General features: G+C 50.8%; 4 protein-coding genes and 3 long non-coding RNA genes across 25 annotated transcripts; 2 read left to right on the top strand and 5 right to left on the bottom strand.

Annotated features, from left to right (window-relative positions):
- Positions 1-7,173: 7,173 nt before the first annotated feature.
- Positions 7,174-8,394, bottom strand: LOC140613262 (uncharacterized). The gene is made up of 2 exons (XR_012014419.1): positions 8,313-8,394; positions 7,174-7,892 (listed from the first exon to the last, which is right to left on the bottom strand). It is a non-coding gene; the product is annotated as an uncharacterized lncRNA (long non-coding RNA).
- A 9,354-nt stretch (positions 8,395-17,748) lies between these two features.
- Positions 17,749-40,222, top strand: LOC140613260 (uncharacterized). Of its 2 annotated transcripts, XR_012014414.1 has the most exons (7): positions 17,749-20,560; positions 20,773-30,918; positions 32,052-32,226; positions 32,639-32,843; positions 37,999-38,142; positions 39,483-39,635; positions 39,941-40,222. It is a non-coding gene; the product is annotated as an uncharacterized lncRNA (long non-coding RNA). The 2 variants fall into 2 exon arrangements; XR_012014415.1 differs by lacking the exons at positions 17,749-20,560; positions 20,773-30,918 and adding an exon at positions 31,262-31,490.
- Positions 32,016-34,090, bottom strand: LOC140613261 (uncharacterized). 2 transcript variants are annotated; one of them, XR_012014416.1, is made up of 2 exons: positions 32,610-34,090; positions 32,016-32,215 (listed from the first exon to the last, which is right to left on the bottom strand). It is a non-coding gene; the product is annotated as an uncharacterized lncRNA (long non-coding RNA). The 2 variants fall into 2 exon arrangements; XR_012014417.1 differs by having other exon boundaries at positions 32,016-32,150.
- Positions 40,223-43,685: 3,463 nt separating the features above from the next.
- FRMD8 (FERM domain containing 8) lies at positions 43,686-68,750 on the bottom strand. 10 transcript variants are annotated; one of them, XM_072789893.1, is made up of 13 exons: positions 68,378-68,561; positions 68,197-68,281; positions 67,350-67,594; positions 66,551-66,718; positions 62,181-62,282; positions 61,727-61,785; positions 61,429-61,595; positions 59,259-59,477; positions 56,997-57,120; positions 55,967-56,110; positions 54,722-54,922; positions 48,625-48,829; positions 43,686-45,521 (listed from the first exon to the last, which is right to left on the bottom strand). In XM_072789893.1, the coding sequence occupies exons 1-13, from the start codon at positions 68,379-68,381 to the stop codon at positions 45,403-45,405; spliced, it is 1,842 nt and encodes a 613-aa protein (XP_072645994.1). In that variant the 5' UTR covers positions 68,382-68,561; the 3' UTR covers positions 43,686-45,402. The 10 variants fall into 10 exon arrangements, with proteins under 10 accessions (XP_072645994.1, XP_072645998.1, XP_072645996.1 ...); XM_072789897.1 differs by lacking the exons at positions 67,350-67,594; positions 68,378-68,561 and adding an exon at positions 68,587-68,750 and having other exon boundaries at positions 66,551-66,715; XM_072789895.1 differs by lacking the exons at positions 67,350-67,594; positions 68,378-68,561 and adding an exon at positions 68,587-68,749.
- A 3,471-nt stretch (positions 68,751-72,221) lies between these two features.
- SLC25A45 (solute carrier family 25 member 45) lies at positions 72,222-78,639 on the top strand. 6 transcript variants are annotated; one of them, XM_072789887.1, is made up of 6 exons: positions 72,230-72,524; positions 73,533-73,576; positions 73,814-73,885; positions 74,190-74,375; positions 76,805-77,063; positions 77,221-78,639. In XM_072789887.1, the coding sequence occupies exons 1-6, from the start codon at positions 72,488-72,490 to the stop codon at positions 77,487-77,489; spliced, it is 867 nt and encodes a 288-aa protein (XP_072645988.1). In that variant the 5' UTR covers positions 72,230-72,487; the 3' UTR covers positions 77,490-78,639. The 6 variants fall into 6 exon arrangements, with proteins under 6 accessions (XP_072645989.1, XP_072645992.1, XP_072645988.1 ...); XM_072789890.1 differs by lacking the exon at positions 72,230-72,524 and adding an exon at positions 72,556-72,711; XM_072789888.1 differs by lacking the exon at positions 73,814-73,885 and having other exon boundaries at positions 72,222-72,524.
- A 10,841-nt stretch (positions 78,640-89,480) lies between these two features.
- On the bottom strand, positions 89,481-92,308 carry TIGD3 (tigger transposable element derived 3). Of its 2 annotated transcripts, none has more exons than XM_072789885.1 (2): positions 92,183-92,308; positions 89,481-91,274 (listed from the first exon to the last, which is right to left on the bottom strand). In XM_072789885.1, the coding sequence occupies exon 2, from the start codon at positions 91,256-91,258 to the stop codon at positions 89,840-89,842; it is 1,419 nt and encodes a 472-aa protein (XP_072645986.1). In that variant the 5' UTR covers positions 91,259-91,274; positions 92,183-92,308; the 3' UTR covers positions 89,481-89,839. The 2 variants fall into 2 exon arrangements, with proteins under 2 accessions (XP_072645986.1, XP_072645987.1); XM_072789886.1 differs by lacking the exon at positions 92,183-92,308 and adding an exon at positions 91,895-91,915.
- A 2,349-nt stretch (positions 92,309-94,657) lies between these two features.
- Positions 94,658-109,280, bottom strand: DPF2 (double PHD fingers 2). Of its 2 annotated transcripts, XM_072789883.1 has the most exons (12): positions 109,123-109,280; positions 104,187-104,347; positions 103,642-103,749; positions 103,119-103,282; positions 101,621-101,713; positions 101,379-101,457; positions 100,839-100,880; positions 99,628-99,765; positions 99,386-99,514; positions 99,183-99,295; positions 97,883-97,964; positions 94,658-95,939 (listed from the first exon to the last, which is right to left on the bottom strand). In XM_072789883.1, the coding sequence occupies exons 1-12, from the start codon at positions 109,152-109,154 to the stop codon at positions 95,863-95,865; spliced, it is 1,218 nt and encodes a 405-aa protein (XP_072645984.1). In that variant the 5' UTR covers positions 109,155-109,280; the 3' UTR covers positions 94,658-95,862. The 2 variants fall into 2 exon arrangements, with proteins under 2 accessions (XP_072645984.1, XP_072645985.1); XM_072789884.1 differs by lacking the exon at positions 100,839-100,880.
- Between the last annotated feature and the right edge of the window lie 295 nt (positions 109,281-109,575).

The following is a 109,575-nucleotide window of genomic DNA, read 5'->3' as shown; positions in this document are numbered from 1 at the left end:
AAGAGCCACTTGGAAGAGAAGGAAGTCTTTGATGGGGCCAGCAACACATCCTCCAGGGCTTGAAAGAATAGCTAGAAGGAATATGAGCTGAGACCATCACCTATCACCTCTAATAATAGAGATCAGAACAGGAGACCACCTATAATTCTGAAAGACAAAATTAATTCTATTTAAGGTTGTAGGGTCAGTGATTCCATAAGTCCAAGAAGGGAGTGGTTGCTGAGCCCCTTCTGGATACTAGGAACACACAGGCTCTAATTCTGCTGTCTACCACCAGAAGCTTACAGCAACACTTAAACTGATACACTCTTAAGTAAGATATAGGCATAGAGGGGGGCGCCTGGGTGCCTCAGTCGATTAAGCATCTGCCTTCAGCTCAGGTCTTGATCCCAGGGTCCTGGGATTGAACCCCTCTTCAGGTTCCCTGCTCAGTGGGGAGTCAGCTTCTTCCTCTGCCTCTGCTCCTCCCTCTGCTTGTGCTTGCTCTCCCTGTCAAGTAAATTAAAAAAAAATTTTTTTTAAGATTTTTTTATTCATGAGAGACAGAGAGAGAGAGAGGCACAGACACAGGCAGAGGGAGAAGCAGGCTCCATGCAGGGAGCCTGACATGGGATTTGATCCCGGGTCTCCAGGATCAGGCCCCGGGCCGAAGGCAGATGCTCAACCACTGAGCAACCCAGGCGCCCCTCTGCCTTTTCTTCTAGGAGTTTTATAGCTTTAAGTTATATACTTCAGTCTATGATCCATTCTGAGTTACTGCGGTATATGATCAGATATATGGAATGAAGTATGTATTTTTTGCATCTGGGTGTCTAATTGTTCCAGAACTATTTGTTGAAAAGACTGCTGTAGGCAGCCCTGGTGGTTCAGTGGTTTAGCGCTGATGGCCTCAGGTCTTTTGAGAAGACTTAGTGTTGCCATATCCTAATGGTGGAAAGCTAGTTAATTTCTCTGTACTCTGTGTTTTTTCATCATAAAACAGCACTTAATAATAGGGCAGCCCGGGTGGCTCAGCAGTTTGGCACCTGCCTTTGGCCCAGGGTGTGATCCTGGAGACCTGGGATCGAGTCCCATGTCGGGCTCCCTGCGTGGAGCCTGCTTCTCCTTCTGCCTGTGTCTCTGCCCCGCTCTCTCTCTCTCTGTGTGTGTCTCTCATGAATAAATAAATAAAAATCTAAATAATAATAATAATAAATATAGTCATGATCTCAGGGTCCTGGGATCAAGCCCCATGTCTGGCTCCACACTCAGCAGGGAGTGTGCTTGAGATTCTCTCTCTCTCTTCCATCATTCTCTGCTGCTGGCATGCATGCACGTGTGCACACTCTCTCTCTTTCAAATAAACAAACAGATTTTTTAATAAAAGGTGATCAATAAACATTAGGCTATTTCAGTTTTCTCATAGACTATATCTTGTCCAGTATCTTATAATAACCTCTATATTTATGCCACATTTTAACTGTATTTATACAATCTTTTTTTCATATATTTTTTTCTAATTAAAAGGCATGGCAGAGGTTAGTATTTCCAATTTGCAAACTGAAAGAAAAACTGAGGACAAGGCCAGTTGTGTGGTTGCTGAAGACCACACAGTGAGGCTGGACAAAGGTAGGAGGCAGGCCAGATCTTTCTTAGGGTGTTTGTGACTTCTCTGCATTTTTTTTAAACTGATTTTTTAAAATATTTTTATTTATTCATGAGAGACACAGGCAGAGGGAGAAGCAGGCCCCATGTAGGGAGCCCGACGTGGGACTCCATCCCGGGATTCCAGGATCACGCCCTGGGCTGAAGGCGGCACTAAACCACTGAGCCACCTGGGCTGCCTGACTTCTCTGCATTTGACCTCATCACCAACTGGTGAAATGTACCAGGTTGCCTGTCCTACATTAAAAGTGACAAAAGTCACTGCAATTGTGACTTTTGAACTCTGGGCAGGTTTTTTTGTTGTTTTGTTTTGAGAGAGAGAGAGGAAGAGAGTCTTAAGCAGGCTCCACACCCAGTGCAGAGCCCGACTTGGGGCTTGATCATACAACCCTGAGATCATGACCTGAGCTGAAATCAAGAGTCAGACACTTAACCGACTGAGCCACTCAGGTGCCCCTTGAACTCTGTTTTTTTAATAATTTTCCTGTTTTGGATCGCAATGAACTGCCCACCTGTAACAGTTCTGCTACAGCATGGTAACTTCTTGTTTTAGTGGCTCTGATCCTAGAAATCAGACTCCACTTGATACCAATGTATATAAAACAGCAATCAGTAGCTCTGAGGTGGAGATTCCAGGAGCTATGTTCTTCCATCTCATGCTTCTGATTTTAACTGCTCAGAGGCCTTCAGAGCTCCCTTTTGGGATGTGGGAGGCTAGCTACTGGTTATGTAGTACCCTGCCGACTTGCCCAGTCCCAGCAATGCAATCTCACCAACAGCTGTGGCACAGTCAGTACCTACTAAATAAATGGCCAAGTGGTTTTGATATGCCCCCAGTCACGCCATCAAAGGGCTCTCCCCAGTGTCACCAGGGATTCCAGTGGGCAATTTTCAAAGGCTATGGAAACCTCCAAAGTTTCCAGCCTGAGCAGCAGAATGAGAATTGCCATCAACTACAGTAGGAGTAGATTTTGAGTAAAGACCAGCAGCTCCATTTTGGAGTTAGGGAAGAGGGGTCTAGCTGGAGATAAAAATTTGGGAATTAGTAGCATATTAATACTAATTTAAAGCCAGGAGTCCAGGGCATGTGCACCAATGGAAGAAATATAAATGGAAAAGTGCAGAACCCTGAGCAGCTTAAACATTTAGAATTTGGGAGGTGAACCAGAACCATAAAGAAGGCTAAGAGGGTTGCCAGTGTGGTGAGACAAAAGCAAAGGAAATGTCAGGGGAGGGAGACATGGCCTGTGTTGGATTCTGTTCTTAACTACCTTGAGACTCCTGTGCTGGAGAAGTTATCGACGGCCTCCAGGGCCTCCGGCTTCAACAGGACCCAGGACCAGTGGCTGCCCTGTGAAAGGGCCATCATGAACTTGCAGCCTCGCTGAGCCTTCAGGTTGACTTCAGCCTCAGCAAACATCTGACTACAACCACATGGGCCTCTCCACAGGACTTCTCACAACACGGTAGCTGACTCTCTCAGAGAAGTCGTGAGAGATGGGGATCTGATAAAGCCCCACTAAAGCCTTCAGATGACTGCAGGTATACCTGATAATTTGACTGCAACCTCTTAAGAGACATTGAGCTGAAACCACCCAGCTAAGCCACTGCCAGATTCCTAAGAAACCAGTGAGATAATAAATGTTTGTTGTTTTAAGCCACTATACTTTGTGGTGACTTGAATGTGGTAACAACTAATACATGTGGTAATAGCCTCATTTCATGGGTGAAGGTGAAGATCAGAGGGACAAGATGACCAGCTCAAGGTCATGGAATGAACAAATGACAGAACCAGCCTACACTCAAGAGTAGGATCTTGCACATGACATGTTGTTGACAAGTATTTGTTGAATGGGCCCAATTATTTTTTTCTGTTGTCAAGTTAGGTTATAGTTGAAGTACAATAGTGATGAGTTATAACCAATTATTATACACATAATGACAATCTTATGACTAATTAAATGCTGTGGGTCCCAGAGGCCTCTCCTTTCCATTAAATGACTTGCTGACCCAAGGAAAGGCAAAGGCCTGTGTATGTGGACATTTGTTCTCTTTGTAGCCCAGAATCCAAATATGCTTATTTGAGGGGAATCCCAAGAGAGATAAGAAATAGGACCTGTATCAGTCAGGGTCCAATCAGAAGAAACCATACAAGAATTTAAACAGTGATTTAATATAAAAATTATGAACTGTCTGGTAAGAATTCTTTTGGGGGGGGAGGGCAGCCCGGGTGGCTCAGCGATTTAGCACCACCTTCAGCCCAGGGTGTGATCCTGGAGACCTGGGATCAAGTCCCACATCAGGCTCCCTCCATAGAGCCTGCTTCTCCCTCTGCCTGTCTTTCTCTGCTCTCTCTCTCTGTCTCTCATGAATAAATGAATAAAAAAAATTTTTTTTAAAGAACGTGGTTTGGATTTCAGAGCATGGTTCAGATTTATGAAATACATACAGAATAAATATCGAGAAATTATTGCCGAATGGCAGAATTTGCTGGAAATCACCCCTTTAGGATACTGGGGAAAGCTGTTCATGGGAAAGTGTCTCACCAGAAGGATTTCATTATAAAACTGCCTATAGAAGTAAGCCAGGGAAAGCTGCTGGCTCTGGGTGCTGCTGACTGCTGGGCACTGCAGGGGATTGGTGCTAGAGAAGCCATCTGCACTGCAGGAGTCGGTAAATGAGCAAACCAGGAAGGAAACCTCCTTCTTTTTGCAGTGTGTCTCCAGTGCCCTCCACTGACTAAGCTTCACATCATGCCTGCTGTCAAAGGAAAGATATTTAAAGGGCCCAGATCCATTTTTGAAGAGCAGACAATGAAGAATGAATTTGGAGCTGAGAAGCAATAAATTGATAACTAGCACAACCTGGCTCAAACATTATCCACAGAAATTCTACAGCTCAGACATTTTGCTCAAGGCAGCAAATGACAATTTTTCCATGGCTTGAGAAAAACAGAAAAACAAAAACTAATTATGGTAACCAGCTCCATTAGGCAGAAGTCTCAAACTAAAGTTGGGTAGCCAAGGGAGATACAAAAGCAAGTAAAATAGGCTTGGAAATAAAAAGTCAAATGCCAGGAGGGGGAAAAAAACATCTAAACTTAAAAAAAAAAAAATCTAAACTTAAAAAAAAAATTATTCATGAGAGACACAGAGAGAGAGGCAGAGACACAGGCAGAGGGAGAAGCAGGCTCCCTGTAAGGAGCCTGATGGGGGACTCAATCCCGGATCCCAGGATCACACCCTGAGCCGAAGGCAGACACTTAACCACTGAGCTACCCAGGCGTCCCTAAACTTTTTTTTTTTTTTTTTTTAATTGAACCACAGTGCAGGCATGTAACATATAAACTTTATGATGTTGGATATTTCAAAGATAAAAAATTTAAAATACACACTGAAAAATAGAAATCTTTAATTATTAAAATTTTTGTTCATAATCTGTTATTTCTTTGACCTAGAACCAGAAACCTGACACCTGTACCAAGATGTCAATGTCTGGTCTCATATTCCGAGTTGCAATGTGTAGAACTGAATGTAATCTTGCATCCTTTAAGTGGGAGCAAAATTTAGTTTTACTCAATTTCATAACAGAAAACAGTTGTTCACAAACATAGGTGCTTCCAAGCATGGACAGAATCTTTGCACAATGGTTTCTATATCTAGGGTAACTTTTGCTGAGGTATTTGTAGAATTCTGGTATTCCAATGTCATCATATTTAGGTTTTTTTTTTAAGATTTTATTTATTTATTCATGAGAGACACAGAGAGAAAGAAAGGCAGAGATACAGGCAGAGGGAGAAGCAGGCTCCCCACAAGGAGCCTGATGTGGGACTCAATCCCGGACCCCAGGATCTCGCCCTGAGCCGAAGGCAGATGCTCAACCGCTGAGCCACTGAGGTGTCCCCATATTTAGTTTTTAATACGGTATTACACTGTAGTTCAATAACTTCCATTTGTAATTCTTCATTAACACCGTTAATGTTAATTGAGAAAGGTGAGCTAAACGATATGAGTTCATTTTCATAATGTTTTAAGTCAAAGAACCTTTTTTGGAATTCAATTTTTGGCTCCACAATTTTGGGGACATAGATTAAGCCATCACTCTCATTTCTTAAAATTGATTTCAGTGTAGGAAAGTGAGCCAGATTATTTACAGCCAAATGAGTTTCCCAAAGACTCAATTTTGCTGGGAAAGAGCAAACTGAATCATAACATTTGTGTCAGCACTTGTGAACGTCTTTGCAGAGAAATATTTATTTATTTTTTTTTAATTTTTTTTTAATTTTTATTTTTTGTTTTTATTTTTTGTTTTTTTTTTTTTGCAGAGAAATATTTAAAGTGTCTAGGTGGTTTGTAATGTCAGCCAAAAAGGCCAGGTCTCTGATCCAGTCTTCGCTAGTGAGCTGGGAAAGGGGTTTTCCCTTGGAAGACATGAATAAATTTATATCTTTTATTAATTCCAAAAATGTCTTCAGTACCATGCCATGAGAAAGCCACCTTACCCTTTATATAAAAGATTACCAGATCGTGCATCCAGTTCCTCAAGCGAAGCACTGAACTGCCTGTGGTTGGAGCCACGAGTGCGTATCCAGTTCACTGTGTTAATCATATCCATGACATGTTCTAATTTTAACTTTTTAGTACAAAACAATTCTTGGTGAGTAATGCAGTGAATAGACTTAAGTTCTGCATCTTTGAAAAACTTTTTGACCTTGGATTTAAGTTTTGCAACACGTCCAGTGTTATCACAGACCACTGCGGGAGTAGGATCTGTGGTTACACTTACTAGTTTGACCAGTCAACATTAAACTTTTCAAGACTTTTCTCGATATATAAAAATAAGTCATTTTCAGATGTTGGGTCTGTCATGGGCACCATGTCCAAAAGTTCTTCAGTGATGTCAAAATTCTCATCAACACCCCAGATAAATATAATTAACTGGCTTGTATTATTTATGTATGTGCTGTCATCAACTGCAATAGAAAATGTCACAAATGATTTCACTTTTTCTTGCAACTTATCCTGTAGGTTCTCAGCCATATCTTTTACTCAATGAGCAACAGTGTTTCCACTTAGATTTTTATGTCTGAAAATGCTTGTTTCTGCTCTGGACACATGATTTCTGCTGCACTCAACAGACAGTCTTTGATAAACTCATCATCTATAAAAGGTTTTGATGCCCAGGCAATTTTTTCATTTATGACATAACTGCATTTCACAGCAGCATCGTTTACCTTATTTGTATTTAATGATAAATGCAGAAGAAAGTTTAGTCCTCTTTTTAGTTCATTAAGGTTTTTTTAAAAAAGATTTCATTTATTTATTCATGAAAGAGAGAGAGGGGCAGAGACATAGGCAGAGGGAGAAGCAGGCTCCATGCAGAAAACCCTATGTGGGACTCGATCCCAGGACCCCGGGATCATGACCTGAGCCGAAGGCAGATGCTCAACCACTCAGCCATCCACGCGTCCCTTTAGTTTTTCATTACGCATCTTTTCCATATACCAATCAAGATTCTGACTATGGTTTGTTTCTTTTTTTTTTTTTTTTTTTTATGGCTTGTTTCATAATGGTGTCTTAAGTTGTTTTCTTTTGATACAAAGTCTGGTTACATACTAAACACAGGACTATTCTTAACTTCCACAAAGAAATATGCTGGTTCCCACTTTTCTTGAAACATGCAGCGCTCTTGATCCATTTTTCGTTTTCCCACTTTGACAGAGACATAGGTACAAAAAGAGAGTTCACGTCTCTTTACTATAAGAGAAACAACAGCTCAAGCCTGATGATAAATGGTAACTGATACTGGTTTGGAGGAGTGGAGGAGGGAGGAGTGGAAACTGCAGCAAACTGTAAAACCTTCCAAAGGGAGCAGCCATTACTCAGCTGGGGTGGACTCTTGCTATGTGGGAACGCAGGCCCACTGTCACCAGATCTTCCCAATTTTTGAAGCAAAAGCAGATACTGTACTTTAAACACAAAATCAGCCTGTTTTTAGATATTGTAAATTAAAGCAAAAAATATTAGATATTGTGAAAGGCAAACAAGTCTAAGGATCGTAAACAGCCCCGTGGCAGCAGTTTGGCCTCTGTGGCCCCAGTCACCTCCTAGCATGCGGCCAACCATCTCCAGGGTGGCCAGAGCTTCTACCCCACACTGACCCAGGATGGCTTCACCCGGCAGGGGAGAACCTGCCAGAAGCACGACTTTATCCTCAGTGGTGTGGCCCTCCAGGGAGGCTACATGGGTCTAGGGAAGAAAAGGAGAGTCAAGAGTGTTGTCTGAGGAAATCACAGGAAGCCAGGCAAAGGCACGTGGGGTAGGGAAGCTCAGGGATGCACTATTGCCTTCGCCTTGATGTGAGCAAAGGCCTCCAGACCAGTCACTTCAAGAGTGTGCAGCTCCCAGGCGCGGACGAGGAGCTGCACGTCAGTGACTCGCGGGCAGAGAAGAGCGAAGTCAGCAGATGGGAGGCGCAGGGGAGGGCTGTGGGGTCCTGGGCAGTTCGCGGCGCCAAGAGCACTTGTGCCGGGACAGCATCCCAGGGGAACGCGTGCGGGCAGAGCTAGCCGGAGCCCACCGTGAGGACGTGCCCGGCCCACGCCCTGCTTCCCAGTCCCCCTGAGCCGCGCTGCGCCCCCCCCTCAGGCATCAGCTGCTGCTCCCCACCTGTGCTACCTGCGACACCGCCTCGCGCCGCCGGACCGTGGAAACGGAAGCGGAGGCTACGCACCCACGCACTACCTCCCCCGCTACCCAGGGCGCCTGGCGCCACTGCCCGCCCCCGCCTGCTCCCCCCTCCTCCCCCCGCCTCCTCTCCCCCCCTCACCCCGCCTCCTCCCCCCTCCTCCTCTCCCCCTCCTCCCCTCACCTCCTCTCCGCCTCCTCCTCCAGCCTTCTCCCCCCTCCTCCCCTCGCCTCCTCCCCCCTCCTCCCCGCCTCCTCTCCCCCTCCTCCCCTTGCCTCCTCTCCCCCTCCTCCCCCCGCCTCCTCTCCCCCTCCTCTGGAGGCTGCAGGCCAGAAAGCGGTGTCCAGTGCTGAAGGCACCTTTCGCGATGCTGAGACGCGGGCTCTCTGCACCCTGGGGGACGGGGCAGATGATGGCAGCCCCTTAGCCTGACACTCAGAAGTCCAGCTATTTGTCGGGACGACCTCTGAGCTAGGCGTCCCCCGCCAGAACTTCGTTTTCTCATTAGAGGTGGACATCTGTTTAAGCACAGTGTTAGGGTGCAGAACAAGAGGGGAGGTGGTAAAGAGCGCAAGACAGGGGTGCCTGGCTGCTTCAGTGAGAGGAGCCTGCGACTCTTGATCTCTGGGGTGTGAGTTTGAGCCCATGTTGGGTGTAGAGATCACTTAAAATCTTTTTAAAAAGATGGGAGAGAGGGACCACACGACTCTGGGGCTTCATGCGTGGCCAGGATGTAGAGGTCCCACTCAGAGAGGATGAGGCTGGGAGGTCCCAAGTGGCCTCAGCTATAAGGAACTGCATGTTCAGTTGGACACCCTCTTTTCTTAGACTGGGGGCAGGGTGCAGACCGAATGGGACTGCCATCCTTTTTTTTTTTTTTTTTTTTTTTTTTTTTTAAATATATATTTTTTATTTATTTATGATAGTCACAGAGAGAGAGAGAGAGACAGAGACACAGGCAGAGGGAGAAGCAGGCTCCATGCACCGGGAGCCCGATGTGGGATTCGATCCCGGGTCTCCAGGATCGCGCCCTGGGCCAAAGGCAGGCGCCAAACCGCTGCGCCACCCAGGGATCCCGGGACTGCCATCCTACCCTGTGTTCGCAAGCCTTTATTCCATTGTAACCCTCAGGCCTCATCCCAGCACTAGGATGTTGTGTTGGAAAGAAATACTCAAAGAGGATTCTTTTTTTTTTTTTAAGATTTTATTTATTTGAGAGCACACAAACCGTGGGGAAGGGCAGAGGGAGAAGCAGAGCTGGACATGGGACTCCATCCCAGGACTCTGAACCAAAGGCAGAAGCTGAGCTAAGCCAGCCAGGCGCTGGCTCAAGAGGATCCTTAAGGTAGAATAGTTATATCCTAGAGTGTAGGAAAAAAGCCTGTCTGAATCCCCAACTGAGAATTTATCCTTGGGGCTTGACTCTTCTGTGAAACTGGTAATATTGTCTTGCAGGATCGCAGGAACTATGTAGGACTCTCACTTAGCATGGTGTTGGGTATGTCTGCATAAAACCAAAACCAGGAAAAGCCTGTATTAGAAAGGTAGACTTTTTTAAATATTGAAAACTTTTGATCTTGTCCTGGTATAATGGTTCAGACTTTGGAACCAGCCCAGCTCCACGGTTTACAATCTCTATGAACTCTTCAAACACAACTCACTTGAGCCTCACAGATAGAAGCAGACACATCAGAAGCCAGCCCTCCTCCAGCCTTGTAACCCAGTAGTCTAGACTCCTGGTCTTTGCTTCTGCTTTGCTCCCTACCTGGAATGTTCTTTCACTTGTCGAGTTTCTGCCCAACCTTGGAATCCAGTGGCTGCGAGGAAGATGGTGGTTTCTTTGCTTCAGACACAGAGCCAGGGCTGCCTAGTTACCCTAACATGCTGGAGTCTGTGGCTGAGTGCTAGTTTGTGGAGCTCCTGCTATGAAAGGGGAACATGCTTGCACTGGGTCCCTCAGAACTGCTCATCTTCCCTGTATCAGGCACCAGCCCACAGGTCCTGGGAAACATTCGTGGCTGCTATGCTGAGCTGGACACAACAGGCCACCCACAAAGACTTCATCCTCTTGCTGCCTCCTCTCACCACCTCTGCCAGAAACAGCAGATCCAGAGGACAATTTTCCACCACCAAAACTTGCCACGGGGCCACGGGACTGCAGATGATGACCAACCCACCATCACTCTCCTTTGGAAGGGCCCAAGTCAAGGTCCCTTATTTTTTCTAAGAAATGTTTTGGGAGGGGCCTAGCTGGCTCAGTTGGTGGAAGGTACAACTCTTGATCTCAGGGTTGTGAGTTTGAGCCTCATACTGGGTGTAGAGATTACTTAAAAATCTTAATTTTTTTTTAATTAAGTAAACTCTGCCCTCAGTGTGGAGCTCGAACTCACGACTCTGAGATCAAGAGTCCTCTGTCCCACCGACTGAACCAGCCCGGTGCCTGGCAAGGTCCCTTAAGAGGTTCTCTTAACCAAAGCTGAGCAGCTTCGTGCCCTTCCGTGGGTCCCGATTCTCCTCCCTCTGCCGTGCACACAGTATTTCCCTCAGGCTTGTCCAGGTTTGGTGTCCCCTCCAGCTCATAGGATCCAAGATATCTGGAGAGGACCTGTCTTATCATGTGACCTGAGTTTGGGCTGAGACCAGGATGTGGTACTCTAAACCGGCTCTGAGAGGTCGGGGAGCCCCCAGCCTGCCTTGCCTCCTAGGTCAACTTTGCTCACCTCCCCTTCTGCTTCCAGTGTTCCTGATGAGATGGGCTGTGGAAGGAAGAAATTATCTCAGTGACAGCAGGGGTTCCCGGGAAACACGGGCTCAGGCTGGAGACAAGGCAGCCCAGTTCTATGGTGCAGACAGCATCAGCATCATGGCCAGTGAAATGGGTTGTGATCTTCTGACCTTTTTGGGGGTGTAGGGGAGAGATAGGGGAGGCTGGCCAAAGCTGGGAGAGAGGCAAAAGGAATCCCAGAGACAGAGAGGTGGCAGCTCCTGTGAGCTTGCATGGAACTTGCTTAGGATCATAGCACACTGCCCTTGCCGGGTCCTGATCTGGGGGGGGGGGGGGGGGGGTCTCCTGGGACCCTCTTCCAGGTCCCAGGCACCTGGAGAGTGCAGTCTAATACCCCTCAGTGCCCACCCTGGCACCAGAGTCAGGTAGTTGGCCCCTCCCTTCTGCTTCCCCAAGGCCAGTCCACACCCTGACCTGCCTGCCCAGAGCTCTGCCTCTGACCTCATCCACTCTGCCCTCCCAGAAGAGCTGTCCTGGTCCTTGGAGGTGGAGGGCAGTGGTGAGTTGGTCCTGGGAGCCTCAGATGGAAGAGGCCAGGTGGAGAGCACACCCTGAGGAATGTGGTCACTCCAGGTGGGCCCCTCAGCCTTGTGGTTCAGAGCCCCTAAGCTCACTTCCTCTCAAAGGGACTGATCCATCTTTTCCATGTGGCTCAGGGCAGGGAGAGAGCAGCGGAAGCCCCCTGAAGGTTGGCTCCAGCCCTCCAAAGGGGTGAGCGAGGGGACTGTGGAGGGAGGCCCAGGTGCCCTGGCCCTCATGCCTCCCTCAGGACCACAGAGCGGGGAGCAAGAAGGAAGCAGGGACGCCACAGGGACTTGAACCCTGGCCCAGCAGTGCTGGGCGTGCCACCACCAGCGTCTTTTGCTTTTTCCTCCTTGTTTTCACACAGACTCAAAGGTGAAAAGCAAAACCTGAATGTGGCCATGAGCCTCATCCAGTAAAAGAAACACCTGCGGCGGCTCCACACCTCCCTCCTTCCCTCCCAGGCTCAGCCTTTCTTACCCTGAGGGCCCTTTCAAGGTGCAGCCAAGGGGACGAGCATCCCCTGGCTTTATGGCTACAGATTTCTTGTTATGCTGGATGCATATCCCAGCTTCAGATCAGGAAGTGAGAGGAAAAACTGAACCACAAATTATGGTCCTGCCTACTCTAGGACAGTGGCAAGCCTTTGTATGTATATAGAAATTTCCAGAAAGATCCTAAGAAACTCGAGAGGCCACCTCTGTGTAGTAGTGCTGGGATGGATAAAGCGAGAGGGATTTAAGTTCCACTTTATACCTTCTCCATGGCTTGAATTTTTAACTCTATGCAGATCACTTTTATATTTGAAGGCAAAAATCTCAAAGTTTTTCATTGGAAGAGGAAATCTAAGAACTAGGGGAAAGTTCAAGTACCCTGGTCCAGTTCAAATGCCAATGGTCCTCCAAGTCTGCTGTGCCCCTACTGTGTGGGGCCACACAGACTAGCTCACCTGTCTCACCTTCCATCCTCCATCTCTCCACCACTGCCCACTGTGGGGTCCTTCCTGGGAACTGCCACTGCTTGAAAATGAAGTTAGAAGCACAGCACCCCCACCCGCCTCTCATGGGGAGGAGGCATCGAGTTCCCGAGAGGACGGGTCCAAGTCACCTGGGCCCCAAGAGACAGGAGGAAAAAAAAAAAAAAAAAAAAAAGAATAGGAGGAACAGGAAGCCCACCCTAGACCCTTGGTCAGTTTCCCGTCCCGGGCCACCCTCCCAGTCTGCTGCCCACAGCACCTGCCGCTCCCAGGCCAGGCTCTGCCCCAGTAGGCCCACAGCGGGTCCAGTGGAAGCACCCTCACAAGCTCTGCGGTCCTCATCCAGGAGTCCTGGCCTGGGCTCTCATGGAGGGGATGGAGGCGGCTGGACCTCTCCTGTTGACCCTGAGTTCAGTGGCCCCTCCACAGCAGGGTCCAGATGAGAAGCTGAGAGGCTCAGAGAGGCCTGCAACCTGTTCTCAGGGTCACACAGGTGCATCAGGTCAGGCTGAGAACAGGGTCCTCTGGGACCAGTCCTAAGGAACTAGAGCAGAGCCAGTCCCACCACCCCTTTCTCTCTCTCTCTCTCTCTCTCTCACACACACACACACACACACACACACACACACACACACTCTCTCTCTCTCTCTCTCTCTCACACCCCCAGGTCTGGGGGGCCACTGGGTGGGCTCAGAGCCAGGCTTCTATCCCCCTCACCCCATCTCCCTATGTGCCCCCCCCGACACCTCCTAGCTTCCCCAGTGGCCTCCCTTCAGGCTTCAGCCCCCAAACACACCACAGAGCACAGGCACTTACTTACTGCAGCAGGAGAGAGGAAACAGCCATCTAAGTCCCAACCTGAGATGAAGCAACAAGGCTCTGGCCTTAAAAGGCCTCAGAAATGGGGGTGGGGTGGGGTAGGGGTGGTAGTCAAAACATACTCTGTAAGACGAGCAAAGAATGAATTCAACATGTTAGTGACAAAACGCTCGAGATATGTACTTGAAAACCCAGAGTGGTCTACACAGGGAAACATGATGCTGGCAAATGTTAAAATGACACACTCAGAGTCAAAAACTGTTGGCAGGGTAAATGGAACACATAATTGGCCCTTTCGAACCACCTAGAGGACACAGCAGTAAGCAGAGAACCAGGCAACTGCCTGCCCCTTCCCTTGGGCCGGTGGGAAATACACACAAAAAGCAGCCTTGAGGTCGAATTTGCCCAAAGATGTCTGTGACCCTGTAATTTATAGCCACAAAATACAAGTGGACAGGGGCAGGCTCACAACCTGGAATGCCCCCCTCCGCAGGCCTCAACTAGAACAGGTGGATTATTTCAGCATGGGGAACTGTGCCCGTAACAGAGGCTGAAGCGAAAGAAGCAAAATAACTCCCAATCACAACTGTGAGATAAACACGTATATGAGCAGGAAACAGAAAAGAGATGTAAAAATAGTTTCAAAATTCACCAGCTGAAAATTCCAACACACAGGCACTTCATTCAAATGCAAAGGAGAAGACAGGTTGGGGACAGGGTAGGGTGTAGGTTCCCATTGGCACTGCCAACATCAAGTGCTCCACAGCAGGGGTGGCCTGTGCCGCCTGGAATCTCCAAGTACCAAATACACTGCAGCAAAACACATAGAACAAAATTGGTAAGCAGTTGGGTGGGTGCATGGGGAATGTCATCACCCTTCTTCTCATTACACAAGGATATATAGTAGGGATTTGGATTGGACCAAAAGCCATCTAGAGGGACTGATCCAAAATACAGAACGTGACAAAGAATACCTTCTCAAATGCCACAGAACATGTATAAAAATAATCATACCTTAAGCAATGAAGAAAGGGAGCCAAATTCCCTTCACAGCTCAGAGGCTTTGCTCATGCCCTTCTCTCAGCTGGGAATGCTCTTCCTTACAGCTTCACCTACCCTTCAAGTGAGAGCTCAAAGGCCCCCTCCCTGGGTTGGGGCTTTCTCTCTTCACTCAGGCTGTACTCCCTGTGGCTGTTACTGCACTGTGTTCACTCATGATCTGTATAATCACCAGCTGAGACCTGTCCTCCATGGAACAGAGGTGCCAGAGGAAGGCAAGGCCATTCATCTCACTTCCCTGTGCATGTGGAGACCAGCTCAGAATCTGGCCAACATGGAGGAGGTTGTTGGAATAGCTGTTAGACTCCCGGTAGCTCTTCCCTCCCGTGCTCCTGCTAGGCTCCAGCTCCTACCTGGCACCTGTACAGCCTCTGAGGTGGTATCAGTAGTCTCCCTTAGAAAGAGTCCACACCCTGGTATCTGAGGCCCTTGTCCACAATCACAGCGGGTGGTGGCCTGACTGGAGCAGGAATGACTGCTTCCTGCCACAGCCTCCATCCATTACTGTACGTTGCCTGAAATTCGGCATGCAATGCAAGACTCAAAAAAAAAAAAAAAAAAAAAGTGTAACAAAACAATGTCCAAGCAAAGCTGAAGAACTGATAAATTACAACATGAGAGCAGAACTGCTTATTCTATCTAAATCTGCTTCTTGAAAGTCTGTTTCAGATAAAATCCAGGTATAAAAAGTGGAAATTCTTGATAAAAATATTAAAATGCCAAAAAAAATTAAAAAAATGTGGGGCAATCCGGGTGGCTCAGTGGTTTAGTGCCACCTTCAGCCCGGGGTGTGATCCTGGGGGCCTGGGATCTGAGACCCACATCGGGCTTCCTGCATGGAACCTGCTTCTCCCTCTGCCTGTGTCTCTGCACGGCCCCCCCTTGCTCTGTGTGTCTAATGAATAAATAAATCTTTTTAAAAAATGCTCTCCACTAATACCTATGAGAATGGCAATTTTCTTAGAAAATTTAATTTTGAAAAACTGACTTATAATGAAATATGGACTAGCATGTAACTCAGAAGAATCTGAAAGTTTTTAGAGATCACCGAATCTCCAAAGAGAAGGGATAGCCCCAGGTGGTGTTACAGAACACTGTTCTGGGTGAAGGGGGAACTCGCTCAGTCTGCCCTGTAGAGGACAAGTGACAGCAGCACCCCTCACTCCCAGCACCTGGGCCACACAACCTCATTCCAGCTTTACACAAACCACAACTTATGTTCTAGCTCTATTTTTGTCCCCATCTTATTGAGGAAACTGGCTTCAAGGATTTAAGAAATTTGCCAAAGTCATGTGCTAATAAGTGGCAATGCAGGGACCAGAAACCCAGTGGTCCAGCTCAAAGCTTGCTCTTAGCTACCGTTCTTTTTTGTTTTAAAAGATTTAATTTGTTTATTCATGAGAGACACAGAGACACAGGCAGAGAGAGAAGCAGGCTCCATGCAAGTCCCGGATGTGGGACTTGATCCCATGACCCCAGGATCATGCCCTGGGCTGAAGGCAGATGCTCAACCACTGAGCCACCCAGGCGTCCCATTAGCCACCACTCATTTTTTTTTTTTTAGCCACCACTCTTAATGGTGTCTATGCCTCTCTGAACATCCTGATACCAACACCTACCTGACAGCACCCTTAAGTTGCAGTGGACCTTCTGATTCATTTCTGTGGTGACAGAATAAAGTTCCAGGCCTGGAATGGTTTGTCTCAGAAATCCTAGGAAGGCTTAATATTCCATGATGCAATTAATCATGAGAAAGTGAGAGAAAAACTGGATGCTCATCTAAAAAGATGCAGGAAAGACAGTTGAATAAATTCCATATCTATTACAGACTTAAAAGACAAAACAAAACTGACAGATGATCCCAACACAAGTACCAGGCGACATTTGGGGACACTGTATGTGAAAGGTCACACCAGAGTAAGTAATCCCACATCACACTACAGGATTGGGTCACACTCTATTCTCTGCTCCCAAACATCAATCATTCACACAATACCTGGAGATTTTTTGCCACATCTGAATATGGCCAGTCCTATTTTTTCCCCTTAATCAAGTTACTTTAAAATAAAATAAAATAAATAAATAAATAAAATAAAAAATAAATTTATGTCAAAGAACACTACCAAGAAAGTAGAAACATAACCCCCAGAAGGGAAAAACCTATTTGCAAATCATCTGATTGGGGTCTAGTATCCCAAATATGCAAAGAATTTTACAATTCAATAAGATAAACACCCAATAAAAAGGGAACAAATGGATCAGTAGATACTCCTCCAAAGATCTACACAGGGTCAACAAGCACATGAAAAGGTGTTTCATGTCATTAGTCATCAGAAAAAAGCAAATCAAAATTACATGAGATACTCCTTCACACTAATTAGGATGGTTACAATTGAAAAGCCAGAGGGGTGCCTCGCTGGCTCAGTTGGAAGAGTATGCGACTCTGGGTCATGAGGTCAAGCCCCACAATGGGCTTAGAGCTTACATAAAAACCACAAAAAAAGACAGATAAGAACAAGTGTTGAAGATGTGGAGAAACTGGAACTCTCAAAAGTTACTGGCAGGAATGTAAAATGTGCAGCTACACTGGAGAACAGTTTGGCAGTTCCTCAAAAAGTTAAACAAAGTTATCATTTGACCCAGCAAGCAGTCCCACTCCTAGGTACATACCGAAGACAATTTAAACATGTTCACATAAAAAGTTCATAGCAGCATTATTCATAATCCCACAAAATGTGGAAATAACCCAAATGTCCAACTGCTGACTGGATAAACAAAATGTGGTCTAGCCACACGATGAGCTATTATTCAGCCTCACAAAGAACTGTTATGCGCCCTGGCATGAATGAACCTTGAAAACATTATGCTAACTGAACAAAGATGGAGACAAATACCTTAGGATTTCACTTACATGAGGTACCTAGAATGGGGACCAAGAACAGGCAAATTTATAGAGATAGAGACTAGAATAAAGGTTACCAGGGACCAGCGGGAAGGCAGGATGGGAAGTTACTGTTTGATAAGTACCAGACATCTGTTTGGGAAGATGGAAAAATTCTGGAAATGGATAGTAGTGATGGTTGCAAACACAGTAAATATACTAAAAACCACTGAATTATATACTTCAAAAGCCTGAATTTTATAGTATGTGTGGGATATTTCAATTAAGAGAAAAAAATATTTTTAAGAGGAAATATGTAATTATCACCAATTTTTGAATACCTGTTAAAATAAATATGCAAATGTTGACATTTAAATATCTGCTGGGATGTCTGGGTGGCTCAGCGGTTGAGTGTCTGCCTTCTGCTCAGAGCATGATCCCAGGATCTGGGATCAAGGTCTGCATCACGCTGCTTGCAAGGAGCCTGCTTTTCCCTCTGCCTGTGCCTCTCATGAATAATTTAAGAAAGTATATAAACAAAACAAAGTCTTAAACACATGGTACCATCATCAGAAATTTTGATAGGAAAAATAGCTCTAAGCACAACACTGAATATAACATTTCTAGAAGCAAACTTCATAAATGCACCTAACTTGCACATGAAGTCTGAAATTCCTGATGGACATAAAAGTCATCCTATCCTGAACAGGGAGGCCAGTTCCTAAATGCAAAGTCTCAATATCATAATATATTGATAAATGTAATGCAATTCCAGTAAAAATCAGAATACCTTAAAAAGGAATGCCAGAGGCTTGTATTAACACACATTATAATCAGATACAATGAAGCTAACAAAATGAAACACTGGTAGCAGAGGAAAGACAAATTGGTGGAAGACTAGAAAGTTCAGAAATAGACTCAATTATATTGAAGTATTTAGTCCATAACTTACAAGTGCACACCATTTCAGATTAGCAGAGAAAGCATTATTCAGGAAGTGGTACTTAGAAAATCAGCTAGCCATCTTGAAATAATTAAGATTCTTACCTCCTACTATACAAACACCCAAAAAACTTCTAGATAGGTTAAAGAGCCATAAATATGTCAAATGTCAAAAAACTAAAGCACAAAGAAACCAGTGGAAAATATAGCATAATATCAAAGTATGAAACCATAACAGTAAGAGATTTGATGACCAAACTTAAAACTTACATCAGCAGGATCCAACATGTAAATTTATTTTTAAAAATATTTTTTTTAAAGATTCATTTATGAGAGACAGAGACCGAATCAAGCTCCATGCAGGGAGCCCAATGCGGGACTCGATCCCGGGACCATGAGATTACATACACCTTGAGCTGAAGGTAGATGCTCAAACTGCTGAGCCACCCAGGCACCCCTCCGACATGTAAATTTAAAGGCAAACTACAATCTGAAACCAGTGCCACGTGGTGTGTCCCCTATACTCAAAGAAAAAAGAAAAGCAACTATAAACTTGAAAACTGTTTTGTTATATACAAGGGTAAATGCAGTATACAAGGGCAAAGGGTAAAGAATTCTCTGGAAGTGAAAATGTAAGTGAAACACAAAGCAACACACACATCAGCCAACAAAGTGTTCATTCAGCTTCACAGGATCAAAAGGTTTGCAAACTGAAACACAGGGAAGCTGGATTTTCCTATTAGCAAAGATAAAACCCAAAACAGCCAAGGGCTGGGCTGGGGGAACCTGTGCTGCTGGTGGGTTGGGGAAGGTTGAGGTGTGCCCATCTTTAAGGGGGGTACGTTCCAACTTGAGTCTTAAAACCCGGAAGCCATAAAAGAAAACAGTGATAAAAAATAAGTAAGGTTAAAATCCTGACCAGCAAAATTTTAGCATGAAATGTACAATCAAGATCAATAACAGGAAAGTATTTGTAGCACAAATCACAAAGGGTTAATTTCTTCAGTATATAAAGAGCTCTTTGAAAATCCATAAGCCCACAGCCCAAAAGAAGTCAAAACTACAGTGAAATACTATTGTCACTTCTCACATACAAAGAACCATGTAGGCGGATATTCAGTATAGCCTCCTATACAATAAAGGCTGCTAGAAACAAATTGTTCCCCAAAAGGGAAATGAGTAATTCAAACATGGACTATGACACAGATGTGGAAAAGCCCAAGGGAGACCATAAAAAAAAGATGCAGTGAGCACCTTGATGTACCATTAACTTAACAATTCAAAGTGCATGACGGGGTGTGTGGTGTACCAGGACCTCCACAGTGAAATATATACACAGGATTCTCCAGAAAAACTCCAGCAACTGGCCACAATAGTTGCCTCTATAGGAACCGAGGCAATTTTTAACATCTGCAGCTATTACACTTTGAACATTTTTACACCTTTAAATGAACTAGAAAAAAACTAGCAGAGCCTTGCTGTCAGGTCAGCATAGGGCAGAGGCAGGGCCTTGCTCTGACACCCAGACAGCTGGTCACACAGCTATTACATCAACAGAGGTGTCAGAACCAATCTCAGGGTTCCCAATGTTAAGCGTTCTGTGACGCTATTAGGTGAGTAAGAGACAGAGCCGGGTTCACACCTGTGCTCTTGGCACTTGGTGGAGTCTGAGAGGCAGCAGGTACTTAAATCAGCCAAGCTGGTGCTGAGCGGGACAGCAGGAGAGGGAATGGACTGTGCGCCACTGAAGCGCACTCCTTTTCCACTTAGGATTAGAAATGCCTATAGACAGAAGCCCAATGAGATTTCAACAGACCAGACAAACAAACAATATAATTAAATGCTGCTTTCTGCAAATGTCACAACTGCTATCCTAGAATAGTTTGTTTTTCAACCTGCTTAGGGGAAAGAACAGCAGAAGTAGACTGAGTCTTGTTAAGGCCATTCTTGCTTTGTGCTAAACAGAGAGTCCCAGACCCAGATAGCACAGAGAGGTAGAGCTGCTCTGCTGTACTGTCCCAGAGGGGCTGTGAATGCCTGCAGCTTCCTTAAAAAACACACTTAGATTTTTCTTTCTTTTTTTTTTAGTTCTATGAAAAGAAAGCAAGTAATGGTAAACCCTGTATTCAGGATGAGATATGCTGGCCTAGAGTGAGGCAGGGAGATGGGGGTGGTGGTGGTGGGAACAGAGGGAGAGCAGGGAAGACGACCACATGGGTAGAGGAAGCTACTGCCTAAAGCCCTAGTTTTCTTTTTTTTCTTTTTTTTTTTTTTTTAAATTTTTATTTATTTATGATAGTCACAGAAAGAGAGAGAGGCAGAGACACAGGCAGAGGGAGAAGCAGGCTCCATGCACCGGGAGCCCGACGTGGGACTCGATCCCGGGTCTCCAGGATCGCGCCCCGGGCCAAAGGCAGGCGCCAAACCGCTGCGCCACCCAGGGATCCCAAGCCCTAGTTTTCATACTATACAGAAGATTCAGAAATGCTTACCACATTATTAAAAACATCAAGGAAGCAAATAAGAGAGCCATGTTATGTCATCAACCAAAGATTAACCTAGTTTTGTGTACTTCAGTTCCAACAGGGAGTGAATATTTGCACTTTAAGAAGTAGCAGAGCCTCCACTTATTAGGTTTTAAAACATAATAAGCAGTGACAGTCATTAAAATTTGCTGTATTTGATTAGAAACAACAAAAACTAGAGGCTAAAAACTCTAGCGATTTAGGGACATGATCCTCAGACACTAACACTGACCTGGAGCAAAGTAAAGAGAGGGGTTCCTCAATAAAAGTTTGACATTTCAATGTTGTAAGTATAATTTAAACCCATTCCTAAGGTGGATTCATAACTCCTTAAATGGTGACGAGTTTAGATACCAAAGAAAAAGTAAATCAGAAGCAAACCTAACAGACTTAGTAGTAGTTACCGCTGGACTTGGTAGACGAAATGTTTTAAAAAGTCCTCATGTAACAGATACTTTTTGCACCAACAATAAAAGGAAAAAAAAACAGTTAATTCGACAATCATAACTGGCAAAAGCTGATCTTCCAAAGTGAAGAGTATATGATCATTATGAAAACCAATATGGAATTTCATATGGTAAGTGGTCAGAGGAAGAGGCAGATGGTAAATCAAGTGGCAAAAAAGACTAACCAATAAATTCAAAAACACGGATTAAGATTACCAAAGGACTTTTAAAAGTAGCAACAAATACTTCATGAACATTGGAGTTGGCAAGGATTTCTTGGACAGGACACCAAAAGCACAGTAATAAAGGTTTAAAAAAAAAAAAAAAAAAAGCTGACCTGGACTACAAGAATTAAAAACTTCTGGGCATCAAAGGACACCATGAACAGACTGAACAGGCAACCTATACAATGGGAGAAAATATTTGTAAATCACAGATCTGATAAATGGTTAATATCTAAAATATTTGAAGAACTACAAATAGCAATAAAAAATAACCCAGTTTTAAAAACGAATAAAGGACTTGAAAAGCTATTTCTCCAAACAAGACACAAATGGCCAGCAATTCTAGGGAAAGATGCTTCTTAACATCACTATTATGTTAATGCAAATCAAAACCACAATGAGATGCCACTTCACACCCAGTTGGATGGCTGCTATTTCAAACAAACAACAGAGAACAAGTGTTGGTGATCATATGGAAAACTGAAATGTTTGAAAGAGATTTATTTAATATTCATTCGTGAGAGATACACAGAGAGAGGCAGAGACAGAGGGAGAAGCATGTTCCTCGCAAGGAGCCCGATGTGGGACTCAATCCCCAGACCTGGATCATGCCTTGAGCCAAAGGCAGATACTCAATCACTGAGCCACCCAGGCATCCTCAAAAACTGGAATTCTTGCAAACTGCTGAGGCTCTAGAGTGGCGCAGCTGCTATTGGAAAAGTGTGAGGCTCCTCAAAAAAATTAAAAATAGAAATACATATAATCCAGCAATCCCACTTCTGGGTGTATCTCCAAAAGAAATGAAAACAGGGTTTCAAAAGGCTTTTGTACACCTCTCATAGCAACATTATTCATAATAACCAAAAGGTGGAAGCCATCCATTTATCACAGACAGATGATAAATAAAATGTTACATACAAACATGGAATGTTTCCACTCACTTACTTGATCTCTACACCCAAGATGGGGCTCAAACTCAGGACACCGAAATCAAGAGTTACATGTTGTACTGACTGCGCCAGCCAGGTGCACTTGTTTCAACTTTTAAGGAGGATGAAAATTTTGACACATGCTGTAACACAAACCCAGAGGATCTAATGCCAAGGAAAATAAGCCAGTCACAAAAAGGCAAATGCTTTAGGATTCTACTCAACATGAGGTACCTCAAACTCATAGAAACAGAAAAATACAATAACGGTTACCATGGGCTAAAGGGATAAGGGAATGGGGAGTTTTCTGGGTATGTAATTTCAGTTTTGCAAGATGAAAAACTTCTGGAGCTTGGTTGCACAACACTGAACTCTACTGAACTGTGCACTAAAAATGATTAAGAAGATACATTTTACATGTATTTTACATTTTTAAAAAGTTACAATAAAAATTGAAAAAATCTGGTATTAGCAACTATGTAGGGAAATGGATAGACTCAAGAGGAAATGTAAGCTTTCCAGAGAGTATCTGAGTCTCTGATACAAGTTGTAAAACCATGCATGCTCACTGACCAAGCAACACCCCTCCAGGGAATATAATGCAGTCGCCAAATTCAAAGAGATGCTCACAGAGGCGTGACCGAAAATAGTCAAAACACTGCTTACAACTTAAGAGACTTGACTAAATATCTTATACTATAAGTACTTTGGGATAAAATAATGCAGTTGTTTGATCTTTTTTGAGGTCCTGGAGCTCTTTGGCAAGTTTATGCTTTTCACAGAAAAATATACAGTTTCTGAGCATTCAGACTTCTAGAAGCCCATCCATGCCATTCCTGTAGAATTAACTACCCCGAAAAAAACTGATTTCCAAAGTGTTTGTGGACTCTGCTGATACAGGGAGATGTGGATGGAAACAAAATTAAATGCAAAACCAGAACAAGACCAGAATATACACACTGATTGTCATTACATAAAAGGCTCAGAGCAAGGGAAGCAGGTGCCTAAGGGGCAAGAGAGGGAACCAGGACCAAGGGGTTGGACCTGAGGCCCAGCAATAAAGGAAGGTAGCACTGTAAACGCTAGTGCCCAACACACACATACCTTTATGCCATCTCACAGATGAGGGAAAGCAGGCCTGGTGGGTGGGGCTAGGTAGTTCTGATTCAAATTCAAATAAAGCTGCCAGGAACCACACTGGTAGAACCCAGATCCATCTTTGTGTACCTGCTTTTGATGCTCTCTCTCGTGGGGGGGTTGCTATGTCCAAAACAGGATGGTGGAATGGGGAGTCATGGAGGAGCGACAACCAGGACTCTGGTAGGGACAATACCTGCCTGTCCCCAAGGTCTTCTCTAGTGAACTGTCCCATTGGGACAACAATCCTCATGGCTGACAGGACTGTCACTCCATTGTGGAGCCCCAGGGGGGCCAGAACCAGGAGGGGAGCAAGCTCTGGGGGCTCTGAGGGGGCATTAGCTCCCACTCCCTGCCCACAGGAGGCACAATAAGCACCAGCTGTGGTATATGTTTAAGTGTAAAAAAAAAAAATCAAACCATAAGTGTCATAATATAGATTAATATTTATATACCTTTGAGATGGGAGAAATCTAAGTACAACGAAGTATAGAAACTGAAGAGTGACGACCTCAGAACAATGTCACTTTTGTATGTCCAAAGCAATAAACAAAATGAAAGGCAATCTAGAAACCAGGAAAAATATTTGCATCAGTTTTTTTTGCATCAGATTATTAATATCCTTCATATGTGCTTTCACAAAATAGGAAGTTGAAGCGTGCACACGCACGCGCATGCACACACACCACTACAAATGACCAATCCACACAGATGTTTAGTCTTAGTAGCAGCAAAGCAACGCTCATAGCCCTAGTAAATAAAGCAGCAAGGATCCACCCAAGGATCTAAGGTTTTTAACATGGCAAGATTGTTCTGTGGAGAAGGGAAACAGAGCCAGGTTTACATCAATTGTGAGAAAACTAATTTAGAAAATACCACCCAGGGAGGGCTATTTAACACATTAATGAACCTAAAGTCTTAAGTTTGACATAGGCATTTCATATATTAATATATCCCAAAGAAAACATATCAGATGTGATAAAGTGTGCGCTTTGGGGCAGGTCATCACAACTTCCCAAGAGAGAAAAAAACAACCCTGGAAAATATGCCATGTAAATGAGATTGTTTCAATCGACACAGCCATACAATAGATTACAGTCACCACCAAACGCTCTTCAAACAGGAAGAGTTTCATTATACATTAAGTGTATTTAAAAAAAAAAAAAGCATATTCAATGCATAGGAGGAAGAAAAACTCTAGACGCAAATGTCAATAACAATTATTAACAGAGGATTTTGGTTTTTCCCAATTTTACTTGTAAACCCCACAATAAACCTTTATACAGCAGAACTCAGTTAAGAATTAAAGAGAAGGAAGGTGGTACAGAGCTGAGGGGTCCACAGGGGACACCCACCAGAGCAAGGTCAAGGCCATACTCCTGGGTACATACACCTTCACGGCTTTATTTCTAATTGTTTTGCTACCTTCCTCTTGCCACTTCCAGGCTGCATCAGCGTATTTTTGTTACATACGAATGCTTAATACATACAAGAATCTGTAAGCCTGTTTCGCATTTCATTTAATATCAGCACCACACAATAAAAGTATTGTACAAGACCAGAAGTTAACATTTCTTCCAGGGACAGCCACAGAGATGCTGGGTTCAGCATAAAAGGTGATTGTTCAGGGTCAATGAGACAAACCAAGGGCAGCTGATGGTGGGGGAGGAGGGCGTTACTGTCCGATGCCTTTTGTAGGGCCAGCCACTTCTGCAGTTCTAGGTCCAACCTGGGCTCCTAGAGGAGCCTCCACCCATACTCACTCTCAGGCTATTTTTTCTTTCTTTCTTTTTTTTTAAGATTTTACTTATTCATGAGACACAGAGACAGAGGCAGAGGCAGAAGCAGGTTCCATGTAGGGAGCCTGGTGTGGGACCCTCATCCCAGGTTTCCAGGATCACGCCCCAGGCCAAAAGTGGCACTAAACCGGTGAGCCACCTGGGCTGCCCTATTTTTCCTTTTGAATGGGACTTCCAAATGCGCATTTTGCTGTCCTTATGCCCCAATCCTTTAATTTGCACATCACCATTTTCTACTTAATGGATTTCATTGTATCATCCACTACCTGTGGGAGTTCAGAGAAGGGTGACTGCAAACTGATTAGCAAAAATCACCAACACTGCCATCAACACCTGCAACCCACCCCACTTGGGCGCAGGTGCAGAACAGGTAGGAATCTCTTTCACCATCTCAGGAGCCCTTGGATTGGGTGGAGGCTAGGAGGCATGGGCTCAGCCCCAGCTGCCTGCTCTCAGCCCACACCAAACATTACACCCTCATGGAAATTCTTTATCAGCCCAACATAGTTGTTAGGAAACAGTGACATTCAGAGAGACATTTATAGCAGTTACCCTTAAGACTGGAAGTAAGTTTTATAATCACCATATAAAAAATAAGTTTGGAAAGGGCAGGGCGGATGGAAGGCTTGGGTAAAAAAAGTAGAGAAGGACTACGTAGGAAAGTCTGAATTGTTCTGGGGGAGCAAGCAGTGGCACCCACTCACAGCAGATCCATGACCTCCCCCCCCCCCCCAACCGGCCACCTCCTCCTGCCTGGCACCAGTTTTTCAGTAGCAGATATTAAAGGCTCCTGAGGCCCCACAGCTATGCTCTTGAAGGAATTCCTTAGGCCAGGCTCTCCCACACCCTTGTTCAGGTCAAGGCACTCATCCATCCCCATTCCACATCTTAACCTTTCCTTCAGAGACAAGCTTCCCTTTCAGCTCCCTTGAAAACAAAAGCCTTAAGAGGCTGGCAGCAGTTTTTTTTTTTTTTTTTGGCAGCAGTTTCTGAGCCCAGTTTGTCTCCTGTAGGGCTGAAGAGTAAACGCCTATGAGCAGCAGCAGCAGAGCTTCTCTCCCAGGATGAAGCCACTGCCACATCCCCACCCAGGATACATGATCAACTTAAGAGCCATGAGGCAAACGGGATTCATGCCCTCTGCATAACCTTGACCTGGTTCTCGCGGCAGAGACACCTGAGCCCAAACTCTTGGTCACCCAATAAAGCCAAACTCTTTAGTACTGGAGAGAATTATGTGGTTAGACCCAAATCCCAGATACACTCCAGCCTCCTCAAAACCACAAATACGGAAAACAGATTACATGTGCTGTATGCTTTAGACGGTTTCCTCTAAGCAAAGAGAATGATACGCCCCCTTTTCGACAGTACGGTTTGGAAACCTAACCAGTTAAAGTTCAAGGATATTACAAAGTACTCCCCCAGTACCTTGACACTGACCTTCCTCAGCTGGATGGTTTCAGTATCATATTTTGCACAACCATTAGACACTACAGGGAGGAGAGCCCCCATTCCCATCCACCAGGCTGCAGGCCATTCAGGCCCTACCAGTTCTATTTAAGATCACCAAGCTCCATTAAACGACCTCAATCATTTAAAACTACTGAAGAGCAAATCTCAGTCTAAATCTACAGTAATGTAACCAATTGCATTATCAAGAACACCTCATTTACACAAAAAATAAAAGTCAGAAATCATAACATAGCAATACAACAATTATGAGTTTAGAACTCAAGCCTTTATTTGTGCTGTAAAGAGGGAGGAAAAATGATTAGTAATGTACATGATGCAACAGGGCTAGTTCTTACCACAGAGCAACACAAATACTTTAACCATAGCTTCAATTTCACAACAGCACACCCAAACACATTGCCCCATACATGCAGGACTCCTACTCTTTAAATTCGTGTAACAGCAATTACATCATACTAAGTCACTGATTAAAAACTGGACAATACCAACATGTTTTTAAACATTAAAAATAACCCAGAAGACAAATCCCAGAGGCAACAAGTATTGGGGATTTTAAAATTAAATTTAAGGGAAGAGGCACAGAATTAAAAGCTACCAGTATTGGGGCAGCCCCAATGGCGCAGCGGTTTGGCGCCGCCTGCAGCCCGGCGTTTGATCCTAGGGACCCTGGACGGAGTCCCAGGTTGGGCTCCCTGCATGGAGCCTGCTTCTCCCTCTGCCCACCCCCCTCTCTCTGTCTCTCATGAATAAATAAAAACTTAAAAAAAATGCAGCACTGCAATGATAAACATTATTAAAAAAAAAAAAAAGTTACCAGTATTACTCTACCAATTCAATAGATGCATCTCGGAAATAAAAGTCATCATAAATGGCTTTCAGGTTTTTCTCTGAATTTTTAACAGACCACATCTGAGTACAGGTCCCCCTCCACTTTGCTAATTCCCCAAATTGAGTTGCCCCTCAAACACTGAATCAATTTAAAAGGCACAATATATAATTAACTCCAACCATCACAAGGGCACATGGTTTGCTACCAAATATTACAGTAATTTTACAGAAACCATTACAAGAATAGCAAGACTTTTTTTTACTGCTGCCAATACAGACCAAAGATGAGATGTGTAAGATTCCTTTAAAAGTCATTGCATTTTCACGTTGTTCAGAATTTTCAATCACAAAATCTTGAGTAAATAGAAATGTTACAGACCCACAAGTACATCTAATCTCAAGTGCACACCAAAAATTTGAACTGTTTTAAATATTTTTTTGTTTTAAATACTTTAAATACCCAATTGTGAAGTCTTTCCCTAAGACCTCTAGCTGCTCCCCAGTACTGCACACCTTCACATAAACCACTGAAGAACCTAACGAAGCAGTGAAGGCTATTACTCAGCTGATGGGAATTTCTGCACCCCGCCTTTAATGACTGGCATTCCTGTTCGGTTACATTTTTTTCAGTCTTCCCTACTTTACAGCAAAACAACTTTGCTTCTTTACCTGCATTTAGCAGATTTCCAAAGGACTTAAGTTTCTAAGCAATTTTTATGCTTCCAAGAGACAACTAGCATTAACTACTTTTCTTTGCCCAGTTGTCTATTACATTCAAATGCCCAGAGCTCTACTTGACCTTTTCGCAAGAATTCCCTTCAATCCACATGTCCTACCACCCCCACCCTCTGCAGCACAGCTAACCAAACCAACCCTCTCCCTTTCCTCACCCCCACCCCTCCCAGCACCAATGGCAGCCCAACCCTCACCTCGGAGTTCTCCATTAAGATTACCTAGAAATTAAATTCACATTACAAAATACATAGAACTAAAGATCACTGGTAGTACCCCAACCATTCCCTTTGCTTATTATCTGCAATGCAATTGGAATGCCCAAAATAGACCTGTCATTTCTAACAATTTGGCCACAACCAACTTATACCCAAGACTGTAGCAGCAAAACACGATTCCCCTCCCCCAATTTGCCAGTATGCATAAGTATTGCCTAAAGCATTTCAAATGTGAACACGTTCCCAAAATACAGGTTAGACTAGAACACTAATTCCTCCAAACAATGCACAGGCGGGCAGGGCAGGTAGGCAGGCGAGAAGCAGGGTAGGTGAGAGGGTCACTGGGCTCCATCTGCAAGATTCACCTACAAGGCATCACTCTGCGTTGAGGCATGTTAGAATGTCCTACAGCTTTTAAGATTCTTCTTGAAGCTCAAATTTCGTAGCCCAGAACTAGTTATGACTGGGGGCTCAATTTAGAAGATGCAGCATCTGAAAACCTCCACCTCAGAAAAAAGGAGGGGTGTCTGCTGGCATTCATGAGCCTGGAAGTTGATGCTCCTGGATCAATCAAACACATCTGCGGGTGGCCGGACACATCTGCTTTGGACCTTGAAGGACTGCCCCCTCATAAGCTCATCTGAAAACCTTAAATGGCCTCCTGAATATAGGGCTTCCTGAGCAAGGCCTGGAAACGGGACACAGGAGAACTTCCACCTCTTAAGACTCTGGAAATTCAATCTGCAGACATCCACTTAGGCGGGATCTCTCCTTCAGGGTCTCCCCTCCTGCACTGCTACGACTCACACTGGCCAAGGGCTCCAATTCTCCTGGTGCCATCTGATCACCACGATGAACACTACAGTAACAAACCATGGTCCATGAGGCATTTGGTAACCGTCAGCGGGGGCCACTGCTGCAGGCCCGCCCAAGGTATACATTCGATCCCCACCCTCTCCGCAGGCAAGCAACACCACCCCACCCCACCCTGGGTCTCAGCAAGGAGGGCCTTCCCTCCTTCACGATTACCAACCAAGTTGTTCGGGGCCTTCTGCAACGTTCCCAGGCTTACCAGGTTACCAGAAGCAATGCTTTAAGTGAATGGATAACCTTGAGAAAGCTAAAGGGAGGAGGAGGGGCAGAGTGAGCTCACAGAAGTTAGCACCGAAGCTAGAGAGAAAAGTCCAAATGGGAACACTGGCACCTGGAAAATAAAGCGTGGGTCAATTTTGTCCACAGACACACCAACATCCTGCCTCGGCAATCCCCAGCCTGTCACATGCGGCACCACATCAATAACGCTTAGGTGGCACCTTACCTCCTCAATCACTCTTGAGACCACCCTCCCCTCCAATGAGGGGTCTGGCCTCACACCCAGACCTGGGTTCCACCAGGCTGGGCATGGCCTGGACTCTGTCCCAAGCCGAACCAACATTACACACTACCCTAGGCCAGAGCTGTCGGCCCGCGAAGCTAAGTTCAGTTTCCACAAGACCAGGCCTCATCCCCTCGCGGGTTCGCAACCCTCTGAAAAAAAAGGGGGGGGGGGTGGCTGCTGGCATTGGCAAGTTCAAGGTCTGCCATGCCAGCAGCCCACCTGCAGCCCTGCACCCCACTGCCTTCCTTCCTCCTCCTCATTCCCGGGGCATCAACTGCCCAATGCTGCTTCCTCCACAGAAGAGCGGCGAGATCCCGTCTCCCCTGGCTTCTACCCGCCTTCCTCCTGCCACACAAACCAAGGCGCTGGGGCCCCGGGGGCCACGCAGAGCAGCGCCCTCCCAGAGGTCAAGTTCCCCTTCCCCAGAAGGCAGCGGCTGAAGGGCCAGGGCCGTCCTCCCCGGGGTCACCGCGGGAACCCTCAGGGCAACTGTCCCCACCACAGCTCCCCCCAGACCTAGGCTCCTCTTTAACCCTCCTCGTCCTGGCATTGGCATCCCCACCCCCTGGAGTCTCCTCTGCCATTTCCCCCACTGTCCCCTGAGGCCCTGAACTGGCCGCTTCCGCCCCGCCACTGAACCCAAGGCCGCGGCCCTCCTTGTCGCTAACTCCTGACGGACAGGCCACAACTTTTGCTTTTATAGCCGACGGCCGCATCACTGGGGCACTGCTCAGCGGGACGATTCCTCCACCGCCGCCGGGGAAAAAAGTCCCTCCCCCAGCCCTCCTAGGAGCGACCCGGGCGGGTCTCGGGGCGGCCGTCCCGCGGATTCCCGGGTTACCCACGCCTCCCCCTCAGCAGCGCTTCGTGACCCGGGGAAAATATTTCTAAGTTCTATTTGGGATGCGATTTCCGTGAGCGAGAAACCGGTTTCATTCCGGGCGGGGGAGGGGCAGGGGGTGGAAGCAGCGCTCCCCGAGACGGAGCGGGGCAGCGTGGGGGAGGCCGGCTGGGGCTCGCCCTCTCGAGGGGCCCGGAGGAGACGCCGGGGTCGCCTCAGGTCACCCCGCCCCGCGCGAGTCCGAAAGAAGGGCCGGCGCGGCGTCTGGAAAATTCCAGGCGGCGGCGGAGGGATCTCTGCAGGGGGCGCATCACTCCCCGCGGCGGCGGGTGGGGGCGGGGCGCGTCCGCGTGACTCCGCGGGCGGCGGCTCGGCCTCGTGAGCGCCGGTGACGTCAGCGCCCAGGCGCGCGTGGGGGGCGGGGCGGGCCCGCGCGGCGGGAGTCACGACCGTCCCCCGGAAGGAGGGGACTGTCCGCACGATGTCCTCTGTGAAGCGCCTCCGCTTCAGAAACTGTCATTTTGTGCTGCTAGAAATGGCTGCGGGCAAGTTGATCCGAACGTTGAGCCCCGTGACGTTGCTGCCTGGTGGCTCCTGGGGAATGTGTTTATGGTTTTGTTGTGCTCCGTGGCCGGGGGCCTGAAGGTTTGGTCTTTCATAGCAAAACCCCCTCCTGGAATAGGCTACTTAATGACTTTTCGTGATGTATTAAGTGGAAATAAGTAGTTGGCAAAATAATGAAATCAAAGTCTTGTTTATGGGGGAAAACTGCAGAACTGCATGGCTGTAAGATCAAAAGGGTGTAGATAACCAGCTCGTTCTATGTTTGCATTGGGAGGTGGGGGAAAAGGGAGACAAAAAATTAACGACTGATTTTGTCCAGGGCAGTTTACAGCCTGTGATTGGGCCTCAGGACTCTGAGTCATCAAACAGGACGTGGGGGCACTGCCTGCTGGCTGCTCACGTACAGCAGGCCTCCAAACTGGGTCTTTTATTCTTTAAGATTTTTATTTGAGGGCGGCCCTTGGTGGGTGCCTGCAGCCTGGGGTGTGGTCCTGAGGACCCTGGATAGAGTCCCACGCTGGGCTCCCTGCATGGAGCCTGCTTCTCCCTCTGCCTGTGCCTCTGCCCCTCTCACTCTGTGTCTCTATGAATAAATAAATAAAATCCTTATTTTTAACAAATTTTTTTTTTTATTTGAGAAAGAGCACAAATCAAGGGAGAGGGAGAGAGAATCTCAAGCTGGGTCCTCCTTGAACATGGAGCTTGACTCGGGTCTCCATCCCATGACCCTGAGAGCACCACCTAAGCAGAAACCAGGAGTGGGACTTAACCGACTCAGCAACCCAGGTGCCCGCTGTGTGGATCTTCTAAAGCAGAGGTAAAAGCAAACCCTCAGACTCTCAGCCCCTCCACCAAGGCCAGGCCTGAGTGCTTGGTGAGGCTTTTGCAAAGGGCAGTTGGCATCTCCTTGTCAGGGTGAGGGAAGAACCACAGCTTGAGACCATGTGGCCTCCATTCAGCCCTGGCCCCCTGAAGTATAGGGCGGAGGGGGACTGTGGTCAGATTAACCAGAAGTGAGGAGGACTTGACCAACTCTCTGCCAGAAAGTCTCCTCCAAAAGTAACCACCCATGCCCCAAAACAAAACGTCCCCTGACAATAGGTTCCCTTAGCAACTGAGAGGAAACTGGGAGAGAACTATTCCCCAGCCTCTGCAACAAGGCTGGGCAGGTGGGGCTGGGCCCCTCCTTGTGGTTCTTACAAAACTGATGACTCTCATGTGACCCTCAGCACTGAAAACAGAATTTGTGGCAAGTCCAGGCTTGTCCTCTAGCAGCTGCTCTTCTGCCAAGGAAAGATTCCTGCAGCACACCCTCATCTAGATCTGCTCCCTCAGTCTTGTTCTGACAATGTTTCCAGGGGTCGGTTGGTGAGACTTGGCGTGAAAGAACAATGTGAGAAGAGGGATTCATCAGAATGTTCTAGAAGCTCTGAGGTGTGTATAATACTCAGCAAGTTCCTTTCCTGCTGCGTCACAGTGCCAGGCTGTGGAGTCAGCCCTATATTTATCTACAAGGCGCCAGAGAGGCGGTAGTCTCCATGGCTCTGTGGCTGCTTCCTGGGCCCACTTGAAGTCTTACCTTGCTTTTCTCTACCTGTAGTTTAAAAATCGTCCTTCAACGTTATCATTCCCAAGTTCCAGAAACAAACTTCCTTAGATTTTTTTTTCCCCAAAAAAGTAGTAGTAGGTGGAATTAGCAACATAAAACATTAGGATTCTACAAAGCTTAGGATTCTCCATCACAAAAGGCCCTAAAGCCCTGTGTGCCCTGGTGTCTGGAGCTGCTCTGGCCACTGACTCCATTTGCAAGGACAAAATGGCAGTTTCAGGGGGTCTTGTTTAGAAGCTCTCCTGGCCTCCAGTTCTATACAGCTGGTGTTCTTTGGGAAAGGAATGTACTTACTGAGAGGAGTGGAGGATAGTGTTAAAAAGAAATGACGTATCTAAAACGGAGTCATGTGTGCTAAACCCCACCAAAACTTAATGCCTAACTTAATTGCAGTGTCAGACCAATCAGTCTGGAATTTCCTGATTCACTCTAGTGAGGCAGCCTGCATTAGAAGGCCCCTGCTCTTCCACCTAAAGTAAGGTGACCTTGAAAAAGAACTATTTTTCTTTTGCTAAGATCCTCCTTGTCATACCTCCTTGTCAAATAGAAATACCTTCTATTTTCTGCAGCTCCTTTCCATTTATCGGATGGAACACCCAATTCATGAATCATTGAATACAGCTAGTTAGGTCTTTACATTTACTCAGTTGAATTTTGTGTGTGTGTGTTTTTTTAACAGTAGAAAACCACAAAGGGGCATCTCTGTCCTGCCTTAGGGAAGGCCAAGATAGTCTTACGATGAGGTGGACAAATGTGGTGCTTGGGTTCTGCCTCTTTTTCTGTAAATAAGGCTAAAAATACCTCCACCCTGAGGGAGGAAGAGAGCAGGCAGTGCGTCAGCAGATTTCTTTGGATCAAAACAAGCTGTTCCAGGAAACAGCCGTAAACAGGAACTCGGTGGGGCTGGTGAGGGATCCACCCAACCGGAGTGAAGTCCTCTCCTCCCTTGGGAGCCCACTTGCGAGCTTAGGGTTGGAGGGGAAAGGAGAACAGGAAAGGACCCATTGGGCAACATCTGGGTTTTTCAGGGTCAGGGCCGCGGTTCCAAGTCCTTTCATACACCCATGGCTGTCCCCCCACCTTGTTCTGAAGCCAGCTCAGCTCTGCTTCCAAACACACACCAGCCTAGGAAAGCACCCAGATTTCCTGCAGGAGCCACTGGAAAACAGAAGAGGGGAGAAAAAGGGGTTGTACTTCAGGTTCACACCACGGGCAGGCGACCAGAGAATGTGCCAGACTCTGCTCCCACTCCCCACAGGTCCAGTTCCAGGGCTGTGGCCTCCTGGGTCACCTTGGCCGTCTGCTCACAAGAACCTATCAGTTGGGCCCTTTACCCTCTGAGCCATGAGGCCTCTTGTCTCAGCCCAGGAGGAAGCTGCACAGTCACCGTGTGCTGGCCGGGAGCCCTGACTGCCCTGCCAGGCCCCGTCTCGCAGCAGCCCAAGCAGAATCAACAACCTCCACACACCCCACCCCTACCCCCAGCAGCCCGGGCTCAGGACGGCAGCCCCCATCTCACAGTGTGGGCCTGGCCGGCTCTTAACCCCTCCCAGACATTCTTTTCTCATTTCCACTTAGGTAATTCTGACCTATTACGGTTCTGCCTGGAAGGCTCTTCGCCCAGTGCCCATCTGGGCCAGCCGTCCCTCAGGGGCTCAGGCCTCTGCCTGGAGGTCACGTCCGCAGTGGGTCGTGGACCGCACTGGGGCTTCGGCTCCTTGAGGGGGTGGTGGTTTCTGTTTGTTCTGCCCTCCGCTGGCTCCCTGGTCCTTGGCACACAGCAGACCTCAGTGTGTTGAAGAAAGCAGCCTATGTTTTTATAAAGGTCACTGTTCACTGTGAGGCTCTCAACAAATATTTGTGATATTGGTGGATAGAAGGAAGGAAACAAGTGCCCAGGTCAGCAGCAGTCCCACAAACTCAATGACAGACCCAGATTTAGGGGCCTGTCCAGCCTGGATGCCCAGGTCAGGAGATGAGGAGAAAGCATCAGGGGTGCTCCCTGTGGGCGGGGCCCAGCTTCTCACCCTGAACGCCTGGGCCCAACTGAGAGGGTCCCTGTCTGCTGGTGCTGGCAGAAGGCATTTGAGGGAGAGAGTGTCAGGGTTCGGACTCCCCAGACCCTGGCTCATGAGGGAGAGGAGTTGGACATACCTACCTACATCTCATGCTCGAACTAACTTTCTTTTCTTCCTTTCCTTTCCTTTCCTTTCCTTTCCTTTCCTTTCCTTTCCTTTCCTTTCCTTTCCTTTCCTTTCCTTTCCTTTCCTTTCCTTTCCTTTCCTTTCCTTTTTCTTTTGTTTTTCTTTCTAAGATTTTACTTATTTATTCATGAGAGAGAGGCAGAAACATAAGCATAGGGAGAGGCAGGCTCCCTTTGGGGAGCCCTGGACCCTAGGATCATGACCTGAGCCAAAGACGGATGCTCAACCACTGAGCCACCCAGGCATCCCCATGCTTGAACTTTCTAAGCCCACATGGACCAAAAGGCAGGCAGCCAGTGGGGGGAGCAGGGAGGTTAGGGAGGGGTTAGGGGAGAAGTCCTTACATACTTGACCCTTTTTTTTTTTAAAGAGGTTTTTCGGCTTTATTTTTTTTTTAATTTTTATTTATTTATGATAGTCACAGAGAGAGAGAGAGAGAGGCGCAGAGACACAGGCAGAGGGAGAAGCAGGCTCCATGCACCGGGAGCCCGATGTGGGATTCGATCCCGGGTCTCCAGGATCGCGCCCTGGGCCAAAGGCAGGCGCCAAACCGCTGCGCCACCCAGGGATCCCCATACTTGACCCTTGTGTCTGGTTGGGGCATGGGGCCTGTGGGCTCTCAGTCCCTGATGCTCTTTCCTGAGGCCTCCCTGCTGCTAGAGCCAGACTTTACTTATGGCTTGGCTGTGCCTCTGGGGAAACAACTTGGAGGATGAGACTTAGTCTCCTGCCTCTGGAGCTCCTGGATACGCCGCCACATACACCTGAGACTCCTGGCATCAGGGCCCTGGTGGCCCAGTCCTGCTGACCACTTCCAGCTTTCCCTGAGTCTTGCCTAAGCTGACTTGCTGCCTAGAACTTGCCCTGCCCTTCTCCTGCCAACTCTTTCTCTGGCTCACTGTCACCTCCTTGTGTTCTGCAGCCACTGCCCCCAAGGGTTCCCCATCCCCCTTACCCCCCCAAATCTGAGCACCTGTGTCATCACTCCTCAGCCCCCAGCAGAGGGAAATCCTATGGATCTAGAGACCTGATCCCATAAGCCTTGTTTCTTTTGACCCCAGCTGTGTCCTACCAGTAGCCCCCAAACTTCCTCAACCTCCCTATTGCTGGTTGAGCAGGTCCCGCTTTCCTAGGCACCACTCTTTGGCTTGTACTCACCTTGCCAGCCTGTTCCTGGTCCCCATCCACCAGGAATCCACCAGGAACTGTCTGGTGACAGTTCCTCTGGGCAGGGAGCTGGAGGACGCTGACATCCTACTAGGTTTGCATAACCCCCGAGAAACCCTCTTCCTTCTCCGGGCTGCATGCAGCCCCTACTGCCAAGGCTCCCACTTCTACTAGGGTCCCTGCTGCTAGAGTCCTTGTCCTCAGGCCTGAGTCTTGTCCCTACCGTGACTCCACCAGAGCACTGGTAACTTATTTTTCTTTATTTTTTTAAAGATTTATTTATTCATGATAGAGAGAGAGAGGCGGAGACACAGGGAGAGGGAGAAGCAGGCTCCATGCCGGGAGCCCGACGCAGGACTAGATCCTGGGACCCAGGATCGTGCCCGGGCCAAAGGCAGGCGCGAAACCGCTGAGCCACCCAGGGATCCCCAGAACTGGTAATTTAAATTGTCCTCGAACCTCTGAAGGAGCGTGTTTTGCTCTAACCTCTGCTGTGCACCGCCTCCGCTCCCCCCACAGTGGCATCTTAAAAAAGGTGTGCGTGGCACCAGGGCTTCTTCAGGTGCAGTAGAAACCCTCTGAGTGGTGCCACTGGCCCTGGAGGCTGCTGACCCTGACACTATGAGGGAGGCCTATGCTCTCACTGGCCTAGAGTATCAGCAGTTACCACCACCCTCTTCACCAAATGCCAAGGTCAAATAGGCAGGGGACACTGTAGTCCTGAGGAAGAGCCAGGACTATTATTATTCTCCTTCTTGCAAACTGTATTTATGACAAGTAGTTTTAAAATAACCAGCGGGCTCAGTGTGGGTCGGGGAGGCAGGTGCCAGAGAGACAGCTGGGATGGGGGTGGGGCCCACCGGGCTGGGACCTGGGACAGTCAGCTCCTGTGAGCACAGGGTGGAGCAGGAGGGAGATGACTAGCCCAGGGTGTGCCCACCCCACCTCTTGGATTTCCCAAAAAAGCCCTAGTTTTAAATATTTTGACGCGATCATTTCTCTTTTTTCTCTTTTCTTTTCTTTTCTTTTCTTTTTTTTTTCTTTTCTTTTCTTTTCTTTTCTTTTCTCTTTTCTTTTCTTTTCTTTTCTTTTCTTTTCTTTTCTTTTCTTTTCTTTTCTTTTTTCTTTTCTTTTCTTTTCTTTTCTCTTTTCTTTTCTTTTCTTTTCTTTTCTTTTCTTTTCTTTTCTTTTCTTTTCTTTTCTTTTCTTTTCTTTTCTTTTCTTTTCTTTTCTACGTGGTTATCATTTCACAGAAAAACATAAACATTCCAAAGCAGAATCTCTTTGCAGGACATGGATCCTGGTGTTTGGAAAATGTGGGTCACCTCACCCATTAGTGCCCTTGGAGGTCCAGGACCCCCTATCATGGACTGTAGGAAGGTGGTGGCAGTCAGGAGGCACAGCCCCTGCCTGGAGACGAGGGACGTATGCAGCGCCAGGTGAAAGGCCCCCCAGATTCTGCCTCAGGTTCCAGATTACAGGGATCTGGGCGGTAAATGCCGGGACACCGCCTCTGCGGTGCAGCTGCAGGAGGAAAGGGCGGGCTCAACTGCCCCCTTCTGGCCATAGCTGGACCTGCAGGCAGTGACCTTTGTCCACTCTCCCCCAGTTTCACAGACCGCTGCCCCTGCCAAATTGTCAGCCTGGTGGAGGCCAAAAGAGGCGGCCAACCCTGGAGCACCTGACTTTGCTGCTTAAAACTCAAGTCCTGACCCAGGCCCAACCCTACCACCCCGTTCTGGCTGACCCTGGGGTAAGTTGCCTGCCTTCTCTGATTTGGGCAGGGAGAGAGTGTCAGGTGGCTGTAAAATGTCCTCCTTGCCTGGGAGAGGGAGGAGCCATGAGAATCTGCCCTGAAGTCTCCCACTTCCCTTGACTCTGGGCTGTCAGGCTCAAGGTCACAGCCAGGCTGGGCGTGGCTCCCCTGTGTGGCCCCTCACCCCCATACCCTCTCACTGTCTCTATTATTACAGAACCTGTCAGGATCTCTCCCCTAGGAAGCCTTCTTTGATCACTGACTCTCCTTCCCATCTGTTGTCTGTTCCTTTGTCTTCTTTTTTTTTAATATATTTTTTAAAATTTTTATTTATTTATGATAGTCACACACACACACACACACACACAGAGGGAGGCAGAGACACAGGCAGAGGGAGAAGTAGGCTCCATGCACCGGGAACCTGACGTGGGACTCGATCCCAGGTCTCCAGGATCAGGCCCTGGGCCAAAGGCAGGCGCCAAACCGCTGTGCCACCCAGGGATCCCTGTTCCTTTGTCTTCTTGAGTTTGGGTATGGCCAGCTCCTCTGCCTGGGCAACCATATGTATACAAAGTTGCTTGTGGGGCAGCCCCAGTGGCGCAGCGGTTTAGCACCGCCTGCAGCCTGGGGTGTGGTCCTGGAGACCCGGGATCGAGTCCCACGTCGGGCTCCCTGCGTGGAGCCTGCTTCTCTCTCTGCCTCTCTCTCTATGAATAAAATAAAATAAAAAAAGAAGCCACAAAGTGGTTTGTGTTCCTGGTCATGTGTGTTCCCATGGCCACCCTGGGATGGTCACTCTGGACTTTTCTTTTCCAGCTTTATCTGTGTACCTTGAGCCTTTGGCTTCTTTTTTTTTTTTTTTTAAGATTTTATTTATTTATTCATAGAGACAGAGAGAGAGAGGCAGAGACACAGGCAGAGGGAGAACCAGGCATCATACAGAGAGAGCCTGACGTGGGACTCGATCCAGGGTCTCCAGGATCACTCCCTGGGCTGCAGGCGGCGCTAAACCGCTGCACCACTGGGGCTGCCCGAGCCTTTGGCTTCTTACACGGAGCATGGAAGCTTTCCCGGCTGCCCTGCTGTATTCTGAGTCCAGTGGGGCTTCCGGCTTCCTGTGGGTATCTTGTCCCACTAGCAGCACGAAGCCCTCCTCTTGTGGCTGGATCTGAGGCAGGCCTACTGGCTGCAGCTGTGACAGGAGCCACCCATGCCTGACTCACTGAGAAGCTGGGATTGGGAAGGCTTGTGGAAAGGTCCCGGATGCTGTTAAGTGGTAGAGAATGGCCCAGAAATGCCCTAACCTCTGAAGGGATTGCTTGTGCTGATTATTCCAGTGATCTCTGCTGTTGGAGTTCGGAAGAGCTAGGGGTCCTGAGGGACTCAGAAGACCCTTGTATTGCTGCACTGACCCTCATGAACCTCTTCTGGCCTAGGGCCTCTGGAGCAGGTGCTGGCTGAGGCAGTCTGTGTGTGCCAGCCTGGGGGAGGTAAGTCACTATGCAACCCAAGGGCAGCTGGTATCTTAAAATAACCACCTTTGATGCACTAAACAGCCCCAACGAAGACCGAGACTGTAAACCGTTAGGATGGTATTAGGGGTTGAATTGTGTCCCTTGCAAAAAGATATGCTCAAGTGCCAACCCTTGGGACCTCAGCATGTGACCTTAGTTGGAAATAGGGTCGCTGTAGATATAATTAGTTATGATGAAGAAGCCTAGGGTGGGTGGGCCCCTAATCCAATGTGACTGGTGTCCTTTGAAGAAGACACCCCTATGAAGATACATGCACACAGGGAGAAGCCATGTGATGACAAAGGCAGACTGAATTTATGCAGCTTTGAGCCCAGGAATGCCAACGATTGCAGAAAAACACCGGAAGCCAGGAAGGAGCGAGGAGGGGTTCCTCTGTAGCTTTCAGAGGGAACGTGGCTCTGCCGACACCTTGGTTTGGGATTTCTGACCTCCAGAACTGTGAGATGATAAATTTCCATTGCCTTAGGCCCCCCAGCCCAAGGCGCTTTGTTACAGCAGCTCCAGGAACCTAATAAAGGTCGAACAGAGATGCGTGAAAATGACTTCCGGAACACGCTCTTCCAAGATGAGTGAGTGAGGGAGCCTGACAAAATCACAGATACAGTCACACAGGCTGCGGATGGTTCCATATCCGTTCCCCAGCATCACCCACAACCTCATAAAGCAGGGCTGATTATCTCCACTTCACATGTGAAGAGACTGGGGCCCCGCAGAGGTGACGTCTAACCTCACAAGGGTGGGGGATCCCGACCTTTCTGACCACCTCTCCTGCCTCTGCAAACAGGTGCCTGCCTCTCAGTTGTGAATGTGTGCAAAACACTGTGCTCTGCCCTTGAGCGTGGGGAAGAAATCATTAGGCCTCGTATCTCCCCCAGTCACGGGAAGAGTAGATGTTGCTACTGTCCCATTTTAGAGATGAGCCAATGGAGGGCCCAGAGAGGTGATAACATTTGCCTAAGGCTGCACAGCAGGGAGGAGGAGTCAGACAGTGAATAGGTCTTGGCCTCCTGGAGGAGAAAGATTTAATCCCTCTGGAAGACAAGGATGTCTAGGGTTTGTGTGGACTGAAGCTTAGTTTTAGGGTTTCTTTTTCCAAAAAAATAATCTTTTAAATCCTTCTTTTGCCTGTTTCACAAAACCATTGAGCATGGTGCTAGCAGAGCCTTGGAGGCAAGTGGGGAGCTCTTGCAAAGGGGAGGGCTGTGAAGCTTGACCTTCATTCAGGCTGCCCAGGCTGTGGCGGGCCGCATGCTTGCCTTCTGTGTGCTGATCGAAGGTTGGGGTGGGGGGTGGGGGTGGACATGGCAGAGGGCCTGGAGTGTATATCACTGCCCTCACCATCCAGTCAGATGTTGCTGACCACCCACTCAGAGCAGGGATTTGGGCTGATGGCCTCTCAGGGGCATGTGTAACCCAGGACCTGACCCCAGGATGATCATGGGAGAGGCAGTGGGACCACCCCCCACAGTGTGGGCAGCAGGCTTGCACAGAAAAGGGGGGCAGAGCACCTCACAGACCAGGAAGCTGACTCCCAGGGAGCTTCAGCAGCCACCTTGCCATGTAGAGGTGCTCTCCCCAAGGGGATTTGGTTCTAGTTGGGTTCTCTCCCCTGAACCCTCTTTGGTCATCTCAAGAGTGCCTGGGATTGGGAGCACATGCTCCAAGCCCTCAGACGACTAAGAGGCCTCCCCCAGCACCCACCCTCTCCCTGACCACGGCCAGGTGTCTGTACAGATCACAAGGGGTGGTTTGTACGAGTCAGCTAGTGTGGGGGGGTGCGGGAGGACACACGGTGAGGGGTGGGCAAGTGTCCTCTCCCTCTGCCATGCTGGGTGGCCAGAGAGAGCACAAAATCCCTTCTGGGAGCGACAGCCCATTGATGACTGAAATGGGGTGTGTGTCGTGTGTATGTGTGTGTGTGGCTGAGGGGACACATTCTGAACTTATGCCCACGAGTCAACTGGAGAACTAGCAGAGGGGACTGGGTGGTGGTCCTGGAGGGAGGCCCCCGGGGAGCTCGGGCCTGCCCACAGACAGGACAGGCAGCCGCGCCTGCTCACCCGGCTCCCAGGGCAGACAGTGGGACGAGGCTGGGTCAGAGACGGCAGAGGACGCCAGCGTGGCCGACAGGGCACAAAGTGGAGCAGAGCCGTGGTGGCGGGAGGGTGGCGAGGCAGGCAGAACAAGGTCCCTCCAACATGTCTGCATCCTGACCCCTGGAGCCTGCAGCTGTTGGGTTGTGTGGCAAAGAGGAACTAAAGGTGCTTGTGAGCCAGCTTTCATAGGGAGAGGGTCCCCAATTATCCACAGTGGCTCAAGGTAATCACAGGGACCCCGAGCCTGGAAGGGCAGAGCAGGAGAGAGATGTGAGGACCTCACTCGCCTTCACTGGCTGGAGGCAAAGATGGAGGAAGGGGCCACCTGCTGAGGATGCGGGTGGCCTCTAGAAGCTGCAGAGGGAGAAGAAAGGGACTCTCTCCTGGGGCCTCCAGAAGGAGTGAGACCCTGCCGACACCTTGACCTTTGTAGAGTGAGACTCGTTTCAGGCTTCTACACAACTGTGAGATAATGAGTGTGTGTGGTTTTCAGCCATTAAGGTTGTGCCTGCCTCTCAGGGCTGTCACAGGTGGCGAGGGTGGATGCAGCATGGGTAAGAGGAAGGGGCTCCAGGTGGGCCAGGCTCCAGGCTGCTGGTACTCCCTTAATCCACCAGAGTGGGGGGGGGGCAGTGTGCAGTCAGCAGGCCCCGGCCTCTCAGGGGATCCTGGCATCTCTGCCAGCTTCCAGACACAGGACTTCTAGATGATGGTGAAAATAGTTAAGAGCCACCAAGGGCCTCGTCACCACCAGACCCCAAAGCACTCCAACAACCCTATGAGGTGAGTATTATTATCATTCCCATCTTAAAGGTCAAGGTGTGGAGGGTCACGAAGGGCCCACAATCGAGGCATCATGCGGCCCCGTCTGAGGACCCCACAGAAGGCATGACTAGGGGAGGGGGCCCTAGTCCCAGTACCTCGCTGCCACAGAGACGCTCCCAAATCGTTCACAATGGGAGCTCCAGACCCCATATGGTGCTTACCCTACAGGGCCAAAGCCCGTGGCTACCAACAGGATCTGTGGGGAACAAACTGCCTCCTGGCCGGGGCCCAGGCCACGAAGAGCCCCCAGGGTGGGCCTGAGAATCGCCTAAGGGTTCTGGGTTCTCTGGCCTCTTGGCTGATGTGCTGGCATCCAGACTCTCCCCAGAGCCCCAAGCCCTCAGTGTGAGGAAGAACAGGGCAGTGGGGGATCTATAGGCCACTGTTGTATGGCTTAGGCTCAGGGGACAGGGACAAAGGCTCTAGCCTGCCCACTACCGACTCCTCCTGCCCCCGCCTCCCTCCACACCCCCCCACCTTGGTCCCACCATGAATCCCCAACCCCCTCCTGGACCTTCTTAACAAAGGCATCCCTGACCAATCACTGACATTGGAAAACCGCACTCTGGGCTCTCCCGTTGAACTCAGCTCAGCAGCCCAGAAAGCTGCATTACCTTGCTGTTTTGTTTTGTTTTTTTAATGTTTTATTTATTTATTCATGAGAGCGAGAGAGAGGCAGAGACACAGGCAGAGGGAGAAGCAGGACCCATGCAGGGAGCCTGACATGGTACTCGATCCCGGGTCTGCAGGATCAGGCCCTGGGCCAGATGCGGTGCTAAACCGCTGAGCCACCTGGGCTGCCCTTTTGCTGTGTGTTTAATAAAAAAGCAACCAAGGGCAGCCCGGGTGGCTCAGCAGTTTAGCGCTACCTTCAGCCCAGGGCATAATCCCGGGGACCGGGGATGGAGTCTTACGTCGGGCTTCCTGCATGGAGCCTGCTTCTCCCTCTGCCTGTGTCTGCCTCTTGTGAATAAATAAATAAAATCTTAAGGAAAAAAAAAAAAAAGCAAACAAGCAGCCTGTAGTCAACTCCCAGGGTGTAACCAACACACCCTCATTATTCAGTAACATAAACCGCTCAAAGTTCGCTAGAAATTTATTTTATTATTAAGAAGTCACATGATACAAAAGAATGAGAATATTCAAAGGGCACTTGGTAAAATACTGCTTTGTCCCAAAGGGCAGGCAGAAAAGGTCATGGCACAAAGGATGCTCAGAGAACAGAAGACTGAAGGATAAAACAGACAGACTGAAGGATAAAAACAAGTAATGTGTGTCCACGCCCGACACCCTCAACCCATCAGCCCAGCAGATAAACATTCACTTGGGTCAAAAGAGCAAGAGGAGATAACCAGAGGGCTGGGTGCCAGGCGGGCTGTCAGCCACTCAGGTCCAGTGACTCCAGGAGGGGAGACAAGATGTCCTCTGGCTGGGACATTCCACAAGGCTGGGGACACCTACTTAATTATAACAAGTAACAAAGTCCCTACTGCTGGAGGCAAGCCCGCCCCAGAACATCTGGAGTGCTCAAAAGCCACCATAAGGAAGAGGAGGGAATGGGCTCTGACCCTGGAGACCAGTTTGCATTTCCTCTGCCAAGGCTCTCAGCAGGGAGGGAAGACGGAGGACAAAGCAGAATCCAGTGCTGAGCTGCGCCTGCTTCTTCCTGTGGAAAGTCCCAGGAAGCGCTGTGAGGGCCATGGACCCACCATGGAGGAGCAGAGGGGCTGGGACGGCTCCTCTGGGAGATGCCAGGGGGGGGAAGCAGGTTAAAAACCATGCCCAGTGCCACATCCAGCCTCCCTACAATGTCCCTGGAAAGAGGAGACCAAGTTGCATAGGACGTTTGCCTGCATGGGCCACCCCCAGGGTCAGGAGGGTGGACACCATGGTGCCATCTTGAAGGAGAGCCAGCAGCTCTGAGGTTGGTGGGGGCATCTTCTCGTTACCCCAGAGTTCACAGGCTTTGTGGAACTGAAGCAGATGAAAGAAGGGCAAAACTAGAACCTGAAGCCCAGGGTGGTTTGGGAGCCTCTTTAAGTGTAGAGTGTGGATCTGGTGGGCACATTGGTCCACAGGGCAGCCACCTCCTGGAACAGTGTTGTCATCAAAAGCTGGCAAAAAGGCACTTTCCCTCCAGTCAGAATGTGTCCTGACCACAAGAGGCCTGAGTGAGGAGCACAGAGTGCTCCCTGAGCCAGGCCTTGCCCGGCTCCCTCCAGTTCCATCCAGCCAGAGAGAGTATGGGTGGGAGGCTTCACTCTCTCTGTTCCTGCTGTGGTTCAGTCCAGGGAGGCCTCCTTCCCACCCCTCAGGGCCATGCCCAGACTGGCAGCGTGGGTGGAATGTGGCAGAAGAAATGCAGGGATGTGGTCACCAAAGTCCAGGGAAAAGACCAAAGACACACATCGGACCTATAGTCCTGAACCCTATTTGTTGGCCACCTGCCATCAGGGCTGTCACTGAGGACTTCAGAGCCGGGGACACTGTCCATCTTGAGAAGGGCACATCCCTGGCTGGGAGGAGGTGGCCAGAACCTCCTCAGATGGTCCTGAGACAGCAGTGGGGCTGAGTCCAGGGGGAAGGCAGGCAGGCTGCAAGGAAGACCCTGCGGGAGTCCCCAGCCAGCTCTGCGTGGCCCATGTACCACCACGGGCACAGAAGCTGCTTCTTTCTTCTCCGAGGTAATCCTCCTACGCAACACCAGAGCCACAGCCTGGTCCTGCCCCTTGGGAGAAGAGCGCTGGGCTAGGTCCAGGGAGGACCTCCCTGTGCCCTCCCCCTGCCCGGCACTGCCACCCTCAGCCCTGCTCCAGGCTGTCGGTGGGCTGCACCACGGTGTAGCTCCCCTGGCCCATGGAGAGCTGCCGGCTGAAGAAGGATGTGGTGCGCTTTGGTTTCACCCGCTTGATCTGCTGACCTATGAAGGAATAAGAGGAACGTGTTGAGGGAGGGCTTCCTGGGGTGTGATGGTCCAGGCCCCTGGGAGCCTGGGTTCTGGCACCAGGGGCTGGCTCCTTCCAGAACCTGCTCACACTGGGTCCCCCTCGTTGCATCCACGAACTGTCTGAGCCTCAGACCCCACCGAAGCTCGTCTGCCAGTGCTGCCAAGGGCAAGACATGTGGTTAGCCTTCTGCATCAGAGGCAAATCTGGGTTTTGCATTTGATGCTGGGTCAGCTCTGCTGTCCCAGGAGCTTTTGCTCAACCCAGTTCAAGAACAGACCAAAGAAATAAAACACCTACAGCACAGGAGGCTGGCTGAAGGTGAGCCTCCATAAGAAAAAAAAGGAATTCATAGAAGTTAAATTTCAAGCCAGGTGACCAAGGTCAACATCAACTGTCCTAAGTCATGTTGATAATGCACCTTTGACAGGTGTGATGAAAATGGCACTTTAACCTCTGGGACCTTCCTCCCCAGCCCACAACTCCTGCCTGAGCATGAGGAAAGCACCAGGCAAATGCCAGTTACATGGCCTCCTACAATATCCCCAAGTAGTCCTCCAAACTGCCAAGGTCATCAAAAACAAGGGAAATCTGAGAAACTGTCGCAGCCCAGGGGTGCCTACGGAGATATGACAACTAAATGTAGTGTGGCATTCTGGATGGGAGCCTACCACTGGAAAGAACATTAGGCTAAAATAAAGGAGTTTAATGATACTGTATCCTTATTTGTTCGGTAACTGTAACAAATACACCACATTAACGTAAGATGTTAATTAACAAAATCAAGCAACGGGCACCTGGGTGGCTCAGTGGTTGAGTGTCTGCCTCTGGCTCAGAACATGATCCCACATCAGGCTCCCTGCAGGGAGCCTGCTTCTCTCTCTCCATATGTCTCTGCCTCTCTCTTTCTGTGTCTCTCACGAATAAATAAATAAAATCTTTTTTTTTTAAGTTTTTATTTATTTATTCACGAGAGACACAGAAGAAGAGAGAGGCAGAGACACAGGCAGAGGGAGAAGCAGGCTCCCTGCTGGGAGCCTGATGTGGGACTTGATCCCAGGTCCTTGGGATCACGCCCCGGGCCGAAGGTGGCGGCACTAAACTGCTAAGCCACTGGGGCTGCCCAATAAATAAAATCTTAAAAAAAAAAATCTAGCAACAAAAGAAAAATAGACAACACAAATAAGTGAACAATGATCCATGAATAAAAATGACCAAGCACACAAAATCGGTCCAACCTCACTAATGCTCGAACACCAAACCAAACCCAAACAAGTTCTCTTTTAGTGTGCTGGAGAGTGGCTAGATGACTGGAGTGTATGCCCTCCCAGGAGGGGGCCAGCAGGCATACTGTCTGACACTGCAACCCTGTTTCTAGGGAATGATCCTGAGGAAATGGTTCAGATTCCAAGCAAGGATTTAGCAATACCTGTGTTGTCTATAGTGGCTGAAAACTGGAAATAACTGTCATGTCCCACAATAGGGAGCTGGGTGACACGCCTGCTAGCCACACCAAGGTGTAGAAACGGGGAAACGGTCGTTACAGAAAAATTGTTTCACGCGGCACCTGGGTGGCTCAGTTGGTTAAGCATCTGCCTTTGGCTTGGATCATGATCCCAAGGTCCTGGGATCCAGCCCCGTGTCAGGCTCCCTGCTTCTTCTCCCTCTCCTTCTGCAGCTCCCCCCTGCTTGTGCTCATGCTCTGTCAAATAAATAAAATCTTTTAAAAAAATATTGTTTTGCTTTTCCTGATGATAAAAATGACATGCTTGTAGGCGCTTGGGTGTCTGTCAGTTAAGTGGCCAACTTGGTTTCAGCTCAGGTCATGATCTCAGGGTTGCACAATTGAGCCCCGCATCAGGCTCCCCGCTTCTCCCTCTACTTGTGCCTCTCCCCTCTCTCTAATAAATAAAATCTTAAAAAAAAAAAAAAAGATATGCTTGTTTGTCATCAAAAATGTAAATACTACAAAGAAACACAAGGAAAAAAGTAGAAGTTACAGCAATTCACCACCAGTTGGCACATGTCCCTCCTATACACAGATGCAGTCTTGCGTGGGTGGTCCTATTACCTGATTTTTATTACTTGACCTTATTGTGAACATCTTGCTATTTATTTATTTTAAAAATTTTATATTTAAGTAATCTCTATACCCAACATGGGGTTTGAACTCCTAACCCCAAGATCAAGAGTCACCTGCTCCACTGACTAAACCAGCCAGGTGCCCCTACATCTTGCTATCTTTTTTTTTTTTTTTTTAGATTTTATTTATTTATTCATAAGAGACACACAGAGAGAGACAGAGACACAGGCAGAGGGAGAAGCAGGCTCCATGCAGGGAGCCCGATGTGGAATTCGATCCCAGGACACCAGGATCATGCCCTGGGCTGAAGGCAGGTGCTAACCCGCTGAGCAACCTAGGAATCCCCTACATTTTGCTATCTAAATGCAGGTCATCCTTACTACATTTAAACCTTCTTATTTTGGAATAATTCTGGATTTATCAAGAAAAGATAATACAAAGAGTTCTTATGTACTCTCGTCTAGCTTCTCTTGATGCTGGCATCTTCCATTACCATCATATATTTGCCAAAACTAGAAAATAAACATCGATGCAACATGATTAACTAAACTACAGACTTATGTACTTCACCAGCTCTTTCACAAATGGCTGTCTGCTCCGGGGCCTGATGTGAGACACCACACTGCATTAAGGGTCCTGCCCTTTTACCACCTGCCCTGAGTCCACCGGATGTGGCCCATTGTTTCTATATCCACACTTGAAAGATCAGACTTCAGGAGTTTCTAGTTTTTCACAACTGGACACAGCCGCAGGGAACATATCTGTGGACAGGGACAGGGAGGGATCCTTCCTGCCAGGGTCCCAAAGGCCCGTTCCCAATCACAGAACTCACAGATGCGACCCTCCCCTGACCTCACCCCCATCCTCCAATTAGGTCCCTTCCAGCTGGACCCTAACTCGATGCCTCTGGAATCACTTAGCAGCTCCCTGTCCCTAGGGCTCCCTAGGTGTGCATATGTATGTGTGTATGTGTGTACACGTGAACATGTGCTCACCTTCCTCCACGTAGTCAATGGTGGAGAGATGCTGGAGGCGGCTGCATACCACGCTGCCCTGCCTCCGCAGCTGTGGGCGCTGAATGGGAGGTGGTGGGGCACCAGCAGCTGAGGGGGTGCCAGACACATTTTCCTGGGAGGCAGCAGGCTCTGAAGTCTGGTTCAGCTCAATGCAGTACTCGATGAGACTGCTCATCAGCTCGGCCTGGGGAGGACAGAGGGACCACCCTGAGGCCTGGGTGGTGAGCTACGGATGGCCCAGGCCCAGCCTTTTCATGCTCTGCGGAGTGAGATGGATGAGATGGACTAGCCCCTGCTTTCTGCTGGGGGAGGCAGATGATGAAACAAACACAAAAAAAGGAAGAGGGGGTCAGGTGTTCTGCGGGCCAGGGGACAGGGGAGGTATCCGTCTGGGTTGAATTTGGAGGTCAGGCCTGATGAATGAGTTCCCGTCTCAGGTCTGGGAGGTGGGATGGGTAAGAAAGAACATTCTGGCAGAAGGCCCAGGCCAGGAAGGCTGAGTGCCATGGGCTGCAGCAGTCAAGCCAGATAGGGGAGGAATCTCAGCAGTTACAGGAGGCTGATGAAGAAGAGGACCCAGGACAGAGCTTTCTGGGTTGTAAGAATGGAGGGGAGTTGTCTGAGAGAAGAGTTTGCAGGCCTATGAAGAAGATGGTGGTCAGACCACAGGCTTACGGGTTCCCTCTGAGCACATTCTTCCAAAGTGCTACCTTCTCAACAAATTTTAAATATAACACATGTTGACAAAAAAGGAGAAGTGACCAGATGTCAATGAGCATGGTCTGGACACCGTATGACAGGGATGCCGGGAGTCTGGTGGATCCATATAGAGAAAGCCGTCAGCACGTGGCATCCTCTAGTCAGGTTACACATTTACTGAGTACCTACCCTGTGGCAGGTGCTGCTATAGGCAGTGGGATGCAGCAGGGACGGAGGTGGATCAATACCTGCCTGTGCTTCAAAAAGCACTCATAGGAAGAGCAGGGTTAGAGGCCAAGAGAATGGCCCCCAGGTGACAGACAAGTGGAGAGTGGCCTGGTACCTGCCCCCATCCAGTGCATTCCAAGGCTTCTCTGAAGTAACACAACCCATCCTGGGGGGGAGGGGGGGGCAGGGCAGGAGACCCAGCCCAGGCCCAGGAGCGGAAGCCAGCATCTACTCTCCACCCCTGCCTCCTTTTCTCACTGAGTGACTCCACCAAGCAGAGCTGGCAGGCACTAGGCTGGTAAACAGGAGGGCCAGTGGGAACAGAGGCCCCTGCGCTGTAAGCACAACAGGGGAGCCCTCTAAGTTCCTTGAAACAAAACCCCAATCATGGTGTGACGCTGCCTGCCATTAAAATTATACCACATTTGACAAAATTTTTTTTTTTTTTTTTTTTTTTTATTTATTTATAATAGTCACAGAGAGAGAGAGAGAGGCAGAGACACAGGCAGAGGAAGAAGCAGGCTCCATGCACCGGGAGCCCGACGTGGGATTCGATCCCGGGTCTCCAGGATCGCGCCCTGGTCCAAAGGCAGGCGCTAAACCGCTACGCCACCCAGGGATCCCACATTTGACAAAATTAATATCCATTCAAGATAAAGCTTGGCAAACCAGGAACAGAAGGGAACTTCCTCGACCCAGTGAGGGTGTCTTTCAAAGACCTATAGCCGATACCATACTTATTGAGAGCAAGACTGGACATATGTCCCCCTTAAGGTCAGAAGCAAGTTGCGATGTCTGCTCACACGCACTCAACACTGTACTGGAGGTCCAAGGGATTGCAATCAGGCCAAGTAAATAGAGGCATGCAGACTGGAAAGCCAGAACATGACTATCCCTGTTCACAGACGACACAACTGTCTACAGAGAAAACCCCAAAGAATCTGCAACAGAACTATGAGAACCAGTGAGTGAGTTTAACAGAGTTGCAGGACATATGAATATGTAGATAACAAAATCAACTGTATTTCTACATACCACAATGAACAACTAAAAATTGAAATTAAAAGGGGGGATTGCCTGTCCTTTTTCTTCTTCCTGTTGTCTAGCATGTAGATGTGATGGCTGGAGTTGAAGCAGCTATCCTGGACCATGAGGTGAATTTAAGAGTAGAGAATAGAGGGATCCCTGGGTGGCGCAGAGGTTTGGCGCCTGCCTTTGGCCCAGGGCGCGGTCCTGGATATCCAGGATTGAATCCCATGTCAGGCTCCTGGTGCATGGAGCCTGCTTCTCCCTCTGCCTGTGTCTCTGCCTCTCTCTCTCTCACTGTGTGCCTATCATAAATAAATAAAAGTTAAAAAAAAATAAAAAACAAAAAAAAGAGTAGAGAATAGGGACGCCTGGGTGGCTCAGTGGTTAAGCGTCCGCCTTCAGCACAGGGTGTGATCCCAGAGTCCCAGTATTGAGTCCTACCCATATTGGGCTCCCTGCAGGAAGCCTGCTTCTCCTCCCTCTCCCAAGGTCTCTGCTTCTCTGTGTGTCTCTCGTGAATAAATAATTAAAATCTTGGGCAGCCTGGGTGGCTCGGCAGTTTAGCGCCGCCTTCAGCCCAGAGCCTGATCCTGGAGACCCAGGATGGAGTCCCACGTCGGGCTCCTTGCGTGGAGCCTGCTTTTCCCTCTGCTGCTCTCTCTCTCTTGTCTCTCATTAATAAATAAAATTTTTAATTTAAAAAATAATTAAAATCCTAAAAAAAATAAGAGTAGGGAATATGCATGGTGGAGCAATAAGGTTAAAGGATTATGAGTCCACAATAACAGATCTAGACTGGACTGCCTACCTATAATGTTATTGAGAGAGCAATAAACTTTTATGTCACTATAAAACTAGTAAATAAAAATAAATTAAAAAGTACCACCTAGGCTAGCACCAAGAAGAGAAAGCAAAGCAAAGCAATACTTAGAGAAAAATATGATAAAAGCATCTGTATGCTGACAACAATAAAATGTTAGTGAAAAAAATCAAAGACAAATAAATGGAGACATAAAAATAAATGGCCTGGAAGACTTAGGATGTCAATTCTCTCCAAATTAATCTACAGATTCAACACAATCTTGGTCTAAACCCCAGAAGCTTTTTTGGGGAAGAAAGGGTAGAAATCGACAAGCTTATCTTAAAATTTATAAGGAAATGCATAAACTGGAATAGTCAAAAACAATTTTGGAAAATACGAAGTTCTGGAAATCATCCTATCTGATTTGAAGACTTACTATAAAGTTTCAGTAATCAATAGAGTATGATTATTAGTGAAAGACAAACACATAGATCAAGGGCACAGAACAGATAATCAAGAAATAAACCCACACACACTTGGCCAATTGAATTGCGACAGAGACACAAGGGCAATTCAATGATGGAAGCACAGTCTTTTCAACAAATAACACTGAAACCAAACCAAACCAAAACAAAAGAGAGAGAGAATCTTGATCTATATATCACACCTCATGTATAAAAGCAACTTGAAATGGATCACAGACCCAAAATTATAAAACGTCTAGTTTCTGAAATTTTACTAAGAATTATAAAACTTCTAGGAAAAAATACAGAATATCTTTGTGACCTCGGGTTAGGCAATAATTACTTTTCTTTTTTTTTAATTTTTAAAAAAGATTTTATTTATTTATTTATGACAGACAGAGAGAGAGAGAGAGAGAGAGAGAGAGAGGGGCAGAGACACAGGCAGAGGGAGAAGCAGGCTCACCTCAGGGAGCCCGATGTGGGACTCGATCCAGGGACTCCAGGATCGCGCCCTGGGCCAAAGGCAGGTGCCACATTGCTGAGCCACCCAGGGATCCCCCCCTTTTTTTTTTCTTTAAGGCAATAATTTCTTAGGAACCATAAGGGGAAAAAACCTGATGAAATGGACTCTATCAAAATTAAAAACATCTCTTCAAAAAATTAAGTAAAAAGTCAAATCACAGACTGCAAGATTTGCAAAACATATCTGATAAAGGATACAGACTATAGAATGAACACTCACAAGTCAATAGGAAAATAACCCAATGAGGGAGCATCTAGGTGGCTTCTGCCTTTGGCTCAGGTCATGATCCCAGGTCCTGGGGGGGGAGTCTGCTTTTACCTCTTCCTCTGCCCACCCCCTTGTGCTCTCTCTTTCTCAAATAAATAAATAAAAATCTTTAAAAGAAAAAGAAACTGGGACACCAGAGTGGCTCAGGGGTTGAGCGCCTGCCTTCCGCCAGGGCGTGATCCTGGAGTTCCGGATTGAGTCCTACATCGGGCTCCCTACAGGGAGCCTAATTCTCCCTCTGCCTTTGTCTCTGCCTCTCTCTCTGTGTCTCTCATGAATAAATAAATAAATAAATAAAATCTTAAAAAAAGAAAAAGAAACTAATGAAAACATGGACCAATGATCTGAACACACCCTCTGTCAGAGACAATATGTGCATGGAGAATAAGCACTTGGAAAGATGATCAACATCATGAAATTTAGGAAAAGGCAAATGGAAGCCGCTGCATTTATGAGAATGGCAGACAAGACTGGCAAAGACCAAGTGCTGGGCAGACTGGAGCACCTGGAACTCTCAGATGGTGCTGGTGGGAATGCAAAATGGTGCGGTCACTTTGGAAAGCAGTTTGGTTTCTTTCTTTCTTTTTTTCTTTTTTTAGCAGTTTGGTTTCTGATAGGGACGATATGAGGTTTATCACACAATCTGGCAATCCCACTCCTGGGGACTTATATGAGAGAAATGAAGGCATAAGTCCACACAAATGTTTACAGCGGCTTTATTCACAAAAGCCCCCAAACTGGAAACAACTCAAATATCTTTCAGTGGATGAAGAGCTGACCTGAGGTTTACGCACAATGTGGAGTACAATTTGACAACGTAAAGGGACCAACTGACACATCATACAATGGACGGGTCTCAAAAACATAAAGTCAGGGAAAGATGCCAGTTGCAAAGGCTGCACACGTTACGTATAGTGTGTGTATACCACAATTTGTTTCCCTAGTCACCAGCTGATGGACATGTGTGCTGTTTCTGATGCTTCAATTATTATAAATGGAACTGCCATGAACACCTGAGTACACCTATCATTGTAGACATATGTCTTTATGTTGCTTGGGTAAATATGTAGGGTTACATGCATGTACATGTGTAGCGGAGTGTATTTATAGCGAGCTCTGGAGAAAGCGAAACTCTAGGGAGAGCTTGTGGGAAGCATCAAGTAGCAGGTGGGAGATGACTCTTAAAGCAGACAAGAAAGGTACTAAAGGATGAATTAAAAAAAAAAAAAAAAGGCAACCCCAAAGAAAAACTGGCAAAAATTTCAACAAACAGAGGACACCCAGATGGCAAATAAATACATAAAAGCTGCCAACCTGGGGCAGCCCACTGCCTTCAGCCCAGGGCCTGATCCTGGAGTCCCGGGATTGAGACTCACATCGGGCTTCCTGCATGGAGCCTGTTTCTCCCTCTGCCTGTATCTCTGCCTCTCTCTATGTGTGTGTCTCTCATGAATTAATAAATAAAAACTTAAAAAAAAAAAAAAAAAGGGCAGCCCGGTGGCCCAGCGGTTTAGCGCCGCCTTCAGCCCAGGGCCGCCGGATCCTGGAGACCCGGGATCGAGTCCCCCGTTGGGCTCCCTGCGTGGAGCCTGCTTCTCCCTCTGCCTGTGTGTGTGTGTGTCTCTCTCTCATGAATAAATGGATAAAATCTTAAAAAAAAAAAAAGAATTAAAAAAAAAAGTTGCCAACCTCATTAGGCAGCGGGGAGAGGCCAACAATAGCCAGGTGGAGATTTGGGGGGTGATACAAATACTCCAATAAAAAATGGACAAAAGGTGTGAACAGACATTTAACATCTAGAAAGATACAAGCTCAGCAAATAAGCTGCTCTGCTGCCTGACTGTGGTGGTTACACAAGCACGTTAATGCATCAAAACTTACTCTTAAAATGGATGCTTACTGTAAATTATACCTCAATAAAATGGACTAAAACACAGGAAAAAACCATAAGGAGATAGCACGATTGTCCCTCCAGAGCGGCTACAATGGGCCGGGGGAGAGGATGCGAAGCAGCAAGCTCTCGTGGACAATGGGCAGTGTCTGTTCGAGGGTGCATGCACTGACCTGCTGGCCCAGCCGTTCCACTCCCGGGTGTACACCCACACACGCGCACAAAGGACACGCATGGCAGCGATCACGAGTGTCACTGGCGATAGTCATAAACCGGAAACCCAAGCATCCCTCAGCAATGGAATGGAAAGTCAAGACAGGTGAATTTGATGCTGGAACATCAGAGAGCACCCCAAAAGATCCAGTCACTGCTACCTACAGTGAGGATGAAGTTCACAAACACACCGCAGAGCAGAACAAATCAGATGGGACAGAACACACGGTGCAGACCTGCCACCAGAAGGTTCAAAAACAGGCAGAACGACTCATGGCTGAAACAAGTCACAATGGGGGTCCCTTTGGTGGTGGTCGGGGGGAGGCGAGAGAGGGGGCTCGAGGGGTCTCCTGGGGTCCTGGTTCTATTTTGCAACCTGAAAGGTATTACATGGGTTATTCTGGGAAAACCCGTTGAGCTCTACACTTGGGATTTGGGTGCTTTTCTCTATAATTCAATAAAACATTTACTTTAAAAAGGGATCTAGCCTGGTAATGCAAAAATTATGGAATCATCAGCAAAAAGGCGGGCCCAGCTGAGTATTCAAAGCTGTGAGAGGGAAGAGCTTGTGGATGCTCAGGGCAGGAGGTCAGGGCAGCCACCACAGGGGACAGGGGTGGAGTGTCCAGGAGCCCCAGGTCAAGCTGAGTGGGGATGGAGGACAGACGTGTGGCAAAGCAGAGGCTGGCTGTGGCCAGATGTGTGGCCAAGTGGGAGGGGAGGCCAGAGTAAGGAGAGCACCTATGGAGGGTCCAGGGACCCCAGATGGCAGCAGGGGTGGAGGTGTGCTTTCAAGGACAGGGGTTCTGACCAGTGTCTGCTGAGAAGAAAGGAGGAAGTGTGGGAGGAAGGCCTGTGCCATGACCAGGGCAGGTGCAGGAGGGGCAGGGGTGGGGGCTGGCTGAACAGAGCGAAACCAAGGCACGTGGGGCCTTCACCCTGCCACACCTGCTCCTGCTCTGAAAGCACCCAACTCCTAGAGTCACACAGAACTAGGAAGCCCAGGGTGGCATCAAACTAGGCCTTCTGACTCACAAGGGTGGCCATAGATAAGCTGATGTCAGCTTCTCTGGTCCCCAGGCCCTCAGCAGCCCTCTCACCTCCTTGTCAGCCAGCCTGGAGCCTCCCATAGCCTGGGGCACCCTAAGCTCAGGGTTACCACACTTCACCCCATCCCCACCCCCAGTGTAGGCAACACCCACTACCTGCTTGGAGTAGATCTTAAGGAGCTTGTTGACCGGTGTGCCCTCGTTGTCCCCATCAAACTCTAGCCACAGGACAGACTCCTCCTCCTCGGGGGAGGTGTGGTCCCACGACAGTTCCTGGAAGCGCAGGCCCAGCAGGACATGCTGGCCAGAGGGAGATGCAGAGTTTGGATTCGGTTGAGCAGTCCACTCCCCTACCCTATCCTGCTCAGGTACCACCAGGAGGGGACACCTTACCAGGCTATATACCTGTAAGGCTGAGGCTAAATTCCTGTGTGAATTTCTCTGAGGAGTGGCAGCTTTCATCAGACCCTCAGAGGAGGCTGTGGTCTGGGGAGGCTGACAACTCCTAACCCACAGCACTTCTCACTAGCCAGCCAGGCCCCTGACAGCTGAGATAGTCACCTGAGGCAAGAGGCAGGTGGGAAGGACGACCTTTTCCTGGAAATCAACTAGGTAGCAACTCAGCAAGAAGCTGAGCTGGGCTCTGGGCCCGGCATATTTGGGCGCAAGGAAGGGCTGGGGTGCCACTCTGGGGACAAGCAGCAGTCATCTAAAACTTTCCTGCTAGCTTAGGAGAGACTCCTGCCCAAGTGCCGAGAAATCGCCCCACAGGGCAGGAGTGGGAGAAGCAGGACTCAGGCAGCCAAGGAAGGCTTCTAGTCGTGAGGCTTTTCTGGAAATCCAATAACTAGTCTTCAGCCATTGGTCCAACAGAGCGGCCAGGCCATGCCAGATTCCCTCCACTCAGAGGCTTTCACCCCAGCTGCACCTCCCCCTGCCCTAGCCACGCTCCTACCTCACATGCTAGGCAGAAAAGCTGATGTAGAACAGACCCCAAGGAAGCCCCCGGGGTGGCACTGGAGGCTGTGGGGACATCTGAGGGAGGGAGGTCAGCAAGCCATCCAGTCTGCCTCCAGGCCAACCACTGGCCCAAGAGAACCAGAAGGCGTGGGTAAGGGCCCCACTCCCTCTCCAGTGAGGCCCTCCACCCCCAACCCAGATCCCGCCCTGGAGGAGCTGGAGGTACCTTCTCCCTGCTGTCAATGACATGCACGCCCTCCAAGCTGATGGCCACGGCCACTTGCTTTCGCCCACCCCGGTGTAAAAAGCCCTGGGCCGGTTTGTCCACCTCGCCATGGAAGAAGGCACACCTGGGGAGAGAACTGCTATTAATTTGTCGCCTCTGGCACTAAGAACCGACAGTCCAGGGTCTGGATTCCACCACCACAATGCTCTGGCCCGGCCTGCCCCAGGCACATGAGAAGTTTAAGCCATTTGGATGACCTGAAGTTTCAATGAAACCTGCCCCTGGGAAGGGAGAAATCGTGAGGGAAGAGGAGGGAGACTTCCTGGAGGTGGCGGCATCTGTGCTGGTCTCACCAGACAGGAAAGTCTGAACAGGCAGGAGGAGGAAGTGAGTGGCACAGAGGAGGGTGGCCACTGAAGACAGAGGAAGAGCGTGAATCTGGGTGTGGGATGGAGCAAGCGGTGCTCAGGGAACTACCAGGAGCCCAAGGACTTGGGCTGTAGGGGCTGGGGCAGAGGTGGAGGTGGCCAGGCCACGTCAGGGTTGGGAGAGCCCCTCGGCCTGCTGTCTGTCAGGACAAGGCCCCTCAGCAGCAGTGGGGTCAAGCTACACTTGCTCAAGGTCCATGAGGGAGGCTTTGGGGCTTGATACCGGGGAAGGGGGAAGGATGTGGCCCTGGCACGCCGACCCACTGAATTACCGCCCTCTCCCCTACCCTGTTGTGTCCTTCCTCCTCCTCTGGCAGTCTGGCCTGTTGCCCCCTGGCAGCAGGCGAAGCCAGAGCCCTTGCGCTGCTGTACCCTCACCCCAGACCTGGCCTGGAGGCCAGCATGTGCTCCCTCTGATTCCCGCAAGCAGCCTCACTCCTGTCCCTACTCCTGGAAGAACTTCTATGAGCCCAGTGAATGGCTGGGACTCCTACTTCACTGAGTCACTGAAGCAACCGGGAGCAGCCACTTGCATAGCCTCATCTACCCCCTCCTCTAGAGGGTCATCCCTGTCTGTACCCACACATTTCGTCCATCAGGAAAATTAATGATCTTCTGCCCCGACCCCACCCACAAATGCTGCATCTTTCGACTCCACTTCACAGCACTGACCCCTGAAGGTGTTGGTCACACTCACTGTCTCCAGTCTTTTCTCATCTCCTTCACCCGTTGCCACCCTGATGCTGGAGGTCAACCACCAGCCGCACAGGACAGGTTGAACTTGACCTGGAAGCAGCAGCATGGGAGGCTCAATCACTCTCTCCTGCCCTGACAGGCCCCTTTACCTGGCCTGTAGAGACCCACCTGCCTGCCTTGCTGGCCCAGGGTCTCCTTGTGTCTGGTCCACACTCACCTCCTTGGCCATGTCTTGGAGCTCCAGGTTTCAAACCACCCAAATGCTGATGCCCACCAATTATTACCTGCCTCTAGACTCAGAAACTTTAATGCTCGCTCAGAAATGCCACCTGGATATCCAGCAAGCATCTAAGATCAACACATCCAAAACCAAACCCCCAACCTTCCCCAGTCTGCTCCACGGCACGGTCCCACTTCATTTGATGACAACGTCATCCTCCAGTTGCCTCTGACCAGACCTTGGGAGCTCTGTCTCCTCTCCTTCATCTGTTCCACTGTCTACCTGTCTAGCAAATTCTGTTGACTCTACACCTCAACATCTCCGACACTTGACCATGTCTCACCTCTGGCATCATCACCACCTGGCCTGAGCCGTTGCTCCCCTTCGGAGTATTGTCCCCTTTGGTGACTGTCCTCACTGGTCACCTGGCTGGTGCCTCTGCCCACCTGCAGTCTGTTCTCAACCTCTGCTGCTGTCTCTCTTCCCTTTGGATCGTTAGCCCCATCAGGCACAGACCAGGTCCCTTTGCTCACTGAGGTCCTGCTGGCGCCTAGAACGCTGGCATGCAGCAGGTGCCCAAGAGCTACCGAACAGATGTGAACAGGTGTGAGAGGGAGAGTGGGCTCAACGGGAGGTCAGCAGGCCTACCGACCAAGTGACTGGCAGGCGGAAGGGGAAGACCTGTCTGGTGGTCTGGCCTGTGACAGGAACGAGGCAAGGACAGGCGTCTAGCTCGGTACCCGTGGGGCCTGCAGTGCTGGCTCATGTGAAGACAGAGCCTGGCTGGAGCAGAGACTGATGCCCTGGCAGGCCGTGCTAGCAAAGGCCAAGACCGATGGCTGGGCTGTCAGGGGAAAGGGACAGCAGAGACCCCAGGGCTGTGGCTGCCCATGGCGACAAAGCCAGGGAATCACTCACCCGTAAAAGGGCAGCTCGTGGCTCTTGAGGAGGTAGGCACGGTAGTGGGTGCTCAGGGAGGCCCCGTGCTCACCGTCGCCAGCTTCCTTCACTTTGCAGTAAGCATTCAGCAGGCCCTGTTCACCTGTCCCCGCCTTGGCCCCTCGGCCCCGGAGTGCCGCAAAGAGCCCATGGCCCCGCTTGCAGAGGTGGGCAGGGAGGAAGGAATCCAGCTTCTCCCTGCACAGGAAGGAAGATGAGTGCCCGGCATGAGGAGAGGCTCTGGGGCTGGGGGCCCGGCTGGAGGTGCTGAGGTCCTCAGGGTGCGGCTCGCTCATAGCAAAGGCAGGTAAGGTCCTGGATGGGAACCATCAGAGAGCCCACGGCTGTGAGCCCAATAGCAAGCCTGGCTGGTGAGAGGCCAGAAAGGCAGGTCAGGGGACCAGTGGGCAGGCTGAAAGCAGACCTGCCTCACAGCCAGCCTGTGGCTGGAGGCTTCCAGCATAGCACCTGTCATGGAGTCAGGAAGGTCTGGATTTCTGAGCTAGTGGAACTTTTACAATGAAAAAACGGTGTGGCAAGTGACCTACAGCTCTTCGTGAATTTTCTGCCAAACAAGGATATGAAAAACAAAAACAAAACAGCAACCCACAATCCACCAGCACAGGTTCAAGAAGGAAAGGTTTCCAATAACAGGCAACCCTACAGTAAGCACCTCGAGGTAACAGCGCTGCTTCCGGGGCCACTGGGGGGCCTGTAGCCAGAGCTCTGTCTGGGAGTGGGGAGCACCTTCTCAGAGGCCCAGTTTCTCCACAGAGGAAACAAGGGCGCAGACAGCTACTTGCATGGAAGGGCACCAGCATGGGCCTGGCACCAAACACTTATTGCTGAGGATGCCATTCTCACCAGAGGGAAGGGGGCTCTGCTGGAGCTTCCGGAAGGCTGAGGGGAGGAAAGAACCCATGCTGACCTGGAGGCCCAACACCCTTCTCGGGGCTGCTGTGGGCATTTCCACTGCTTGTGCCCCCACATCCCTTTTTCCAGCAACAACTCTCGCTTGTCATCTGGAAATCTGGCCTTCCCCACTCTCCTATGCACGGGGTCTGTGTAGGCTCAGGGCAAGCCGATCAGTGCCCTGGCCACTGGGTCTCCTTTGGGTGGATCTGAGGCTCAGCCAGGGGAAGGAGGTGTCAGAGTGAGTCTGAGGACTGGTGTGTAAGGGTAGAGGCCTCTCCCTGCCAACATACAACTGTTGGGCCATTTGGCCTGAGTGTAAGCTGGCCCAGAGGACACAGGGTTGGCCCAGGAGAGAGAGGACAAGTGTCTGCAGATCCGAGAACCTCTGCATCTCGACCACCTCTGGACCTGTCTGTGATTCTGGCTGACAAAGTCCCTCAAGTATAAACAGTCTGGGTTGCGTTTGCCATCAGCCACAGCAAGAATAGAAACGCCCCAGAGCCAGGATTCCTATGGCCACCAGCCTTAGCCGGCTCGGTGGGAGCCCTTAGGCTCAGCTAAGCTGGGTGGTCCCTGCGGAGTCCCAGCTGTTAAGTCACCTGGCACAGGGCCCTGTCTCTGCACATCCTCTCCTCCAACACAGTGTCCACTGCAGTGTTGGGGTGGGGATGGGCCCAGGGTCTAGGAGCAGGCTGTGCTGAAAGTTCATCCTCATTGGGATTATCTCTGAGCCTCAGGATCATTGTTCAAGGAGGTCAGAGAATAGCCTGGTCTGCTTCCACGGCAGATTCAATTCACAGAGCAAGGAGCATGGCTTCCTGAGATGGAAGACACAGAGCCAGCATCCTGGGGTGTCTGAGGAAAAGGGCCTCGTCCCTGGAGTTTGGGACAAAGCTGGACTGTTCCTGGTGACTGGGGGTCAGTATCTGGTCAGTCCTGGGCTGTGACCCGAGAAGAACAAGCTCAACTCCCTTCTGACCTCAGGTGGAGGCTGGGTTCCACCCTCATGCACACCTGGGGCTCTTCTCAAGATGTCACTTCACTCAAATCTCCTACTTCTCAGGTCTAGTGCAGATGAGGGAAAGGGGTTGAGAAAGGTAGGGTGACTTGTCAAAGGTCACACAGTGTCAGGGCCAGCCCTAGGGCCTAGGCCTCCTGACTTCCTCCTGGAAGTAGGATTCCAGGGCAACCCTCCCCACCCCATGCCCCTGCCTCAGGTCCCACTGGCCCTCACCTCAGGGCACAGGCAGTGGGCTGGCCAGGCTGGTAGGGCCCGAGTTGCACGCGGCACACCAGGGCGCCCAGGGTCTCACAGTCCTCCACGTCGCATGGGTACCGTGCGGCCAGCACGTTGCCTTTGGCCTCCTCATAGAGCAGCCGCAGGACCTCCTCATCATGGATCTACGGGCCGGTGTGGTAGGGAGGGGCTGCTCAGCTGGTTCGACGACCAGTGTTCAGGGGTCTAGGGACAAGGGGAGGAGGGACACAGGGCACCAGAGATGGGTGGTCCCACCTGGGGTTCACGGCCTCACCTGGAGCTCCCGCCGCTTTGGGAAAAACACGTTCCTTCGGAACTGCAGGGAAGGCTCATCTGAGGAGAGAGGCTGGGGTCACTGCCTGGCCCCCTGGCTTGGCCCAGCCTCACCCTCTCCCCTGACAGGCCCAGTGCCCCCTCACCCACCATAACTGACAAAACCTCAGGACTGTCCAGAGAGGGGGATGCATAGCTGTCCCCCAGGGCACCCCCTCCTGGGTTCCCCTCGAGGAACTTGTAAAGGCTGGTAATAGGCCCAGAGGCTTGTGGGGCTGCCCTCCCCTGGCCCTGGCAGAGCTGGGTCTCCCTGTCACCAGGCCCCACCTCCAGCATCCTGAGCTGATGGTGCTCGGGGGGGAGATGCTGGTCCCACCCCTCAGCAAGGGCAGCCCCACCTGCCAGGGGAGGCCTAGGTGGGCCTGAGACAGGGGCACACTGGCAGCAGCACTAACCCATGGCCACGTCATCGTCAGGAGCATCAGTGAAGCGCAGGAGCAGTTCTGGCCACTGGCGGCCCAGCTTGTAGGGCTGGTGCTTGGGCTTCAGCTGCACCTCTGCAGGACGAGAGAGGAAGCGGCCTGTGTATGCGGCCTCTGAGTGATAGGACTGCCGCCCACTAACACAGCAACGACGATGGCAGTCATGGCCAGGAATTTTTTTTTTCTAAGATTTGTTTATCTATTATTTGAGAGAGAGAGACAGACAGACAGACAGAGAGCATACACATATGCCTGGGGCAGGGTGGGAGGGGAGGTGCAGAGGGGGAGGGAGAGAGAGTGAAACTCAAGCAGAATCCCTGCTAAGTGTGGAGCCCGATGTGGGGCTCAATCTTGCGACCCTGAGATCACAACCTGAACAGAAACTAAGAGTGTCACTCAACCAACTGAGCCACTAGGCACCCCAGTTACGGCCAGTGTTAACTGAGCAGGTACCAGCGGTCAGAAGCACTTCAAGTGGATTATGTACATCTGCCCCATGAAAACACTATCCTCATTTCACTCGTTGGGAGAAATGAGGCTCAGAGAGGTTAAGTTACTTGTCCAAAGTCACAGAGTGAGAGAGGATGAGGCTCTAGACAGTGCCAGCCTCGGACTCCCTGCAGCATGGGGGTGGCCCGGGGTGGAGAGGCTGTGGCTGATGGAAGGTGCCAGGGATGGTGGTACAGGTGAACCCTGCACGGCCTTTAGGAAGCAGAGCCCAAAGTTGGTAACTGAAGCCTAGAGGCCCAAGGGGCTGCCCTCCCCTGCCCCTGGCAGAGGCTGGACCTCTCCCTCGCCAGGCCCCACCTCCAGCATCTCCCCCAGGGGCTCCAGCTGACCTTCATTCCATGCCATCCAGCTCTCCCACCTCATTCCCTTCCCATTCTCCTCCTGCCATACTGGCCTTCTTCAATCCCTTGAACCTTCCCAGCTTGTCAGTGCCTTAGGGCCTTTGCACTTGCTGTTCCTCCTGCCTCGGGCTCTCTCTCCACTAGATCTTCACTTGGCTGACTGGCTTGGGTCTTGGTTCAAGTGTCTCCTTCCCCAGACCATCCACTGAGGCAGCACCCCACTCCGTCACCCTCCACCACACCAACTACACCCTCATTTGGTTGCCTTGACACTGTCTACCACTATCTGATGTCATCTCCTGGTCTATGCCCCACGAGCTGGTGAGCCGTCAGGTTACTCCAGCACGAGTGGCTCTGTCCCATTCACTGCTGTACCCCTGGCCGGCCATAGGTCCTCACAAAGGTCGGCAGAATGGCCAAGTGCACCCCTCATGCCCGTCTCTTGATTCTGGGCAGCCAGAGGGACCCCGGACTCGACAACCTGGGCCAGTAATGAGAAAGTGCTCTCATCTCATGTGCCAGCAACCACGGCCTCTGAGAAGTCAGACTCCGTTTCTAAGCCACAGGTGATAAACAAGGGTGGCTGGCGGAAGTAAGGAATGGGAATGACAACATCTATCCCATCAACTAACCTCCCCTGCCGTCTGACCCCTCTCTGGACCCCTCTCTCCTTGCTTAATCTCCCACTATGAGCCCCAGAGCCTTATCCTCCCAGCTTGAAGTCAAGGGTCCTCATCTCTGTTCTTCAGGCTTCCATTTGGTCCCTGATCTTTTTTTTTTTTTTTTTAAGATTTATTTATTTATTCATTATAGACAGAGAGAGAGAGCGAGAAAGAGAGAGAGAGAAAGAGGCAGAGACACAGGCAGAGGGAGAAGCAGGCTCCATGCAGGGAGCCCGATGCGGGACTTGATCCCGGGTCTTCAGGATCATGCCCTGGGCCAAAGGCAGGCGCTGAACCACCTAGGGATCCCCTGGTTCCTGATCTTAACCCAAAACAGTAGTCACAGCCCCCAAACTGGCCTCCCTCCTGCCTGCAGCCTCTCCCATCCAATCCTGCACCCTGCTTCCTCACATCCCTTTCTCTGCCAACGTTTTTCAGAATCAGATTTCCGACCTCTCCTCAGCCCTCATTTCCTACCTAGGTGCTTGCCACACCCATCTGTTGCCAGCCCTGCCTCACCACTCCCCAGGACGGGGACTGGCCACAAGCCCCCAGTGACAGTGTCCTCTCCTCTCCAGGAAAGGCTCCCTCTGCAACCCCACTGGCCAGGCCACTCAGCAGGGCCTCCACCTGCTCTCTGCCTGGACATTCACAGGATGTCAGCGCTGGAGTGCATGAGGCCACCCGCTGGCCAGGTGGAAAACTGAAGCCCAAAGAGGGACAGTGCCTGCCCAAGGCCACCAAGTGTTAGTGGCTAAACCAGGACCAGAGCTCCCGTAGCACACTTTAGACCGTGAGGTCCCTGAGAGCGAGGATACTGCGTCCCCAAGCCATCGAGATCACCGGCCAAAACGGGGTGGAGGAGGTGGCTCTACACATACTCGTGAGATGAACAAGGTACCTGATGAGCTGGTCCCTGGACACACTGAGGAGGAGAGGGGACCCTGGGCAATGGTGCCCTTCCCTCTGCCTACAGCCCATCCCGACCCTGTGCCCCAGCAGCTCCGAGGACTCCCACGATCAGAGCAGGGCACTGATCCTGTGGTCCCACACACTATCAGATGGGCCCTTCCTGTCTGGAGGCTTTCACCCAAGTGAGACTCGTGTGCCCTGGAGCTTGTTCCGTGCAGTGACAAGGGCACTGTGAAAGAGAAAACTCCCCACACATCCAGCTTGAAGGGTGGCTCTAGCAGACAGCACCCTGCCCCGGCTGCCTAGCCCTGGGCCATCTGCTCCCCGCTTAACCCACTCTGGGGGATGGAGAGCAGCCAAGAGTTCTGAAGGACCCGAGTCAAAGCTGAAACCGCCTTTCAGCCTTCCTGAACCCAGCCTGGGAACCAAGTGGGCGCTGACTTTGTGCTGGGGCCTCTAGCCACCCTCGTCCTGGATAGGGTGGTGCCCCAGGGTGACCCTGCTGGCCACACAGGCAGCCCATTCATGTTCTTGCCACAGGGGAAAAGGAATGTGATGAGGAGGGAGTGGGGGCGGAGGAAGGAGGAGGAAGAAACAGCCACCCAGCTGCAGGAACAGGGAGCCTGAAGCAGGACACAGGCCAGCTACCCCCAGCTTCCCAAAGACACAAACCAAGGGACCGACAGTTTTGACCAACACCCAGGGTGTGGGGGGGGGGGGGACGACGGGGCAGCTGACCTGGGTGGGGAGCAGGCGGAGGAGACATGTCAGCAGGAAGAGCGTAGGCGAGAGTAGCAGCTGGACAGGAAGCTCCAATGGGAGGGAGGACAGGGACATATGGGAAGGGACATGGGAGGACAGACAAGGACAGGACAGGGACATATGGGAAGGGCACTCCCTTTCCCACCAGGCTGGCAGAGATCCTCCCTCTATGGTAGAGGCATAAATTCTACTGGTCTCAAGAAAGAGGTAACTGCTAGGGGCCTCCGAGGAACCAGTCACTCCTCTTCTAGCCTCTGTTCTTCTACAAGAAAGGAGAATATTTAAGCTTGGCAGATATGCCTGGCCCTGGCACCTCGCAAGGCATCCTCTCCTTTGACTCCCTCCCTGCAGGGCTGCAGAAAAGTGGGGCTCCCACTTGTTCCACTCTCCCTGCCTTCAGGAGTGGCCACTCCCCTAGGCCAGGTCTTCTCCCTCCTCCAAGGAGCAGAATGCAGTTCAAAGAGGCTGGCTGAGGGTACCCCCAGGTTCCACTCTGGCCTCAGTCCTACTACTCAGTGAACCTGCTACTCCAAACCTCAATGGCCTTATCTGCAACACCGGGCTGGGCTGTGAGGGTAAGGAGAAATCGTGCTCAAGAAATGCCAGCTCAAGGGGATCCCTGGGTGGCTCAGCGGTTTGGCACCTGCCTTTGGCCCAGGGTGTGATCCTGGAGTCCCAGGATCGAGTCCCGGGATCGAGTCCCAGGCTGGGCTCCTTGCATGGAGCCTGCTTCTCCCTCTGCCTGTGTCCCTGCGTCTCTCTCTGTGTCTCTCATGAATAAATGAAGAAAATCTTAAAAAAAAATAAAAAAGAAAGAAAGAAATGCCAGCTCAGGTTGTGGCACCGACTACATGCTCACTGAATGTGGATCCCTTTCCTCCCTGCTACACCTTGTGCCCCAGACTCCAGCATCCAGGCTGAGGGTCAGACTTGACCCTTCCTCTGCCACTAGGAGAGAAAGAAGGTGGGGGCAGAAGAGCCAGGTGTTCTCTTAGGGCTCTAGGGCCTCAAAGTGGGGGATAGCTCCAGGACATACACAGGTCCCACCTTCTTCTTATGGAGAACGGGCATAAGTTCTGGAAGCTGCCCCTTCCCTTCCCACTGGTTCATTGCCCTCCCGACCCTCCAGCATGGGCTTCTCACTGCCAAGGCTTACCCAGCAGAGGGGACACAAGCCAGAGTGCGAAGGCATCTAGGGCAATGTCCGGGAGCTGCAGGACCTCACGGACAGCTCGGTGCAGCTCATGGGCGCTAAGCGAGGGCAGGTTCTCCACAGCCAAGGGCACCACTGTGTCATCCGCCAGGTACACCAGGACGTCAGCTGCTGCAATGGAGGCAGGGCACGGTCAGCTGAGCCTGCTACCTAAGCATACATATGCTGACAAGGAACTCACTACCCTCCACTGGGGCTGGAGTTCCCACCCTACACCCCCTGGGGTGACCAAGGTTACCCTGCAGATACAGAGCCCCAGCATCCCCAAAGGATCCTGTGTAGGGTGCTGTTAAGACTTACTTGAGACCTGGAAATCCAGCAATTTTGGCCCAGGGACCAGCCCCACCCTAACTCCCAAAGGTTCAAATTAAGACTGGTCACTGCACCCCCACACACTCTCCTGGCAGCCCCAACAACTCTGCTCAGCTTCTTCCTTGACAGAGAACATTCCACAGGTGGGTACTGAGGTAGAAACAGGCTGAATCTGTCCTGAGATTATAGGAGTATATCAGGCTGTGAGGCAGGAGAGCTGCCAAACTCACTGTTATCCTTAGGCAAGTAGCTGTCTCTCTCTGGCCTGGGCTAAGATGGAATAGAGGATTCCCAAGGCAGCCCCAGGGTAAAGCAATTTCCAGGGTTCAGCTCCCACAGGATTCTTCAAGCCCCAGGACCCAATTCTATGGGCTTTCAGGACTGTCTAAACAGGCCAGGAGAAATACAACCTAAAACGTTGAGTGGTTACTTGTGATAGCCCGTATGATCTTATCTGGAGTCTGGTGCTGAAGGAAGACCCTTGGAAGAGTAGCCAGATTCAAATCCCCATCCCTGGAGCTGCAGGAACCATAGGGGAGCACCGAGCCTGGAGGCCAATAGACTTGGGTTCCAATCCTAGCCTGGGCCCCCGCTAACACGCGGACTTCTTCAGCAGGTGTGAATGTCAGTTGCCTCATCTTAAAGCAGGGAGAACACCCGTCTCTCAAAGTGTGGCTGTGGATCAAACGGAGTGAAGCCAATGAAAGGCAAAGGCATAGTTTATCACTAACACAAGTGAAAGGGCATTTTGGATTTCCAGTCTGTTCTTCTGTAACTGCTATTTTCTTGACGGACCATAAAATCATCTCCAGGAGCCTGTGATTCACACTCACTTTTCAGGTAGGGGCAACTGAGAGGCACTGCAGGCTCCAGTACCCAGTGACTTAACCTCTCTAGGGCCCAATTTCCCTCCTTATAAAATGAAGATAATGATCCCTGCTTCCAAGCCATTGTTTGTGAGAAAGAAATCAGAGAACGTGAATGTGTCACTCTTCATTCATGAGGTTTCATTTGAATTTCACAGCTCTGCAAGGCATACTCCTTTTACAAATGAGAAAAGGGAAATTAGAGAACAGTACCCACCTTGGCCAACAGCCTAGTGACAGAGGCCAGGTGCTGTTTTTTTTTTTTTTTTCTTTTTCTCTACACCTTCACAGACCTTGCCTGTTAATATATAACATTCTCTCTAATGAAAGAGATGACAGGCCACGGCCACTTCCCCAGGGCTAGGGCCCCAGCTGGGTATAGAGAAGTCGGTGGCGGGGACAGGGACCCACCTCGGGCTCCCACGGAGGACACGCTGCTTCGATGGGACCGCTCGGCGGGGCCCGGTTGCCCAGCACTGCCTTCTGTCCCGTCCATCTGCAGAGAGGAAGAGAAAGAACTGGTTACTGGGGGGATCCAGGGATGGGAGGGTTGGGGAGCCCTCAAGTTCTCAGGGAAGGGCGGAGTCCCCGCTCATCTGCAAAGGTGAACAGCGTTCGCTGGAGGCACTGGTGCGCAGGCTAGCGGGTCTTCACCCAACTCGAGGTCGAGGCCGGTGGGAGGGGTCAGGGCGCCGACAGGCGGGAGGGGGTCGAGGCTGGGGCTGGCCGGGATGCCCCGGGAGGACGCGCCGCCCTCCCGTCCGGGGCGGGAACCCGCGCAGGGCGTCGCCGCGCTCTCACTTCGGAGGGACTCAGCGCCCGCCGCTTGAGCCCAGGCTCCGGGTCTGACTCCGACCTCCAGCTCCGCCTCCCGCCCCAAAGCGAGCGGGGACTCCGCCACCGATCGGGGTCCCGCTGCCCCAGCCGCGACGCGGAAGCTGGGGCGGAGGAAGCCGACGCGCGCGGCCCCGCCTCCCGGCCCGCGGGAGCCAATGGGAGCTCGGGGCTGCTGCGCACGCGCCCTGCCGGCCCGCGCAAGCCTGGGACGCCCCGCCCGGTGGTTCCGCGTTTGCTCTCGCTCCTGGTCGGCGGGTGGCCCCCCCCGCCCCCCGCAGGGCCGCCCGCCGGCCTGTGACAAGGTGTAGCGAAGAAGGTTCAAGAGGTCGGGAGCGGTGGCCTAGCTCTGGGCACTCGCGTGTGGTTTGGGGCTGGTCTCGTCACCCGTAAAAGGGAGATGCTTCCTGGGACGCATCAGGGATGCACACCGTTCCGGGTGCCGGGCACAGGGGCTCAGGCCGCAGCAGGTAATGGAGCGCCCCTGGGCCGTGATGGGTGATGCGGACTCTTCGCTGCGGTCAGAAGACTGGGTGCCTGTCGGACTTAGCCTGGACAAGCCCCTGTTCCAGCGGGCCCCAGTTTCCCGTCTGTAAAGTGAAGAGGTTGAACTCCATGATCTCCAGCGACTCTCCAATTATATGCCGGAAACCCAAGCTAGGCACACTGGAGTTTTCCAAGGAGCAGTCACATGAGCCCTCTCTATCTTAGACACACAGCCGGGAGACCTTGAGCCATTCCCAGCCTGGAAAGAGGCACTGGGGCCTGGAAGAGACAGGCGAGAAACCACCTCTCCCAGGGTCACGTCACCAACATGTCCTGGCAACGCCAGCCTGTGTATGCCTGAGGTGTAGATCTCAGGGAGAAAAACAGGTCCATGGGGCACCTTCCTGAGCCAGAAGAACCAGAAGTTGTTCTAGCCACGACAATGGTCTAGACGATCAAGGATGGGGGTAGGGGTGCAAGAGAAGGAGTGGGCTCACCCTGCCCACCTTCCTGGCTTTGGAAGGCAGGCCCATCTCCTAACCCAGGCCAAGTTTCCTCATAGGAACAGCTCTTTACCAGCCCTCCAGGATCTACGCTACCCCACACTTGAGCCCATTACAACATGTCTTCTTTGTGTGAACTAAAGACTCAAGGAAGCTCAGATGGGAGCTGGAGACAAGAGTGTGCTATAGAACAAGCATCTCCAGGTTCTTTTTTTTTTTTAAGATTTTATTTATTCATGAGAGACACATAGAGAGAGGCAGAGACACAGGCAGAGGGAGAAGCAGGCTCCCTATGGGGAGCCTTATGTGGGACTTGATCCCAGGACCCCGGGATCATGACCTACGCCAAAGGCAGATGCTTAACCACTGAGCCACACAGATGCCTCTTCTTCCAGGTTCTAAGTTCTGGGACCCTCAGACCAGGACACAATGGCTTGGTGACCTCACTTAACTAGCTGGATCAAAGTCCAGTGTGGTTGAGTGCTTACTCGGTGGAGGATCTGGGCTGGGGCAGGGGATGGAGACCCACGTGAGACACTGCCCTACCCTCAGGAAGCTTATCTTATGGCTCAATTAGGGAGTGGAGGTAGAGAGGAGGAAGAAAGAAGCCCGGGAGAAAGAAATGCATATTTAAAACTACATAAGATGGGGGCATCTGAGTGGCTCAGTCGGTTAAGCATCTGCCTTTGGCTCAGGTTACGATCCCGGGGTCTTGTGATCGAGCCCTGCATCGAGCTCCCTGCTCAGTGGGGTGTGTGTTTCTCCCGCTGCCTCTGCCCCTCCCCAGTGCTTGTGCCCTTTCTCTCTGTCAAATAAATAAAATCTTTTTTTAACACTACACTCCTCCACTGCTACCGCCCTGGCCTAATGCCACCATCGCCTCCATTCAGATTCCTGCCTGGCCTCCCTGTCTCCGCCCCTGCCCCTTTCCAGTCTCTGTGCCCTGGAAAGAGGACCCCACCCCTGTCCCACTTCCCAGCATACCTAAGAATAGAATCTGACAGATCTTGTGGCCGTTGATGCAAACAACACATTACATCAGCACCCCAGACACACTCTCTCTCTTTTTTAAGATTTTGTTTATTTATTCATGAAAGACACACACAGAGAGGCAGAGACACAGGCAGAGGGAGAAGCAGGCTCCTGTTTCTCGATCCTGGGACTCCAGGATCACTCCCTGAACCAAAGGCTCAACCACCGAGCCACATATGCGTCCCACCCCAGACACTCTTTTAATGTTTGATACTTGTCATCTGCAGCAAACTCAGCTCTTGGCCTGCCTGCATCCACAGGTCTGCTCTGATGCTCTGCCTGGCGTCCTGGCTGCACATGTGCATCCGAGTCCTGCTCGAAGTATACGGGACCGCCGCTGTGCTCCTGTGCCCTACTGCGTCAGAATCACGAAGTGTAATGGACATGTTGTGATCCTGAATGCGGATACCAGTCCCCCCTTCAAGGGACCCCTCAGATGAACTCCAGAGCCTCCCAAAGGACACAGGAGAAAAGAGCCTCAGGAAGCACGTGCCTTGCCACAGATCCCTCGGCTGGTGGGGTCAGAGCTGACATTGGAACCCCAGTGTGGACAACACCAAAGCCCCCACTGCCTCTGTGATGTACACGGCCCCCTCTCAGGTGACAGAGAAGATGGAAGCAGGAAAAATAAAAGTACCAGACAGGTGTGAGAAACACGGGGCGTGAGCAGTCATCTGGTTTGTTAAAAGATGCCACAAATTTTAAAATGATGTAAAATATCACTCTCAAGTCAACATTGAAGAGTGAGGGTATTTAACTATATTGGTGCTGGAGCCAATGGGTGAGTGGAGTTAATGACTCAGGCTGTAACTCATTTAACCTACTGGCGACAGGGATGCCTGGGTGGCTCAGTGGTTGAGCGTCTACCTTTGGCTCAGGTTGTGATCCCGTGGTCCTGGATCAGAGTCCCACATCAGGCTCCCCTCAGGGAGTCTGCTTTTCCCTCTACCTATGTCTCTGCCTCTCTCATGAATAAATAAATAAAATTATTTAAAAAAAAAAACTATTGGCAACAGAGAAGGTGGGTTGAAGGAAGCAGAGAGGAAGAGAAAGGGATGCAGGTCCCTGTCTTGTCCGTTCGGGTTGTTGTCCAGAGAAATGAATAGTTGTCACCCCAGAGCTGGGACACACGCAGCCCTTTATACACTCATATCTGCAGCTTTTCCCCCTGGGAAGGAGGCCCAGGGAAGAGAAGGCCGAGCGAGGGAGGCTGTTTATGACTCACGCAAGGGAGCTGGGGGAGCTGCACACTACCCTGGGGGAAGGCAGGGCTTCAGGCCCTGGGAGTCATTCCTCTCTGAGTTGTTCCCACCCTATAGGCTCTGGGGTTCCAGGGATATGGGGACCTCACTGGCCCTGTCCCCTGGCGGCCACACTCCATCTCTGCTGGCCCGTCCGGGGTGGGTGACAGCCTGGTGTGTGGTGCTGTGGGGACGCAGGGGGTTTGGGCTGGCTAGGCTGGGCGGGCAGGGCCTGGCCCCCCCTTAAAGTCATGCTGGGTAAGGCAGCCCTAGAGGCTGGGGCCTGGCTGCCATGCTTGGTCAGGAAGCAAGGTTACAAGGCCATCGTTGGCTGGCAGGGGCGGGTAGGCCTCCTGAGAGGGAGGGTGCATCATCCCTGTCCTGAGATTTCACACGCTGCACACCTCCTCCAAGGTCAGGGCCACCCAAGTTGGCTCCCTCCCCTCTCCTGGTGCTGAGGTCTGGGCACCAGGCCACTGCTCACCCTGCAGGCAGAGTTAAACATTAGTGGGAAGTTATCAGGCGGGCTGGGGGGAGGGAGATCAGGGACCTTCCCTCTCCAGCGTCTCCTCTGCTGGAGCCACCAGCTCCCGCCCCTGCCAGACAATGCCTGTGGAGGAGTTTGTGGCCGGCTGGATCTCTGGTGAGACATTTTTCTTCCTTCCTCACATCACCCCTAGTGGTAGGTCACTTCCTGGGGACATAGAAGGAGCAGAGACCAAAGTCCTGGTGGCCCTGGAGCACCCAGAGCCAGCTTTCCAGAGCCTCCTGGCAGTTGCCTAAGTAGGGAGCAGGTCCCTGAGCCATCTGCCCTCACCTCTGGAGCTGAGGTGAGCACTATCCCAGACACACCTGCAGACCTCCACTGAGAACCCCACTCTCTAGGCCCGCCCTGTGGGGCTCATGAGGGAATTTCCCCTTGGACCCCAGCAGCTGGACTGTGTTCCCCTTTGGGCCTCTGCCCTACCTGGTGGTGGCCTGCATGCTCTGGCACTGAGGCCTGGTGTGTCGTAGATCCACCCCAGCTCCTGGGTGATATTTCTCTCAGAAGAAAGAGGGGGACATTCTGAACCTGCCTCCTGGGGCTATGACCTCCACTCCAGGCTCCAGGACCAGCGTCTGCTATGGAAGGCAAGATCCAGAGGTGGGGAGGTGGCCTGGGGGCTGACTCTTTTCCACTGTGGCCAGCAAGACTCCCCTCGGGGCCTCCAGCCCCATACTGCTGGCTGATGGGATAGAGTGCTGGGAGAGCAGGACCTGGTCTGGATCAAGGCTCCGTACTCAACAGCAGTGGTGAGGTGAAGGAAGGAAGAGGCCAGGCTGGCAGGGAGGCAGGAGCACCAGAGAATCTGTCCCACAGCCCCACAGTCAGATAAGCAAGCAGGACAGTCAGGGTTGGACACTGTGAGGACACTGTGTCTGTGGCTGGCTCCTCCCTTCTGCCTATATGTCCTCCTGACAGGGCCAGGGCTCTCCCCTTGTCCCCACACCTTCCCAGCCCAGTGCTTGGTGCCGAGGAGGATGCGAAGGGGCTAGCTGGAGTTTCTTTGGAGTCTGGTTGTAAGGCCTTGGCCCGTTTTCTCCTGCCCAAATCCCTCTTTCCTCAGCCAGGTGCAAGGGGCCTTGCTCATAGCATCTTCTTATCACACAGGAGCTCTGGGCTTGGTTCTGGGACACCCTTTTGACACTGTAAAGGTGAGTCAAGGGGAGGCTCCCAAAGCATGAAGGATGTTACCTGAGCTAGATGTCAGGATGTGTAGGGCAGGATGCCTTGAGAGCAGGGCCCAGCTTTGATGGGGGATCTTTCTCATCAATCCTGCCCTGATGGCATCCTGCTGGGCAGGGGGAGGAGCTGGGATGGAGCCACCCTGTTCATCCCTGCCCATCCCTGCTCTTCCCTGCTGGGCTGCCTGCCCTGTCCTCCTCATCCAGGTGCGGCTACAGACCCAGACCACATACCAGGGCATCATTGACTGCATGGTTAAGACTTACCGCCATGAGTCGGTGGGTGTCTTGTTTCTTTGGGGCTTTGGAATGGGAGGCATCTGGGTAGTCAGAAGCAGCTTTCTTCTCCCCTGGCAGGGTGCTGCCCCTGGAAGAGAGAAGCCCAGAGTCTGGGGCTACCCGGGGCTGGGTGGTATAGCTTAGTAACCCCGATGATGGAGCTGAGGCTGTCCCCAGCCTCAGCCTGCCTCAACCTCCCTGTGTCAGGTTTCAGGAGTGGTTTCCAGCCAGAGGAGACCCTGCCAGAGCTGGAAAGGGCAAAGAGGAGGCTCCTTTGCCTTATAGCCACCATGTCTTTCTACAGCTTCTGGGTTTTTTCAAGGGAATGAGCTTCCCCATTGCGAGCATAGCTGTGGTCAACTCTGTCCTGTTTGGAGTCTACAGCAACACGCTGCTGGCTCTCACAGCAACCTCCCACCAGGAGCGGTGGGCCCAGCCACCCAGCTACACGCATGTCTTCATGGCTGGCTGCACTGGAGGGTTCGTGCAGGTGAGAGGCAGGCACGGGGGCATGTGTACACAGGTGCTGTCAAGCACACAAACAGCTGTGAGTATGCACACATACACATGCACACACATGCGCACAGGGGCACCCTGTAGACTCCAGGCCTTCCTAAGAGTACATGAGGAGCTGTGGGGAAATGGCCAGCTCCTGGCTGCTCCCAGTGACCTGGCCTGGCTGAGCTGTGGCCTTCTGGGCTGTAGGTCTGGAGGGGAGTGTCACAGAGAGCAGAGGGGGCAGGAGGCTGAGAGAGCTGGGGGTCGGATGGGGGGAGATGGTGCCAAGAGAACACCATGGAGCAGAGTTGATGCCCCATGCTGAGGCTGACAGGGCTCGCCCACCTCTGGAGGGGTCTGCCAGCCTCAGTGCTGCCTCTAAGGTGACCTTTTGCCCTCCCAGACCCCTGAGCCCAGCCCCTCCGACCCCAGTGTGATCCTGGCCCAGCCCATGCCCTGCTCAGCCCCTTTGCCCACAGCATGCAGCTGGCTGAGATCTCCGAGCCTCATCAGGCCCCAGTCCACAGATCTCACTGGGAGGGGCTCAGGGTATTAATCATTAAATAGATTCCATCATTTGTTTTGGTCTCTGTTCTGAGCACTTAAGTATCCAGCTTTTGATTGGTGGGGTGGAGGAAAGAGGGGCCTCAGGCAGCAGGGGGAACCCCAGCTGATGGGGGAAGCATGAGCATAGAGGCCGAGGGACTGGTGCCTGGCTCCACCCCACACCCCAGTCAGGTGCGGGGGGGCGGGGAGGGTCACACTATGTTTGGCACCTGCCCTGATGCCCCTGACACACTTCCTGGGGTGGAGAGCAAGGGCAAAAGACAGACTCAGAGGGCTCACGCAAGTGAATTAGTGATTCTTGAGACCCCAAAAGGTTCTGGCTTTTCTTCTGCCCCTTCTTGTGCAGGGCACATGCCTGCATTTTTCTCAGTCCCTGAGACCTGCATCCCATGAAAACAGGGAAGAGAACTGAGACTCTAAGCTAGTGGCTGGCCCAGCCAGGCCCAGGTCCTAAGTCACCCTCCCCACCAGCTCTTTGCAAAGCAGAACAGATAGCGCCACTGGGGACTGTAGGGTCACTGATGGGGACCAGGTTCAAGGCAACTGGAACCCAGTTTGCCATCAAGCCCATGGATTCAGCTTAACAAGGTCTCGGGGCAGAAATTGTGTTTTAGTGTGGAGACGGGGAGGAAGAGGCAGGGTGTGACTCTGGCCAGTCCAGGGCAGGGATCGACAACCTGTGATGTGCGAAAGTTGCTTTTGGCTCAGCAAAAGCTGACCCTGGCAAACACCGTGGCAGCGTCTGCCATCCCCACTCTGCCATGGACCCGGGATGGGGAGGGGAGGGGCCCTAAGCTGTCCCTGCTAGCCACCCTACCTCTAGCTCAGCCATTTCCTTAGTCAGGAGCCCTGGGCTCAAGGGCATGTCCCCTGGAGAAGCCCTGAGCTTGGTGCTGCCCATGGGCTCTGCAGGATGACATTGGATCCTGCCTCAGGAGAGAGCCCAGCTCACTGCCCTTCCCGGAGGGGAGGAAGTAAGCAAAGTTGGCCTGCCACCTCCGCACATCACAGCCAGAACCAGCTTCCAGCTGCCTCTGCCATCAGCCATCTCCGGGGCTGCAGAGCTAAGCTTGTGTACTTTCCACAAAAGAAACAAAATCCACAGAAACCCCTCATGACATGTTAGCCTCAGCCTGATTTCTCATCTGAACTTTAACAGCTGACCTTGACCTAGTGCACCCCTGCCCTTCACATTAGGCCCTGGCTCCATTTCCCTCTGCATCCACCCAGAACCACCCTCAGTCCTGATACTACCCCAAATGTTTGTCCCATCTGCCTCAGCCAGGTGATGAGTCCTAGGATCCATAGGCCCCACCCACCTGTCTTCTGTTGGGACACTAGTGGTTGGGGATTTGCGGGATGCAGGAAAGGCTGGCCCAGTACCTGACCCCCTCAGGGGCCTCTGAGAGGTGTCCTACAGGAAGCTGGAGAGTGAGAATCTATGAAGTCGAGTCCCCAACAGTACTGAGGTGACCTCCTTCACTCTGGGGAGGTGTCAGAGCTGTCTCATGGTTGAGGACTGAATCCCCAATCACTGCAGGGGGGTTCTCACTTCTGGCTTTTGGGAGCCTAGAAACCTACCTACTCTTGGAGAAATAATCCAGGATTGTCTCCAAGCACCGTGTAGGTGCCAGGCAGGTTCGGTGCCATCCAGGGGGTGGGCTGTGCCACCCGCCATCAGAGGTCTGATACTAAGGGAAGCGGTCTAGCCCATGGCCCACCTTGGGTGCCACGGGGGTGGCGAGGCCCCTTGGGAAGATGCAACCCTCTCTGCCCACTCCCTTCCTCTTGTTACAATGGGCCGCTGTTCTCACCCAGAGCCCGACCCAGGTCTTTGTGCTTCCTCCCTTACAGGCCTACTGCTTGGCCCCTTTTGACCTCATCAAAGTCCGGCTACAAAACCAGACGGAGCCAAGGGCTCGGCCGGGCAGCCCCCCACCCCGGTACCGGGGTCCTGTGCACTGTGCAGTCTCTATCTGCCGGGAGGACGGGCCCTGGGGGCTCTTCCGGGGAGCCTGGGCCCTGACGCTGAGGGACACCCCCACACTGGGGATCTATTTTGTCACCTATGAGTGGCTCTGCCGCCAGTCTACACCAGATCGCCAGAACCCTGGTGAGTGGAGTGGCATGAGAGGGTGGGAGACAGAGAGGAGTGGGGCGGGGAGCTGGCCCCGGCCGTGGAGGATGCAGAGGGATGCTGGGGATGGGATGGGATGGGAGGATGCTGTTGCTCCTCAGTCTGACACCTGCCTGGGCTTCCTCTACCCCAGGCGCAGCCACAGTGCTGGTGGCAGGGGGCTTTGCAGGCATTGCCTCCTGGGCTGTAGCCACCCCCTTGGACGTGATCAAGTCCCGGATGCAGATGGGCGGGCTGAAGCACAGGGTGTACCGGGGGGTGCTGGACTGCATGGTAAGCAGTGCCCGGCAGGAAGGACTGGGGGTCTTCTTCCGGGGGCTTACAATCAACAGTGCCCGCGCCTTTCCTGTGAACGCTGTCACCTTCCTCACCTACGAGTACCTCCTCAGCTCATGGGGATGAGCGTGGCCAGGTGAGGCCTGTAGCTCCCGGCCAGACCACTGCCCAGCCGCCCAGACTGGAGGCCAAGGTGAAAGCACCAGCTTGCGATTCCAATTCGAGGGGCCTGGCCTTTCCTTAAGGGTAGGCAGTGGCGGGGAGCAGCAGGAGGCCCAGGGCCCTGGACTCCGGGAAGGCAAGGCTGGCTTCGGCCACCCAGCTGCACTTGCCTGCATTCCCACGCTCCCGGAGAGCCCGTGAAGCACACTCATTGGCCAGTGGTGCTGGTGACATCCCAGGGACTTCACCCTCAGAGAGCTCTCAGAGCCTGCACTCCTGGGCAGCACTCCATCCTCCCCTGCCCCCACCTCACCTCCTTTCTAACTGCTCCACCTCATCCCCACTGGAGAGCAGCCTGCAGTCTCCTCTGGTCCAGAATCCTTCAGCGGCTCCCTTGGCCTCTGGGGACAAGCCCCACCTCCCCCACCCCCGGGGCCCTCCCTGCCTATTCCCCCTCTTCTCCCTGGGGGGTTTGGCAGCCCAGCCCTGCACAGGGATTGCAAACTGGACTATCCTTGGCCTTGGCCGGGAAGGCTTATTCCCTCCTGGCCGGAGGGGGCAGCGCCCACACGGTGACTCCATCTCTCCTTGGCTGAACCTGCTCCTGGGCCCAGGCTGAGCACCTCTCCTGGAGTCCTTCCTGGCGAGCACAGGAGTCTCCCTTGCCCCCACTGGCTGTGGGTTTTCACACCACCTCCACCGGGCCCCTGGTCCCTCCCACATCTCCCACAGGCCAAGATCACAGCCCTCCCTGTGCTTTGCCGTGGTTGTTGGGTTGTTGTTTTGATTCTCAACCTAACCCCATTATACCGAGAGCTCCTTGAGGTCGGGCGTCAGACTTACAATGGGATCCCCTACTCCAACCACCACACCTGTTCCCTGGGTCCTGTCTCCGCCCCCACGTTTCCACTGAGAGGTTTGGCCTGCCTGGCCCCTCTCGGAGCCATCTCTGGTGGCGTGGTGCCAGGAGTCGGGGCCGCTTTTCCAGGGTGTCTGCCTGGCCCACTCTCATTGATGGTGCTTGTTTGCTTTACCCACCTCAACTGCTAAATGGCAATTAAAAGCTGGCCAAGAAGGTTTACTTGATTGGCAATAAAGATGAGCAGAGTTTGTACCCACCAGTGTCCCGATCTGGTTTGAGATCAACCTTGGCCCACTTTATGATGACCTGAATGCCCGGAATTCCTGCCATTTGCTGGGGGCTCCCTATAAAAACCGTGACAATAGTGGTACCTGGATGGCTTAGTTGGTGGAGCATGAGACTCTGAATCTCGGGTTGTAAGTTCGAGTCCCACATTGGGCACACTTAAAAAAACTAAAATGAAATCTTAAAAAGAACCCACACTGTTATCATCATTTATAAGGTTATAGCTATGATCACAGCCTCAGTTCAGAGACAGTGTGTAACCTGTCCAGGGTCACACATCTCACCTGGACACATCTGAGCCTCCAGCTCCAGAGCCCTTACTCTGCTCCTCTGCTCTACTTGGGGCCTGTGACAGTCTCCCATCAAAGTTCAGACTCCCCCAGCCTAGGCCTGATGGCATTGGCCCCCACGTGTGCCTGTCAGAGCCCTCCTTCACTGGATCATGGGCTACCAACTATGGGTGGCCCCCAAATCAGTCTCCTCTTCTTCTACTGTCACAGTGTGACCGCAGCGGCTGTGGATGGGGAGCCAGGCTCTGCTCCCTAACCTCCCTTGCAACTCAATGTGCCCACATATGTGGACTCTTGCTCGAAAAATGTGTGATGTGTGCAATTGCCCTCTCTTGTCCTTGAGGAGATTCCTCACTGGCTCTGGTGAGGATGTGGGAGACACTTCCCTGGCCGGGACCCTGGGTGAGGGGAGCACAGCCCATCTGACCACCCAAGCCCCTGCACTCTGTCACTTGCTTGCTCTGCTAGTTTTGCCTTGCCCTTACTGACACAGTAGGTAGGGGTCTGCCGGTTGCCAGGTCAGGGATGAATCCAGTGTGGTCTGTGGAGCAGGGGCATTTGGCTGGAAATGCAGAATCCTGAGTCCCCCTGGGGGATGGACCGAATCAGAATCTCTGAGATTAGGGCCTAGGAATCCATGTTGTGCAGAGCTCTTTGGTGCCTTTTATACACGCTAAAGTTTAAGAAATGGTGTTCAGGAGCTCCTCCTAGCAGAAATGTGCTGCCCCTTCGAGCTAAGGGAGCTGTGAATCCAGTAGAAGTGACTTGAACTCCTAACTCCGGTGGCCTCTCCTCCTGCTCAGACTCAGGAAGCCGGTGTTCCCGGCATGGAAAAGCAGGGTCTGTCTCGGCCAGTCACTGCCCTTTCTGTGCCTCAATTTCTTCTGATGTCTGGTCAGTTTTGTGAGCCCAGTGGCTCTCCAGCATCGCTGCAGTGCCAGAGGTTTGGGGCTGGATACAAGCAGTGATGGTACCACAGTCATTGCGGGGGGGAGGGGGGGGCGGGTTGCATGTGAAAGAGGAGGTGGCACATACAAATAGGCAAGAAGGGAGCCAGAGGTCAGAGTGGTCTCTGTAGTTTGCCCTTAGTCACATTACCAGTCAGCAAGAGAATAAAACTGAAAAATCCTTTTTTTTTTTTTTTTAAAGAAAAAGCTTTTATTTATTTATTCATGAGAGACACAGAGAGAGGCAGACACAGGCAGAGGGCAAAGCAGGCTCCATGCAGGGAGCCTGATGTGGGACTAGGTCCCAGGACCTCAGGACCATGACCAGAGCCCAAGGCAGACACTCAGTCACTGAGCCACCCAGGTGCCCCTAAAAATTCTTTCATGATTCGGTTTTAGTTAAATCTTCTTTTGGGGGTAGTAATTACACCCATAAGCCTGCCTTTGTACTGTCAGCTTTCCCTATTGGGTTCCTTCCAGAGGTGTCTCTGGGGGCTGGAGCTCTTCCCCTCTAGCTCCTCACTTTCAACCAGAGGGAATGTAGGCCTCCCATGGGGCCGGCCATTCAGTTCCAGGCCCGCTCCCTTCCACTCCCCTGACCAGCACTGCTAGCTGGGCTCACGGGCTGCTGCCACAGAGCTGGAGTGAGGCTAGGGTTAAGTGTGACGTGATTAGTGAGAAAACAACTCATTTCACTTTCAGGGGCCCAGGAAAAGGTCACAACAGCTTGGGAAAGAGGGTGGAAAGACAAAGATCAGGCAGGAAGTGGCCAAAGGTTTCTTTCTTTCTTTCTTTCTCTTTCTTTCTTTCTTTCTTTCTTTCTTTCTTTCTTTCTTTCTTTCTTTCTTTCTTTCTTTCTTTCTTTCTTCTCTTTCTTTTCTTTCTTTCTTTCTTTCTTTCTTTCTTTCTTTCTTTCTTTCTTTCTTTCTTTCTTTCTTTCTTTCAGTAGGCTCCACTCTAAGCATGGAGCCCAACACGAGATTTGAATTCACAGCTCTGAGATCAAGACCTGAGCTGAGGGCGATCCCTGGGTGGCTCAGCGGTTTGGCGCCTGCCTTTGGCCCAGGGTGTGATCCTGGAGACCCGGGATCGAGTCCCACATCGGGCTCCCTGCGTGGAGCCTGCTTATCGCTCTGCCTGTGTCTCTGCCTCTGTGTGTGTGTGTGTCTCATGAATAAATAAATAAAATCTTAAAAAAAAAAAAAGGAAAAAAGGGAGGAAAAAAAAGACCTGAGTTGAGATCAAGAGTCAGATGCTTAACTGACTGAGCCACACAGGTGTCCCTGTGGCCAAGGATATTTTTAAAAGCCACATGTTTTTACATCAGCAGGGTCTCATAATACTCATGTTAAATTCCTCAAAGAATTAACGTGTTGTTAGAGGTCATCATTCTTTTTGAGAGCTCACTGAGATGGAAGGATTAGTAGGATAGGAGTAAAGAACACAAATCCCTGAGAACCAAATAGCAAATGTACCTGCTTTGAGCTTGCCAGTGGGGGTAGTGTCTGAGGCTTGTGTGTAAGGAGCCTGTGACTTGGACAAATGTAAATCACATCTCACTGGTTTCGTGCTGTTAAACATGACACTTATTTTTCAGTGATCACAGTAGGAGAAATTACAGGTGACTAACTTACATGGATAGTGACACGAGGACTCCAGTGCAGGGTTGGGGGAAAGGACATACCTTGGGACAATTCTGGCTGAGATCTCTGCTTCCAGACTCACTAAACAGCTGAGCCATGGGGATTCACTTTGCAAATGTGCCTGCTTTGGTGTTTCCAGCCCAACCACTGTCCTGAGCCCCAGGTGCACACTGCTGGCTGTCCCTGGTCACACATGCTTGAGCATCCCAGAAGTGCCTCACGTGTCCTCCCAGCCTGCTCCTGCTGCAGTGCTCTGTGGCACAGCTATGTCGTCAGGCCAGATGTCTCTGAGCAGCTCCCCTCCTCCAAATCAAAGGAGTCCCCAGCTCCTGCTAACCCTGCTCTTAAAGTTTTCTAGGAATCACTCCCTCTTTCTTTGTCCTCAAACCACAGCCTGGTCCTGCCCTGAATCTGAACAAATAAGTTTTTCCTATTTTCCTTGTCCCCCTCAATGGCTTTCCATCACTCTGAGGAATCTGGGCAAGCTCCTTCTACAACCTTCAAGGCCTTCAGACATTCACCTTCTCTTGGTTCCTTAAACAACCACATTCCCCCCGCACCACAGGACATCTGCGTTCTCACCGTTCTCACTGCCTGTGTGCCTCCCACTCCTCCTTCTGCTGTCATCACCACTTCCTTAGAGAAACTTTCCTCAGCCCCTCTGTCTAGGTCAAGTTCCTTTGGCTTATGCCAGTGGTTTAGAATCACCTGGGGGGCTTATTAAAATACAGATTGCTGGGTCTCATCCTGGGACTTTTGATTCAGTAGGTTTGAGAAGAATTTGTGCTTCACTAAGTTCCTACTGATGCTGCCGGTGTGAGCCACAGCTTGAGAGCCAGTAGCTTGCACTTTCGTGTAATCCCCTCTTCATCTGTAAGCACACACTTTTGTGTGTGTGATTCTTTTATTATAATTGTCTCTCCTCTAAGCTATGAGCCCCGTCAAGCAGAGACCTTGTCTGCTTTTGTTCATCATCAGAATGTTAGCTGGCACACAGAGTTGCTCAATAATGAGCTTTGAACAGATGAATGAATGAGTAAATGAAAGAAAGAAAACTGGTCTTCCCAACTTCCCCTCTGGCAGGCTGGTGCTCTAGGCTTTACCGGAGCCCTCCTACTTCAAGGCAACTAGATTACAGATCCATTATTACATATGATCTTAAAACCATTGCTAACTTTTCAAGAAGTAAGGGAACTTCCCAAGGGCCCTTCCAATCAAGGAAGTAAGTGTAAATCAGGGTGATAAATTGGAGCTACCTTTCCGGCTCACATGAATGCTGAGACCTTGGAGGTTAAAAAACTTCATGGAGGGGATCCCTGGGTGGCTCAGCGATTTCGCGCCTGCCTTTGGCCCAGGGCGTGATCCTGGAGTCCCGGGATCGAGTTCCGCGTCGGGCTCCCGGCATGGAGCCTGCCTGTGTCTCTGCCTCTCTCTCTCTATGTCTATCATAAATAAATAAATAAATAAATATATTAAAAAAAAAAAAAAAAAAAAAAAACTTCATGGAGGGCAGCCCAGGTGGCTCAGCAGTTTAGCGCCACCTTCACCCCAGGGTGTGATCCTGGAGACCTAGGATCGAGTCCCGCGTCGGGCTCCCTGCATGGAGCCTGCTTCTCCCTCTGCCTGTGTCTCTGCCTCTCTCTCCATGTCTCTCATGAATAAATAATCTTTAAAAAAAGAAATTAAGAATAAGATAGTCTCTGTGAACCAGGAACCATACGCCTACTTGGGTTCTTCAGGTCTGGGACGTTTTTCTCCGGGAACTTAACTGATTATGGTAGAAGCGCCCTCTCGTGCTTGGTAGGAGTAACTACAGATTTTTTGAAGGAGCATTTCCTAAATCAAACCTTTGGTTTTCCAGAGATGAAAAATAAAAAATATTTTTAAAAGATGTTATTTATTGATTTATTCATGAGAGACACACAGAGAGAGGCAGAGACACAGGCAGAGGGAGAAGCCAGATCCATGCGGGGAGCCCGATGCGGGACTCGATCCCGAGATCCCAGGATCATGCCCTGGGCCAAAGGCAGGCGCGAAACCGCTGAGCCACCCAGGCATCCCCTGACGAAATATTTTTAAAAATTACTCCCACAACCAGAAATTAACAAACACACAATGAAAAAAAAAAGCCACCGTGAGTTAAAGCATCAAAAAGAAACAAAAAGCAACAGATTTAGCCCCCCCGCCCCAAGGATTTCAGATACTAGATTTCTCAGATACAGCATGTCAGGATAATCATTCATGAAATTTTTGAATATATTAAAAAATTAGAAGAAGCAAGAGAGTATAAATGTGATTATTTATATACATATATATTTTTTTCCTAAGGTTTTATTTATTTATTAATGGGAGAGAGAGAGGCAGAGGGATGAGCAGGCTCCATGCAGGGAGCCTGACAAGGGACTCGATCCCGGGTCTCCAGGATAAAGCCCCAGGCGGAAGGCTGCGCCAAACTGCTGAGCCACCGGAGCTGTCCTGATTATTTATATTTGAAAAAAAAGAAAAACAATCGTGGCTGAAGAGAGCTGGAAGCTTAGGTGGGAAGAAGTTACTCAGCGTGCAGGGCAGAGACACATGTCAGGGAGCCTGTCTGTGGGCTTGTGGGCTTCCTGCACCCAGTTTATCATCTTCTCAGGACCCAGGGTGATGACTAAGCGGTGAACATTTTGCTTTTATTTTTGTAATTTTTAAAGATTTATTTATTTATTTGAGAGATGGGAAGGGACCGAGAGAGAGGAAGAGAGAAGATTTCCAAGACTCCCCACTGAGCATGGAGCCGGATCTGGGGCTCGATCTCACAACCTCAGAGATCACCACCAGACCAAAACCAGGAGTCAGCGCTTTAATGGACTGCACCACCCAGGCGCCCCAACAGTAAACATCTTATAAATGTTCATTTGTGGGGTGCCTGAGTGGCTCAGTCAGTTGAGAGTCTGCCTTCGGCCCAGGGCGTGATCCCCGGGTCAGGGAATCAAGTCCCACATCGGCTCCTGGCAGGGAGCCTGCTTTTCCCTCTGCCTGTGTCTCTGCCTCTGTGTGTGTGTGTCTCATGAACAAATAAATACTCTTTTTAAAAAATAAATAAAATGACCGTCTTAGTTTGTTTACTTGTCTCTTCTTGATCTCCCTCTACCAGAAAGTAAGGGCTTAGAGAGGAGGGATCCTTCCGTCTTGTTCTGTATGAGCTGCAGGGTCCCAGAACGGGGCCTGCCCGACCCACAAGCAAAAAGGTCAATAAATACTGCTTGAAGGGGCCAATAAAGTCTCCCACAGACAGGCAAAGCATGACGTAGGACAGCGATGCACGAAAGAAAGGAGCCCCTTGTGGCTTTAAAAGAAAAGCTCTGGGAGGAAGCTGGTAATAGGGCCACCTTTTCGAAAAGGGACAATTTAGCTTTTTCCGCAATGGGTTCGCTGCCAGAATGCAGGTGTGAAATCTACCATTAAACCTAAACCAAAATGGGAAAGGAAAAGACTCACATCAACATCGTCATTGGACACGTAGATTCGGGCAAGCCTACCACTATTGGCCGTCTGGTCTACAAGCGTGGTGGGATCGACGAAAGAACTATCGAAAAATTTGAGAAGGAGCCTGCTGAGATGGGAAAGGGCTCCTTCAAGTATGCCTGGGTCTTGGATAAACTGAAAGGTGAACGTGAAGGTGGTTCCACCATTGATAGCTCCCTGTGGAAATTCGAGAGCAGCAAGTATTAGGTGACCCTCACTGATGGCCCAGGACATAGAGACTTTATCAAAAACATGATTCCAGGCACATCTCAGGCTGACTGTGCTGTCCTGATTGTGCTGCTGGTGTTGGTGAATTTGAAGCAGGTATCTCCAAGAATGGGCAGACCCTTGAGCATGCCCTTCTGGCTTACACACTGAGTATAAAACAACTAATTGTTGGTGTTCACGAAATGGATTCCACTGAGCCACCCTACAGCCAGGAGAGATATGAGGAAATTGTTAAGAAAGTTAGTATCTACAATTAAGAAAGTTGGGGCAGCCTGGGTGGCTCAGTGGTTTAATGCCTGCCTTTGGCCCAGGGCATGATCCTGGAGACCCAGGATCAAGTCCCGTGTTGGGCTCCCCGCGTGGGGCCTGCTTCTCCCTCTGCCTGTGTCTCTCATGAATAAATAAATAAAATCTTAAAAAAAAAGTCAGCATCTACATTAAATTGGCTATACCCTTGACATAGTAGCATTTGTGCCAATTTCTGGTTGGAATGGTGACAACATGCTGGAGCCAAGTGTTAACATGCCTTGGTTCAAGGGACAGAAAGTCACCCGTAAAGATGGGAACACCAGTGGAACCACACTGCTTGGAGCTCTGGATTGCATTCTGCCACCAACTCATCCAACTGATAAGCCCTTACGCCTGCCTCTCCAGGACGTCCACAAAATTGGTGGTATTGGTACTGTCCCAGTGAGTCGAGTGGCGACTGCTGTTCTTAAGCCTAGCTTGTGGTCACCTTTGCTCTGGTTAATGTTACAACTGAAGTAAAGTCTGTTGAAATGCACCATGAAGCTTTGAGTGAGGCTCTTCCTGGGACAATGTGGGCTTCCATGTCAAGTACGTATCTGTCAAAGTTGTTTGCCATGACAATGTGGCTGGTGACAGCAAAAATGACCCACTACTGGCAGCAGCTGGCTTCACGGCTCAGGCGATTATCCTGAACCATCCAGGCCAAATCAGTGCTGGCTAGGCACCTGCACTGGATTGTCACACAGCTCACATTGCTTGCAAGTTTGCTGAGCTGAAGGAGAAGATAGATTGTACTGGAAAAGGGCTGGAAAATGGTCCCAAGTTCTTGGAATCTGGGGATGCTGCCATTGTTGATATGGCTCCTGGGAAGCCTATGTGTGTTAAGAGCTTCTCTGACTATCCTCCTCTGGGCAGTTTTGCCGTTCGTGACATGAGACAGACGGTTTATGTGGGTGTCATCAAAACAGTGGACAAGAAGGCAGCTGGAGCTGGCAAAGTCACCAAGTCTGCCCAGAAAGCTCAAAAGGCTAAATGAATATTATCCCCAATACCTGCCACCCCAGTCTTAATCAGTCGTGGAAGAATGGTCTCAGAACTGTTTGTGTCAATTGGCCATTTAGTTTGTTTATTTATTTATTTATTCATTCATTCATTCATTCATTCATTCATTCGAGACACAGAGAGAAGTAGAGACATAGGCAGAGGGAGAAGCAGGCCCCATGTAGGGAACCCGATGTGGGACTCAATCCCAGGACCCCAGGATCACGACCTGAGCCAAAGTCAGACGCTCAACCACTGAGCCACCCAGGTGCCCCAGTTTATTTTTTTAGATTATTTTAGAGCAGCCCGGGTGGCTCAGCGTTTTAGCGCCACATTCAGCCCAGGGTGTGATCCTGGAGTCCTGGGATTGAGTCCCCCATTGGGCAACCTGCGTGGAGCCTGCTTCTCCCTCTGCCTGTGTCTCTGCCTCCTCTCTCTCCGTCTCTCGTGAATAAATAAATAAAATCTTAAAAAACAAAAACAAACAAAAAAAGCCAATGCATTGTTAAACCTTCAGAATGAAAGGAGAATGTTTTGTGGACCATTTGGAGTTTGGGGGGGGCAGTTTTATTAGTTTTAAAAATCAGTACTTTTTAATGGAAACAACCTGACCAAAAATCTGTCACAGAATTTTGAGATCCATTAAAACAAAAGTTTAGGAGCACCTGGGTGGCTCTGGCTGAGTGTCTGCCTTTGGTTCAGTTCATGATTCCGGGGTCCTGGATCTAGTTCCACATTGGGCTCCCCACAGAGAGCCTGCTTCTCCCTCTGCCTGTGTCTCTCCCTGTCTCTGTGTCTCTCATGAATAAATAAGCAAAATAAAAAAAAACACACAAAAGTTTAATGAGATAAACAAGAAAAGGGACAATTTAAATTAACACAGATAGGAAAACTAGAATCTGTGAGGAAATTCTACATGATCTGGGATTTGGAACATCAGCAGTTGGCCTCAGAATTGTTTAAAAGTGAGTTGTCAGGGCGCACCTGGGTGGCTCAGCCAATTAAGTGTCCTGTCCGCCTCTTGATTTGGACTCAGGTCATGATCTCAGGGTCGTGGGATAGATCCTGGGATCCCTGGGATCCGTGGGATCGATCAAGCACCATGTCAGGCTCCAGGCTCAGCAGGGTGTCTGCTTAAGACTCTCTTTCCCTCTACCCCCATCCCCCGCTGTGCGCTCTTTCTAAAATAAATAAGTAAATCTTTTAAGAAAAGCGAATAGTCAATCACTGAGCTGCCAGGTGTTCAGGTGGTCAGTTAGGACAATGAGCCAAACTGAAAGTGATGATAACGCAAAAAGAGGCACCATTCCCAGTCTTCTGTCTTCCCCAACTACACAGTGCTGGGTGAGGGTCGGATAATGTGCAGGGCATATGGGTGATCTGTCAGGAACCCCAAATAAAAGGCTCCTGCCTCTTTAAGGACCACAGAAGGGAGAGAGAGAAGAGCTGGGTGAAAGGTACCACTTTCAGAAAAAAAAAGTGCCACTCAGTGCCCTTAGTGAGGAGACGCCTAAGAGTCAGGGAGCTGAGTCCTGGACCACAATGCCCCCTAGCAACCTGCACCACACTGGCTCCTTAGTCCACAGCAGGATGTTGGCCCAAGCTCGACTCCTCACCACGCCGGGGTCTGTGTCTACAGCCCATGGCCTTTCCAGGTAAATCCATCCTCTTCAATTCCTGCTCCCCGATCTGGCTCAGGCTGCCCATCTCTCACCTGGACCACTTGGACTCTTTCTGCCTGTAGCTTTCACATTTTTGATCCACCCTCCACGTCTGTTATTCTAAAACCTCTAGGAATGACCTGTCCCCACCCTGATGGAGACACTTTGGGGTGCCCCGCAACCAAGTTTGGTGAGCTAACCAGCCCCACCACTCTCCAGGCCTCCCCATGTGCTCTGGAGGGACCGTTGGCCTTTGTCCACCACACTGTGGGCCTTCCCTCCTAGTTGGCCCTCACACCTGCCACCCCTGGGCCCGAACTGTCCTTCCTGCTCTTCTGTCTGTCCTTCAAGCTGCAGCTCAAAGCGTACCCCTTCTAGGAGTCTCCCCAGGCTCTGCAGGGCCACAGCACATTGCACACACCCGTGACAGGCTTTAACCATGCTGTATTGTCACTGTGTGCAAGGTCCTGCCCAGTAGAGACTCCATTTTCATAACCTCACAGGACGCCTGCTGGAGATGCTGCGAAATGATCAGATGAACAAATGACTATTCCAAGTTCTGGCTCCTTTCGGTTTCCCTAGCCTGTCCCCCTTCTTCTTGACACCACGGCCCAGCCGGGATCTGAGACTGTGCTGGGGCCATACTCGGGATCTGTCAGCGGGTAAGGAGTCCCCATTCCCCTGGGAAGCCTTCCTGCTGGAATTCTGGAACAGGGGGAGTCTGCTGGTCATCTGCCAGACACAGCAGACAGCCCAGACAGCTGCGTTGTGGCAAGCCTCAGTGGTTGACTTAAAGAATCTGAGTTGAGGGGATCCCTGGGTGGCGCAGCGGTTTGGCGCCTGCCTTTGGCCCAGGGCGCGATCCTGGAGACCCGGGATCGAATCCCACGTCAGGCTCCCGGTGCATGGAGCCTGCTTCTCCCTCTGCCTGTGTCTCTGCCTCTCTCTCTCTCTCTGTGTGACTATCATAAAAAAAAAAAAAAAAAAAAAAAAAAATTCTGAGTTGATGGGGGATCCCTGGGTGGCTCAGCGGTTTCGCGCCTGCCTTTGGCCCAGGGTGCGATCCTGGAGTCCCGGGATCGGGTCCCGCGTTGGGCTCCGTGCATGGCGCCTGCTTCTCTCTCTGCCTGTGTCTCTGCCTCTCTCTCTCTATGTCTATCATAAACAAATAAAATCAATATTAAAAAAAAGAATCTGAGTTGAAAGTTTTCGCCCTCCTCCCAGGAAATTAACACCCTGACCTTTTTTCTGATTAAAAACTTTATTTCCAGAAGCAGAACTGTTTCAAACACAGAGTTCAAGGGGATCAGCCTGTCCGTAAAGCCCCAATTCCACCTTCCCAAGTCCCAGCCTCCCTAGAGGTCCAGAAACTATACGCTAGCTTCACCCCCGCCTGGAGCCCCACCTTTAGACCCCTCTTTCTCAAGGCTTGGACAACTTTCTCTCAGAGCTTAGACTTGGTCTCCCCGCTTGTCTCCCTTCTACAACTTTCACAAGAGCCCCATTTCCACGGGAAAGAGACCAGCCTCCAGTGTGCCTTCCTAGAGAGGGCGTTTCCATGGGAAACAGGAGGAGAGGCTCTGCGAGCAGCAAGGGGCCCTTCACAAGCAGCAGAGCTGCTCCACCTCCTCCTCACAGGCGTAGAATTTTTCAAATAGCTCAGGGGAGGTGCTGTTGCACTCGAGCCACCTCCTCAGCGTGCCCAGGGCCTGGAGGGCGTCGGCTTTGGTGGGCAGGGGCTGGAAGCTGCCCTCTCCGGCCCCCTGCTCGTCCTCAGTGCCTGTCTCCTCTTTGCACACTCCGGCCACGGGCTCCTCACCCTCCAGGTCCACAAAGCGGGCAAACTCCTGGAGGCTCAGCCCACTGGGGACTGGCGGCATCTCAGAGGCTCTTTCCGGGGACGGGACCATCTTGCGGGGAGCCAGCCCCTCCTGAATGAAGCTGCTTACAATGAGCTGGGGGGGCACCTTGGCCCAGGCCGCCGCCGCCATGTGCAGCGCATCCAGCACCGTGATGCCCGCCCCAGCCTCGGCCAGTGAGATGCCCGCCCTCCTGCTCTGCACGGCGGCCAGCTTGCTCAGGAGACGGTGCCGGTAATGGGTCTTAAAGGCCCGGACCACAGAGCTGGGCAGGGAAGGCGCGCCACCGTCGGCCGACAGAGGCAGAAGCCTCACGTGGCTGAGGCCAGGCAGGCCTGCCAACTCCTCCAGCACTCGGGCAGCCAGCAGCAGGGTCACCTGTCGGCCCTGCTGTCCCATGTCCCTGTCAAACTGTGCCAGCCATTCTGACCAGGGGATGCCCAGGTCAGGGTGGTAGAAAGCAGGCAGGGCCTCACTGCTGACTCCAAAGAGGCACCTTGGCGCAGCCTGGAGCCCACTGACCAACAGCCGGCGCTTCTCTGTTCCTCTGCTGTTGGCACACAGCAGCACCTGAACCCGATCACATGTGCCGCCCCCTCTGCCAGGCACTGCCCGATACAGCAGGGGCACTTCGGCACAGCCAAAAATGTCCTCTGGGGAAAAGTCTTTAAGAGAAAGAGGAGGTTGGGCCTGGGACGTGGGGCCCGGGGGAGGCGGCTCAGGGGGGAATGGAGGCGCCAGTACGTGGCGGGCCCCAAAGCCTACATTGTTCCGGCGTTTCCAGCGGACCAGCCAGCCAATGCTGGGTACAAAATCCTGGCCCATGATGTCAGCCAGTTCCTTGGCTTTGTGGAGCAGCATGGGCCCCGTCACGTCCCAGGCCTTGGCCCGGGCAATGTGGTACCAGCAGAGCAGAGCCTCGTCAATCCCGCTGTACTTGGACTCCCGCTTGCGCTTGCGCTCCCGGTTGGCTGTGCCACTGCACCAATCTGCCAGCAGCTTCTCCTTATTCTTGCAGATGCGTGAGATCTGAGGCTGGGAGACCTGGAAGCGCCGGGCCACCTCCGACTGGGACATCTTGGACTCATCCAGGAGTTCCAGCACCTGGATCTTCTCGGCCAGGGACAGGGCATGAAGCTTCTTCTTGCTGCTCAGCTCCATGGCTTCTCCGCAGCACCTGTCCGGGAGGAAACGGTGAGCGGGGTACAGATGGCCGAGGCCAGGCGAAGGGGAAAGGAGCGCAGGCAGGAAAAGAGAATATCTGAGGACAGGGAAGTAGGCTGGTGTGTGCGAGAGACAGGGAAGACCAGGCCAGCTGGGAGAGAGTGAGAGGGGACACTGGGTGGGTGTTCAGAGGGCTGGGCTGGAAGGAAGGGGATGGCTAGGCTGCGGGAGCAGTGGGCAGGGCTCGGACCAGGAGGGACGCCAGTACAGAGCTGGGGAGGGGGTGGCTCACTGGTCAGAGAGAGAGCTGGGGTTTGCGGGGGAAGAATGAATAAAGCCATGGGGACAGCTGCAGAGACAACAAAGGAGTATGGATGGGGGAGCACCGGGGACTGAGGCTGCGTGGGGCAGGTGTAGGGGATAATGGGGCGTGGAGGGAGGAGTCCCTGGGAGGGGGATGGGGGTGATAGCCTGGGGGGTATTTAAATGAAGATGTTGGGGGCGGGGTGCCGGGTGGATGAGCAGAGTTGAAGTGACAAGTGTACAGACGACAAAGAGGGACAGATGGGGCAGAAGGACGGAGGCTCATTCGGTCCTGGGTCCTGAGGAGGTAAGACTGGGCGGGGGTCCGACCTGGAGAGGGGGAGGGGGGGGTGGCAGCACAGGGCCGAGACGGCAGGTGCACAGGCGACAAACGGCAAGAGGGGTGAGGAGGCCGCGGGCAGCGAGAGGGACGGCTGTCCCCGGAGGGGAGGGTGGTGGCCGGGGAAGGATACTGGGACGCGGCACGAGCGCCTGGGGCCGAGGCAGGCCGGGAGCCGGGCTCCGCAACCGGACGGCCTCTCCCCACCTCGACGCGGGGTCCGTTGGGCGCCCGACCTGCCGGCCTCCCCGCCCCCCGGCCTCCCGGCCCGCACCCACCTCAGGCGCTCGTCCCGCGGCTCCCGCCCCGCCCCGCCCCGGCTTGGCCTGGCTCGGAGCCCCTGTCCAGGCGGGGAGAGCAGGGGAGGGACGGGCGCCACGGCCCGGAGTGGGCCGAGGGGCTGCGCGGGCGGCGGGCGGCGGGCGGCGGGCGGCGGGCGCGCGCACAGCAGGACCCCGAGCGCGCCGCCCGCGCCGGGCTCTCTCCCGGCGGGGAAGACCGCGGTGCGGCCGCCCGGCTCCCACCCGCCGCAGCCCCGCCCCGGCCCCACCGGATTGGCCCGCAGTGACGTCCCGTCCCGCCCCCGGCCGAGCCTCATTGGACGTCGGGGAAGCGGCGGGGCCCTCCTGGGGGCGGGGCCGAGACCCTGCGGGAGTCCCCGAGGCTCCGGGCCGGAGAGCAGACCTGGCGTCTCAAGGCCTTCCCGGCCCTGACCTCTGCAGTCGCAGCTTTCTCATCTACCAAACAGTGCTAATACCCTTCACGGAGTGTTTGTCAGGAAAATGGATGAAAGCTTTAAGCCACACGAAAGCTGTCACCATGGACAGCGCTGGCCGAGGGTTGATCCGTCCAGCTGGGGATAACTACCTGCCTGGCGCCTGTAGTTATCCGGTTAAAACTGGAGCCAGTTTTTAAAAGTAGGCTCCATGCCCAAGGTGGGACTCCAACTTACAACCTCAAGATCAAGTCCCATGCTCTAGAGACTGAGACAGCCACCTGCCCCACGGCCCTGATTCCCCCTGATGTAGGGTGAATAAGGACGAATATTTATTAGTTTTGGTACCTGTTAGCAAGATTCAAGTTTGTTTTTGAGAGGGAGAGAGTTGGGGCAGTGGCAGAGAGAGAATCTTAAGCAGACTCCATGCCCAGTGCAGAGCCCATTTGGGGATCAACAAGGGGCTCCATCTCACAACCCTGAGATCATGACCTGAATTGAAATCAAGAGTCGGATGCTTAACAGACAGAACCACCCAGGTGCCCCAAGATTCAAGTTTCTAAACTCAAGATCTAATACCAGTCCCTTCCTTAGTAACCTTCAGTCCTGTCTGTTCTTAGGAATTGAATGTAGGTATCTTAACCTGCGGTCAAGTGCTCCCCACTCTCAACTTCAGCCTGCTTTCCACTTCCTGACTCCCAGCTCTGATGAGAAGCCCAGGGCCACAGATAGGTAGGTCCCCATCTCTCTGCCTTACTCTTAGGCTTCCCTCCCCAAACCAATCTATGTTTGATCCTTCTTCCATCCTTTTATGTCCCCTCCTAAATCTGACCTCCTGCAAACCTTTCACAAATTTCTTATGCTTGCTACAGTATCTTTGTTTTACAGTTTTCTTCATTTATTTCCTGACTTCTACTGACTGAGCCACCAAGGATCATTGCTTTGCTCCCTCTGCTTCTGGCCTACTTCCATGTAAAAGCCTAAGGACAGGGGATGTGCTGTTACTAACAAAATTCTCAGCTCAGAGCACCCTGCTTACTTATTGCAATGGCCTAGACCACAATGGGTGCAGTGGTTTTCAGATTGTTTCAAATAACCCTGAGGACACCTCAGGGGCTTCACAATTGATTGATCCAAGTCTTAAAAGGGTTAAGAACTACAAAACACACTTTCAAGTGAGATACAGATCCATTATGGAAGCTGTCAAAAAAAATGTTGGCTGCAAGAAGCAGCTCACTTTTGTACATATAAACATGCCTGGAGGCAGGTGGCAGGGCGGGCTGAGTTCATGCACACACATGTAAAGGAAGGAATGCCAGGCAAGCAAGGTGGAGGGGTCTCCATGCTCCTTGTGCACAAAGCTTTCACATGTCTCACCGTGACGTTGGCTTGTCATTCTTTTCTATTTATGTAAAATTAAGTTTCTGAACCTATTTAAAGTATCTGAAATCCTAAGATCAACTACTATAGAACTGTCACCACTTGCATATGTCTAGCAGAATTACCTTCAAACCAACCAAAATATATATATATAAAAAAAAACAGGTTGCTAGAATGGATTTTAACCCAAGGTTTACATTAAAACAACCTATCCTTTATAACAAGAGTGGTTAGAACATAAATTTACATTAAGAAATTAGAACAGGGGCACCTTGGCGGCTTAGTTGGTTGAGCATCGGACTCTTGATTTTGGCTCAGGTCATGATCTCAGGGTCATGGGATTGAGCTGTCTCCGATTCCGTGCTGGGTGTGGAGTCTGCTTGAGATTCTTTCCCCCCATCCTCTCCCTCTCCTCCTCCTCCCATTCGTGCTCGCTCTCCCTCTCAAATAAATAAAATCTTAAAACCAGGAAATTACAACAAAGTACTCAATTTTATATCTGCTTTACATATTGGGCTTTAGCAAAAATTTCAATCTGGGATTAAAAGCTCTATTTCAAACCACTTAAAAACCATTCTCCTAAGGAAGAAAGTTTTAGGATGAAATGACTTTCTCAAGCAGGAAAAGGGAGTCGGGAGATAAACCATCCAGTAGGGAGTTCTGTGTAAAAATGTTTATTTGTACTAATGTTTAGAATACAGGAACTAAAGAAAGAAAGAAAGACACCTCAACTCCAAAGCGACAGTGAATTAGGGCCTGCCCACACCCAAGGAGAAGGCCACTCCAGGGGGTCCTGGCATGGACTATCTCCCCCACTACTTCATGTCAGTGTCACCAGGCAAAAAACTGAGGAATCAGAGTGTGAAGACCTTAGCAGCTGCTAGCGAGCGTGCAAGGGAAGAAAGGGATGTCTATGTGGCTTCCCTATGACCCAGGAGCCAGTGGCTCCCAATTCAATCAAGGACAGGAGCTGAATGTCCAGGTCCAGGAAGAACAAAAAGGGGATTTCGGAGGTAGGCTTTTTCATCGAGTTAAAAAACAGGCACATTATCCAACGTTTCCCTGTGGCCCCCAAGCTGCTGGCCTGGCCCCTTGACCCTTCCCCTCTCCCCACAAAACCAAAGGGAATAAGGAGGAGGCAGAAATTCCAAGGGCGGGGAATGCTTCGGTCATTAAGAAACCGCCTGTGAGCGAGCCAGGTGAGCACAAGAATTGGGTGAAGCTGCGACTCCCTGTGGGGTGGGGCACAGTGGGTCAGGGCAGAGCAAGGAGAGTGACCAAGAGCATCCTGGCTCAAAGGATTCTGGGTAACAGGAAAAGAGGACTGTAGAGAGCCACTCTGGGGGAAGGAGGCAGAAGCAGCACAGAGGCCTGGGAGGCTCCTTGCAAGTGCTGCCTCAGCTTGCTCAGTTGCTCACTCCCAGATGCTTCTAGCAGAGAGGCCCTGGTCTGGCTTACCTCCAGGGGAAGGAAAAAGCCCTGGGGACCAGCGTGGAGGCGGAGCTGAGAGGAAAGTGAGCTGCTCTCCCACTCCTTCTTGGAGGACACTGTTTGAACCCTGTGATTACCAAGGCCAGGGGCCCAAGGCAGGCAGAGTGAATGCACTTCACGGAGAGCAGTGAGAAGCTGGGCCACGGGATACCTTGGGGCAGTGTGCTGCTCCGTTCTCCCTGAGGGCCTAGGGCCAGAGGCGGTCAAAGCTGCCACCTCAGCTTACTGCTGCCAAAGGCAGATTGGCACGACCACCCGAGGTTCTCTGGACTTGTGAAAGAGGGGGAGGGGAAAGGTGGGTATGAAAAACAAGAGAGGAAGAGAGAAACAGCCCTAGATGTATGGGGGGAGCAGGGGGTGGGGGCGGGCACATCAAGAGGAGTTCTGGTTCTGGTAGATGGAAGCTTTCTCCTTCAACAGGTCCAGACACAAGTGGCAGCTCCAACTCCCTGCAGAGAAGCACAAAGGGGTCAGGATGGGTCCCACACAACCCTAATGTGCTGCCCTTCCACTCCCCACCTCACTTCCAGCAGGATCAGCTACAGGAAGGGTGGGAGATGTTCTGCAGCAGCACAGTTTCATGGTTATCCTGAGCCAGAAGAAACCTCTAGGGCTTCAAAAATTATGAAAAATAATTTTCAGTAGTGATGAGGGAAATAATCATCTGGAGGACTCCTTCCAAATACACTCCTAGGCCCTCTTGAATCAGAATCTCTATGAGGGCCTGGACAGATGGAATTTTTAAAAGCATCTCAGCTTTGGACTTGTGATTACAGGAGAACAACTTTGTTCTCATGGCCCCCAAGGTCAGAATGAAGATTACAAATAGTGGTTTTAGAGAAACCAGTTTTGACTCCACATAAGACAGTTTTCTGGGAAAATCATGGAAAGATGAGAGGGGCCCCTCCACCATCACCAGGTGCTTGAGAAGAGGCCGAGGACCAGTGACAGGAAAAGGGGACGGATGAACTCTGACGACCCAGTGTGTTACAGTCTGCCCCTCAGGAAAACTGGGAAAAATGTCCCTGGCCAGAAAAATAAGCATTTCATAATTTGCTTATGGGTGCATTCTCCCGTGTTTTTTATAGAAACAAAGCTAGCTCTTAATGCCTCAAAATTGTAAGTGCAACTGTACGTATGTTTATGTGGATGCATATGGGGGCAAGAATCCACACTTTTATAAGCTCTTCAGAGATACAGGGCTCTCAAAATGTAAGGAGGTCCTTTCTAACCCAAAGGTCAATACCACAGGGACTGGCAGGCTTCTCTGTAAACAGCCAGCCAGAGTGTTAAATATTTTAGGCTTTGTGAGCCACATATAGTCTTGCTTCAATGTTCTTTTTTTAAATCTCCTTTAAAAATGTAAAAACCATTCTTAGCTTATGAGCTATACACACTAGCTGCAGGCTATAGTTTGCTGACGCCCTGACTTAAGAATCTCGTGGCTTCTAGAGGGCTCTCCCTCAGCTGCCTGCAGCTCTTCACTGGCCTCTGACAGTACTTCAATAGGAAAGCCCTTCTACAGTTCATGGAGAATTTTGTCTGTAAATTGATATTTTATGGTTTAAAAAAAAAAATAAAAGAACACACTACTTCTCCCCAAAGTAGATTTATAAACTGGGCATGACAGATGACAATAGCTGTGTGCTCCCCTGCAGCTGCCAAAGGACTCTCAGACTTTGTTCATGCCTCCTTCCCTAGGGGGTTGACAGCAGTTTGACCTATATTACAAGTCAGCTTAACCACACAGTGAGCCACTTTCTCTGGTCTGTAATGCTGGCCCACATCCTTTGTGCACAGTAAAAGCCACTGGGCATTCACATCCTCCTGAGTAAGCTCCTGAATTTCTATAAAGGAGGGGTTGGGGCACAGAGATCTGGCTGGAGGGGGACCTGCAGAGAGACCACCACTTTCTGGTGCCACCACTGGTGTGGCTAAAGAGCTTCCACAAACTTGGAGCATTATTAAGCAAATTGCTGGAAGGGCAGAGTGATCCATTCAGGCTCTAGGTTCAACACCTTTCCAGAGTGGGCAAGGGAAATAGGAAGAAATGGGACACTCAAACCTGTCATGTTCAAAGAGCTGCTACCAAAGCCTCATGTAACTACAAACTGAGTTTCCTGGACTGGTTGAAGGAAGTTAAACCGCTCCTTCTGGTAACTGTTTTCCACTCAACACCAGTCGTCTCAAGGGCTGTTGATTTTCTGCATTTCTAAATGCATCTGGTGATAATGTGCAAACGTTAGACCCTGGAAGTCAAAATACTAGGAAAGCATTCTGAGTGAAGGCAAAGCATCTATTCCCAATTTTGAAAGAACAGATTACTAGTAAGAGAACTCCTTTCCTGTTACTGATAAGATACTTGTTCTGATAAGAGATTAGGGCAACCTACCTTCAGGAGGCTCAGACATGGACGGGGTGAGACAGTACATATGGTAGCCACGGTCACAGTCATCACAGAAAAGCAGCTGGTCCTAGAAAAGGCCAGATGGAAGAGGAAGAGGCAGGTGAGTGACTGGTGGGCTTCAGGTGGCCCACCAGGGGTGGGCAGAGATGGGGGCTTCTGCAGACACTGCTGCTTTCAGGAGGGGTGGGGCAGATGGCAGGGAAGAGCAGATTCAGGAATTTCTGGATAGGAAATTCAGGCTGCCGTCCTTCTCCATCCAGACTGAGTCGCTGTCATTCCACCTGAACTGTACCAGCATCCGAACTCAGCTCATGGCCTCCACTCATCCTTTACATTCTATTTTTCAGAGAGTGAAGTTATCTTTTAAAAATGTTACGACATGGGCAGCCCTGGTGGCTTGGCGGTTTAGCATCGCCTTCAGCCTAGGGCATGACCCTGGAGACCTGGGATCGAGTCCCACCATCAGGCTCCCTGACTGGAGCCTGCTTCTCTCTCTACCTATGTCTCTGCCTCTAATAAATAAATAAAGTCTTAAAAAAAAATAATGTTAAGACAGGGCAGCCCGGGTGGCTCAGTGGTTTAGTGCCGCCTTTGGCCCAGGTGGCTAAGTGATCCTGGAGTCCTAGAATTGAGCCCCACATCAGGCTCCCTGCACGGAGCCTGCTTCTCCCTCTGCCTGTGTCTCTGCCTCTCTCTGTCTCTCTCATGAATAAAATCTTAAAAAAAAAAAAGTTAAGATAGCACATCACTCTCGATGAAACCCTCAGACCTGGTGATGGCCACCTTCCAATCCCTTCTCCTAGTGTGCTCCCGCTTCAAGGAAGCCCCAGCCAGCCAAACAGCCTTGGTAAACTTGGCCCGTCTGCCTTGAGGCCCCATCCTGGTTGCTTGTCTCCTGGGCATGCTGGGCATGCTGTGGCCGCAAATCTCCTTGGACTGGCTCCTCTGTTTCATCCAAATCTCAACACCAAGACCACCTCCTTGGAAAAGCCAGTCCTGACTATCTACATCAGGTACCAGATGACTGCCCCACTGCTGCTGTCCTTCTCTTCACAGCATGCCACAAAACCGTCGCTCCTTTCCTTGCCCACTGCTTGTTCCCCACAAGGAGGTAAATTCCGTGAAGGCAGGGACCTTGTTGGTCTTGTTTAGCACGATGAGCACCTGGAACGGTATCTGACGCCAAGATGGCACACAAGAGGCACTGGCCAAGCAAGTCCTCCCTGGGGTGTGGGGGACAGCACAGAGGGGAGAGAGGGGAGGGGGATGGCAAGGGGACACGCACATCGTTCTCGGAGGTGCCACAGATGTTGCAGCACTTGCACTCGATGCACTGCCAGCGGTAGGTCTTCACGGCCGCCATCATCACTGGGGTGAACTGCAAGCAAGAAGGGTGCCCTAGGGGCGGGAGGGAGAGGGGGTGTCACACAGGCAGCTGGGGCACGCAGAGGGCTCCCGGGCAGGCCCTGGGCCCCAGACTGGAGGTACCTGAGCGGCCGCAGTCGGAGCAGGACACCAGCTCCTCAGGCTGCCCCGTCTTCTTATTGATCTTGGAGTCCCCAAGGCAGAAGTCACAGTAGTTGTTGGGCAGGGCCAGTCCATCAGGACCCTTCTTGGCTACAGAGAGGAAGAAAGTTCTGACGAGGCTCACGGGGGCCTCTAGGCACCCAGTGGCCCTACAGGAAAGGCTTTTCAGGAGCAGATGATTCCTGCTTGACTTGTCAGCTTACATTTCTGCTCCTCCGACCTCTGGGAAACTGGGGTGGGTGGCTGTGAGTCTTCCTTGTCCTCACCCTCCTCCTCAGCCAAGTGGGAGTGGGCATAGTGGTAACTGAGGCCTGGCCGGTTCTTGTAACGTTTTCCACAAACTGAGTAGGGAGAAGATGACAGAGAAAGGTGTCAGGATCCAAGAGTGCCATGTCCCCGCCATCCCCCGCCGCCCCCCCACCCCCGCAAGCTGTGGGGCTCCACCTGAGGCAGAGGCAACCACCCTGCCCCCCTTGGCTCTGTCTGCGACAGGCCTTCAGTGACAGCCACCTGTCCTTGGGTAGGAACATCAGGCCCTGGGGCTCTCCAGTTGCCATGGCTCTTCTCTGTTACACCCCAGCCCATGGTCCCCTCTGCTCTTCCACACTGGCTGTCTGGGAGGCTGAACCCTGGCCCTGATACCATTTCCCCTAAGAATAGTCTGGGGAGCTCTGGGTCAGGAAGGGAAGGGAATTTCTATAATTTTGCAATATGGCAGGAAGGAAAAAAGATAAGGAAGCGACTCCAAACTTTTTTTTTTTTACCTCTCAGTAAACATGGGAAGCTCAAGCTACTCATTGTATCCCACAGAGCTCATCTCTGCCCAATGAGGATAAAGGAGTAGGGAGTGGATCATTGGGGGGGGGGGGGTGAGGGGGTGTCAATAAGTGGCTAGGGTATCTGGCCCTCAAGGCAATTCAAAGACACTCCCACATTAGCGCCTGGCCCAACCCACCCGCAACCCCTTCAACCAGCAAGGAAAGCAGAACCCCACGAGGCATCTTGTACTCTTAAGCAGTGGTATCAAGAAGAGCAAGGGACCAGCAGGAAGGAATGGGGAGAGGATAGGAGGAGGTGAAGGGATGGTGAAAAACATGAGCTGATCACCAAGTGTCTGTTCTAGGAGGGGAAGCAGAGGGATCTGTTTGTAGCAGGGCCCTTAGAATGCTTTTGAAGCCACCACATGCAGCGGGGCCAAGCAGCCCTAGGAGCAAGTCTGTGGGAGACAAGCAGTGGTAAAGGCAGCTTCCAGGACCATGAGGAGTGGAGTACAACAGAAAGCCCATCGCTCCTATCCCCATGCCATTCCAGAGATTTTTATACTAGCATCACAGGAGATGAGAAAGGTGGGAGAATCAAGGGAGGAGGGAAAAGGGATAGGAAAACCAAAAGTCTGAAAAGTTGAGAGAGCTACCTCTCTGGGGCGCTTTCGAGGTATGCTTTTGTTTGAAACTATCTGAAAGACAGAAAGAAAAGTCATGAGAAGAAGGCCTTGATACACTTGAGACAGGAGCAGCAGCAGCAGGAAAGCGGAGCAAACGAGAGAGAAACCAGCGGCGATGGCACTCCCAAGGGTGGAGTCAGAGAAAAGGGGGAGAGCAGACGTTGAAAAACTCGGTGCTGGACTCTGGGGGCCCTGGCTTGACTGGGGCCAGCAGACCTGTACGTGGTCTACCAAGGGGCCAATTCTGCCTGCTGTGTGTGCCCCCGGCCCCAGTACCCCACCCCAGGGAGGGGAAGCAGAAACCTCTCCCAGAGCATGCAGGTCCCACCCGTTGGGTAGCAGAGGCTGGAGCCTCCCAAGGGTCTCAGAGGGAACTGGTCAGCAGGCAGGAGAAAGCATTCAGGCTTTTTGCAACCACTCTGAGCAAGAATACAACCCTCCCTCCTCTCATATCCTGAGCAGGGGCTGGGTCCAAGGCAGGGGCTACCCACCCACTCATGAGGCACTCACTGTCACAGGCATAAGGCTTGTCTCGATCCTCCAGGATGGAAGCATCCAGCTTCTTACGGGCACTGCCCACACCTTTACCCTGTGAAAAGAAAACACAAAGATGCCCTTATAAAGTCATCTAGGCCCAAGAAGTTAAACTCTCCCGGAAGTGGCTGCTAATTTCACTCAAGAGGAAAAATGGCAATAAGCAAGAGCACAGTGGCTCTGCAGTCTCCCTTATAGGCAGCACCTTGACTCCTCACCTTGGACTTCCCTTTGCCCCGACGCTTGGGAGTGTCTTCTTCATAATCCTCGTCATCCAGGTCGTCCAGGAAGTCATCTGGTTCTAGGATCCGCTGAGCAGACAGGAGCATTAGCATGGGCAGATGCAATGTAGTACATCCAAAAGCTCCCCCACCGAGGGGCCTGGCCAGCTCACCCAGAACCTCTTCCCTGAGCTGGCCCCTCCACTCTGGCCTTGTTCCTTACCACTGTCCTTCAACTCCCTAGACTCCCATTTCTTCTCCCTTCAATGCTTTGGGCTTTCCTTCCTTTGTGCCTCTCTCCCTGCTGTTCCCCTGGGATGCCTTCCCCACCATCTCCAAGGGGCCGAATCAAACGCCGTATTTTCATAAAGTCTTCCCTGGCACCCCAAGTAGTCATGCCCTCTCCTGCCTCTGATCTGCTGTCCTAGGAGCACACTCCCAGTGGTTTCCTTCTGACATCTCACTTCTTAGATTAATTTTTAAAGTTTATTTATTTTTAGTAATCTCTATACCCAATGTGGGACTTAAACTCATGACCCTGAGATCAAGAGTCGTGTGCTCCACTGACTGAGCCAGCCAGGTGCCCTTACTTCTCAGATTTAAATTAGAGCTCTGAGGATGCCTGGGTGGCTCAGTGGTTGAGCATCTGCCTTCCGCTCACAGCATGATCCCGGGGTCCAGGATCGAGTCCCACATCGGGCTCCTTACAGGAAGCCCGCTTCTCCCTCTATCTGTGTTTCTCATGAATAAATAAATAAAGTATTTAATAAAATAAAATAAATTAGAGCTCTGTTGCTTTTTTGTGTGGTGTTACAGGAGGTCTTTTTTTTTTTTTTTTTTTAAGATTTTATTTATTTATTTACTCATGAAAGACAGAGAGAGAGAGGCAGAGACACAGACAGAGGGAGAAGCAGGCTCCATGCAGGGAGCCCGATGTGGTACTCGATCCTAGGACTCCAGAATCATGCCCTGGGCCAAAGGCAGGCGCTAAACCGCTGAGCCACCCAGGGTCCCCCCGCCCTTTTTTTTTTAACTGTTTTGCTTTAGTTTCCCCGTATGTGAAACAGGGGCCATAATACCTACTTCACAAGGACAAGGTTGTAGAGACTAGAGAATATGATGGAAAAGCACTTAGTGCAGTGCCTATCATATTTTTAGCTCTTGTTATTTTTGTGTATAGTTTTATCTTCCCTGTTGGTAGGGACCCGGTCTGCTTCACCCATGTAATCCCAGGCACCAAAAAACATCTGTGACAAAAGAAGATGAATGAGAGAGAGTCTCCACTTAGAAGGAAAGGAATAGGAAAAACTGGATGCTAATTGTGAAGCCAGTCAGTATCCAGTGCTAATTAGAGATTGAGCAGGAACAGAACCCCAGGGGCCTGCCACCTGGCCCAAAGCTTTTGCATCCATTCTGATTACTGACTGGGTGACCTCTCATGAAGAGGAGGCTGGTTTCCATCAAAGCTCCCTTAGCCACAGCATTCATCTTGTACCTTCCGTGCTCGACTGTTGGTCACAGGAAACTCGCCCAGGCTGTCATCATCCACTCGGGGATCTGGGGCACCTCGCTTCTCCAGGGGGTCGGTGCGCAATAGAGCTTCTAAACTACTGCCGTCTTGAGAGATCAGCCCCTCTTTCTTCAGGGTCTGGTCTGTGTCTGTAGGCAAGATCAGGATGAGGCGAGACTCAGAAGGGCTGAAAGCAGACCGCTTTGGGTCTACACAGTGCTAGGCCAGCCATGGGCCAGTAACTGTCTTTTGGTCTCTGATTGCCCAGGAACGAAGACACCCCAATACACTCAATACACTCGGCATTGCAACTTACCTGTTTACCTGTCTCCTCTATTAGACTGAGTTCTTTTTTTTTTTTTAGACTGAGTTCTTTAAAGGAAGGAATGACATCTCATTCATTTTAGCATCTTCGGCATCTAGCATTGGGCCTGGTACAGAACAGGTGAATAACAGGCCTTTTACATGCAGCAGGTCCTACCCCTGCTCAAGGAGGGGCGTGCTTTACCTGGTTTAATAGACGGGAAAGAAAGTCTTGGATCCTCAGGAGGGTGGGCTCGCCGCTTTTTCCGCCAGCGCCGAGCAGGGTAGGAGTATAGCTGCCCAGAGGCCAATCCTGTGGAAATACAGAAAAGAGAGAAAAGTCAAGCTCTAATCGAGTCCTAGGTAATAATATCAAACACTTTCTAGGGGAGTAGCACTCTCTCCCCATCCCCTCCTGCCCACCATGTTCTAGAGTGAGGGAGGAATATGGTCAGTGAAGGCCTGAGGGTAGGAGGGACAGTTTATGGAAAAGAAAAACAGATGTAAGCTCAGGGGCCTTGGTTAACACATAGCTCCCCAGAAGCCCAACGACAGCTTTAGTAGGGTAGCCCTGCAGAAAACAAAGATGCTGTTATGAACCTGTCTGCTTCATCCTCCCTGGGATTGTAATCAAGGCAAGACCGTATTCACTCATGGGTGGAATGCAGTAAGGAAAACCGTCTCAGCTGACTAATCACTTAAGATAAAGAAGCTTCTTCCTTCCTTGTGCTCCTGAGCCTGAACCCTCACCTGGACCCCGGTGCCGCTTTTCCATCCAGATATAACAGTTGCTCTGGGCTACTCCAGTCTGTGAGTCCAAGAAAGGAAGGCGCACACTGCGCTCAGCACAGAGGCGGGCATTATAATTGTGGCACTGCTCCATGGCATCTTTGTAGTACTGCTCCCCAAGGCTGCAGGAGAGACAAACATCAGGTGTGTGTATGTTGGGGCAGGGTGGAGCACAGGGTGCTGAGCTACCCCTTTCCCTTGCCATCTGCTTCTTTGGAAGGCTCAAGGGACCGGGAGACTGTGGCTTTGGTCCTATTTGCCTCCATTTCTGCCTCATGGGACACTGTGCTCCTTTACTAAGTCATTATGAGGAAAGGAACTTTATAAATAAATTACCTTCAGGAACATGATCTCTCATGTGTCTACTCAAACTTAAGCCTAACCCACAAAGAGGGAGAGAGAAACTAATGTTCATTCTGTGCCTCTTGAGTCCAGCCCTGTGCTAGTCAAGATGCTGTTTCTCTGAACCCTCATGACTCTAAGAAGCAGAGGTTAGTTTTATCACAAATGAGTAAGAGTTCAAGTTCTGGGGGTGGGGATGGTGGGGCTTTCTAAATATATTTAACAAACTATAGCACATCTTTACACAATGAAATTGTTTAGCCATTAAAAAAAGAAGGAAGCTCTTCATGTGCAGACATAAAACAATTTCCAAGGTGACTAGGGGAAAAAAAGGAAGGTACAAGGCTGAGAAGTGTATTAGGATGCTACCATTTATGTAACGAGAGGCGAAAAGAAACTGTAGGCCTCTAGAAAGGAAGACGGGGCGACTGGGGGGAATTTTTCCTATATGCTATTTTATGTCTTTTGAATTTTAAACTAGGTACAGGTTTCTCCTACTACCTGACATATTTACTTATCTGACATATTTACTTTATGTCACTTCGCTTTTACAAAAGACCTACATTAGTATCTGTTTTCACTAACCAAAAGATCCAGAGAGGATTTTCACTTTTATTTTTTTAAAAGGTTTTTATTTATTTATTCATGAGAAACAGAGGGAGAGAGAGGCAGAGACAGGCAGAGGGAGAAGCAGGCTCCACGCAGGGAGCCTGATGCGGGACTTGATCCCGGGTCTCCAGGATCACGCCCTGGGGTGAAGGTGGTGCTAAACCCCTGAGCCACTGAGGCTGCCCGATTGTCACTTTTAAGAAGTGGTAATTGCTTCTTTGCTTTATGCCATGTTGGCTTATAAACAGTTTCATATGAACACTCTACTTGTTTGGAAGTGGGGGGAAACTTGTATTTAGCCAACTAATTAATTCTATATGCTAAATTTAAAAAAATTTTTTCTATATGCTAATTTTAAAGTCAATGGAAAACATCTGAAAATACCTGAACTTCCTTGAAGCCTACTTTTTCACTGAGTACTATCAGAGTGATGTAAACCCTGTTTGCTCAGAGAGGCCCATCCTAGGCCCTTTTCCATTCTCACACTATCAAATTATTTTTTTTTTAAGATTTTTATTTATTTATTTGACACACCCACACACACCCACAAGAGAACACAAGCAGGGCGAGTGGCAGGGAGCAGGGAGCCCGACTCAGGGCTCCAACCCAGGACCCTGGGATCATGATCTGGGCTAAAGGCAGATGCTTAACCAACTGAGCCACCCAAGCGCCCCTCACACCATCAAATTATATAGGAAAGAACCTTCTTATACTCAAAAGACTCAGTTTGAAATCTAAATCAAGGGCAAACCTTTAAGTGCTTCAAAAAGCTGGAAAACTACACAGTGCCAGGAGTTAACCTGGTTCTACGAAGCATGTATATAGAAGCAATCTCATCTTCCAAGGTTTTTTTTTTTTTTTTTAATTTATGATAGGCACACAGTAAGAGAGAGAGGCAGAGACATAGGCAGAGGAGAAGCAGACTCCATGCACCGGGAGGCTGACGTGGGATTCGATCCCGGGTCTCCAGGATCGCGCCCTGGGCCAAAGGCAGGCGCCAAACGCTGCGCCACCCAGGGATCCCTCATCCTCAGGGTTTAACAAGCATGTTAATATTGGAACTTTAACTACAGTGATTCGTATTTACATATACAATCAATCTTAAATAAACTGAGGGCAGAGGTGGTTTCTTACCCATAGTTTCCCCAGCACCCATGAAGGTGTCTGGGACATTTGACTTGGGAGTAAAAAGACCTTGCATGGCCGCAAGTCACACAAACGTGGACATTTAGTCAGCCCACATGCAGCTCAAGTTCCTCTGCTAGACTAGATAAGCTCTAACATATTCTACATGAGGGAGACCCCTAGCATGAGAAGCTGGGCAGAGTGAGTCTCTGTTGCTTATGTCCGTAATTCAAGATACACCGACAAACCACGCTCTGGAATCCGAGGGGGGCTTCTCAGAGCAGTCACAATATAGTACTTAGGCACAGCTTAGTATGTTCCCAAGCAACTGAAAAAGACATACATCACACACAAGGCGATGCCTGGCTTGATTCAATGAGCAGTAATGCCTGTAATTTGAGGTAAGCATGAATTTTGTGTTGGAGAGTGAAGAGAAGGGAACAGGCTCACATTAGCTGGCCTTTAGGAGGCAGCCATGTCCTCACCACACAGAGGAAAATTGGATAAACAGGCCGAGTGCAGCAGCTCCTTTGTTTCTGCTGATGGGAATGGATACTGACACTGGAAGTCAAATGGAAGGACGGAGAGACAGGCTGAGGGCTGCAAAGTCACAGCATGGAGGCCAGAATTGGTTTTTTTTGGGGAACAATGAGAGATGTTCTATCAAAGCACTTGTGAGTTAAGTGGGATTTCAGAAGGTGGTTCAAACTGTCTTGTGAGTAAGAGAACTGGGAATGAAATGCCTAAGTTGGGGGGGGAGAGAGAATCTGATGAGGAGAAACTAAGAGAGAGTGAGAGAATTCATAAATAAGAAAATTCTCTCAGAACAAGATGCAAGCCAGAGAAGATGAGCTAGTAGTGCTGACCTCAATGTATAACCTCAGCTGTTCAAAAAACAAGCATACCACGATCAAGAGAAGCTCCAGAAAAGTATCTCTCTCCTGGGTGAGAATAGTACAGGAAGACTGGAAACCCCTTCTCAAAGGGCAAGTTTTGTAAGGAAATGTATTAATTGCGGTCCATAGTCCTCTGCAGCTAGAACTGAGGAGAAAGTTGGTTTCTCGTTACTAGTACTCAGGAACTAGTGGCTGGTGCCCCTCACAATCTCTGTAGTCCCTTTAATAGAAGTAAGTCACGCTCTGTTGAAATGGGCAACTCCTCCCTTCTAGTACTACATGAAAGGGTTGACAACTCTATTCCCCTGAAGAAAGTCTTCCAACATAAAGTCCCATTACCCGTGAACTCGCAAAACCTAGGCAAGTCTTACATTCCCCCAGTACAGTAAATTTCCAAGGTAGGAGCTCTGATTCTTTTCTGGGAAGCATGAAAACTGTGTAAAACCTCCCTTTACAATGGGATTGGGGTGGAGGGTAATCAACAAAGAGAAACGCAGGGAAACAAAGAACAGGAGTCAGGAAGGATAACTATATAAATGGTAGATCAACAGCGACATTTCTAAATTGAGGGAAATGTCAGCCTGAAGAAAGAGCTGGGGGAAACTGGAGTGGGCAGATCAGAGAGAAAGATAATAGTGTTGGGAGGAGGGGTAGCTGAAAAGAGGCCGCAGGATGGAGCTGAAAGCAAGTTAAAAAAAAAAAAAAAAAAAAAAACCCACAAGAGGAGAAGAAGGCACTTAGCTTAATGGAAGTGGGAATGCATTCTCAAAGAAAAGGCTCCAGGCGGGGAGGGGTGGGGGTGGGGGGATGTGGGCAAAGCAACGTATTCTCCATAAAGACTCTTGGGAAGAGTGGGGGCTCAGCCCACCACAAAGGCAGCTGAGAAGCTGAGTCCCTCAGAATAGTTCCAAATCTTTACCTTGTCATCCAGTCAAAATCCACAAGCCCTGCCTGGACAACTAGTCACCTCTCAATTTTCCCACCTCTGCACCAAGCCCAATTCACCCATTAAACAGAGTTCGCTCTATTCGTCCACCAGGTACGAACCCATTTCGATCTTCTTCAGGGAGGAGGCTGGGTTAAATCAAGTCCCAAAGCATTTTTAACTCACGGCCAACAGACCACACTCCATTTCCCCAACAACCATGAACTTTAACTTTGCTCGCAGCCTGCCCAGCAGCAGGGGACTGACTGCACAGCGCGCAGCACGCCGACCTAGATGCCCCTCTAGGCTGCAGAGGCGTCCTGGACCGCTTCCGTCCACTTCCCGTTTTTCGGTGGCTGGACTGGCCGGCGCAAAGGCCCTCAAGTTCTTTCCTTGCTGCATCCGCACCTCAACAAATTCTTCCCAATAATGTTTTTGGTCTCGGGTATCAGATACTCAAGACCCCCACCCCCCCACCCCCGAACGTCACAGGGCTGTTAAAACAGCCCCGCCATGCTTAACCACGCAAGGGCTGCTGAGCCTGTTGCTCCAGGAACTGCTGCGGGCAGCGGGGCGGGAAGGCGGGGCGCCTGGCTTCGCGGGGACGCGGGTGGGTCCCGGGGCCGCCCTCGGCCCGGCCCGGCCCGGCCCCTCCGCACCGAGGCGTCTGGTCTCGGGAGCGCACTCAGACCGTGTTTCTCGTCTGCAACGTGGGCGCCATACTCAGGACACCGCGAGCCCGAAGGAGCGCTCAGCCCGCACAGCCCCGCAGGGAGGCTGCCCGTAAGGGGCTCCCGTGTGCCCCCCTCAGGGCCTCCACAAGTTTCCAAAGAAGCGCAACGTCTTCCTGTGAGTCTCCTGTTGCCCTCCCTACTAGGAGTCGCAACAAGGCTTTCTCGGGCACGTCCTTCCCTCCGCCTAGTCCCCTGCCGCGCCGCCCCCTACTCCCAGGCCCATTACAAGACCTCCTGGCCTAGGAGAGAAAGAAACCACTACTCACAGCTTCACTACATTTTCTACCACAGCCGCCATCTTCCCTGCTCCTCTCCCTCAGGCCGGGAGGCCCGGAGCCCTCAGCGCGCAGGCGCAGGGACCGCACCGGGGAACCGGTTTCCTCGTTCCTCTGCGCAGGCGCCGCCCGAGCACGCGCGCCCGAGAGCAGCTTCGTGACTGTCCACAGGGGCGGGGGAGCCCAGGGAGCCCAACGCGCAGGCGCGACGGGCACGGGGGCGGGGGGCGGGGAGCCCGGGGTCTTCCACCGTGAGGACCGGACCGGGGAGGGAGCGTCTGGGCTGGTACAGAAAGGAGAGGATTGATGAAATGATGACATGAAGCTGGTGAAAACTGGAGGCCCAGAGTTAGGCTAGATGGAGCCTATGCGTACTGCTGCCTCACCGACCTTTAACCTTGTGGTTAACCCTTTGTCCTCACTCACGGGCGCGGGGAGGGGGCT

The sequence above is a fragment of the Canis lupus genome, chromosome 21 (genome assembly GCF_048164855.1).
Source record: "Canis lupus baileyi chromosome 21, mCanLup2.hap1, whole genome shotgun sequence".
Classification (NCBI taxonomy): Eukaryota; Metazoa; Chordata; class Mammalia; order Carnivora; family Canidae; genus Canis; species Canis lupus.
This window is presented reverse-complemented; position numbering and strand designations above follow the sequence as displayed.

Excerpts from the sequence above, each read along its gene's own strand:
- FRMD8 (XM_072789893.1), bottom strand. Across the intron at positions 56,111-56,996 it reads TCATTGACAGCAGGGAGAAG|CATGTCCTGCTGGGCCTGCG; the intron begins GTACCTCCAGCT and ends CCCTCTGGCCAG. Across the intron at positions 45,522-48,624 it reads CATTGACTACGTGGAGGAAG|GTCAGCAGATCAAGCGGGTG; the intron begins GTGAGCACATGT and ends ATTCCTTCATAG.
- SLC25A45 (XM_072789887.1), top strand. The coding sequence starts at position 72,488 with ATGCCTGTGGAGGAGTTTGTGGCCGGCTGGATCTCTG. Across the intron at positions 73,886-74,189 it reads AGACTTACCGCCATGAGTCG|CTTCTGGGTTTTTTCAAGGG; the intron begins GTGGGTGTCTTG and ends GTCTTTCTACAG. Across the intron at positions 74,376-76,804 it reads GCACTGGAGGGTTCGTGCAG|GCCTACTGCTTGGCCCCTTT; the intron begins GTGAGAGGCAGG and ends CCTCCCTTACAG.
- TIGD3 (XM_072789885.1), bottom strand. The coding sequence starts at position 91,258 with ATGGAGCTGAGCAGCAAGAAGAAGCTTCATGCCCTGTCCCTGGCCGAG.
- DPF2 (XM_072789883.1), bottom strand. The coding sequence starts at position 109,154 with ATGGCGGCTGTGGTAGAAAATGTAGTGAAGCT. Across the intron at positions 103,750-104,186 it reads AAAGCGGCACCGGGGTCCAG|GATTGGCCTCTGGGCAGCTA; the intron begins GTGAGGGTTCAG and ends GTATTTCCACAG. Across the intron at positions 99,766-100,838 it reads CTCGAAAGCGCCCCAGAGAG|TTTGTGGAAAACGTTACAAG; the intron begins GTAGCTCTCTCA and ends CTCCCTACTCAG.